Source organism: Schistocerca americana, chromosome 1 (assembly GCF_021461395.2).
Source record: "Schistocerca americana isolate TAMUIC-IGC-003095 chromosome 1, iqSchAmer2.1, whole genome shotgun sequence".
NCBI lineage: Eukaryota > Metazoa > Arthropoda > Insecta > Orthoptera > Acrididae > Schistocerca > Schistocerca americana.
This window is the reverse complement of record NC_060119.1, coordinates 87,986,793-88,109,334: the sequence shown is the minus strand read 5'-3', so window position 1 is coordinate 88,109,334 and position 122,542 is coordinate 87,986,793. Positions and strand designations below refer to the sequence as shown.

The 122,542-nt window shown below is 41.2% G+C and overlaps 1 protein-coding gene across 7 annotated transcripts; it reads left to right on the top strand.

Annotated features, from left to right (window-relative positions):
* The first annotated feature begins 48,073 nt into the window (after positions 1-48,073).
* Positions 48,074-100,965, top strand: LOC124548527 (dynein axonemal light chain 4-like). Of its 7 annotated transcripts, none has more exons than XR_006967702.1 (4): positions 48,074-48,210; positions 48,293-48,376; positions 75,510-75,571; positions 100,040-100,965. XR_006967702.1 is itself a non-coding variant. In XM_047125180.1 (3 exons), exons 1-3 carry the CDS (start codon positions 48,139-48,141, stop codon positions 93,031-93,033), a joined length of 321 nt encoding a protein of 106 aa, XP_046981136.1. In that variant the 5' UTR covers positions 48,074-48,138. The 7 variants fall into 7 exon arrangements, 1 of the variants encoding a protein (XP_046981136.1); XR_006967704.1 differs by lacking the exon at positions 100,040-100,965 and adding an exon at positions 94,704-95,192; XR_006967703.1 differs by lacking the exon at positions 100,040-100,965 and adding an exon at positions 92,869-92,894.
* Positions 100,966-122,542: the final 21,577 nt, after the last annotated feature.

Genomic DNA, 122,542 nt, shown 5'->3' with positions numbered 1-122,542 from the left:
TATAGGGTTTCAAATGAACGCCACCTTTATTTCTGTTACAGAAACCAATATTATTTCAAAAAGCACTGTGAACTTTCTGTTTCCAGCGATAGTATTGTATATGTTAGTGACAGTGCAGGTTTCTAGTGTATGTAAATGATTAACTTTGCTAGTATTTACTTTTGTTTCGCTGAAGCAGTTTGTTTACGTGTTACTGGATGTTTGTTGCCCAAGTGCTACATATATTTGTGGACGTACATATCCTTTAGTGTGCAATAATTACGAACTGTTCCACAAATCAAGAAATTCAATAAAAGGAAATTCTGTTATGACCAATTCACAAACAAAGCAAGCCACGCTGTTGAAAGTAACCTATGTATTAGTTCTTCAGGGAAGAAACTCCCACATGGCAGGCCTCGTTGTGTTTCAAATTTTTGTGTTAACAGTGACGCTGTTTGTAGCGGATTTGTTGTTGTTGATGTGGGACGTTGTTATCTTCTTTGAAAAAAGGAAGTAGCGAAATGTAAACAATATGATGGTGTAGACTGTCTGGAAATAACTGAACAAGAAAGTAGCAGGAAGGGTTTAGCGTCAAAATTAGTTGTTCTGTGTAGATCCTGCAATATATCTACCTCAAAAATGACTTCGAACATTGTGCATAATTCATATGATGTTAATTTGATGTTAGTGTATGCAGTGCTTGCAAAAGGAAAAGGAGAAAAGGCTGCTCAACCTCCCAAAAGGTTGAGCAAGTACATAAAAATACTTTTAGGTGCCTTGACGGTTGTGTTTAAAGTATCTATGAAACGTGCAGTAGAAGAAACTGTAAATATTAGTGGAACCAGGGACATTGCTGTTGCACTTGATGGGACATGGCAATGTCGAAGGACATCGTTCCTTGAATGGTATTTTACGTCTGCTTCCCTGGAGAATGGAAAAGTTGTTGATGTTGAGTGATTATCTAAGTACTGCTACATCTGTCATGGTAACAGTGAAGGACATGTCGAACATCAGTGGTCTAAGAATTAAGATGGTCACAGTGCAGGTTTTGAGTGTGATTAAGCTCTAAAAATATTTCAGAGACCAGTGCCCGTTTATAAAGTTAGATATACGAAGCACCTAATCGATGGGAACTCTAAAGCTTTCAGTAAAATTAATGAGTTCAATGTTTATGGTAAGACCTCGGTAACAAAACTGGGGCGTTGTGGACATGTGCAAAAGAGAATGGGTGCTAGATTGAGGAAGCTACGAAGAGAAATGAAAGGAAAGTTGCTATCTGATGGAAAACGTCTGTCTGGCCGAGGCAAATTGACAGAAACCGAAATAGACCTACTGCAGAGTTATAATGGACTGGCCATTAGACGAACTGCACCTCTGAATGATGTTACACCAATGCAAAAAGCTGTATGGGGCACCTACTTCCATAAGTTGTCCACAGAATACCAGACCTCTTCACGGACTTTGCCCTAAAGGAGTAGATTCTTGGTGTGGTTACCAAAAAGGAAAAGAAAGTGGTCAAATATACCATGATAAGCAATTTTTGGAGACCTGAGTGACCCTGTTTTGCTTAGTAGATGTCTTCATGTAGACATTCAGAATATGAATGAAAGTTTCAATCATTGCATATCGGAAAGATTACCCAAGAATGTTTTTGAAGGACTAAATACATTAAAAGTTCGTGTACTATATTCTGTGATATGTTTCAATGATTGAGTGATAGGAAGGTTGGAAGTTCTGAGAAATTTAGGCATAAAATGTGGCTCTAATATGGAAGATCAATTGCTTGCCTGTGATAGACAATAGGTGCATGAAGCTGGAAGATTTCGCTCTTCAAGTTACCAAAGAAGCAAGAAACGCTAAAAGGAATGCCTAGTGGAAGCTTGAAGATCAAGAAATGGTGCAGGATGAAGACTATGCTTCTGGACCATTCCGAGGCACAGTTTAATTGGCCTCATATCTTCATTTGCATTTTCACACAATTTTCAGAATTCAGGTACAAATATTTCCTGTTTATAAAGCATTGCTCTAATTTTTTTCTGTAACTTGCAGTAGTCCATACTTATGTAGTAGGCCTAAGCTTTATTGCAGAATCAACTAAATTATAGAAAAAATAACATTTTATTAGTAAACATTATAAAAATAAAAATGTAAGATGTGATATTTTTTATCCACGTAATATACATTATTGGTGGAATTACATAGGTCGAGTACCTCAGTCATCATGCCATGTGTATCTGGTAAAAATATGGTCTCCTTCAAATGTATAACATTGGATTAAATGGTACCTCAGTCTGAGGAAGCATTTTGGAAAAAAATGCATCAATTTCTTTGTAATTTTTTAATAACCCTAAGCAGGTTCAAAAATATTCAAAAATCTTCTAATTAGTTTAGAAAGTATTTTGCATTACCTGATATCAACAAAAAATCTGTAAATCGCATAGATTATGAACAGTGCCTGAAAGAAATAGGTGTTGATTTTTACATAATATTGAGCAAGAAAAGCACCCTGTATCCTTAAGGAGCCTGAACACGTTCAGTATTGACAATTCTAGTTTGTCAGGCCTGCAGTATATTTAAGGGACCTTAAACTATCAATGACATTTACTAAAACAGCCAACTGATAACGCCATTTTACAAGGTTAAGATGTCAAACACTCAAAATAAAGCGTGTGCAGCAGTTACATTAGCTATAATTTGCAAGGAACAGAACGGGTCTGAGAATGGTTAGAAAAACAGATCGGCAGGTCGCGTGTTAATTTTCTGACTGAAGTCAGATCCAAGGACCCAAAAGATTTCATAAATTATTTTACGATGAGTCCTGCATCATACGTCAAGTTATTATTTTTTATATGAGATAAAATGGAGGCAGTCGCAGCTGACAAGAGATTTCTGGCGACAGGTAGTTCAATAATATCAGCTAGCACATTAGCAAAAGTCTGTGGGAACCTGTGAAGTAGTTATATCTGCCTGGCAAATACCTGTTCAGCCAATCAACGTAAAACAATTTTTTATGCTTTGTGATAATTTGTTGAAACTGACATGCATTTCGCAAATGTCATGCTAGTCATTGCAGATATATGCCATAGTTTTCAAAATGGGACCGTTTTTCCGAACTGCTGTGTAATACTCCAATCTGTACTATATTTTCAAATTAAGCATGTAGACAGTGTTATAGAGAACCCTACGCTAACTATCCTAAAGCATTATATACAATGATTATCCTTGCATACGTCTATTAAAATTCCTTAGGGTGAAACGGAATCTGAGGGATGACATACACAACGACATATTCAAAAATTAACAGTGCACACAAAAGTCACTTGGCTGGTTCCTGAAACTCTGTCAGCATCTATACTCGACGTCACACATTCACACAATACTGAGAATATCTTGAGTTCCATCAATACTGATCGTCAGTATTTCTAGTATTGACAATATGTCAATATGCGCTCTCAAACGATGAGTATGTTGGTAGTCTGGCAATGTTATTGACTGTGTGAGGGGCCCTTTAATCTTTATTTTCTTCTGTTTATTTTGTTTCACCCTTTTTGGAATAATGAACCAATCGTTTCTTTGCATGTTATTCCTTCTTTGTGTCCAATATTTCTTCATTTTATCTGACCTTCTTCTTATCTCCTCTACCGAGATGAGAGCTTTCGTTTTTATTTTAGTATTGTCTTGAACATAATTTCTTCATCTTCAGTTCTAATCTGAGCAGTTCTATAGAGTAATGTTTTTTCTGTAATTTTTACTTCATGTAGGTCTTTTTCAGTTTCCATGAACCAGTTAGTTTTCGTTATGCTGTTACAGTAGGAAGGAAAAAATCTTTTAGTTAGTTTATCGGAGCTCATTCTGAGATGCCCATAATATTTTTTCTTTTTGCATAGGTATCTAGAGCCTTTTAGTTTTTTGAAGAAGGTATCATTCTTTATGTGTACTATTTCATTACCCTGAAATGTTGTTCCTATGATTTTTCTTATTTTTTCTTTCTTTTGGTTCTAATTGTTCTATCTGGACTATGATTATTTTTGTTATATTTATTTAACCATTCATGCATTGACAAATTTCTTTTTTATGGACATTGTCATTACTTGTAGACATACCAGTATGCGCTATTTATAATAGAGGTACACAAGACAATGGAAAAAAACAGGATATACATAAGAAATTATATATATCTTTCGATTACATAAGGCAGAAAGAATCTGCTTCAACCAAGACAAATGAATTGTAAGACTCCTCCCATAATACACCTTAGTTTTAAATTGTGAGGAGTAAATTACGAACTACAATTTATTGTGTCACTTACAAGCATAGTCCATTCTTTTTGTATGCTTCGTTACTGGTCAACCTGGTTATTTATTTGTAATAATTTTATGGTACATGAACGTTTAAACTGAGTAAAACCCATTTTTAGTAGTTACTCTTCAAGACATGTTTTAAATTTATAGAGTTCCTATATGTTTTTTATCTCTTTTTGGCAGTTAATTATATATCTTGACTCATTGGTAAAACATACTGACTTGGGTCTTCGATTTATTCATTCTATCTTTGTATAAGTAATTGCTGTATCGGGTTTGATGATCAAGTATGGAGCCATGTGCTGCATATTACTCAATGTTTTTCTGTGTAAAGTCTCCAGTTTGAAATATATATGCACTCGGAACTGTCAGAATACTAAACTTTTCGAATACTTCGATGTAGTGGGCCCTTTTGTAACTCTTTTTCATTATTCCAATGGCTCATTTTTACAGTTTGAACACACACCCCACAATCTAAGCATTTGGACCCTAGAATATTATGCCACATGTGATGATAGAACATGTGTGTGCAGAGTAAGTTGTTCCTAGACTTGAGCTATTACACACCATGCTTAATAATCATAAGGTATGCTGTGCTAATTCCTTTTCGAAGTAGCCTGATATGTTCATCCTATTTTAATTGTTGATCAACTTACATCATTGAAAATTTGGTGCTAGCTCTGGTCACCTTACAAATGTTAAGTTTCGTTATATTACGTTTCTTTATTTGTGTAGCACTCTATTTATTAGTCTTGTTTACATTAAGAGTTACTTTCTTGTTATTTGACCATTTGTGGACTGCCATAAGTGCCTTTTCAGCTTTTGCTTCTAATATTTTTAGCATCCTATCTGTAATTATTATATTACTGTCATCTGTAAATAACATTATTTCTTCTTGAGTGGCCCACAGTGGGAAGTCATTAATGTAAGTGAGAAATAGTATTGGGCCTAAAACACTCCCTTGAGGTACTATAGTGTTCAAATTTGTTTCACCATATAATTTAAACCACATGAAATTTGGGAAGCCTCTACTCACTGCACTCTGTCTACTAGGTAAGACATTTATTTACAACCCTCCTTATTCCTAGTGCTTCAAGTTTTCCTAGAAATATTTCATGGTCAGCTGTGTCGAATGCTTTACTGAGGTCTTGGAAAATGCCTGTTACTTGGTCTCCTTTATGTAGGACTTACAAAATAATTTTTGTAAATTTAGTAATAGCAGCTCCTATTCCCTTTCCAGACCAGAAACAAAACAGTTCTTACACAGAAGTTAGTACTTATTTAAATAATCCACAAGTCTGTTTTTTATAATAGTCTCTATTATTGTTGAAAAATAATACAGTAATGAAACTGGTCGGTAATTCTCTATAGATAAGCAATTTATGGGTAAGTTTTCTGCCACATACAATGCTTCTGGGTTGATCACTGTTGTGTAAAGTTTAGTTTTGGACCCCCATGAAAGAGAGATTTATTGTTCTGTGCCTCTTTTGTCGATTGGAAGGCCAGTTCCAATTTGTTTCTTCTGGAACCCATTGCTTCACATTCTGTTATTTTACTGTTTCTATTTTCTGTTCTGGGACTTTTATGTATTTATTAATGTGTTTGTTGATTATCATGATTTTAGTTTTTTCAAAAGAAATGCTAAGACTTATTTTAGCTTTTGTTTCTCTAGTTAAAGGGTTCTTGCTTTTCTTCCTCCACTGTTTCATCGAGGAGGGGCAGATCATGTGCAAAGACAAAGCAGTTGATCTTGAGATTTTTCTTATTGCAACCAAGTCTTATTCCACTCTTTATATTTTTGTCCCATTCTCTGATTACTTTCTCAAGTGCACAATTAAACAGTTTTTGGGAAAGCCCATCCACTTGTCTTACTACTGTTTTTATTTCAAATGGTTACAATACCTCACTCATGAATTTAACTTTTGAAAACTGTTCATAATAGTATCTTTTATTATTTAGGTTGTTTGCTTATCCAAAACTAGTTCTTTTGTTATCATATGCTTTCTTTAAATCAATGAAGGAAATTACTTACGACTTCGCCCGTGAATTGTCAGGGTTTTGAACAACACCTATGCATAATATTTCAGAATATACCAAAATTGCTGCTACTTTTTTTATGACTTCACTGGCAGGAGACTACATCATTTCTTGTATCGATGACTGCAGTATGATCATATACAATGGCAGATGTGAAACATTAAACAGAGGACCATGGATGAAGTCAGCTGCAACAGACATAACATTAGCTTCTTTCTGTAAAACCAAATAACACCATGGTCTGTTCTGTGAGACACCATGGGATCAAATCATCTCCTTATAACTAGTAATGTACATTGCAGGAAAAATAATCAAGCCCATATTTCTTGCAAATCGATCTTGAACATGGAGAAAGTGGATTTGTATAAATATCGCCAAATCTTTGAATTAGCGATAAAATCAATGGAAAAAACGACTCCCACGCAGAGCTTATACACAGCTGTGGAACAGCACATACCATGCAGCAAAGGAATCAGTCCCAAAAAGACCTTTAACAGCAAAAGCAAGAAAATTGGACAGTCAATGGTGGAATGAACACTGCACCAAAGCAATAATGAAGACTGCTCCAAAACAATGCGAGACAGAAAGAAAGAATTAGGTGAATGTGTTCAGATATTTAAGAAGAACGTCTTTTTGAACTAGAAACAAGCAACAGATTGACCCAAGAAGAGCAGTCAAGATGAGAAGCTGGATTAAAATATATCAACAGTCTAACCAAGAATACTAACCCATCAGAGATATAGCACAAGGTCAACAGCATTAAAAACATTGCCGCTACATACAGTCATGGATAGAAAAATTCTGTGACCTATTACTCCACCAAGTGCTCACAACAAGCAACCATGGAGGTAAAGGAAAACATTAACAGATCAACTTGTACTTACTGGATCGTTCAGTACTGACAAGCTAACACCAGTCATCACAGAGAGCCACAACACATCCCTTGGACTGGATCACATCACATATCCCATGATACTAAATATGCCTGGTGATGCCCTAGAACTACTCCAAATATGTAAATAGAATCTGAATGGATCAAGAATTAATCAAAGAATGGAAGACACAGACCGGACCATATACACAAAAAAATGGCAAGGTCCAAGGTTAGCCACTTCTTACAGACCAATTGCACTATCCTCATGTATTGTTAAACAATAGAAAAACTAATAAAATGCGATTGGAATGGTAGTCAGAATCTTCATCATTAGTAGCTGGCTCTCAATTTGGACTTCATAGAGGAAAAGCTTCTGTGGACAACATTTTTATATTAGTCTCTCCAGTGTTATCTGGCTTTGGTGAGCGCAACTATGCAGCAGCCCTGTTTTAGAATTATGTAAAAGCCTTCAATATAGTTCAGATAAACATCCTATTAGATAAGTTACTATAATTTCGAGCACAATCTCAGTTTGCAGCAGGAATGTCGACATTAATCAGTGAACGAACTGTATATATCAGAAAGAATAATGGGTTGAAGGGCCCACATACAGTGAGCAATGGCATACCACAAGGATCGGCACTCAGCCACTATTATTTGCAATGTATACTTATGACATAGAGAGAGTGTTAACCCAATCACTTAGTATTATTTGGTTTGCAAATGACATATGTGTGTTTACTTCGTGTGCAACACTTTAGGAGGCGATAAAAAAAATCTTATCTCATATATAAAGAACTGGAGCCAGTGGTTCTGTGGAAATATTCTGATGATGATGCTGCAGAAATCTCTAGTAGTCATGTTCAGTAGGAAGGGAGACATACCAAGACATTGTTTAACACATGTGAATGTACACAATACAGGTGAAGGCACATGAAATTAAATTTCATACAGTGGCTGTGCGTCCCCCATATTAGAAGCAAATTGGATAACCGTCAGCAACTTTATCTGTGATCAAGGGCGTCGTCCCCCACATCACCCCCTTCTCTTGACATTGACTTTGACAAACTGCAAATAGCTCATGCTAGCTTTATTTTTTCCCCAAAGACTGTAAACAGCGATGGATTCTGTGTTACCTGGCAACAAGAAAAGTTTTAGTCGAAGTATAGTAAACTTTTTTATGTAGATAATACTGCAAGACGACTCAAAATATGTTCGTCCAGCCTCAACAGCTTATTGTTGCCCACAAACTGAACGTAAATAAACGAAAAAGAGCAAGTACCTTCTAAGGATTATGGAGCAAACTCAAAAATGCATCGTACTTAGCTAGCAGAAATGATATTTTTGTTTGTATGAAAATCTGTGAAATCAGTATGATTATTAAATTACAGACTTCCTGTGCTACTCATTAGTCATTAAGAGTATTAATGACCGAATTGTCGAAGTTCGTTTTTCTGGTCCTGGTTGTACCATTTCATATTTTTCTTTTCTTTTTTTTTGTAAATGTTGCGGAAAATTAAAGACAGTTAGGATAGCCTTGGCCAAAGGCACCTCCTATCATGTATATCATATGTACATTTCTCTTCAGAGTGATCTGAGCTCATTGTAATTCGAAACATTTTGTCTCATTTGATATTTGCTGGCAGTAGTATAACAGAGCCATTTCTGGTGCAGTGTGTGTAATCAATAACGTCTTTGGTGACATGGATTTTCCCCATCCTCTTTCCTCTGGAAAAGACCAATTGTCCTATGTATAAAATGTTGAAAACACAAATTGTGGTGGGAAATTAAAAGAAGTGGCCCAATTTCACTAGTGTATTTCTTATGGAAGTAGACTGTTGTCCTATGTAAGATTCAGCAGGAACTTCAAAGTGGTGAACTATCATGCTCGCTGACTTGGGATATGAGCACCAGCATAATTATGACATCAGAACCCAAGATGGCCGACCTGAACCACAAGATGACAACTGGAACATTTTGGTGCAGCTTCAAGATGTTACAATCCAACTCAAACATCTCAGGCTACTTATAACAATGTGGTAACCTGGCATGCTGACCCAGACCTTAGATAATGGGATAGGAACTGTGATGTCAGAATTCACCTTCCACAACAGTGGCACTACCACATCTGAGACAAAGGATGTTTGTGCATGTCCAGCCCTATGAAACATTTTCCGAAGCTGCTTTTCACTCAGGGGTGAATGGTCACTGCTTCTTCGAAATCTATGTTTGGTTCTTTCTACTTCATATCTTTATACAACAGAGGGAGCGAAAGCCTCTCACTCAGAGGTATATGGCTACTTATAGTGTTCCTGCTTACTGCTTCTCCTAAGTGCAATTTCCCTACCTTGCACTGCTGACAGTTGTGTGCACACATGCCTGACGTGCATACTGTTGATTCAGCTACCTCACCTGAAAAAGGAGGATAGCGCTGCACCCACACCCTTTGTCCAGAAATTTTTGATTCTGCATATGGTATGCTGAAAACGACTCTAGGGTGTAGGATAGAAACAATTCATCTTCGTTTAAGCAAACGAATATCCGCTTGGGAAGAAGTCCCCTTTCTGCAATCACAAAGCTTATGATCAAAAGGTCTGCCCACGGCGACTAAAAGCCATATCACAGTGTACCACTGTGGACGTCAGAAGATAGGGCTGCAGGAATCGCTGCACCGAGTAGCACATGAGGGTCTCAAGATAAAATGATGGGAAAGATGAAAATATTTGCACTTTAACTCAGGTGACAGGAAAATGACAACAGCAGTGTAAATAAGGGGGATTTTGGTGTTAAGAAACACAAGAGATACTTGCCCCAACCAAGTCTACTCACTTGGGAATGTGCCAGGTTGGTCACTACTGAGAACATCGAGACAGTTGCTCCAGGAAAGTCTACACAACAGGGAACAGGAGAGAAATGCTGGGATTGAGAACCACAAGGGAGTTGTTCCAGCCAAGCATACTCAATAGGGAATGAGAGAGTAATGCTGGGACTCAGAAGCACCAGAGAGATCCTCCAGCCATGTCTGTTCAGTAGAGAATGGGATATGAATAACTGGACAGCGAATGAGTAACACCAATAATCTGTAACCCACACACACATACATACATAATGGATGGAAATTTAGAAGGCATGAAGTAGCAACATTTGAGAATGAAACACACTTATTCTTTTTGACAATGTGAATCATACCCATCAAAACATGACAAATACGTATGACAGAAAAGTATGATATTTTCTATGCACCATACTTGTACATCACATTTCAAGACGAAAAAATGAAATGCCGCCACCAACAGAGAGCTGCAGCAACTAATGGTAAATGACTGTAGAACACCCTAGCGACACACCACAGGTTGCTAGTTTCATCTGAAGGAGGGAATATGACTACAACAATTGGGAAGCGCTGTCAGAAACCTAACAGGGAATGCGCAGTGAAAGTGGCAGCATTCTGTAAATGTATTATGACTAATCCACTTTGGCGTGCTGGCCAGCAAGACCCACAAACAACAATGGTGAGTGGTTGGCGACACTCCGATACCGATGTCTATGACATACTGGTAACTGACAACAGCTAAACGAATTGTGCATATCGGTACACAGTACAACGTCGGTTCTGCGCTTCATAAGAAGAGAATGCTCCTGATGGTACACCCTCACATTTCGAATTTGTCCCGCCAAATGTAGAATACGTCCTCGAATGCGTGTTATTTTACAATAAGAACTGTAATTCATGAAATAAAAGAACTTTTCAACTGCAACTGCAAAAGATTTCCACGATCACAATCGTATGACAGCAAGTGGGACTAGATGTTTCCGTTGATTTCTAAGTCAGACGTCGAAATATCGCAAGCAAAGCGGTACCGTTTCTACAGAAGTTAGAAAACATATGAGATTTACTGTTATTTCTTGAAAAATGGGAATAGCTTTAGAATAGCATATAGGTATACATTACAGCGTCGATTCTGTGTTACACAATGATGAAGTCAACAACTCTTGATAGGTCGAAAGGGATGGAATACATGTTGATGTTATACTGTCTGCAGAAAAGGCACAGGACGTATTTCAATACTGGGCAGCCGACTAGCGGTATAGACCTTTGGTTGTGTACACCAACTCGATGATACCTCAGACAATACATTTTTCATTTACACTATAACTCCAAACCTGCAGAATGGGTGTATTTCTGACATATGGCAGTACCAACCAGTGATTTATCACGTTGAGATATTCACATTTCTACCATAGACCCAGGATTTTAAATGTTTCCGTGAATGTAGTCGTTTGACGGAAGGTTGAACTTCTGTTTGACGACAGGCTATATTTTTGAAAGGCTTATATGGCAGACGCATATGTAAAAAATTTCAGGGTCGTTCGAAAAGCAGAAAAGATCATAATTTCTTTGTTCGGAATGACTCTGGGAGAATGTAATATTTCGATTCCACTGATTACAAAGGAATTCACAGGTGTGTCTACGTTCATTTCGCGGAACAGCGAAACATTATTGTTGAACTTTCCAGAACCTGCGGTTGAGACACCTGAGCAATCAACATCTAATGTAAGTACCTCGCTTAAGTACCGTTAGTCTCTGTTGAGGGTGACGATGTGATTACAGAGCTCCAAAGACAATGGTCGCAAACTGTAAGAGAACGAAGCCACTACATTGTACATCAAACACAGCATCGTTTCAGTCTGACAGAAACCATTTATAAGTTTCCATAGGTGTATGAGGTCAAATATTTAAGAAATTCACATCCGATTACGTTCGGAAGCTATGGTATGTTCACATCATCACCTATAAAATGATCGTCAGTGATGTTAAACGTATGTGATGAAACAGCCCAATCTTATGAGAGTAATAGTCTGTTCCTTCTTTATCCATGACAATTCGACACGAAAAACAGCCACTCATGTCAGACACCAGATCACAGCGATCCCTGTATTTAACCCTGACCAGAAGCCAGGAACTTTACGTTCCAACACATAGTTGACAGCATAATCGAATAGCAGTAAATATATACCCGCCATAGATTGAACCTTTCCATGTTGTAGTTGTAGTCTTCAGTCCAGAGACTGGTTTGATGCAGCTCTTCATGCTACTCTATCCTGTACAAGCTTCTTCATCTCCCAGTACCTACCGCAACCTAAATCCTTTTGAATCTGCTTAGTGTATTCATCTCTTGGTCTCCCTCTACGATTTTGACCCTCCACGCTGCCCTCCAATAATAAATTGGTGATCCCTTGATGCCTCAAAACATGTCCAACCAACCGATCCCTTCTTCTAGTCAAGTTGTGCCACAAACTTCTCCTCTCCCCAATCCAATACTTCCTTATTATTTATGTGATCTACCCATCTAATCTTCAGCATTCTTCTGTAGCACATTTCCAAAGTTTCTGTTCTCTTCTTATCCAAAATTTTTATCGTCCATGTTTCACTTCCATACATGGCCATACTCCATACAAATACTTTCAGAAAAGAGTTCCTGACATTTAAATCTATACTTGATGTTAACAAATTTCTCTTCTTCAGAAACGCTTTCCTTGTCAGAGCTAGTCTACATTTTATATGCTCTCTACTTCAGCCATCATCATTTATTTTTCTCCCCAGATAACAAAACCCATCCACTACCTTAAGTGTCCCATTTTCTAATCTAATTCCCTCAGTATCACCTGATTTAATTCGACTCCATCCATTATCCTCATTTTGGTTTTGTTGATGTTCTTCTTATATCCTCCTTTCAACACACTTTCCATTTCATCTCATTTCTTTTCCAGGTCCTTTGCTGTCTCTGACAGAACTACAATGTCATCAGCAAACCTTAAAAGTTTTTATTTCTTCTCCATGGATTTTAATTCCTACTCCAATTTTTTCTTTTGTTTCCTTTACTGCTTGCTCCATAAACAGATTGAATATCATTGGGGATAAGCTACCACGCTGTCTCTCTCACTTTTCAATCACTGCTTCCCTTTCATGCCCCTTATTCCCATAACTGCCAACTGGTTTCTGCACAAATTGTAAATAGCCTTTCACTCCCTGTATTTTACCCCTGCCACTTTCAGAATTTGAAAGAGAGTATTACAGTCAACATTGTCAAAAGCTTTCTCTGCATCTACAAATACTAGAAATGTAGGTTTGCCTTTTCTTAACATATCTTCTAAGATAAGTCGTAGTGTCAGTATTGCCTCACATGTTCCAACATTTCTGTGGAATCCAAACTGATCTTCCCTGAGGTTATCTTCTACCAGTTTTTCAATTCATCTGTAAAATATTCGTGTTACTATTTTGCAACCATGACTTATTAATCTGACAGTTTGGCAAATTTCACACATGTCGGTACCTGCATTCTTTGGGATTGGAATTATTATATTCTTCTGAAATCTGAGGGTAGTTCACTTGTCTCATACATCTTGCTCAACAGATAATTGAGTTTTGTCATGGTTGGCTCTCCCAAGGCTATCAGTAGTTCTATTGCAATGTTATCTACTCCCATGGCCTTTTTTTGACATAGGTCTTTCAGTGCTCTGTCGAATCGTTCATGCAGTATCGTGTCTCCCATTTCATCTTCATCTACATCCTTATCTATTTCTATAATATTGTACTCAAGTACATCACCCTTGTATAGACCCTCTATATACTCCTTCCACCTTTCTGCTTTCCCTTCTTTGCTTAGAAGTGGGTTTCCATCTGAGCTCTTGGTATTCATACAAGTGGTTCTCTTTTCTCCAAAGGTCTCTTTAATTTTCCTGTAGGCAGTATCTATCTTACCCCTAGTGAGATAAGCCTCTACATCCTTACATTTGTCCTCTAGCCATCCCTGCTTAGCCATTTTGCACTTCCTGTCGATCTCATTCTTGAGACGTTTGTATTCCTTTTCACCTGTTTCATTTACTGCATTTTTATATTTTCTTCTTTCATCAAATATATTCAATATCTCTTATGTTACCCATGGATTCCCATTAGCTTTCCTCTTTCTGCCTACTTGATCATCTGCTGCCTTCACTATTTCATCTCTCAAAGCTACCCATTCTTCTTCTACTGCATCTCTTTCCCCTGTCCTTGTCAACCGTTCCCTAGTGCTCTCTCTGAAACTCTCTACAGCCTCTGGCTCTTTCAGTTTATCCAGGTCCCATCTCCTTAAATTCCCACCTTTTTGCCGTGTCTTCAGGTTTAGTCTACAATTTATAACCAATAAATTGTGGTCAGAGTCCACATTTGCCCCTGAAAATGTCTTACAATTAAAAACCTGGTTCCTAAATCCCTGTCTTGCCATTAAATAATCCACCTGAAATCTTCCAGTATCTCCAGGCCTCTTTCACATATACAGCCGTCTTTCATGATTCTTAAACAAAGTGTTAGTTACGATTAAGTTAGGCTCTGCACAAAATTCTACCAGGCGGCTTCCTCTTCCATTTCTTAGTCCCAATCCATATTCACCTACTACATTTCCTTCTCTCCCTTTTCCTACTACCGAATTCCAGTCACCCATGACTATTAAATTTTCGTCTCCCTTCACTATCTGAATAATTTCTTTTATTTCCCCATACATTTCTTCAATCTCTTCATCATCTGCAGAGCTAGTTGGCATATAAACTAGTACTACTGTGGTAGACGTGAGTTTCGTGTCTTTCTTGGCTACAATAATGCATTCACTGTGCTGCTCTCCATAGCGATCGATATTGCAGAGTACAGTTCACACAGGTTCACCACAATTGGATGCTTCAAGTTGCTTGACAGAGACACATATTCGCTCCCCTATTGCTTCATATACATATGGAATAGCAGAAGGAGCCAAACCTCTTCTCTCTCTCTCTCTCTCTCTCTCTCTCTCTCTCTCTCTCTCTCTCTCTCTCAATGTAAATGTCGAGAATATCAGGAAGTGCACATTCATCCTCCTGGTGGTGGGCCACGCCCTTCTTATAAATAAAAGTCAACACAAAAATAGTCAGCAGTACCAGATGCTAGACCACAGCACTCCCCGTATTTATGTATTTAACACCAATCTGAAGTAAGCAATGCTAACTTTGTGTTCCAACAAGTCCTTGACAACACAATTGAAGAGCAGTAAAGATATGTCTGCTGTAGGCAGTCCCTTCATAGCGGTTCATATTGTAGAGTGCACATCGCACAGGTTCACCACACACTTAAAGTTACATGACAGAGGACATGTTCATTCCCGCATTTCCCCACATACAGATGGAATAGCAAAGGGGTCAGCTAGCATTGATATAAGAAATTGTCCACAGTGTATTGTATGCAGGCTTCCACAGTATGCATAGTCGCCTTTCTAACGTTTAAAGTTTAGCAAAAGCAGCATCATGTCTGTAACACCTCAAAAACATACATCTCCCATTTCTCATGAACTCTAAGGGTGTTTGTCCAGGATAATGTGCTACAATAGCTCGTACAGATCTGTGGGTCACTGTGGCTCAGCTGGTAGAGTACCATACTATCATTTGTAGTAGTAGATGCAATTCAAACACAAGGCTCCGAGACGAATTCAGATTACAGTAGTACCCAACTAACTGCACGATTCTCATTCATCTGTAGCATAGCGACCCACACACTAATTTGAAGGGCGGCAATATAATTTTTTAAAATCTAAAACCAATTTTCGCTGTAGACATGTGTTGGTATGATGGGACTTTGATACCGATACAGACGAAATGTTAATATCCTACAATACTCCCTATAAATAGAATATGATCCACTGTCAAGGCTACTACTGCATTTTAGATGATTCCTTACGTAAATTACCAGTGTTTTATATTGTACATAGGTCATCTAAGATTTCCAGCAGATTTCTACCCACTTATCACCTGTAGCATCCTAGATCACTACCTACCTACCAAGAGTGAAGTCTCCGCTATGAACTGCTAATACGTTATTCTCATGCAATATTCCAACACAGTAAACAACTGAGCAGGGTAACAGTATTTCAGTGATGTCACCCTGCAGGTACCAAATTGCTTAGTTTTAAGTTTAGAATTGTTGACAAATCATCACATCATTCACAAGATGTGCACGATGGCGGGGCGAATTGTCGTCCATGAAGACGAATGCCTCACTGATATGGTTGCACTATCGGTCAGAGGATGGCATTCGCGTATCATACAGCAGATACGGCGCCTCCCATGACCACCAGTGGGGTACGTCGGCCCCACATAATGCCACCACAAAACAGCAGGAAACCTCCACCTTGCTTCACTCGCTGGACAGTGTGTCTAAGGCGTTCAGACCAACCAGGTTGTCTGGTTGAAGGCATATGCGCCATTCATTAGTGAAGGGAACGTGATGCCAATCCTGAGCGGTCCATTCGACACGTTGCTGGGCCCATCTGTACCGCGTTGGTGTCGTGGTTGCAAAGATGGACCTCGCCATGGATGTCGGGAGTGAAGTTGCACATTATGCAGCCTATTGTGCATAGTTTGAGTTGTAACACGACGCCCTGTGGCTGCACAAAAAGCATTATTCAACATGGTGGCGTTGCTGTCAGGGTTACTCTGAGTCATAATCCGTAGGTAGCGGTCATCCAGTGCAGTAGTAGCCCTTAGGCGGCCTGAGTGAGGCATGTCATCGACAGTTCTTGTCTCTCTGTATCTCATTCATATCCGAACAACATCGCTTTGGTTCACTCTGAGACACCTGGAAGCTTCCCTTCTTGAGAGCCCTTCCTGGCACAAGCCAACAATGCGGACGCTATCGAACCGTGGTAGTGACCGTCTAGGCATGGTTGAACTACAGGCAACACGAGCCGTGTACCTCTTCCCTGGTGGAATTACTGTAACTGATCGTCTGTCGGACCCCCTCCTCCTAATAGGCGCTGCTCATGCGCGATTGTTTACATATTTGGGCGGGTTTAGTGACACCTGTGAACAGTCAAAGGTACTGTGTCTGTGATACAATATCCACAGTCAACATCTATGTTCAGGTGTTCTGGGAACCGGGGTGATGTAAAACATTATTTGATGTGTTTAGTATAGTTTGTCAGTCTAGCAGAATGCCGACAGGCCTTATCGTGGAGTAGCATCACTTCACGCAGCCTTCTTGGTCGTTGTTCTTGGATTTTGTCTGTGAGATGTCTCAGTTGTTGACAATAAATGTCAGCAGAGATGGTTACCCCTTGGTGGAGCAATTTATAGTACATTACATCACCGCTGTTCCATCGGATGCTTAACATTATCTTTTGTGGATGCACACACATCTTTGTACAAGGAATTGGTGCTTTTTTTGGATTCCTTTCTTTTCGTTATATTAGCACAAAGACACCATTTCTCGTCACCAGTAGCGGTACAGGATATGAATGATTGGTGTAGTTCACGAATCAAGCGAGCAGATGTAGAAATCCTTGGTTGGTTTCGTTACATTGATGATGTTTCTCTTAGTATATAAAGGCCCCAATGAGTTTTACGGTTTTCTGATGGACCACCTTGACCTCTTAATCACATGAAGTAAGAGTACTTTTGTTTTTTGTATTTACCAGAAACAACCAGCCACTGACACTATGCTCCATCGTTCTTCCAGTAAACCCATGAAATATCAAAAGGCTGCCTTTCGTTCGCTTCTCTACCACCTCCATCAGGTTCCCCTAAACCCCCAGACTTTTGACCAGGAGTACCAGGTTAAACAAAGTATTGCACTTGCTAATGGTTACGATATGAATTTTGTTCACAATATTAGGAAGGAAGTATTGAACAAGACAAGATCTTCCGATAATCGCTCCACATTTTCTGTCACTTTATCACTTGTTAGGCAGGATAACAAGAACTACCACCACATTCCCTCTTATGGATTTAAGGGTTCAAGCTTTATTGGCCAATTTTGACTATTTGAATTTTTTTAGGTTTGGAGCCGCAACATCTAACTAGTTGATTACCTTATTACAGCTTTTTTAGTGTTAATATTCATGTTTACTCCCACTGCCAGTCCACTTGGAGGCAAACCAATTCGATTAAAGTATACACTGTTTTACTCGTTCAGAAATTAGTAGTTCATCTTAGTAACGTTATTATATTACTACTACCCAGGTTTAATTTTTGCAACAGAGAGGCGTGTCTAATAGTTGGCGTGGTGACCGCAGTTCCGCAGCAGAGCACTAGCGTTGCACTTTTCTTACCTTCTGTGTTCCTCGCCTTCTTTCAGTTTCCATCACTGTCTCAGTAAACGGACAGCAGCCACAGCATACACTTCGACAACACATGGGACGCTCGTAATTATGTTGTTCGCTGAAGTGCTGGTGACAAATACACATGAGCATGTTTGCTTTTGATGATGCTTCTTTTAATTAGTTGATGATGCTTCTTTTAATTAGTTGATGTTGGATTTTTTGTCAGTTGAGGAGGACTGAGAACTTTGTTCAGCCACTGTTTAGCACGCTAAATGTTACTCTGGTCATTTGTAACTACTTCCTGTACCATGTGACTTACCATTTATAAGCCCCAGAAGATGCGACTTAAAAGCTGCAAAACCGATTGTATGGGTCAATAATCGACTTAGATGCATACAGCTACAGCAGACTATTGAAGATCTCATTCAGTTCTATTTTTAATAGTTTTAACACCTGTATTTAAACACTGTTTACTGGTGAATTGCCAGATTTGGCTTATGGTATACCCCATTTTTGAACCTTCCCCATTTCTTGCAAATGTTGCTCTATTGTGGAATGATCGCAGTTCATCACATTTGCCAATTCTCGAGTTCATTGACGTGGATCACTGTGGATTATGCGTTTAAATGCACTTCACCAAACCTGGAATATCTTTCTGAACGTGCAGAGTCGCTAAAGTCAAAACGATCCTCCTTAATGCGAGAAAAACATTTTCTCGCCATGCTCTGTCCATTGACATTATCCCCATACAAGGCATTAGTGTTTCTGGACGCCTCCACTGCTGTCACCCCTCTACTGAACTCAAACATGAGAACATTTCGGTAATGCTCCCATTTCTCCACTTCGCATTCCATATTCTAGCGTTCAAAGCTCCCCTCACTATCTCCAAATGACAAAATGACAATATATAATCTCCTGTGGCAACAATGAACTACAAATAAAAACTGACATCGATAAACATAACCATAGAAACCAGAATACCAACATGCATAACAAAAACGCTATGAACTTACACACAAATCTAATAAATTAACAATATATGGAAGCTGCATCATAAATAAGTAAAATCATAAATAATATTGTTGATTTACAAGTTATAATATGTTTTATTCCATCATTCACATATATCATGAAACTCAACAGTTCAGATGTTGGGAAGAGAGCTTTAGTATTTAATACATTTGCAATGTCAGAGAGACCTTTTAGTTCAGCTGCTGCTATATCAGAGAGTTTTAGCACATCTATAGCCTTCAGAATCATATACTGTTCAGATGACAATACACATGATGCTTTAGGGACAGCAGCCATTACAGATTCCTAAAGTTTAATATTAACTTTATCCCTTACTGTAATAAATACATGTTTGTTCTGACATATAATATCTATGAAACATCTCTCTCATAAAATATAACATTCATCCAGTAAAGATGACAAAATTTTTTACAAGTCTTTGATACGTCTATGGATATGAGTACGATCATGAGCTATCTGTTCCAATGGAACAATATGTGCAGCACAATATGAAAAATCCCAAGAAATTAATATATATACTGTCTCATATTCTCTTTCTTCTTCAATCTGCACTTTTTGCTTCTTCTTATTAGACAAAGCAAAATGTGTATTCATGGTTTAAGGCTTCTTACATGTACTTCAAAATCCAAGATGACGGCATCTCATTTGGTAGACGACTGATCCTATGTATACCCATCTGATGTATGCCCTGTACCATGTGATAAGACAATTCACAAGCATGTATAGCTGGAACTATATGTATTGAAGAAGTGAACAACATACAAGATGTTTGTGACAGGGAGATGTCACCCCACCTTAAAGCGCACACACCCACAACTGCGTTCAGGTACTCAAGTGTGGTGAATCTGTGCAACTTGCAGTCTGTTATGGATCACTACCGGTGGCAGACATATCTTTACTGCTCTTAAACTGAGTTGTCAAGCATTTGTTAAAACACAAAGATAGCGTTCATGACCTCAGGTTGGTGTTAAATACAGGAAGCGTTGTGGTCTAGTGTCTGGCACTGCTGACTGTTTTTCGTGTTGAATCTTGTTTATAAGAAGGGACTGGCTCGCAATCAGGAGGATGAATGTGCATCTCTTGATATACTTGACATTTACAATGAGGAAGACAGAGAAGAGGTTTGACCCCTTCTGCTATTCCACCTGCATATGGAAAAATGGGGGAGCGAATATGTGTCTCTGTCAAACAACTTGACGCATTCAGTTGTGGTGAACCTGTGTGAGCTGTACTCTGCAATATGGATCGCTATGGAAAGGCTCTATCTATGGTGGATATATCTTAACCGCTCTTCGATTATGCTGTCACGTATGTGTTGGAACATAAAGTGACTGACTTCTGGGCAGGGGTAAATACAGGGAACTCTGTGGTCTGGTGTCTGACAGGAGTGACTGTTTTCCGTGTAGAAATGTCATGGATAAGAAGGAAACAAACTATTACTCTCGTAAGATGGTGCTGTTTCGTCACACACATGTAACATCACTGACGTTGTTTTATATAGGGGATCTTGTGAACATATCATAATTTTCGAACGTAATCGGATGTGAATTTCTTAAATAGTTGACCTTATACACCTATGGAAACTTATAAATGGTTTATGTCAGACTGAATCGAAGTTGTAGTTGATGTACAATGTAGTAGCTTCGTTGTCTTACAGATTGCGACCATTGTGTTTGGATCTCTGTAATCACATCGCCGCCCCCAACACAGACTAACGATACTTTAGCGAGGTGTTTATATTAGATGTTGATCGCTCAGGTGTCTCAACTGTAGGTTCTGGAAAGTTTAGCGTTAATGTTTCGCTGTTCCGCGAATTAAACGTACACACGCCTTTGAATTCCTTTGTAATCAGTGGAATCGAAACATTGCATTCTCCCAGAGTCATTCTGAACAGAGAGATGATATTAGGATCTTGTCAGCTCATCGAACGACACCGAAATTTTTTACAAATGCATCTGCCATATAAGCCTTTCAAAAATTTACCCTGTCGTCAAACAGAAGTTCCACCTTTCATCAAACGACTATATTCACGGGAACCTTTCTAAATCCTGGGTCTATGGTAGAAATGTGAATCCCTCAACGTGATAATTCACTGGGTGGTCTGCCGTATGTCGGAAATACACCCATTCTGCAGATTCGAAATTATAGTAGAAATGAAAAATGTATTGTGTGAGGTATCACCAAGTCAGTGCACACAACCAAAGGTCTATATCGCTACTTGGCTGGTCAGTTTTTTAATACGTCCTGTGCCTTTTCTGGAAAGAATAACAATAACATATATTCAATTCCTTTCGACCTATATAGAGTCGTTGATTTCATCACTGTGTAACACAGAATCGACGCTGTAATGTATACCGATATTCCCATTTCTCAAGAAATTACAGTAATTATCATGTTTTCTGACTTCTGTAGAAACGATACCGCTTTACTTGCGATATTTCGACGTCTGACCTAGAAATCAACGGAAACATCTAGTCCCACTTCCTGTGACACGATTGTGATCATCAAAACCTTTTGCAGCTACAGTTGCAAAGTTTTTTGTTTTCGTGAAGTGCAGCTCTGATTGTAAAATAATACGCATTCGAGGATGGATTCTACGTTTGGCATGATTAATTCGAAATGTGTGTGTGCCATCAGGAACATTCTCTTCTTATGTAGCGCAGAACCGACCCTGTAATGTTTACGGATATCTACAATTCGGTTGGCTGTGATCAGCTACCAGTATGTGGTAGACTTGTGTGTCGGAGTGACGCTACCACTCAATGTTGCTCTTTGTGGGTCTTGCTCGCCAGAGTGACAAAGCGCGTGAGTCATAACATATCTACAGAGAGCTGCCACTTTCACTGTGTAGTCCCTATTAGGTATCCGACAGCACTTCCGAGCTGTTGTAGTCACACTCCCTCCTTCAAATGAAACTAACAACCTGTGGTGTGTCGCTAAGCGATTCTACAGTCATCTACCACCAGACGGGGCTGGACGTTGTTGTTGGTGGCAGTTCATGTTTTCATCATGAAATGTGATATATGAGTATTGTGGTTCTTTCCTTTTCTTTTCTCTTCACTTCTTTTTTTTTTTTTTTTTTTTTTTTTTTTTTTACAAACTTGCGAAAGTTTGCACCACCAAGAGACCAATGTGCGTCTGTTCATTTTTAATTTACATCCAGTTTGTATGAATGTGTTACAGATTATTGATACTTCACGCTAGCTGTCCCATCATTTGTCTCTTAGTCACTGTTGAGTAGTCTTGACTAGAGCAACTTCCTGGTGCTTCTCAGTCCCAGCGTTCCTCTCTAATTCCTTACGAAGTAGACTTGGCGATGGCAACTCTCTGGTACTTCTAAATGCTAACCATCACAGCACATTCGCTATTGAGTAGACTTGGCTGGAACAACATTCTGGTGCTTCGCAATCCCAGCATTCTTGTTGTACCCATTGCTGTTACACCCTCACCTATCACTTTAGTGAAAGTATAAGTGTTTTCATCTTCCCCATGATTTTAACTCAGGATGCTTACGCTTTACACAGTGCAATTAATCCTGCAGCCCTGCCTTCCAATGTCAGCAGTGATGCACGGTGACAAGGCTCTTAGTGACCACAGGCAGACTTCTCGATCACAAACTTCACAATCACAGAATGGTCTCTTCTCCTGATCTGGTGTGTATTTGCTTAAACAAAGATTATTCATTACTATTCTGTTCCCTGCAGTTGTTTTAAAGGTGCACACGTTGAGTTAAACTTAGGAGAAGTGATGAGGTGCATCACTATCCTCCACTTTGCGTGAGGTACTTAAATCAACAATATGCATATTACATCTCTGAGCACGGAACTGTCATAGGTGCGACACCAGTATGAGCTAGAGGAATTGTAGTTAGGAGAAGCAGTATGCAGGAATTCTGTAAGTAACCATACACCTCTGAGCGAGAGCCTTTCGCTCCCAGTGTGGTGTTAAAGATATAAACTGGAAAGAACCAAACATAGAATTAGGAGAAGCAGTGACAATTCACCTCTGAGTGAATAGTAGCTGGGGAAAACATGTCACGGGACTGGACCTGCACAAACACCCTTTGTCTAAGACATCATAGTGCTGTGAATTCTGTCATCATAGAACCTATCCCAGTAACTCAAGTCTGGGCCAGTATGCCAGAAGTCCACAGTGTTATAAATAGGCCGACAGGTCGAGTTGGATTGTGACATCATAGAGCAGCATCAGAATGCCTCAGTCACCATCTTGCATTCCAGGACGACCATCTTGGAGCGAGAGATCATAGTTAGGCTGGTGTTCATAATCCAAGTCAGCCAGCATGACAATGCACCATTTTGAATTTTTAGCCCTAATCCCATAGGAAACATACTACTGCAACTAGACTATTTTTTTAATTTCCCACAAAAATTTTGAATAACCCAGCTAAATTTGAATTCCCACAACTGGGTACATAGGGAAATTGGCCTTTCTCAGAGGAGGAGGGATGAGGAAAACCCATGATGTCACTGATGTCACTGATGACGCATTCTGCATCAGAAGTGCTGTCCACTTCTATGTCAGATTTCGCTGAAGAAATTGCAACGCAAAATTAAACGATTTATGAAACAAAGCAGTTCACTTTCCACACAGACAAACAATACACTGGTTTCTCTCAATGTTTGGGCCACCTTTAATATAGTGGCCAAGTTAATGTTGGTCACCACAAATAGCACTTTAAGTCGTGTGCTAGGCACTCTATGAAATTTAAATTTGTTGATGAAGGTGTAGTTTCAGTTTTTAGAAATGACACTGGATAGTAAGCTTACCTAGGTGGTGCACATTAGTACCTCAATTGAAAATAGCAATTGAATGCTTAATATTATTAGATCCCATACTGCAATATGGTAGAGTGCAAATCCTTCAGTGCTATTATTAATGTACCTCTCTCTTATTCGAACGAGACTGGACTACGGTTGTATGTTTTATGAATACACAAACAGCAATCTTTTAGAGTACTTAGATAGATTTCAGTACCTGCTTAGGTATGATGAAATCGACACTAACATATGCGCTACTAGTGGAAACACTAGAAGTGCCCTTTCATATAATAAGGAAGATGCTCATGGTACAATTTGTAGTAGAGAAGCTATCACGTTCTGAACATCCAATACACCAAATTATACTATTGTTCCATGCATCCCAGGAAATCAGGGCAAAAAGCCATATGATTTCATTGTGACATATAATGGTTTGGCAGGTATGTGCGAGCTATAGCTTCAAACGTAACATGGGCTGTCTACCAATATGACCATTTCATCCTCAGAGATCACATTTTATTCCATATGACAGAGGGAGTCTGATTTTGTACAGACAACGACAGTACTGCAAAAACAAATGGCGGAAACAGGAAAATGCATAACATACATATACACAGACGGTTCAAAGACAGCAGAAGAAAACAGCATAAGATGCGCTATATTCAGTGCACAATTGCAGTTAACGCAAAAATGTAAGTTACAAAGAAATCTATATTGCTGAGACCACTGCAGAAATAAAGGTGATACATATCATATGTATCGGAAGTACTCATCTTTTGCAATACTTTATAAAAGTCTCAAAAATGATCAATGAATATCTACTCCAAGTTCGGTTTTTGTATTATGAGTGGCTATGAATGCAGAAACAAATCACATTAATGTGAGTGGAAGCCCACTGGGGAATTCCAGGCAATAAAAAAGCATATGAGTCGGCAAAGCTGGCTGCAAGCAACAGGACATCACTAGTCATAAAGCTTCTGTGCACAGAATATAGGTAACTCATTCACAAAAGAGCATTCAACTCCAAGCATGATATGTAGACACAGAGTTTATGACACAAAGGACATGCTATGTCCAAACACAACCACGAATTCTGAAAAGACCTTGGTTTGAGATCGTTGATGGATCTCAACTAGTGATGTCTGCATTAAGCAGAACAAGACTAAACCATGGGACATTCCCAGCACACATATACTGACTGCATATAAACCAAACCCCTGCTGTAACTGTGATGATATCACACAGGAAGATACAAAACACATCTTATTACAGTGCTCAAACTATCAGGAAGTATGGAAGAGATTTTTAATACCTCTCATCAACCATAGCACCAGAACCAATGTCAGTTAAGTCTCTGCTTTGTACAACCAACATAAAAACCTAAAATATCAAAGGCCAATTCGCATTGGCGTCACAGCACTGTCACATCATGGAACAGTCACATGAGGGTGTATTCACAATGTTCATCATGTCTCATCACATCAGGTCAAGTCAATTCAAGTCACATGATCTCAGCTCACATATCTGTTCTTAACAGTTTTTAATCTACGTCAAATAATAAAAAACGAATAACAGAGACAGAATAACAGCAGATATCAACCACGAAAACCATAATATAGTGAAAGTTCAATGGAATGAAGTGTGGAGGACGAGACCATAGCTGTTTATTGGGCGGGAATGAGCATGGGGTCATGTGATCAACAGTGGACGATGACATCAGCCATCAAAGCGCTGTTCCCAATAAACCATCATGATGCAGGCATGCAACATGACATGATGCGGTGGCCAATGTGAATGCCACTGTACGCCTCACTAAATTCTAAAATTTGGCTTGTCTCACATTCTGCACTAGTAGATGATTGTCCCCTCACAGTCGCATCTAGAAACGCTCCATAGCACCAGCGCCATGTGGACACCCACTGACTGGAAAGTTCCTCCCCCTCCCCCCACTACCACGATCGTAATCTGTATACCGATTCTTCTGCCCAGAGCTCCTATCTCCGTGCAAAGCAAGCGTCTTTTGGCATGGTCAGATGATGAATGGTCAATGACACATCCACACAAATGCTCCTCCTTTTGTTGCAAACCAGTGCTATTGTTTATGAACCAGTGCTTCCGTTTGTGAAACAGTGCTTTCTCTTGGACCAGTGCTTTCTACGAGGACCCGTGGACTGGCACACAATGACTACTCATGGAAAAATTGGGTGAATCGACCTTGTGCATTGCTATGGGCACATAGCTTGTGAGTGCCATAGCTTCCCTAACATGATCTATACATCGACTTAAGGCTTTCGCGCCGTTTTCCCTTTACTTTTCCCAAGACGCTTTGGAGAGCCGCTTTCTGATGTATGCCCATAGAGCTTCAGGTCGATTTTGTGCTCATCGATTTCTCTTGCCTCGAGGCAGGGGGCGTGCTCACCGCGGCGGTCACGTGATTTTGATATGTATGTAAGGGGAGAAATGGCGGCAGATGGAACGTGGTGGCTTGGACTAAGTCGGCGACCACATGAATGAGCTCAGTGCCGACGGTGTAGAGGCAGTCAGTAGTGACGAGGACAGGCAGTAAAGCAGAAGTGAGATGCGTTGCCTGCTGTTTGTTTTTGTACCAGGGTTTGTCGGCTTGATGGGGAACTTGAGAGAGGACTCACAGCTTTCCTTTACTTCCAAGTACCTTTAAACAGAAAAATACGTTCAGATGTTCTGGCTATTTATTCTTCACTGTATTAATGTTTAAATTTTGAGGTAACCTTGTTTATCTAAAATTGTCACTATTCAATATGTCACTTTGGAGAGAATAAGGCACTTTGTGGAGCAATTATTTCTAGGCCTGTATTTGTTATTGATCCTTGTGATGAGAAGTTTTGTAGTGTGTTTAACGGCAAAATGTACACGTTAAGAATTTTTTTTGGCAAGTCACCTAATCATATATTCTTGGTATGTTGTATACAAGGACTAAAGTGCTTCCTGGCGAAGTGGTGTGTGTTGTGGCGAGTGCCATTCCTAATTGTGGACTAGACAGACAAACATGTGTCTGCTAGTACTGTAAGAAAGATGGCACTCGGCTTCTGTATTGAACTTAATGGTTTGGTGTGCTTTAGAATTCTGCTTAATCTTACATGTTGAAGATCACGCACACTCTCTTACATTGTTATTAAGTAGCTAAGCTAGTGTTCTTGTAACCCCCTTATTTCAATAGTTTGTCTAAGGTGGGCTGCTTAACAGCTCGGAAAATAGCAAATGTTTGAGGTGGTTAGGTTGCTAATAAGAAGTGTCTGTTGAAAATTTTGGTATATTAAACTGTTCCTTAAATTATAGTCTTTTGCTAAGGCTGTGCAGGTTTCAAATGTAAATCCAGTAGTTATTGTTTAGCAACAAACTGGGTGAGCTTGGCCACAGTTGTCAGAGGTTGAAAATTAAGCTTTAATATTTATATTTTGGTGTGCTTGCTCTGTTCAGTATTAAATTTTAAATTTTATTAATCGTTGTTGAGAACCAAATTTAATACTGCAAGAGACTTAATTCTTACAATTGCATTTTGGTGCACCTCGATCCGTATGCTTGCTGTGTTCAGTATTAAGTTTGTCATACACTTCAGGCACAGATCCAATTGCTGCCTCATCAGTCAAACAGAGACCTGCTCAACTCCTCATATTTGACACCCATGTCACACGCCTATTGTTTTCCTGCACTGAGCTGATATTTGCCGGATCTGAAATTACGAGTGACACAACAAAGTTCGCTCTTACTATTGCTAATCTCAAAACCGCTGTCATGGCAGAAACTTGCAACACCAGCCCTACGCAGACAGCTACCATAAATGAAAAGAGTGTCTAATCACGCGACTGGCTCTTTCGAAATAAAGCGCTCTCAGGCACTATTTTCTTTGGAGGAGTGTTCTGACATGAAGGTCACCCAGTTCCTGTAGCACTTCCATGCCTTAGACAAACCCCATGCTGGAAAGGCTTTTATACCACATCTGGAATTCTCACCTGCCTGCTGCAATCCATGTGTCTCTTGTTTCCTAAGACCATACAAATATCGACGCCACCCCTGTCATTGCAGACATGATGTTCAAATCCCTCTACCCCTCGTTGACTGCAGCCGCCCCACCCTTGCTCCAGGCCCTCCCACCAGCTTCCCTGAAGTGCAAACAGCAGTGGTTTCTGGACATTCAATAGTTCATGAAGGACAATCAGATCTAGTGCGAATCAAGGCAAGTTTGAGCAGTGATATGGCAAACTTAATCAACACCCTCGCTGCCTTGCACCCTTCCACTTCCATGCCTGTGCCCCACCTCAGACCTATAGATGTCACTACGCACATGGCTCACGTGAATATGCCTCAACCCTTCACAACGGCTGCTAGTGTGCATGCTCATACAGGAGTATTACCCCCTACCAGTCCAATGAGCTGGAAGACTCGTATAGCACCAAGTTCATGTGTTGGGATCGTGAGCGATTTGACAGTGCACCACCAACTGCAGAGTGCCATGCAGATGGCACCCAAACACAGTGAGCAAATGCTAGTAGATGTGCCTGGTTGCCCAGCAACTTTCTAGGGCTCGTTCGCACCTGAGTGCCATAAACCCATCTTGCCAATCAGCTACCTCATTGACACTAGCCTGGAGCTGTCCATCTTCCCATGCAAACTCCTGCCTTGGTCCAGCTCCTCCTCACAGCTGTAAACAGCTCTGACCTCACTTCCCACAGCCCCCACTCCTGCTGTGTTAATCTTGGTCTTGGTGAAGAGATTCTTTGGACTTTCACCATGGCTAATGTTACCGAACCAATCCTTGACACAGATTTTATCTCCCATTTCAGTCTTCTCCCTCACCTCACACTGCATCAACTGGTTGATGGTTTGGGTCGCATGGCCTCTTGCACTTCCCATCTCGCCATTACCATTAAACAACTCTCTTACACAGGTCCTTCTGCTGATCTCCTGTCCCAATTGTCACTCCTCACCCACCCCCTGGGACCCCCTGTGAAGTGCACCTCGACATGGTGTACTAGATTGCCACCACTCTGGGCTCACCAATTCACTGCCTGCCCGTGCTCTCCCAGTGGACAAGTGCAGGGTCACATGGGCAGAATTCTACTCTTCCTTTGCTGCTAGAATCCTGCACCCATCCAAAAGCCCTTGGTCCTCCACATTTCATTTAGCACCTAAGAAGGATGGTATTTGGCACCCTTACAGTGATTGTCAGCAGCTCAATACAAGAACAATTCCTGACCATTGTCTTGTCCTGCTCTTATGCAGCTATAGTGAAGACATTTTCAGCTCCACCATCTTTAGTAACATAGGCTGCACAAAAGCTTTCACACAGACTCTGTTTGCACCATAGGACATCAGTAAGACAGCCCTCTTTGAAAGCACCTTCATGACCTTCAGCCTCCATAATGCTGCACATACCTGGCAATGTTTCCTGTGGTGCACTGGCCTTTTTAGCCTACTCTTATCTACTCCCAGGCATGGCCAAACAATGTGAGCACCTCAACAAGATTTTTGCCCGTTTTTATACAGCAGGGATCATTCTCAACCTACAAAAATGTGATTTGAAGTAGCTGAGATTGAATTCTTAAGGAAAATCACTTCCACTTTTGGCTCACGACCCCTCCCCGAGAAATTCTGCATGGTCATCCAATTTCCACATGCAAGAACGTATAAAGAGTTTAGCAGAATCCTAAGCATAGCAAATCTGTTTAGTTGCCTTGTCAATGCAACCCTCAGGCACATCCCCACCCATCCACCCTCCTTCCTATCGTCAATGACGTGAGTCAGTCTGCGATCGGCGTAGTCCTTCAACAGTGCATTGGGAACAATAGGCAACCACTGCCCTTCTTTTCAGATAGGCCATCCAAACGACAGCGTAAGTGGGCTTCATCCAATCAGAAACTGCTCATCGTCTATGAGGCAGTGAAGTATTTCGACCTTTCGGTTAAGGGACACCATTTCACCATCTTCACTGACCACTGCCTTCTTACAACAGTTTTATCCCAAAGATGCTGCCCAAATTTCAGTAGATGGCTCTACCAATTTGTGCCACAAAGCCAATAATGGTAACATCATCTCTAACTGCCTGAGCCATTTTGCGCCATCAACTCTCTATTAGATTACAAGGCCTTTGCAGAACTCAGTCCATCAACCACACAGTAGCTCAGTTACGTCATAACCCGAATTCTGACTTCATCCTCCAGCACCGCCAGGTCCCTTCCAAACACCAGCACATTTGATAAAATATCCTTTCTTATCCTGCACACACTGATGGCTCCAAGGCCTCTGTCTGCACTACCTACCCCCATCGTTCCACAAATTAGCTTTCAATTGCCTGCACAACCCAGCACCCCCAGCATCCACACATCCACTGCCCTACTCCAGGAACGTGTCTTCTAGCCCAGCATGCAATGAAGCTGTTGCAGTTGGATCTGTGCCTGCATCCTGTGCCAGAGCACTGAGCTGGACCATCATACTCACGTGCCTGTTGCTGCGTTTTCCACTGTCTAGAACTAGTTCTGCCACAGTCATGCAGACATCGTTGGCCTCCTACCATCCTTAGATGGCTGCTGCTAGCTTCTCACGATGATAAACTGATTCAAACACTGGGCAGGAGTCGTCCCCCTCCATGATATTTAGTCAAAACGGTTTCCACAACATTCAACTCCTGGATTTCGCGTATTGTCTGCCCCTGTCCCAAACATCAGACTGCAGGCACCAGTTCACTTTCTGTTTATTCAGAATCCTGTCTGAGACTTGTAGAACCCTCTTTCATTGTACCACCACCTACCAACCTGCAGCAAACAACATGGCTTCCATCATACTTTAAAATATGCCCTTACCTGGTAAGACACAAATAGTCTTTTGTGTTTGCAGGTGGCCCACAAAGCCGACTTGGAAGCGTCCACTGCCAACCTGGTGTATGGGCAGCACCTAACCCTACCAGGCGACTCTACTGAGCCACAGTCCCCCTCACTTCTACCTGTCCCATAGCTTACATTCAGCAGCTTTAAGACTGTATGGCCCAGCTCCGACTGACGCCACCACAACGCCATGATGAGTGCAAGACTTTTTTGCACTATAACCTCATGTTGTGTGCTCACTTAATGCTGCCCATCGACACCTGCCAGTCCTCTCCACCCACAATACTGGGGTGTTCATCTCATTTTACAAAACATTTACTGCGTGTTTCCATGGCCCCCTTTCAGTTGTGTTCATCAACAGGTTAAAGACTGCTTACATACTCTACCTCATCAATACCTGTATGCTGCTGACGGTTGAGGTCTCCCTGCCTACCACCAACGCCACTGATGCCATTGCTGACACTGCTGCTGGGGCCATCAGTAACGCCACTGAAGATTTCACTGCTAACCCCACCCCTGCCAGTGGTGTTGAACCACTGACCAGCACCTGGGACCCAGACACAACCACCACACTCCCTTTTGGTCCTCCTCCTGCTCCTGCTTTTCAACATGTGGAGTCTGACACTGAGCACATGCGCCTGATGTCAAACTTGCCCCCTTGCTGCCACCACCAGACAGAGTCACAGCCAGTGTTCCCCCAACACCCTGGAGTCTATGTCATATCCTGCCGCCATGCTAGCATTTCACTACGGTGTCTGGCAGACAGCATTTAGAGTGGCAGCAACACTCACCAGTGCATGCACAGTCTGTTGCACATTATGACACATGTGCCAGCCACACAGTGAGGAGGGTACATGCTCCACCTGACCAAGTTCACACCCCCACCGTGTGTTTAGTGAGATAGCGCCACATCACAGCTCCTTATGGTGCCCGATGCCTTCTCCATGCCCATCACTCTACCACGCAGTGCCTTGTTTCTGAGTTGCAGACACAGCCACATCGCACCTCACCAGGTATGTCTTCAGCCATGTGGTGCAGTGCACCTTCCTGCCAGTTGTCTGTCACACATTATGGACCATCACCCGCCACCATGTACAGCACACTGCTTCCGTACTCTACCATCGCTGCTGCACCATCTCAACTGCTGGCAGTTCATTATCCATGATGTGACGTGTGAATTGGTCTCCATAGTCTAATTCTTCTGTGACGCATACATCAACATTTAAGGACCAATAATAAACTCTAATGAGCATCAAAACGTTAATCTATACCAAAAGAAGTGATTTCTATGTGTACAAAGTGTTTATCATTACGCAGCAATGACTGAATGGTGCGTAACCAAAGTCATATGAACAAAATTAATAATTTTTGAAACAAAATAGTGATCTTTGGTTAGCAATGAAATAAACAACGCTGTTTTTCCGATCGCTCTCAAGAATATTGATAAAGGGTGATTAATTATTAACAGTTAGCCTCTAAACAGTGTTGTCTGCAGTGAAAAACTTTTCGACGGGCGGGTAACGACAAATTGTTGCTTGCAGTTACGGCAGCTGCGCTGAGCAGTCGTTTGTGCTATGTGCGGCGGCCGGCACCGATTCCATCAGGTGTTTTGTGGAACTGTTATCAAGGTTTTTTTAGTTTTATCTACTGGATATTTTAACTACAAGTAGTTAGTAACAAGTGTCAAAGCATCGTCGCTGGGAGATTTTCCTCAGTGGCTATTTTTCAAATGGAAACTAATGACGAAATCCCAGTCGATATCGGCGAAGTGTCGGCTATCGCTTTGCATACGAGTCACAACAACGAGACTGTCATGATGCACCCTCCTTCAACAGTGTTAATTAAAAATAAGCATCAACTGGGTACCATCGAAATGATGCTCTCAAGATCACTGTCCTGAGAATGACCAGATGGAGATCAGAATGACCAGATGGAGATGGATCAGCATTCATAAAGTTCATCTGTCTTGTCGCGGTGTCAGACAGACAACACCCAGTGACAAAAGGTAAGTCACCGATAGCCATCAGCCCAACAGGCAGCAGCTCCTGATGCAAATGTTCCGAAGAAGGCAAAGGTAAGTGAAAAGTAGTAATGTTGAAGGGGACGTAGATATGGTAGATATTGTTAATGTTGCACACACTGTGGAAGTTCCAGGAGTAGACAGTAATTTTAGTGTAAATATAGGAGACAAGAATTGCAGTGAGCAGCCTGCTTCCCAAAAGCCTGTTAGTCGTAAAAACTTGGACAATTCTGTGACCACAACGGTACTTCCTACAGGAAATAACACGTTTCCGAGTAACAACAAATATGCTAGTAAAGATAATACATATAAATCTAAAGACATGGGTCCCTACATTGTCTTTGTAGAGGGAGAAAGTGGTAATGTAGGAAAGTTACATCTGATGGCTCTTGGAAGAATGTTGTTTACAGAAAGTAATAATCTAAGACATGAAATAGTTAATATCTCAGCTATTTGTAGAAACAGGTATAAAATTGAAACCAAAACAGGGCAGTCTGCAAACAGGCTGCAGTTGATTGATGTTTTTCAGCTGAAGAATATGGAGGCTTATATTCAAAATTTCCTAACAAAGAGAAAGGGAGTTATCTGTGATGTTGAGATTGCATTATCCCACCAAGACGTCCTTGCAGAAATAAAGTCGGAAGTCCCTTGTGACCAGCACATATAGGGACGGCGAAAACCTGGGACACAGCGTGTATCGAAAACCGACACACACGGACCGATACCTGCACAAACTGTCAAACCACCACCCGAGCCAGAAAAGAGGCATGATCAGTACGCTCGTAACGAGAGCAGGATGAATATGTGAGCCGCAACACCTCAAACGAGAAATTCAACACCTGGAAACTGTCCTGAGGAGGAGTGGGTACTCCACAAATTATATTAGAAGTGTAACAGAGCCAAACACTCGGCGAAGTAAGGAACCAGAAAAAGAAATGTCGGGTACGGCATTTCTGCCATACATTCCCAGAGTGATGGACAGAATCGGCCGTATATTGCGCAAACATGGCGTAAAGACGATTTTCAAACCGACAAGGAAGATCAAAGAGTGTCTTAGATCGGCGAAGGAGAAAAGAGACCCACTTGCAATGTCGGGAATATACCGTATACCATGCACATGCGAAAAAGTTTATGTCGGAATGCCTAGACGATCCATTAACACCAGGATCAAAGAGCATAAGTGACATTGCAGGTTGGGGCAGGTGGAGAAATCGGCAGTGGCAGAGCACGCACTGAATGAGACCGACCACGTAATAAAATTCGCTGATATGGAAGTTCTGGCTGTAGAGAAGCACTATCACACGCGCATGTTCAGAGAAGCTGTAGAAATACAAAAACACGCGAACAGTTTGAACAAGAAAGAGGAAAGCCTTAAGGTAAACGGATCCTGGCTTCCCGTACTGCAGCGAACGACCGTCGCAGGTAGCAAGAGGAGAAGCGCACCGGAAATGACCGCGGAGAAGCCCTCGGACGTTGGCGCGTCAGGTACATATAGTCTGCGGCCGCGAGCTGGGCTCCAGTTCACCACCGGCAATGGAGGGTCAAGCTTTGACAATGCCAGACACTCGTGCTGGCGAAACGTCAGAAAAATCATTAGATGAACGTCGGCCGAAGAACCCGAGACAGAAGCCAATAGGCAGTTTGTCAACAAGTGGCCACGAAAGCCTTAACAATTTTGTATTTCCATTTAAGTTTGCAATGTCGCAGTAGTGCCCACTGTGCCAAATGCACAGAGCCCACGAGACCTCACAGTGGTCACATGCCGGGGAGCCCAGGTGTTTGCATTGCAACGGAAACTACCTCGCTACTGATTGCTGTTGCCCAATTTATCAGCAGCACATGGAAATAAAGCGCAGTGAAGCCTATGGCGCTCCTTACGCAACTGCCGTCTCGTCACCGCGACCATCATTTGCGCAGACCACTGCTGATGTTTCTACAACACGAGAGCTCTCTCCTAGTGACTGGCCTAAAATATGTGAGAAACCAAAAGGTTCGAACATGACGGACAAAAGGTTACAACAGGGACCTAAGCATGCAGTTATGTCGGTTGCAGCTCCCAGGTCTTACAAAAATAAACCATTTACTTGCAGTCCATACAAGCAGGGTTATTCTGATATGTTATACGAGTTTCAGGGTCCACAGAACTCAATACAAAACAATCCATATCCTCCCACTCCTCTGGCTACATCTTATACTGGTCGAGAAACTACTATTAACAGCCTTTGTGCTTTAATAATGCAGATCTTTCTTTCTCTTAAAAATGAAACTGACATGCTAATGACGCAGGCTCTTATACATAATGCTGCTGAAGACTTCTACAAATCTGACAATGGCTTTTAAAATACTCCAGTGGAATGCACGGTCAGCAATCTCGGACAGAGAAAGTCTTTATCGGGAGCTTAGCAGCAACCACATACCAGTAGCTTGTATTTGCAAAACTTGGTTTCAGCCAACCCAACGAATACAGTTCAAAGGACACGCTGTTCTCAGAAACGACAAAGACGATGGAAAAGGAGGAGGAGTAGCCATGTTGATTAGAGAGGCGATTAAGTTTGAAAAATTGGACATCACTACTAGGACAACAGAATGCCAGGTAGTTGCTGCTGTAATTTACACTCCTAACGGCGCATTCACCATCGTCACCATTTATAAACCACCTAAGTGTAAAATACAAGATCTTTCACTGGATCAGACTGTAGCCCAGCTTCAAAGGCCATTTCTCCTTTGTGCAGACTTCAACGCGCACCACTCACTATGGGGTTGTGTAATAGATGACGCAGATGGCAGAGAGTTAGTTACACTTTTTGAAAAGTTCAATTTGATTCTCCTAACGATGGTTCTCCTATTACGATACGTAACCCAAACAAATGACCGTCGGCCGTCGATTTGACGTTGTGCTCTGTTGACTTTAACCGTGTAACGAAGTGGATGGTCAAGTGAGACCCTCTTGCCTCAGATGATTTCCCTCTGGAAATCACAATAGAATTACCTACAAATACAGTAGAAATTATCTACCCAATCAGCAGGTGGAAAATAAAGGATACTGACTGGTCGAAGTATACTACAACAGTTCAGGCGAAGTTTCAATCTTTTAACAATTTGTTAGCTCCGAAAGAGGCCTACCAACAGCTAATTTCAATTACTGAAGACGCTTCAACAATTGCCATTCCAAGAAAAAAGGAAGTCATCGTTTTGAAGCCACCAGGGTGCTCTAGAGTCATAACACAGCGCAAACTTGCGTACATTAACTACTGTAAACAACAAAACGTAGAAAACTTCACTGCATATTGGAAAATAGCAGCGAAAGTTCGAAGGCGGTTAAAAGACTGTAGAAAGAATAGCTGGCAAAAATTCTGTGAATCTTTAAATAACAATGTTAATATTTGGAAGAAATTAAATTTTTTCAAAAACAAAAACTCCACTACGCGTCAGCCATTAAGTGATGCTTGGCTTGAAGACTTCGTGAATTTAATCTCTTTAATCTCACCAGCTCCCGCAGCTGAGCAGCCATATTGCTCCCCCCCCCCCCCCCCCCCCCCGAGCATTGGGATTACAATCATCCGCTCGTGGCACCGTTTTCGTATGAACAACTGATGAATGTCATTAAAAAGAGCTTAACTTCCACTCCCAGTAAGGACAATATACACTATCAGATGACAGAAAATCTCCCAGACATAGCACTCTGAAAACTGTTACAGATATTTAACCAACTATGGATGAATGACACGCTAATAAAAGATTGGACAACTCAAGTAGTGGTACCCATACTGAAACCACTTAGGGATGAAGAGCAGGCCAAATCATATAAACCTATTTCTCTTTCTACCTGTATCGGTAAAACTTTAGAACCCCTGGTAAAAAATCGCTTGGAATGGTGGTTGGAATCAAATCAGACCCTATCATCCAATCAGTATGGATTTAGAAAAGGCAAGGGAACAATAAATAATTTAAATATGTTAATCTCAGAGATCTATGACAAAACAACAAGAAAAGAGAATGTAACAGCAATATTCCTGGATATAGTTGGAGTGTATGATAATGTCCTGATACCTGTGTTGCTACGGAAGTTGGAAACTATTGGAATCCCGCCACAACTGATTTATGGAATCAGCACTTTCCTCACTGAAAGACACATATGGGTTTGGTTCCAAAATAAATTAATTGGACCACGTCGTCTTACAACAGGTCTTCCGCAAGGAGTTATCCGCAGCCCCCAACTCTTTGCACTATATACAAACGAGCTGTCGACTATTATCCCTTTTCCAGCTAAAATCCTCCAGTATGCAGATGATATTTGTTTGTATGTGTCGACCAAAGGAATGGATCAGGCTGTGTGTGGGCTATCAAAGTCGATGGGCACATTGGATCAAACATTATGTAGCTGTGGGTTACAGATTTCGGCATAAAAATCGGTACTTGTTCCTTTCACTAACCAAATTATGCCAGGCTACTTGCATAGTATAAGACTTTCTGATCTAAAATACCAATAAAATCCCAGGCAAGGTTTCTGCGTGTTCTGTTCGATTCCAGAATGAGTTGGATACCTCATGTTCAAACCGTCGACAGTACGTGTAAAAAAGCATTGAACCTTATCAGATCAGTGACAAGAGTATCGTGGGGGGCTCACCCCAACACTCTGCTCACCCTCTATCATAAGTTGATACGTTCCCATATAGATTACGGATGTACGGTCTATTACACTGCTGCTAACAAGTACCCAACACTACTGGATAAACTGCAGTACAGAAGCTTATGCATCTGCCTTGGAGCTATGCATTCTTCTCCCACCAACGCCCTTCTCCTGAAAGCATTAGAAATGCCTCTACATATTCGCAGAACAATGATGTGAGACCGTTATATCTTACAGCTGTTGGCAGATACTAAACATCCACTGACAAAAAAGTGCGAAACGCTCTCTCAAATCGGGAATAACAGTAATGTCAGGAAACAGCAGTTTTATATCTACAAGTGGTTTTATATCTACAAGTAGTACAAGACTGGAAATATCTTCAAAATAATGTATATCGAAGTGAGGTTCTTTCAATGTTCCTATATGATTATCACAGCTCTTATCGCGATATTTATGTAACACACGTCGACTATTCAAGGAAAGGAAAAGGACGTGCAGTTTTCACCTACATCGCACCTGGCATTAAAGTGGGCAGGATATCTTAAACTATGTACAGATGGCTCAAAAATGGGGACGGACAGGGTCTAGTGTAGCAGGGGATACAACCCGTCGGATTTGAACAATGACGTCACAAGTCGCCAGAGAGCATGTATTACAAAGATGAAAGAGCTGAGGAGAATGTTGAGAAAGAAAGGAATGCGAGAGAGATAAACATTGATCTTGTCAAAGGCCGAGAAGCGATTCTTCTTAGTGTTGTAGCTCCCTTCAGTAGCTGAAAGTGTTTTTTGGCTTTAAAAAAAAATCTCACGAGATAGAATAAACTGATCCTACTTCATTAAGCAATCAATAAAAAAACTAAACTAAAACATAACAGCCAAAAAACACTTATCAGCTACTGAAGCATCTGTATCTTAGGATCAGTTTACTCTATCTCGTGAGATTTTTATTTTTTAATAAGCCAAAAAACACGTATCAGCTACTGAAGCATATTGGTGGAATAAGAAAGTGAAATATGGTAAAATAGTGAAATATAGATAAACGATCGCTTTTAGATTCACATTCAATTATTTTAATGATAGCGCTTATTAGAACTCAGAACTGCTTTATTATCTATGCCTCACGTGCGTCTCGACGTGCGTCTCGCGGGCCCCGAGGAATCGCTTCATGACGTCATCAGTAAGGCTGAAAGCGTGACAGCGCTGCCTGGTGACTAGACCTGTAAACAACTCTGTTGACGTAAGTGACGTCACACGTTGGCCACAGCGTTTGTACAGACTTGCCATCAGCTATTGTTTTGGAACGTCAAATCAATCCAAATTGTTTGAATGAAGCTTCTATTAACAGAATTAAATCTAGGAAGAAGGTTTGAATGCGAATAATCTGGATTATGGTGACATAATAATCCGCAGCGTAGTCAAAGTTACACATTAGAGTCTTACGTGATTGATTGAAACCAATTGATAACAAATTATTGGTCGAAAGGCAGAATGATTTATAGCATAACACATATTACGCATTGAGGACAATGTGTATAAATGGTTTTAACGCATTAACTGCTGCTTACCAATGTAGGCTAACTACCACTGAGACGTTTGCAGCACGAATTTGTCTTTGAACCCATACCAGCAGTAGCAAATGCGGAAAAACAAATCAAATATGGTAAAGGATACGTAGTGGAACGCCCATTGCATTTTTTCCAGTTTGTGTACGATATCTGTAAATAATATGCATCAAAACACGTCGGATGATTGTTCATTTTCTAATATATGTTTTTTGGGGATGACCCAGTAGTTTTATTTTTTTATTATGAGAAATGCATTAAATGTGGGAAAGTGCATTTAAATACGCCGCAAACAAATATTAGGCAAAGCCACACGTCTGTCTGTTATGACAACCGTTATTTCTCATTCGCTGTGTTCCACAACTGTCGACGAAATTATCGCTTTTCAACCTAATGTAGACCTCAGACTATGCTACAAATAGTTATTACTCCAGCCAAGGTTTCTTGAGAAAGTGGGGGAAGGGGGCGAAATCCAGTATAGTGCTCTAGCCCAGATATGTGCTCTTGCCCAGTGTGTGTTACCGATATGCTTAAATTTTGATCGCTGTTTTTCTGTAAACAAACAGCTATATGCCAATCACATCTCCCTGTATGTAGTTTCTCAAAAATCCAGTTTATGTGATCTTAAGATAAAAAGAGCTCAATGAGGGAATATTAATAGATCCAAGCAGTAAGCCTACTGACATCTCCAAATTGTAAGACTGCTATAAATGCAAGTCACTGATTGTCAGAGTGTATCAGTGGGACAAAACATTTGAAGTAAATCACAAAGCTTAGGTTAGTTCAACTATTACTTCTTAATGTAGTAGGCAGTCACAATTTTCTTCCGTATTTTGATGTACATACATACTACACAAGCAACCAAATGGTACGTGGTGGAGGGTACCTTGTTCACTACAAATCATTTTCTTTCCTGTTCCACTCGCAAACAGAGAGAGGGAAGAAAGGCTATCTACCATCCGAACCCAGATTTCTCATGCCTTCTAAATTTTCTCAATAGTGTTGTACAAAAAGAACATTATTTTCCCTCCAGGGATTCTCATTATACTCACACATAGTTTGAAACTACTGGTAACCTATATAGCATCCAGACTCTGAGTTGCTTCAATGTGTTGCTTAAATCTGACCTGGATCTCAAACACTGGAGCAGTACTCATGAATGTGTCACATAATTGTTCTATACGGGTGGTGTAAGTGATCTTCCCCTCATATCCAGTCACAAACTATATTCATCTTCCCAGAGGAAAGAAGTAACAACCCTGAAAGCTAGAAAGGTTTTTTTTTTTAAGTGCTGTTTTTCTCTCATACTTTATACAAGTCATTTCATAATTTTACAATGAGTACTGTCAGCTGTTCATATAATGGCAACATTAAAATCCTGTTAATTTGAACCTTAGTGTTAACATTAACTAGCAATTGCATTCGTGAGTCGAAACCTTATGTTTAATTATAGTTATAGAAGGAGAAGCTAATAAAATATTTTTTTTACTTTGTATTTTTTCATTACCTTAGGATTTTCAGTTTTCTGCCTAATGTCTAGCAGCAACCTGTTAAAGACTTTCAATCAGAATGTGATATTCCATTCTGAATCGTAGGCAGGGATGTATAGCCTATATGGACATTGTTTTTACTTCCAGTATTTTGCAAGTTCATTTCACTGAACAGAGTAAAATTACCCCTATTATGAACAACAAATACTTTTAGGGAGTAAATATGTTACATGTAAGTGAAAGACTCCGAAGGGCTCTGAAAAGACTTCTGTAAGAAGCTGCGCTATCAATTTTACACAATAATTTTACTCACATGGATAAAAAGTTTTGTTAACTTGCCACATCAGATTTGAATAAAATCGCAAGCTTTTCATAGCAGCCTCCATCACCGTCACCAGTAATGGTACTGGTGTGGTGTACTGTAGCAGCACATTAAAAGTGAAACTTCCTGGCAGATTAAAACTGTGTGCCCGACCGAGGCTCGAACTCGGGACCTTTGCCTTTCGCGGGCAAGTGCTCTACCATCTGAGCTACCGAAGAACGACTCACGCTCGGTACTCACAGGTTTACTTCTGCCAGTATCTCGTCTCCTACCTTCCAAACTTTACAGAAGCTCTCCTGCGAACCTTGCAGAACTAGCACTCCTGAAAGAAAGGATATAGCGGAGACATGGCTTAGCCACAGCCTGGGGGATGTTTCTCATTCTGGAAACATTAAAAGTGTTTCAATTGAATTGATTCTGCATTATTTCTCTTGCTCATGTCCTTGAAATTAATGCTACCAAGTTGTGTTCTTGTACAGTAATTAGTTTCCATGTTATAACATGTTCAATATAGAAAGTTTAACTGTAACCAAGCAGTAGTTTTCTTTGATGACAATATCAGTTTCAGTGCACAACTGAATTTCAAAATCTGTCTTGTGGGGTGAAAATCCATTACTGCTGCTATCTTGTGCTGACAATGAGATGACTTTCATAGAAATACTGAATTATTTCATTTGTAATACAGTTTCATAGTTTTTGTAGTTGCTCATGACCTTTACACTTGCATGCAATAGATGTAGCATCAGCATACAGAACTATCCTTGAATTTGGGGAGCAGTATTTTGTCATTTACATAAATCGACAAAAGAAAGTATCCCAGTACAAAGTCCTGGGTACCCTGTATTACATGTCAGTAATTTTAGATCAGCGTATGCCACTCGCCATTCTTAAGAGTGAAAACTGATTTGTGATAGATAAGGTTTTATTAAACTGTGAACAATTATCAGCATTATTACCCAGCCGTTTTCCCAGAGTATTTACTATCTCTCTCTACAAGCAATTGATAGAGATTAGCTTTCCCATCTATAGCTTATCGCAGAAAGTTCAGTAACACCTTCAACATGTAAGGAATTGAGCACCAACTATTGGCACTTTTGCAACATCACCATAAGGTTTGATATCCCTACTGAAAGACGAGCAGAAATTTTTTGTTAATTGGTGCATAATAAGGTTCTTTTTTGGTATACCAGTGCTCAGTAATAACTGAAACATCTGGTTTATTAAAACATGCTATTATGTCCAAATCATTGTGCTTACTTCCTAGGCTCGTAAAGTTTTGGAAGATGATCTTTGTTCGCAGGAGGCTCGTAAAGTTTTGGAAGATGATCTTTGGTCGCAGGTTGCATTTTCACCACATGTTTTTTCTTTTTTTTTGTTTGTAACCATAAATATCCTCATTAAGTAAATCAGATGTACTTGTCAAACTGGGAAGAGGACACAAAAAGGTCACACGTGTACAAAATAACAATAAAAGTAAAGATTCAAAATGAGTTTCTTACAGCAAAATGTAAAACTTAATTGTTTTTGGATATATTACTTACTTATATCCTTCATTCAAAAACTTAAGAAGGCTGTTAGTTTAGTGTCTTCAAGGCATAATGCTGTTTCACTGAGCATCGCAACAATCAAGCCTGAGATAGTAGTGTACTATGATACTACCTATGAAGAAATTGATGCACTAGATGCGAAGTGCACTGTTTAGTCTACGCAGCAGGTGTTCCAGAAGATGGCCCTGCACTATTCTATAGCATCATGAATATTTGTGTGGTATATACATTAGTGATATATTCATCACTGACAGAAAATTTAATAATCACATTTTTCCTTAAAGTTTCTGAAATGGCAGTTGATGAGATCATATCTGAAGAGACAGCTATCAACCCACACTTTCAGCATGAAGTAGGACTACAATTACCAGAATTCTGAATTGTGGATCTAGTAAACCTAGAGTTGCTCTAGGAAAATAAGTAAGATGTGACATGTGTCCCAGATCAAAGAGGAGAAAATGAAAGGTTGCTGTATTAGTTATAGCACACAAATATGCAGTGACTAAGAAGTGTGAAATGACTGTGTTCAAAGCTATGTAGACTTGTTTAATTCCTGGTTTAAGTCATTCACATTATTTCATTGCTGTGTTTCCTGCTGCCATCCATTAATACCAGAATGTCAACAACTACTTTGTTACTTCAAAATCTTCAACATGTTCACTGTGGCTGACACAAAGGTCAATAAGAGCTTTTAAGTGTCAGCTGCAGTGAATGTGCAAAACAAGAAAATTTTTGCTATTTAATTTAAAGTCCTATTCAGCCTCCTTTTTCAGGCGTGTTTATTTTTAAATATTAAAACTGATGAGAGTTTCATTACAAGACCCCTAATTTTGAAATCTGGATGACATCATCCCAGCACTGCAACAAAATATGCACCATACACAACAGGTTCAATGTAATCTCTCCTCTCCACAAATTTGCACCTCAGATGTGTTATATGTCATATATATGTTATACATCATATAATACTACAGTTAATTTTCCATATATCTGAGCAAAACGAGTTATTGTGTGTCTATATTTATCTCATCTAGGCATTGCATCTTTCCCTTAACTTCGGTGTGCTTTACAATAAAATTTGTATGAAGAGTTTTCTGTGTAAATTACCTATTCTACAGCTAATGCTTGTGTAACCCAATGTGCCATTCAGGTGGGTTTACTGGTGTGTCAATATAATTGTCAGGTTTGGTTTGAAAGGGGTTCTTGAAATATATTCCCACATAAATTTTTAAGTATCTATTCTTGGTTGCAAAATATATTACACACTGTCAGTGCCATTTCAATGCAAAGATTTTAAATCATGCTGGGGAATATACCAATAACACAGTTCCAGCATACCTCATAAATTTAATTTTAGTTGCTTCAATCAATGACAATTACGGACCAAGTCTTGCACTGCCCTGTTTTGTGCATTAACCCGTTGGCTGGCATGAAGGTGCCGGTGGTCACAGCAGGTTGCTCTGCTGGGGCCAGCACTGATCTCATGGTAACAACCAGGTATCAGCAATTTTACACTTTAATCTTACCGAGGAAAAATATTTACTTATATTTGATATCCCTTACCATTTCAAGACGATTTTTTGGTTTGCGGTATTTTTATTTAAATGACTACAAAGTTATTCATGAATTCAGTTTTAGATACATATTTAACTGTGAAAAGGATAATTCCTGAAACAGTAATTAGCATTCTAGCTGTATCTTTTTAGCCAAGGCTGTACAGATGCATATACTTCACACTAGTTCCTAAACGACTGCTTAACACATTGACTACCATGCTGCTGACAGCAGAGCAGCACACTTAATGCTGTATTCCAGACCTAATCATGTCAGGGCCAAGAAATGCAGAAGATAATCTCTCAGGGAGTGCTATAATCTAATAATGTAAACTTATAACTAAAAAGGCCATTTCCAATTATGTCTACCAAGCAAATTATGCTTTGAGTCAGTTATTTCTTTTGCCATAACTGACTAGTGAACATGCATGCCAGAGTATGGTGAATATTTATACTTTGCCTGTGAGAAGCAGCTATGCACATAGTCCAATTTATGTTGAAATTATCACCTGGGTATTTTAATTAAATTTGGTCTACTATAAGCAACATGATAAAGGAATCAAAAGAAAGACACACACAGAATTAATTTCTTTATTAACAATGCTCGGATTTCCACATCACCACAGAGGTACCAAGCTGGATGCGTTACTCGTTTTTTTTACATGGCGAGTTTCCCCACTAGGCCTATAAACCATGAAACAGACAAAAAAGCTACTTCTCGTTGTCTTCTCTTCCTTGGACTTTCACTTCAGAAACTCTGAAACATCCATTACAAAAACACATTACACCACTCACAAACCTGAATTCAGTCACTGCAATTCATATCTATTTTACTACCAAAAATACTGACTATGATCAATGATTAATTGTGAACATTCAAAAGTTTTCAAATGTGCAGGTTACTGTTAGAATACATTTACTACACAATTTATGACCAGGAAAAAGTTACGATGATTGCAACTTAAATACCGAAGCCATTTGTTATGAGAATACGCCGTTACCACAAGTAATCCACATAGATACATTGAAAGAAACTTTACTGAGTAACATAATGCATCAGAATACTATAGGCACAAAGAATGAAATTTCTGTAGATTTACCATACATTTTACTTTTCTTGTGCATGATAAGATTACTAACGGAAGTTACTTACCGTCCATTGTCTAGAATGTAAACTATCCTTTCTCCTCTATAAACATGTGTTTTTGCAGCAAGTATTATCAATTTTTTTCCGTGATTGAAAAGCTTTAACGCACACAAATCACGCCATCATACACAAATCCACAAGGCATCAACATGCCATGTTCAAAGAATATCCGCGTTTCGAAAACTACCAGCGATATTGGCTTGCATGAGAGACGACGTCATGCCATGATATGACGTCATGATTCCTCGGGGCCCGCGAGACGCTTCTCTATAGCTGGGTTTACACTTGCAAGTCGCTTGCAGAAGTTATTACTGAAAGTTATTGCTAGCCTCTTGCAGCTGTGTTTACACAGCAGCGCAAGAATTAAGCAAGATTCTTCCACAAGTTCTTTGGCAAGAAACTTGCGTCAACAACTTGCTGATACTGTTCACATATGCTTTCAGTACCACTACAAGTGTGAGCCGAAGTGTAAAATGACGAGTAGGCGGGTGAGATATGCTGCATCTCTTGTAATTGTAATGCAAAACGTGAAAAAGAAAAAGAGAAGTATTTGGGTTAGAGAATAGATAATGAGAACATCGCAAATTGGTGCCTTTTGCAAGAACTTAGTAACGAGAGCATGGATACTTTTGAAAACTTTTGCAGAATGTCCTCAAATGATCTGGAATATTTGTTGATGTTAACAACGCCAGTCATATCAAAACGAGACACAAACTTCAGTACTGCTATTTCAGCAAAAGAACGTTTGCTAGTCACTCTGGTTTATAGCTACCGGTGAGCTAGGAATAAAATAGGCATTTCATTTATTTATGTGAAACATACAACCAAAAAAAGTTTGAATTTTGAAATCTTTTCTTTGTAGGAGACTCATACAAGTCCCTAATGTACTTGTTTCATATTCCCGTCAGCACGATTTCTCTGATCGTACCCGATGTATGTAGAGCCATTTTAACGTCTTGAAAAGGGAAAATTATTTGAAGGTATGTGAGAACACAACAATGAAATTAAATTTGCATTGAAATAAACTGCATTTTACAGAATGATATGCTTATAAAAATGTTTTTTCTTCTTCTAATGCTCATAAAATGGAAAGTGACAAGCCAAGTAAACAGACTTTCTATGTACTTCTTTTATAGATGTGTCGAAATCGACGAGATTTCATTTAATGCGCTCATCTTCTTCACTCTATCCTTAAAGTCTCGGTTATGCACGTTCCGTATTTGGGGGTAGCTCTCCACGGCTTCAATAAAATGTTCTGTATCCCGCTTCATCCATTCCCGTTTCTTCCCCATTTCTGAAATTTGTTTGCATATAATACATAAGATGGTTGCATAAAATTAAGTCACCACATTAAGTACAATGTTAAATATGAGTGTTATGCAGACGACATGCTAACTATAACTTGCGCTTCCTACTTGCAAGAAATAGAAATAAATCCTAAAAGCTGCAAGTTACTTGCAGATACTTCTTGCGTGGTGTTTACACTGGAAGCGGAAAACGTGTGCAAGTCACTTCCGCAATAAATTGCTACGGTCGCAAGTCGTCTTGGCGATATGTTTACACTCGCAAATCGCGCGGCAAGTTCCTCCGCGGATGTAAATTGCTGCAATAACTTGCTAGTGTAAACCGAGCATATGCCTCGGCGTGAAGACTTTACTATCTATGACTAAGGAATGACGTCATTGTTCAAAGCCGACGGGTTGTAACTCCTGCTTCACTAGAGCCGACGGACAATCATACCGGATGTGCTTTCTCCTGTCCAGAATCTGCAGAAGAAAGGAAGTTTCAACTATCACTCTATCAGGTGATGCTTCCATATTTCTTGCTGAAACTTTCGCTATTGTAGAGGCAATCAAATATGCAAGATCTCTCAATATCCCCAAGGCAGTAATAATCACTGGCTCTCAAAGCGTTCTGAAATCCATTAGTTACAGGAATTGGGACAAAAGAACTAGTAAATACGCCCTCTACATACTGGATCAACACCACAAAGCTAAGAAGACTGACCAAATTATAGAATTTGTATGGGTCAAATCACATTCCGGAATTATATACTATGACACAGCAGATCAACTAGCGAGAGATGCGATTAACAGTGGAAGACCTATGGATATTAAACTCCCATACACAGAATACCTCCTAAAAGTAAAACAACAAGCGATTCTCTCATGGCAGGAAGAATGGAATGAAAGCCAACAAACAAGAGGCAAAAGCTATGAACGTATACAGACATTCATACCAACACAGACATGGTTTGCGAACTTCAAACATTCGAGGAAAATTATGACGTCCACTGTGAGAATGCGTCTCAATCATGGATCTTTCCCTGCCCATTGACATAGAATCGGAGACTCCCTACTGTCAATGTGAAGAGGAAACAATTGGTGATGTAAATCACATCTTATTTCAGTGTAGACGCTATGAGAAAGGCTGAGTCGACTTTTTAAAGGAGCTCTTAAGACTTGGCCACTGCCAGCCGCTTTGCACGATCCCAATTCTCGGAGACACAACCAGGAGTACATTGCCATATCCCGGTTTCTAGCGAAAAATGAATTGAACTTACCTAAAGAACTTAACTAACAAATAAATTTTTAGCAGTCAACTATGTTTTGTAATCTGGTTACAATAATATTGATCTAAAAACATATGAATGTATGCCCTAAACAGTATGTATGACGAAGAAAAAAAATGTTACCTTGTTATATGTGTCAGTACATTTATTTGTGATGGCTAAAAAGTTTGTATGCTAGAAGCTAATAAAATAAAATAATAATAAAAAAGAAACAAAATAGTGATCACTGAGTGAAGCCTGGCAAAGATTTTATATAGCTTAACGACTTTACACATGTTTGGTGCAAGTGTCGGCTGTTTGTAAATATTGACATTGCGTGAGAAGTGAAAAGTCATAATGAGCGAGTCAGAAGGGAAGAAAGAAGAGGCAGAAACAAAGAAAATTATCCATACGTATCCATTAGTAAGGGTGAGTTCATCGTCAGCGAGTAATTCATAAACTATTGTAGGCGACATTCCAACTAATATTGTGCTTGAATGCTGTTCTGTAGCACTGCGATATGATTGACGAGATGAGAGGAGAAGCAATGGAACTTTGTGTAACAGCATGTGAGAAGCATGCTGCGAACAACGAAGTATGTAAGATATGTTTGTAAATTATCAACACTGAGTGAGATTTGCATGAACCCTTAGTTGTCTTAGCCTTTGTAACACATCATATCTGTACTTTGCATTAATTTATTTTTGTTCGCGAGACATGTTTCACTTTAGTCAGTGGCACGTTTTATATTAGCTGTGTGACGTTCAGACTTTTTCACCTAATGGATCAGCCTAGTCCAGAGGAAACATTTTGTAAGATGGTAGTTTCAGTAACTGTCACTGAATATTAAATTCGATCTGACACGTTTTATTTACATGGGAGCGTTCCTTTTTGTTTGCTGTGACCCGATGAATGGCAAAACGAACTGATGAATAGCAATATACATGTGCAATTTGTCTTGTTGGTTACCTGATTTGTCACTGTAGCACTTGTGCAGCCAGTTAACATTTACCTGCATCGGTCGAGCCATCCTGATTTAGGTTCTCCTACATCATTCCAGCCACAAATGAGGAAGATTCCTTCAACAAGGCCACATCTGATTGCCTGTCCTCATAAATACATACTTATATATCCTAAGTATATGCATATTTTGCCTTTTTACTTCCATTATGATGACAATTCCTATATCATTGTGAGATGATCCCTGTGTGAATGAATGAATGAATCAAATCAAATTGATGTCTCCTACGTGTCAGTGTCAGTTAAACTGTCAGCAAGAGCAGCACAGCTAGTTCCTGCTGCTAATAAGGCGAGTACACCATTTGCTTGTTACATATTTTTACAAGCTTGAAACAGGAGCGACTGCAGTAGTGGATAGGAACTGTGATTGTTGCGTACAGATGCGAGCTGAGTTGGCGACCCTTCACTCACAGCTCCAGGCTGCTTTGGCTTCCGTCACACAGCTTGAAGGGGCGTCACTGTGGGGGATCGAACGCAGGGATGCCAGGGACGTTGAGCACGCCCCACGTGTCCTCCAATTTGTCCACTGCTGTGGTCACCCCGTGTACTGCCTGCACTGAGGTTGACCTCTCACCTGTGGTCTAGTGGGAGATCATTCCAAAGTCTGGCAGGCATCGAAAGACTTTCCGAGAGGTCGATTGTAGGGCCTCCCCAGTTTGTTTGACGAATAGGTTTCGGGCGTTATCTGTAGCTGACGATGTCTCTGAGCTGGATGCAGTCATCGACCCTGTTCCAGAGGAAGCTTCTTGGCCCGCAAGGTCTGGGCATTCACAGAGGGTGGGTTTGCTGGTAGTTGAGAGCTCCAATGTTAGGCGCGTAATGGGGTTCCTTAGGAACATGGCTGGCAAGGAGGGGAGGGAAGCCAGTGTGCACTCCGTGTGCATTCCAGGGGGAGTCATTCCAGATGTGGAACGGGTGCTTCTGGATGCCATGAAGAGTACAAGGTGCAGTCAACTGCAGGTTGTGGCTCATATCGGTACCAATGATGTGTGTCGTTTTGGATCGGAGCAGATTCTGTCTGGTTTCGGGTGCCTAGCAGAAATGGTAAAAGACTGCCAGTCTTGCTTCTGAGATTAAGGTGGAGCTCACCATCTGCAGCATTGTCGATAGAACCGACTGTGGTCCTTTGGTGCAGAGCCGAGTGGAGGGTCTGAATCAGAAGCTCAGGTGGTTCTGTGACCATGTAGGCTGCAGATTCCTTGACTTGTGCCATCAGGTGGTGGGTTTCTGGGTTCCGCTTAGTAGGTCAGGAGTCCACTACACACAGGAGATGGCTACATGGGTAGTGGGGGCTGCGTGGAAGGGACTGGGTGGTTTTTTATGTTAGAGGGTCTGAGGGAACCACAGAAGGGACGTTCGTCTAAAAGTGGGCAGGTAAAACACTGTAAGGTAGTTGTAGAAACGATTGGTATTGTAGTTGTAAATTGTCGTAGCCGTGGTGGAAAAGAACCAGAGCTCCAAGCCCTAATAGAAAGCACTGAAGCTCAAATAGTTGTAGGTACAGAGAGCTGGCTAAAGCTGGAAATAAGTTCAGCCGAAATTTTTTCAAACGATCTAACAGTGTTCAGAAAGGATAGATTACAATTGGTGGTGGAGTATTTATTGCTGTCAGAGGTAGTTTGCCTTGTAGCAAAATTGAAGTAGATAGTTTGTGTGAAGTAGTATGGGCAGAGGCTATACCTGACAATCGGACTAAACTATTAATTGGATCGTTTCACCAACTCAGAAGATGTAGTTGCTGAACAGTTCAAATAAAACTTGAGTCTCATTTCAAATAAGTACCCCGCTCGTACAATTATAGTCGGTAGTGACTTCAATCTACCCTCGGTATGCTGGAAAAATTATACGTTTAAAGCTGGCGGCAGGCATAAAACGTCATCCAAAATTTTACTGAATGCTTTCTCAGAAAATTATTTTGAACAATTAGTTCATGAGCCCACTTGAAGCGTAAATGGTTATAAAAGCATACTTGACCTTTTAGCAACAAATAATGCTGGACAAATAGTGAGCATTGTGACGAATACAGGGATTAGCGACCACAAGGCAGTTGCTGCTAGGCTGAATACCGTAACACCTACAACCATCAAAAAGAAACGCAAAGTATATCTATTTAAAAAATCTGATAAAATGCTCTTAACGCCTATTTAAGAGACAGTCTTCACTCCTTCCAATCTGATCATGTAAGTGTAGAAAAGTTGTGGAATGTTTTCAAAGAGATAGTATTGGCAGCAGTTGAGAGACATATACCACAGAAATTAATAAGTGATGGTATTGATCCCCCATAGTACACAAAATGGGTCAGATCGTTGTTGCCAAATTTAAAAGAACACAAAATCCCCAAGATTGGCAAAATTTTACAGAAGTTTTAAATATATCACGTACTTCAATGCGAGATCCTTTTAATAATTTCCACAACGAAATTCTGTCTCAAAATCTGGCAGAAAACCCAAAGAGATTCTGCTCATACATAAAGCACACCAGTGGCAAGACACAATCAATACCTTCACAGCGCGATAACAACGGTGAAGTCACTGAGGACAGTGCCACTAAAGCAGAGTTATTAAACACAGTTTTCCGAAACTCCTTCACCAAAGACGAAGAAGTAAATATTCCTGAATTCCAATCAAGAACAACTGCCAAGATGAGAAACATAGAAGTAGATATCCTCGGAGTAACGAAGCAGCTTAAATCACTTACTAAAGGCAAGGCCTCCGGTCCAGATTGTATACTAGTCAGGCATCCTTTCAGAGTATGCTGATAAAATAGCTCCATATTTAGCAATTATATACAACCACTCACTCACAGAAAGCTCCATGACTAAAGACTGGAAATTGCTCAAGTCACACCAATACCCAAAAAGGAAAGTAGGAGCAATCTACTGAATTACAGGCCTACATCACTAACATCAATTTGCAGTAGGGTTTTCTAATGTATACTGTATTCGAACATTATGAAGTAGCTCGAAGAAAACGATTTATTGACACATAGTCAACACGGTTGCAGAAAATATCGTTCTTGTGAAACGCAACTAGCTCTTTATACTCATGAAGTAATAAGTGCTGTCGACAGGGAATGTCAAATTGAGTCCATAGTTTTAGATTTCCAGAAGGCTTTTGACACCATTCCTCACAAGCGTATTCTAACCAAGCTGTGTGCCTATGGAGTATCGCCTCAGTTGTGCTACTGGATTCGTGATTTCCTGTCAGAGAGGTCACAGTTCGTAGTAATAGATGGAAAGTCATTGAGTAAAACAGAAGAAATATCCGGCATTCCCCAAGGAAGTGTTACAGGCCCTCTATTGTTCCTGATCTATATTAACGACATAGGAGACAATCTGAGTAGCCGTCTTAGATTGTTTGCAGATGATGCTGTCATTTACCACCTTGTAAAGTCATCAGATCAAAACAACTTGCAAAATGATAAGATATCTGTATGGTGCGAAAATTGGCAATTGATCCTGAATAAGGAAACGTGTGAAGTTATTCACATGAGTACTAAAAGAAATCAGCTAAATTTCTATTATGCGATAAGTCACACAAATCTGAAGGCTATAAATTCAACTAAATACTTAGGGATTACAATTACAAATAACCTAAATTGGAATGACCACATAGATAATATTGTGGGTAGAGCAAACCAAAGAGTGCGATTCATTGGCAGAACACTTAGAAGGTGCAACAGGTCTATTAGACTGCTTAAACCTCACTTGTCTGCCCTATCAGGTGGGACATGACATCAAAAAAGTACAAAGAAGGGCAGCTGATTTTGTATTATTGCAAAATAGGGGAGATAGCGTCACAGACATGATACATGAATTGGAGTGGCAATCATAAAAACAAAGGCGTTTTTCGTTGCAACGGGATCTTCGCATGAAATTTCAGTCACCACTTTTCTCCTCTGATTGCGAATACATTTTGTTGGGACCCATCTAAATAGGGAGAAATGATCATCATGATAAAATAAGAGAAATCAGGGCTCGCACAGAAAAATTTAAGTGCTAGTTTTTCCTGCATGCCGTTTGAGGGTGGAACGGTAGAGAGACAGCTTAAAGGTGGTTCATTGAACCCTCTGCCAGGCACTAATTGTGAATAGCAGAGTAATCACGTAGATGTAGATGTATTAAACATTCAGGGAATGTGAACTGACAACAGTCACAATTGTAGTTGTGGATTACAGAAATGGTTGGAAATTGATTGGATTATTTTATTATAAGTCTATTTTTTAAGACCATGTTGGTCTAGCACGCAAGGTGGGAGTGTTAGCATGAATGAATTACAGCATGATTCTCTGATATGACGATCCTATAAAGATAAGCATGTACTGGGAATATGTTGAAAAATGTAGGGCAGATATTATGTTCAGTGTTTTTTAAATGCTGACTTTCGGCAAGACAGTGGCAAGCCATATCATCTAGAATGTTTGAACACCTTTCACAATGTGTAAAGCATAGCAGTGTTTTCCTGTGCCCTCCCAGTTCACCAGCAAGACATGTGATAGGTATGTTTACATAATATATAGTCTGTCAGTGATATCCACGATTTGATACATGTTACGGCAATATCAAAAATTCCGATTTCATCCATCTGCTTGGACCCCTGATGCCATCAAGAAGGTGATTACCCCTGTTTCCAGCAAATGCAATGTGGTCAACATGACATCACTAAATACACCCGTGAACAAAGATGTAAACAATGCAAAATATTTCACTCCCAAAATAAAATGAAATAAAAGGGACAACTACAGGAAATAGGGCGTTTACAGCTGAAAAAAGCCAAATATACAACAATATGAATAATTTAATCATTCCAAAACAAACGGAACTGAAAAATAACACATCTGAAATCCTTGAGAATAAACTGAACAGGGACACACACACACACACACACACACACACACAAAACTGTATCACAAATTTCACTTAACCTGTATTGCTCAAACAAAGGCAGTGACACAAGGACCACACAACTAGCAGAGCTGTCACCAAAACACACTCCATGATATCTATCAGTATAAAACAATACATATGAACTTCAGTTACCAATGCAAACCACAAAATCATAAAAAAGGAACAACTCTAACAGAAATTTCGATACCCATACATCAAAGAAAATTATGAACTTAAAGAAAAACACTACACTTCCTACAACAAGGAGTAGAAATACATAAAAACATGCTTACACCCTTAGTCAGCTGACAAATCTAGGCGCGCACACACACACACACACACACACACACACACACACACACACAAACCAAAAAACCAAGATAACCAGTACTGAAAACACCACAACATACACTCGTCCCTGGTTTAAGAAACACAGACTTTGCTCTATTTCATAAATTCTGTGCACTGCTGGCACTTAACACATTCTGCCAAGAGGCCATATTGCTGGAGAAATTTAGTTGTAGAATCTATATTGTCATGCATAGCAGCAATCAATGAATGACTAGTAAATTTTGTTGTAGGGTCCACACACAGTATCAAACGAAACATCAAAAAGTAACTTTGAAACCGTTAACAACACAATGAATTAACAATTTCGAAACAAAAAACAACTCAGTACGAATACCTAACAACATTAAAATAACTCACTGTCAAGGCTACATAAACAAGCTCCCAAAACCATCAAACACATATGACTAAGTTTAATGTCTTACATCATCACTCACAAACAATTTATAAACATAAACATTTCACATTAGAGTACACCACCATTTACCCCATCATATGCACTGCAAACAGAATCCATTTCAAAACATGCCGTGGCTCTAAGGCATCACACGACACAGCTCAGTTACACCATGGATCAAAACACAGTTACACCATGGATCAAAGCAGACAGGTGGAATCAGACCCTTTGGTTGATCCCAAAGTACTTTTAAACATAAGGAAAGTAACATTGCAGGTAACATGCTTGAGATGCAGCAAGTGACATGCATTTGCTGCTCAGAGATATGAGTTCACTTATTCCAGGCTCTGCTGGTTGCATAAAGTATACTGATCTGCATTAGGCATAGCCCGTATCAATGCATGCAGGCTAGGAAAAAATCCTACCTTCATAGTCTCGGATGTTATTGAATTTAGCATATGTTAAAATGAAGGACGAAGTAAGGAACACACATTTTTTTGTTTTCTCCAAAAAAATTTCTGCTCCAAGAAACAGCTCTCCAAAGATGACACTGTGCATACCATCTTGAAGTTGCGAATTTTGGAAGAAAATGTAAAATGCTGTATCTCTGGAACAGTTCTAGATTTTTGTTGGGGTTTTTTATTTGTAAGATAATTGCTTTATGAGTACAAAGAAATCCTCCATTTGGACTTATCTGTCAAAGTTCTTTTACTGTAGGGTTCTGAACTTTTTTATAATTTATGGATTATTTTTTCCAAAGATGCCAATCAATTAAATTTTGATTTTTGATTTCTTTTTTTTCTGTTGATTAGTACCATATAGTTCTACATTCCCTGAAAAGGAGAGCTTCCATTTTTAGGCTGAACAGGTTTTATGTACAATTGAAATTTTTGCCATACATAAAACCTGTTTTATTACCACATTATCACATAACAGGCTCATAAAAATCAAAACCAAGTTTTGGAAGATGGGTAAGAGACTTAGTTTTCAAGCATTGTAAATGGTTCTAAAATGTATGTGATAGGTCAAAAGGCTTAAAGGTTTCAATTTATACAACCTCTGTTTTGTACTGAAATTAGCCAGTCAATGAACTAAAAATGTGTTCCACTACTTAAGTATCTTCCTTTGATGTAGAATGATGCCTTTCTGTTGAACCAATAGGAACTGGAGCACTTACAATCTTCAAAACATTGTTGCTGTCCTTCGCCTGGAAACCTATATCCGGCAGCTGGTCCATGTGGTAGCATAGAGTTCACTACAATTTCGTTTAAATTATAACTGGTGTTTGTAATCTTTGCAATCCACTAGTCACATAGTCACATACACACCACAAACATCCCCCTTCTCAGGTTGTGAATCAGAATATTATCCTGCTGTTTCTGAGGTGTTGGCCGAGTGAATGAAATTTCTTCTTTCTTGCACTTTAAAGTGCGTGTAATATGAATTTACCCTTCCTTTGAGTCCAAAAATGTGTCTTCCGAATTTCTTTCATAGGACTAGTTTGTTTGGATCGTTCTTTTTTCTGCTCATGGTATTCTTTGATTTCCTCTTTGGACAAAAGAATAAGGGCTGTGGATGTGTAAGATTTCACGACTCTCGTAAAATCCTCAGCATTCTAAATCACAGGTGTATTTGGTCTGGAAAGATTATGTTTTGTAGCAAGATGCTTCAGCAGGCTGCTTACACCATCAAAAGGCTCCTTCCTGTGACCTGTGGCACTGTACACCCAGTCAGTTGGCACAAGCAACTTACTCGATTCAAAAATCTGGTAATGATTTTTAAAATGACTCGAAACACCATCAGAAATAATGATGATCTTCTCTGCCCCTGTTTGCAGTTTAAGAATTTTGCACATTGCTAGCAAAGCATGTGCTGAGTCATGTCCTGTGTCATCACTTATAACTGCAACACTTTTGGCCTTGTTTTGAAAATATGTCACTCCTGTAAAAATCGAAACCTGGTCATTACTCCAATGATGCCCTTGTACTTCTTGTGGGGAAATTGCAGACCATTACTCAGCAAAATCACAATGAAGCACTAAACATAGTTCTTCAGCCTGTACACACCCTTTCAATTCCGCAATGTGTTGTTACAATTTCTTCAGATGCTGGTGTGTTACTGCTTTCACTGACCATTTACCAAGTTCATCAATGAAACTATCAAAGGCAACAGTTTTCTTAATTAATTTATTTTTCTCCCATGCCACGTATGTAATTTCTGTAGAGTTACCTGATACGTCTTCGAGGCCAAGTGTCTGTAAAGAGAGTCCCTCCCTTTCCAGGGCAGTCACCACATTCTTGAAACAAACAAGTGTCTCACTTTGTGTCGCAGACTACTAGTGAGTTCACACGCCCAACCAAGGTGTCATATGTAACATGCTCCAGTGCGTTCTTCAAAATTACCACACAAAATTCAAAATTCACACATTATGCACATAAAAAGTCATCTCTAGGTGAGTGTGGAACTACCCACTAAGGTTGTAGTGCATAAAACTTTGATCTTCCAATATGTGAAGTTGTTTAGTTGCTCTTATAAATTGCAAAAGTTTCTTTAATACTGTGAGTCATGTACCTCTTCACTTTCACAACTTTTTGACCTTCAACTGTTATAGTTGTAGTGTCTGTTTTGTTGGCACTCTAGTGAGAACAGCCCCATTTATCTTCCAGATAAAAGGACTGCACTATTTGAACTTGAGCTGCTTCTACAGGGTGACCATAATAGGGATCTGGTCTTCCAAAGACTCCTTTTACATGCCTCACATTTCTTGATTTGTCTGCCATGTATTTTGATACTGATGGAGCATGGTTCAAAATTGTTTTCTTTGAAACCGTCTCAAGAATAATAGTTAAAACTTGCACCTTTTCACTGTAGGATGCACAATATCAAAAACTGAATTGATATTTGTGAAACATTCCTGGCAAGAGGTCCAAGAAGGGTTTGGTTCATTTTCTTCTGAAAATGGAATTTCTACTTTGAAGATTGTGGTCAGTTTTGCTGTAGTGTATTCATCCATAGTTTTAGTAATTTCTCTGTGCTTTCTTGACGCATAGAGCTTATGACTCGACTTCACTGAGCACGGTTTCTTAACAGGATTAACACCTACCTCTGTAGTTGACTGGTTCAGGGCATTTAATTCTTCCTCTATTGATGCAAAATCTGCATCATCTGCTCCAAGGGAGGCTTCACCTTGTTCAGATACTATCATCATTATTATTCTGTCAAAACATTTACAACACAAAAAGTCATCACTGGAAACATCTTCACTTTGAAACATAGTCTTCAGATGAGAACACTTATTCCCAGCCTGAACAAAGTCTATTTGTTTGTCTTATATATCACTCTTTTATGGATGTGCAAATAGATATGCACACTTCACTCACCTGTGGCCCCAGTCAGAAGACATTTCAAACAGTCCTTTTCACAAAACAGACAGCAACTGTGTCAATTGGCAAATTCCTCATGAAAAGCCAGAACTCATTGCGTGGTCTCAGATTTCTTAGAAGCCTTTTCAGTAAACAAATTGGCACTGAACAACTACAACACAGAAACCTGCAATGAACAACCACGGCAAAGAAACTGACAAGGAACTACACAAAGTGTAAGAAATATCTGCAACAATGAGAGTGAAAAGAAATATCTGCAACAAAGAAAGTGATAAGAAACAACTGCAACAAAGACAATGGAAATCAACATTGCAACAAAGAAATTAGTAAGAAACAACTTCAGTGAAGACATACATTACCCTTGAAAGTTAAATAAAGATTTCTTAAAATAAAACCTGCCCAACTTAAAAGTGGAAGCTCTCCTTTATAGAGAATATAGTACTACATGGTACTAATCAACAGAAAGAAATCTAACTTTTCTGGATTGGCATTTTTGAAATTTTTTTCTGTAAATTATAAAAAAAATTCAAAAGGTGACAGTAAAAGAACTTAGACAGATATGTCCAAACGGAGGATACCATTGCAGTCATAAAGCAATTATCTTTCAAATTAAAAAAATCTAACAAAAATATAATATTGTTACAGAGATACACCATAACATCATCGAGCTGGCTGTCTCTTTATGTATGAGGCGTATGAATTATGGCAACCATGATGTCTCTCAGTACACCTGTGAGCATACATAAATAACACATGGAGTATTTGATTATAGCAATAGAATGAATCTAACAAGACAACCACAGGAAGTAGTGTATTTTGAGTGGCCAAAAACTGAATACAAGTACACCCTTCCAAGACAAATATTAACCCAAATGTAATTTGATCTGTATAGCTCAAACAATGATGTGTATAGCTCAAATGAACCCCACAATACCAAGAACCCACACAGAATTCCAAAACACGGTGCCACAAATTTCACTTGACCCATATAGCTCATACAAAGCTTGCAATACCAGGAAACCACACACAACTCAAAGGAGTTGGTACTGCAAATAACATTAGAGCTACATAGCTAAAATGAAGCCGATGATGCTGAGAAACAACACACACAAATCATCAAATTCATTATTCACTTACCTTATCGAGTTAAAATGAAGTCCACAGTATGATAAACCAAAACTCGCTCATGTAACTAATATAAAAAAGTAACGTAACGAATGATTACAAACCAATATCCACCTCACCTAACATCAACTGAGGTGGGAGTGCCCTCAGAGAGGGCCCCCACTAGGAAGGAGCAAGCTGTCAGAGACGCCGATAATCATGGGGGATACTTTCGCAATGGTTTCTTCTACTTCTATAACTTCTGCCCACAAGAGAAAGCTAGATGAGTCTCTGCCACAGGAAATTCTTCCATCAGTGCCAAAGTTCCTAGTTGTTACTCAGTCCGACGACAGTCAAGACTTCTCAACAGTAAACCCTTTTATTATTCAGAAAGGTGTTGATGCAATGGCAGTTCCTGTAAAGTCTTGTTCCCAGTTACAAAACGGCACCATGTTGTTAGAAACAAAGAGTGCCCTTCAGGCACAAAAATTGCTTCAGACTACACTGCTACACACCCTCCCTGTCCGGGTGGATGTGCACCATAATTTAAACTCATAATGCGGGGTGGTTTATACAAGATCACTCAATGAGTTATCAAATGAGGACATTCAAAATTACCTGTCTGATCAGGGAGTAACAGCTGTACATGAAGTAATGAAGAGGGTTGAAAAGGAATTGGTACCGACCAACACTTTCTTCTTGACGGTTGACAGAGTTCAACTTCCATCGAACATTAAAGTGGGATATGAGATAATTTCAGTTCGGCTATACATCCCCAACCCTATGCATTGCTTTCAATGTCAGAGGTTTAATCCTACCAGCCAGTCGTGTTCCAATATGGCCAAATGTGTTACCTGTGTCACGGATGCCCACGAGCGTGATTGTCCACCTCCATCCCCTCGTTGCATCAACTGTATGGGCAACCACACTGCTTCCTCTAGAGATTGCCCTATTTTTAAAGGTGTACAAATTATTCAGGAAATCCAAGTGAAAGAAAAAGTGTCTACTTTTGCTGCTCGTAAGTCATTAGCCAGTAGAGAGCCCACTTTGCTCCCAGCGGGTAAATAAAGCACTGTCCTCGCCTCTCCTCGACCTACTATGGACGTAGCCATGCAGACTTGCAGTCTCACCTTCAGCATCATGGTTGTCAGATCCGCCAGCCCAGAGATTGCCTGTTCAGCCTCCCCACTATCGGCCTCTCACTCTAAGGCTCAACCTGCATTGTCTCCTGCTAAATCACTGGCCCCAAAATTGGACACCCGGACTTCCAAAAGAGAGCTTGCTCATGATGATTTTTCTGTACCCAGACCTCACAGCCATCAACTCTTCCTTCATCTCAATGTCCAGCTTTCAAAAAGGCTTATAAGAAAAACAATTCCTTTCCTTCTCCACCATGGCGTGTCTATTCTACAGTGCCACCAAGCGGTAGCTGCCTTCGACTGTCTTCTGTGTTGGCGAGACGCACTGCTGACGGCCGATCAACCAGCCAGTCACTGGCAGCAGGAGCTGCCCCAAAACAACCAATGGATCAGGATCATCTGTCTCTGGCTGACTGTCATTCCAAGCCGTTGGCCACTAGCGCTCAGCAGTCACTGAGTTGATGGCAACTGTGGTGAGATTTTTCCCTTTTTTGTACACTCTAGCTCAATTACCCATTGGAATATCCACGGAATTCGCTCCAATCGGTATGAACTGTCAATCCTCGTATGATCCTACTCCCCAGTCATCTTCTGTCTTCAGGAAGCAAAACTACACTCCTGGAAATTGAAATAAGAACACCGTGAATTCATTGTCCCAGGAAGGGGAAACTTTATTGACACATTCCTGGGGTCAGATACATCACATGATCACACTGACAGAACCACAGGCACATAGACACAGGCAACAGAGCATGCACAATGTCGGCACTAGTACAGTGTATATCCACCTTTCGCAGCAATCCAGGCTGCTATTCTCCCATGGAGACGATCGTAGAGATGCTGGATGTAGTCCTGTGGAACGGCTTGCCATGCCATTTCCACCTGGCGCCTCAGTTGGACCAGCGTTTGTGCTGGACGTGCAGACCGCGTGAGACGACGCTTCATCCAGTCCCAAACATGCTCAATGGGGGACAGATCCGGAGATCTTGCTGGCCAGGGTAGTTGACTTACACGTTCTAGAGCACGTTGGGTGGCACGGGATACATGCGGACGTGCATTGTCCTGTTGGAACAGCAAGTTTCCTTGCCGGTCTAGGAATGGTAGAACGATGGGTTCGATGACGGTTTGGATGTACCGTGCACTATTCAGTGTCCCCTCGACGATCACCAGTGGTGTACGGCCAGTGTAGGAGATCGCTCCCCACACCATGATGCCGGGTGTTGGCCCTGTGTGCCTCGGTCGTATGCAGTCCTGATTGTGGCGCTCACCTGCACGGCGCCAAACACGCATACGACCATCATTGGCACCAAGGCAGAAGCGACTCTCATCGCTGAAGACGACACGTCTCCATTCGTCCCTCCATTCACGCCTGTCGCGACACCACTGGAGGCGGGCTGCACGATGTTGGGGCGTGAGCGGAAGACGGCCTAACGGTGTGCGGGACCGTAGCCCAGCTTCATGGAGACGGTTGCGAATGGTCCTCGCCGATACCCCAGGAGCAACAGTGTCCCTAATTTGCTGGGAAGTGGCGGTGCGGTCCCCTACGGCACTGCGTAGGATCCTACGGTCTTGGCGTGCATCCGTGCATCGCAGCGGTCCGGTCCCAGGTCGACGGGCACGTGCACCTTCCGCCGACCACTGGCGACAACATCGATGTACTGTGGAGACCTCACGCCCCACGTGTTGAGCAATTCGGCGGTACGTCCACCCGGCCTCCCGCATGCCCACTATACGCCCTCGCTCAAAGTCCGTCAACTGCACATACGGTTCACGTCCACGCTGTCGCGGCATGCTACCAGTGTTAAAGACTGCGATGGAGCTCCGTATGCCACGGCAAACTGGCTGACACTGACGGCGGCGGTGCACAAATGCTGCGCAGCTAGCGCCATTCGACGGCCAACACCGCGATTCCTGGTGTGTCCGCTGTGCCGTGCGTGTGATCATTGCTTGTACAGCCCTCTCGCAGTGTCCGGAGCAAGTATGGTGGGTCTGACACACCGGTGTCAATGTGTTCTTTTTTCCATTTCCAGGAGTGTACATCCCCATGATCATTTGTCTTCCCTCATTTCCAATCAGTCTGGTTTGATGTCCCATCTGTTGCTGGCATTCTGGCACATGGGGGACTTCAGATTCTTGTCCATGATACTATCCATTATCACCCAATCCAATTACACAGTTCCTTCCAAGCTGTTGCTGTATGTCTTTCCCTTTCTGGATTCACCTTTGCGATTTCCGCGTCCTTGTCCTAGAAGCTTCCTATTGATTGGCCTCTTCCACCAAGTGGATCTTGTTTGCCTCAACACTGGAGAACCTACAGTTTTGTCTGTCTCCACATTAACCTACTCTCATTTGGACCTTCCGCTCAGTACTGTTCGGCTAGCTCGGTACTTTGAATGGTTCGCTCTTGCTGATCCACACTCTAGTGACCATTTTCCATGTGTCCGATTACAGCCACAACTGCCATCTATGCACCCAAGACGCTGGAAGTTTTCCCAAGCCGATTCGACACTTTTATCCTCTCTAGCAACATTTGATGACTGTTAGTTTCCTTGCATCATTGATCAGGTCACTCATGTTACGGAAGTTATTCTTACAGGGATTACAATTACAAATAACCTAAATTGGAACAATCACATAGATAGTGTTGTGGATAGAGCAAACCAAAGACTGCTATTCATTGACAGAACACTTAAAACGTGCAAAAGGTCTACTTAGAGAGACTGCTTACACCATGCATGTCTGCCCTATTCTGGAGTACTGCTATGTGGTGTGGGATCCGCAGCAGGTGGGACTGACAGATGACTTCAAAAAAGTTAGAAGGGCAGCTCGTTTTGTATTATCATGAAGTAGGGGAGGTAGTGCCACAGACATGATACTTGAATTGGAGTGGTAATCATTAAAACCAAGGCGATTTTTGTTGTGACGGCATCTTCTCACGAAATTTCAATCACCAGTTTTCTCCTCCAATTGCAAAAACATTCTGTTGGCACCCTACTACATAGGGATAAATGGTCATCATGATAAAATAGGAGATATCAGGGCTCGCACAGAAAAATTTAAGTGCTTGTTTTTCCCGCTTGCCGTTCTGGAACCCTCTGCCAGGCACTTTATTGTGAATAGCAGAGTAATCACGTAGATGTAGAGGCTGGTGGCTGGAGTCCTGAAACCCTTTAACAACTGCCCAATGCGGTTTTCGAAAGCATCGTTCCGCAGTTGACCATCCTGTTGGTCTCTTCAATTTTTTTCTCAGGAAACGCCAAATGGTAGCTATATTTTTTGAACTGGAGAGGGCATATGATACCTATTGGAGGACAGGCATCCTCCGCACGCTGTTCTCATGGGGCTTTCGATGTCACTACCTCTTTTCATCCATGAAAAGAGGTAGTCCAGAGCGCACATTTAAGATGCGGTTGAACACTACTCTACCCGTACTTTCTCCCAAGAAAACAGGGTGCCCCAGGGCTCTGTGCTGAGTGTTGTACTGTTTGCCATTGTCATAAATCCAATTGTGGATTGTCACCTTCCTGATGTCTCAGGCTCCTTGTTGGTTGATGATTTTGCCATCTACTACAGCTCTCAACGAACCAGTCTTCTTGAATGACGTCTTCAAGGATGTCTCGATCACCTCCACTCATGGAGCATTGAAACCGGCTTCCAATTTTCTCCCAGTAAGACCATCTGTAAATGTTTGGTGTTGTATGGCATTTTATCCGTCTTCCCTACATCTAGGTGACCTTCCGTTTGCGGATATTGCCAAATTCTTAGGACTTATGTTTGACAGGAAACTGTGCTGATCTTCCCGTGTTTCATATATTTCGGCTCGCTGTCTGCAGTCTCTCAGCACCCTCCGTATTCTGAGTGGTCCCTCCTCCACCTATATCGTGCCTTATTGTGCTCGAAATTGGACTATGGAAGCATAGTTTACTCGTCTGCATGGCCACCTATTCTTTGGTGTCTAGATTCTGTCCACCACCATGGATTACTTTTGGCGTCTCAAGCTTTTAACACTTGCTGCATGGAGAGCCTTTATGCTGAGACTGCTGAACCTCCACTGTCCATTTGGGGAGCTGTTCTTCTGAGTTTTTACGCTACTCATCTGTCTTCCATGCCTGCTCATCCGACCCATGCCCTTTTTTTCGATGCCTCCTTGGATGTAGGGTACGCAGGCAGCCCTTCCTCTCTACCACCACCAGGAGTCTGCTTCCGTCAACTGCTGCTTTCACTTTCCTTCCAATTTCCTAAAGCTTTCTTGGCAGATGGTGGTACAACACCACCTAGGCTTCGCCCCTGACCTGCCTTCTCTGTGATCATTGTAAGATTCCCAAGGATAGTACCTCCCTATAACTCATCATCAGGCATTTGCTTCTCTGTGCACACAAAGGGAGGATGCAAATTTATTTACACTGACAGCTCAAAGACCACATTTGGTGTCAGGAGTGCCTATATTATTGACGACGTCCCTATTAGTTTTTGGCTTCCTTACCAGTATTCTGTTTTTACTGCAGAGCTTTACGCTGTTCTCCAGGCTGTCCAATAGGGCCATCACCATCAGTGGATACAGCATATTATATGCTCGGATTCACTCAGCTCTCTTCTCACCGTCCACACTCTTTATCCCGTCCACCCTCTGATCCACCGGATTCAAGACTGCCATCACATGCTCCACTTTGGGGGCATCTCTGTGGCATTCCTCTGGATCCAAAGACATGTTGGTATATGCGGGAACGAGGCAGCCAATATAGCTGCAAAGGCTCCTGTCTCTCATCCTTGGCCTGCGGTTCGCATGGTTCCCTTTACCGATTTACAGAGCATTTTATGTTGTCATGTTACTCTTTTTTTATGGCACACACATTGGTGTGCACTTCAGGATAATAAATTACAGGACATAAAACCTCTTCCTCGTGCTTGGACCTCTTCCTCCCGGCCTCGTCGTTGGGATGAGGTACTTTTAATTTGGCTCCAGATTGGGCACTGTCTTTTTAGCCATCGACAACTTTTAAGTGGTGATCCTCCCCCACTTTGTCTTCACTGCTTTCAATCATGGATGGAGAGACACCTTTTACTTCAGTGCCCCCATTTTAATCTGCTATGTGCCTGTTTACAGCTGTCGCCTGATACATCTTCACTTTTAGCAGATTATACGCACTCATCCGATTGCTTCCTTGAGTTTATATGTGTTAGTGAGATGATATCAGTCATTTGAAGCTCTTTTCAGGGTAAACAACCCCCCTTCCCTCACACTTTTCTAAGGTTTACTTCTGTTTTTAGTTTCCCTCCTTGAGTTTTGTTCTCAGTGCTGCTGATTTACATTCCTGTTTTTACCCTTCGCTAAGCCACAGAATGGGCCCCTATGACCATAGCTGTTGTGCTCCCTAAAACCATAAGTACTTGCCAATCAGAGCCACCTTCACATAAATCTAGGCTGGCCAATCACACACACACACACACACACACACCAGCACACATACCCACTCGCACACCCAGCTTAAAAAACAAAATAAAATCCTTAATACCACCCATACCTCCCATACCCAAAACCTCCAAAATACAAATCTCCTCTCTAATACCCTTACTAAACACAATACCAAAACCAAACTATAACTAGCAAAAATAACATTTGTACCTTAAATAACAAAAAGAAAGAAAGAAAGAAAAAAGAAACTCCACACAGAAACCTAAATTACTCCTAACTGTTTCTCCCTCAAAACTACCCAACCTTCCATACCAAACTGACCACACCCTCTCCTCTCCACCAACATCCAAAAATCTGTTTAACTAACAACCTCAGGACTATACATTTGCCCTGCAGCCCACAATAAACAATGAAATGGACAAAAATTGTCCAGAAGATTCTTCCACCAAAGGTACTTATCTAAATAGGACTGCAAGGTGGAAGAGGGCCTCTTCCTCCTCGTTGTTGTTGTGGTCTTCAGTCCTGAGACTGGTTTGATGCAACTCTCCATGCTACTCTATCCTGTGCAAGCTTATTCATCTCCCGGTACTTACTGCAACCTACATCCTTCTGAATCTGCTTAGTGTATTCATCTCTTGGTCTCCCTCTACGATTTTTACCCTCCACACTGCCCTCCAATGCTAAATTTGTGATCCCCTGATGCCTCAGAACATGTCCTACCAACCGATACGTTCTTCTAGTCAAGTTGTGCCACAAACTCCTCTTCTCCCCAATTCTATTCAATACCTCCTCATTAGTTATGTGATCTACCCATCTAATCTTCAGCATCCTTCTGTAGCATCACATTTCGAAAGCTTCTATTCTATTCTTGTCCAAACTATTTATCGTCCATGTTTCACTTCCATACATGGCTACACTCGATACAAATACATTCAGAAATGACTTCCTAACTCTTAAATCAATACTCGATGTTAACAAATTTCTCTTCTTCAGAAACGCTTTCCTTGCCATTGCCAGTCTACATTTTATATCTTCTCTACTTTGAACATCATCAGTTATTTTGCTCCCCAAATAGCAAAACTCCTTTACTACTTTAAGTGTCCCATTTCCTAATCCAATTCCCTCAGCATCACCTGATTCAATTAGACTACATTCCATTATCCTCGTTTTGCTTTTGTTGATGTTCATCTTATATCCTCCTTTTAAGACACTGTCCATTCCGTTCAAATGCTCTTCCAAGTCCCTTGCTGTCTCTGACAGAATTACAATGTCACCGGCGAACCTCAAAGTTTTTATTTCTTCCTCATGGATTTTAATGCCTACTCCGAACTTTTCTTTTGTTTCCTTTACTGCTTGCTCAATATACAGATTGAATAACATCGGGGAGAGGCTACAACCCTGTCTCACTCCCTTCCAAACCACTGCTTCTCTTTCGTGCCCCTCCACTCTTATAACTGCCATCTGGTTTCTGTACAAATTGTAAATAGCCCTTTGCTCCCTGTATTTTACCCCTGCCACCTTTAGAATTTGAAAGAGAGTATTCCAGTCAACATTGTCAAAAGCTTTCTGCAAGTCTACAAATGCTACGTACGTTTGCCTTTCCTTAATCTTTCTTCTAAGATAAGTCGTAAGGTCAGTATTGCCTCAGGTGTTCCAACATTTCTACGGAATCCAAACTGATCTTCCCAGAGGTCGGCTTCTAGCAGTTTTTCCATTCTTCTGTAAAGAATTTTGCGTTAGTATTTTGCAGCTGTGACTTATTAAACTGATAGTTCGGTAATTTTCGCATCTGTCAACACCTGCTTTCTTTGGGATTGGAATTATTATATTCTTCTTGAAGTCTGAGGGTATTTCGCCTGTCTCGTACTTCTTGCTCACCAGATGGTAGGGTTTTGTCAGGACTGGCTCTCCCAAGGCCATCAGTAGTTCTAATGGAATGTTGTCTACCCCCGGGGCCTTGTTTTGACTCAGGTCTTTCAGTGCTCTGTCAAACTCTTCACGCAGTATCGTATCTCCCATTTCATCTTCATCTACATCCTCTTCCATTTCTATAATATTGTCCTCAAGTACATCGCCCTTGTATAGACCCTCTATATACTCCTTCCACCTTTCTGCTTTGCCTTCTTTGCTTAAAACTGGGTTTCCATCTGAGGTCTTGATATTCATACAAGTGATTCTCTTTTCTCCAAAGGTCTCTTTAATTTTCCTGTAGGCAGTATTTATCTTGCCCCTAGTGAGAGTAGCCTTTACATCCTTTAATTTGTCATCTAGCCATCCCTGCTTAGCCATTTTGCCCTTCCTGTCGATCTCATTTTTGAGACATTTGTATTCCTTTTTGCCTGTTTCATTTACTGCATTTTTATATTTTCTCCTTTCACCAATTAAATTCAATATTTCTTATGTTACCCTAAGATATCTTCCAGCCCTCGTCTTTTTACCTACTAGATCCTCTGCTGCCTTCACTACTTCATCCCTCAAAGCTACCCATTCTTCTTCTACTGTATTTCTTTCCCCCATCCCTGTCAATTGTTCCCTTATGCTCTCCCTGAAACTCTGTACAACCTCTGGTTCTTTCAGTTTATCCAGGTCCCATCTCCTTAAATTTCCACCTTTTTGCAGTTTCTTCAGTTTTAATCTACAGTTCATAACCAATAGTTTGTGGTCAGAGTCCACGTCTGCCCCTGGAAATGTCTTACAATTTAAAACCTGGTTCCTAAATCTCTCTCTTACCATTATATAATCTATCTGATACCTACTAGTTTCTCCAGGATTCTTCCATGTATACAACCTTCTTTTGTGATTCTTGAACTAAGTGTTAGCTATGATTAAGTTATGCTCTGTGCAAAATTCTACCAGATGGCTTCCTCTCTCATTTCTTAACCCCAATCCATATTCACCTACTACGTTTCCTTCTCTCCCTTTTCCTACTCTCGAATTCCAGTCACCTGTGACTATTAAATTTTCATCTCCCTTCACTACCTGAATAATTTCTATTATCTCATCATACATTTCATCAATTTCTTCATCCTCTGCAGAGCTAGTTGGCATATAAACTTGTACTATTGTAGTAGGCATTGGCTTCGTGTCTATCTTAGCCACAATAATGCGTTCACTATACTGTTTGTAGTAGCTTACCCGGACTCCAATTTTTTTATTCCTTATTAAACCTACTCCTGCATTACCTCTATTTGATTTTGTATTTATAACCCTGTATTCACCTGCCCAAAAGTCTTGTTCCTCCTGCCACCGAACTTCACTAATTCCCACTATATCTAACTCACTGTCATGGATTTAATGGCTCCCCAGTACCCTCTGTTTGTACAATCTTTAAACTCTGTATTATGATGATTAACCACTAATGTTGGTAACCCTCTTTTCCCTAAATCCTTACAGGACGAAAAGGCATCAGAACCCTCAACATAATCCTCAATTGAACCAACTAATACCCTATTTGGTTCCTCTCTCAACCATCTAAAATAAAAAAAAAAGTCTAAACACTCAGCTCCTGGCACAACAGCCCCCACTCCCACTAACCCACATGAGGACCACCTCTCCCCAACTTTATTGTTACAAACTGTGACTAAAACTTTGGCTAAAAAAGCCCTGGGCCCTGTCAACATCCTCCATTACTTCATAATTCCAAGCAAACTTTCCTGCAAAACAAAAACTGATCTAAAACAGTACACATGCTAATGCCCATCTCATGAGCTCACAACTCAGTTGATACCCAGTAGCAAAAATAATACATTGTTAAATAAATCTCACAAATGGCCAACATACAAGTCTTAAACTGGGAACCCTTCCAGATGGACTGCCACATATTATCCTGGTGACAATACCACATGTATTGGTCCCTGGTCAGAGATGCAGCAGCTTTGTTCAACGTCATCCACTCACGACACACGACACCTCATGTATTCCACAGTGAGTCCAAACAACTGTAGGAATGTGGTTGTAGGCACACATCTTCACCCATAGCCTTGTGCAAGGACACACTCATAAATTTTTTTGTCATGTTAATGACTGATAAAAAAAAGTGATTATTCATTCTCTCGCAGCATATTTCTTGCTTAAACAGTCCATGGATGTACTGCTGGTCCATAGTATCCAACGGGCACAATATTTTGGTGATCAGACATGTCGCCATCATCAGGTGTGCTAACGAACTGAGCTCATGAGGTCTGGGCGGCCATCTTAAATCCACTTCCCCTGCGAGGCGTTCTCTCCGTGGACCGCGCCTGTGGCCATTAGTCAGCAGTCGGTGAGACGCTGGTGTCGGCGTCTGTGGTGGTGTCGGTGTAATTGCCTCGTCCGCTCTGGTCTTCTGTTCATTTTCTTTGCTGAGTTTCTTTTTAATTAGACTCAATGCTGGTTCCCATGCCTTGCTGAGTTTATAGCCACAATCTTGGTTGATGAGTCCATCCCTGGTACAAATTTCGATAGCCTCTCTAACGACACTGTCCCAGTATTTAGATGTCTGTGCCAAGACCCTGCTATATTAGTACTCCATTTCATGATTTTTGGACAAACATTGTCTGCAACCACCAATTTGTTGGGGTACCTAATTCGAGTGTGCCTCTGATGTTCTCGACAATGATCTGTGATGGTGTGCACTGTCTGTCCAATGTAAGTCTTCCCACAATGACATGGAATCTGGTGTATGCTGGCATTCCGCAAACCGAGATTGTCTTTGGCACTTCCCAATAATGCTCGTGTTTTATTGGGTGGGCAAAAGACAGTTCCTACTCAATATTTGTCCTATTTTCCCTGATAGTGCACCCATACATGGTATATAGGCAGTGGCTCTCTCTTCCTCCGTGACTTCGTCTGTCTCCACATGCTGTACTGTATAGGTGGGGCGGATTGCGCATCTGATCTGCCATTCCAAGTACCCGTTTTTCCGGAATACAGTTTTGAGGTGTTCCAGCTCATGGGGCAGGCTCTGTGCGTCAGAGATGGAGCGCGGCCTGTGCACCACATTCCTCTGCGAATGGGTGGTGGCAGCTATTTGCAAGCAAATACTGGTTGGTGTGCGTTTTCTTCCTGTATACCCCGTGGTCCGGGGTGCCATCCGCTCTTCGTTTGACCATAATGTCAAGGAATGGTAATCTTCCTTCTGCTTCGGTCTCCATAGTGAATTTGATGTTCCGATGTATGGAGTTCAGGTGTGTAAGGAAGTCTAGGAGCTTGTCCCTTCCATGGGGCCAGATCACGAACTTGTCATCCACATAACAGAGAAAAGTAGTAGATTTCCATTTGGAAGACGCCAAAGCTTCCTCCTCGAAATACTCCATATAGAAATTCGTGACCACAGACGAGAGTGGGCTCTCCATTGTGACTCCTTCTGTTTGTTCATAGCATTCTCCATTAAAGAGAAAATACGTGGAGGTCAGAACGTGCCTGAAAAGGTCGGTCATCTTCTCGTCAAATTTCTGTGCAGTAAGCTCATCTGACTCTCAAAGAGGCACCCCTGGTGGATAATGAAACAGTGTCAAAACTCACCAGGATATCTGAGTCCTTCAGCTTGAAGTTGTTGAGACGTTTTACAAAATCAACAGAATTACAAATGTGATGAGATCATTTACCTACATAAGGGCTTAGTAATTCTGCTCGGTATTTGGCCAGCAAGTATGTAAGTGCCATAATGTTGCTGACAGTTGGGCATAAGGGCACCCTTTCTTTGTGGACTTTAGGGAGTCCATAAAGTCTTGGCGTTAACAGATCCTTGAGGTGTCAATTTCTTGGCGACACTCTCTGGTAAATCCGTGTTCTTGAGAAGAGCCCTAGTCTTGTTCTCCACCTTGTTTGTGGGGTCTGTGTAGATCTTCCTGTAAGATTCATCATTTAGGAGGCTCTGCATCTTCTCCATGTGGTCCATATGGGAAAGAACAATCATAGGATTGCCTTTGTCGGCCAGTAAGAAAACAATCTCAGGGCTCTGTCTCAGGTCTCGAATGGCAGCCCTCCCACTGCTGATAATATTTTACTTGATTGGTTTAGTTCTCATCAGAACACAGCAGGTTTCCCGGCGTACTTCTTCAGCTGCTTCAGGTGGTAGTTGCGCAGCAACCTGTTCAACTGCCTTGACAATGTCCGCTATGGCGTGAACCTTGGTGTGGGAGCAAAATTAAATCCCTTTCTCTTTAATGGAGAATACTATGAACAAACAGAAGGAGTCACAATGGGGAGCCCACTCTTGTCTGTGGTTGTGAATTTCTATATGGAGTACTTTGAGGAGGAAGCTTTGGCATCATCCAAATGGAAACCTACTTGTTTTCTCCATTATGTGGTTGACACGTTCATGATCTGGGCCCATGGAAGGAACAAGCTCCTAGACTTCCTCACACACCTGAACTCCATACATCCGAACATCAAATGCGCTATGGAGACCAAAGCAGAAGGAAGATTACCATTCCTTGATGTGATGGTCAAAGGAAGAGAGGATGGCACCCTGAGCCGCAGGGTATACAGGAAGAAAATGCACACTGACCTGTATCTGCATGCAGATAGCTGCCACCACCCATTTGCAGAGTAATGGGGTGCTAAAAACACTGGAGCAGAGGGTGAGCACAATCTTTGACGCAAAGAGTCTGCCCCATGGGCTGGAACACCTCAAAACTGTATTCCGTAAAAACGGGTACTTGGAATATTCCGCCCCACATCTACAGTACAGCATGTGGAGACAGATGAAGTCACGGAGGAAGAGAGAGCCACTGACTATATATCGTATACTGGTGCACTATCAGGGAAAATAGGACAAATATTGAGGAAATACCAAGTAGGAACCATCTTTCGCCCACCTAATAAAACACGAGCATTATTGGGAAGTGTCAAAGACGATCTCGGTTCGTGGAAGGCCGGCGTATACCAGATTCCGTGTCAGTGTGGGTAGACTTACATTGGACAGACAGTGTGCACCATCGATGCCGAGAACATCAGAGGCAAACTCGACTTAGGTTGCCCAACATGTCGGTGGTTGCAGAGCACTGTTTGTCTGAAAATCACGAAATGGACTACCAACACATCAGGATCTTGGCACAGATATCTAAATACCGGGACAGTATTGTTAGAGAGGCTATTGAAATTCATACTAGGGATGGACCCATCAACCAAGATTGCTGCTGTAACCTCAGCAAGGAATGGGAACCAGCATTGAGCCTAATTAAAAAGGCACTCAGCAAAGAAAATGAATGGGCGACCAGAGCGGACGAGGAAATAACACCGACACCACCACAGACGTCAATGCCAGCGACTGCTGAAACACGGCGCGGGCGCGGACCGCGGAGAGAACGCCTCACAGGGGAGGGGATTTAAGATGGTCGCCCGCCCTCAGAAGCTCAGTTTGTCAGCGCACCTGATGATGACAACATGTCTGATCACCAAAATATTGTGCCCGTTGGACAGTATGGACCGGCAGTACAACCATGGACTGTTTGAGAGATATAAAAAAGGTAAATAATTCCAGAATGAGATTTTCACTCTGCAGCGGAGTGTGCGCTGATATGAAACTTCCTGGCAGATTAAAACTGTGTGCCCGACCGAGACTCGAACTCGGGACTTTTGCCTTTCGCGGGCAAGTGCTCTACCAACTGAGCTACCGAAGCACGACTCACGGCCGGTACTCACAGCTTTGCTTCTGCCAGTACCTCGTCTCCTACCTTCCAAACTTTACAGAAGCTCTCCTGCGAACCTTGCAGAACTAACACTCCTGAAAGAAAGGATATTGCGGAGACGTGGCTTAGCCACAGCCTGGGGGATGTTTCCAGAATGAGATTTTCACTCTGCAGCGGAGTGTGCGCTGATATGAAACTTCCTGGCAGATTAAAACTGTGTGCCCGACCGAGACTCGAACTCAGGACCTTTGCCTTTCGCGGGCAAGTGCTCTACCAACTGAGCTACCGAAGCACGACTCACGGCCGGTACTCACAGCTTTACTTCTGCCAGTACCTCGTCTCCTACTTTCCAAACTTTACAGAAGCTCTCCTGCGAACCTTGCAGAACTAGCACTCCTGAAAGAAAGGATATTGCGGAGACATGGCTTAGCCACAGCCTGGGGGATGTTTCCAGAATGAGATTTTCACTCTGCAGCGGAGTGTGCGCTGATATGAAACTTCCTGGCAGATTAAAACTGTGTGCCCGACCGAGACTCGAACTCGGGACCTTTGCCTTTCGCGGGCAAGTGCTTCCGTAAAGTTTGGAAGGTAGGAGACGAGGTACTGGCAGAAGTAAAGCTGTGAGTACCGGCCGTGAGTCGTGCTTCGGTAGCTCAGTTGGTAGAGCACTTGCCCGCGAAAGGCAAAGGTCCCGAGTTCGAGTCTCGGTCGGGCACACAGTTTTAATCTGCCAGGAAGTTTCAAGGTAAATAATATTAATGCTCCAGCCACAAGAAACACACAGTGCTAATAGTTCCAAATGCAAGTACACATCCATTAGCCATAATTTGCAAAATAAAAGTAACTCACTAGCAAACCAGCACAAACTCTCCCAATAACAACCTGACACATGCAACTCACATTAAAAACTCACTAGCATATCTGACAAATAGTTTTGAAACATAAACATCTAACAGTAGAGTGTGCCACCAAATACTACAACCCACCACATACAGACATGACCTGATTCAAGTACGTTGCACCATCATGACGTAACACAACACAGTTATGTCACTGGTCAAAGCAAATGGGTGGTACGGCAACTTTTGGTTGATTCATTACTGCATTTGGGTGTCAAGATCACTTGTTTCAAAACACTTTACTATATTTTACTGCTCAAAAGAGAAATTAATGTTTTAAACTGGTAATATTAAACTCATTGTTATTGAACTAGTGTGTGTTGTATCTCTGTTTGTATGTCTGTAAAGTACAATATTCCGTGCGCCATCGACGACTCCCACAATGTACATAATTTTGTACACGTAGACAAGTTACTCTCGTGGTGGAGAAGCAGCTGCCACCTCAGACGTTTTGCCTGTAAAATTCTTGTAATGTAAGAGAAAAAAAACTTTTATAGGATCTTCTAAAATTGGAACACTGCCTTTCGCATTTGGTCATTCGATGATTGTCTGCGAGTGAAATGAGTTCCTTTTAGCCGAGGAAACTTTCTCTACTCTTTTGACCGTGTTCTTGAAGCAGGTTCTACAGCAAACATTGACCACCAATTGTTTGAAGTCCTATACATGCTTGTAGTATGTAATAGTTCATCGCAGAATCCTTTGATCAAAATTAAATATGCGCAGTTGCTTTTGAAAAGCAACAGACTGTATTATGGCCATTACTAAACTCCACATTAACATCACATATTGCTTGTGAATCGCAAAAAAACACAATAACAATGACCGTTTCATTGCACACACTTCCTTACATGTCCTCTTGTTATCCTGCCTTGTAACGAAGTCCCATCACATTATGATTTTCTTGCGCAGGTGAAACGCACCACCTTGCGATATATATTAACTTTAGACTAATAATAGTAGGAGGGTTGTTGAACCGTCAGCTGATCGATCCACAACCACTGGCTAGCATGGGCCAAGGGATATTACAAGACGTGGTTGATTTCCTGCTTTATCCTTGTTCAGCATGAACTTTTCCTTCATTGCTGGTGACATCACTGTGATTAAAAGAAAGAAACCTGCTTCAGGAGCTATTTTGCTTTAGTATTTTGTTGACTTTTTATTAAAATGCTCAGATGAAGAGAGATGTTACTTTTGCATACAAACAAAATTTGTGTGTGATACAGTGTGCAGTGGCATGGCAATCTTTATTTTGTTTGTTTTTATTGCTTCTTATAGATGCCTGCATGTTCTGAGCTGATGTTTCTCATATTTTGTTATTTTGCTCTCTTCCTTTTTTAAATATATTTGGGAATATTATGTAATACTGAAATTTATTTTGGGAGTTGTAGTAATTTGCATGGTTCTGAAAGAACAAATTGCTTTTTTGTTCACAAACTATAAAAACACGTCTGCATGAATATTTATTTTTGACTTTTCAGAGTTTTTTTTCAGAGTGTTCTTATGCAATTTCTTACAATCTGATTGCAGTGATGAATCTTTTCTTTCCACTCGAGCTTTGAGTCACAGCTTATTGTCTTCTCGACAACAATGTGAGTCTTTATATATTGTTTTTTTTATTAGTATATTATGAGTTATTATTTATTTCATCTTTTGCTTGCGATAATGTAGTTAACATTACTCTCATAGGTAGTTAACCTGAATATTTAAGATTTGTTGAGATAAGTATTCGTGTAGGTTATGCATGAGCACCGATAGTACGAGGGCAGTTCAATAAGTAATGCAACACATTTTTTTTCTCGGCCAATTTTGGTTGAAAAAACCGGAAATTTCTTGTGGAATATTTTCAAACATTCCCGCTTCGTCTCGTATAGTTTCATTGACTTGGCAGCGCTGTACGGAGCTGTTAAAATGGCGTCTGTAACGGATGTGCGTTGCAAACAACGGGCAGTGATCGAGTTTCTTTTGCCGGAAAACCAGGGCATCTCAGATATTCATAGGCGCTTGCAGAATGTCTACGGTGATCTGGCAGTGGACAAAAGCACAGTGAGTCGTTGGGCAAAGCATGTGTCATCTTGTATGCCGCAAGGTGAAGCAAGACTGTCTGATCTCCCGCGTGCAGGCCGGCCGTGCACAGCTGTGACTCCTGCAATGGCGGAGCGTGCGAACACACTCGTTCGAGATGATCGACGGATCACCATCAAACAGCTCAGTGCTCAACTTGACATCTCTGTTGGTAGTGCTGTCACAATTGTTCACCAGTTGGGATATTCAAAGGTTTGTTCCCGCTGGGTCCCCCGTTGTCTAACCGAACACCATAAAGAGCAAAGGAGAACCATCTGTGCGGAATTGCTTGCTCGTCATGTGGCTGAGGGTGACAATTTCTTGTCAAAGATTGTTACAGGCGATGAAACATGGGTTCATCACTTCGAACCTGAAACAAAACGGCAATCAATGGAGTGGCGCCACACCCACTCCCCTACCAAGAAAAAGTTTAAAGCCATACCCTCAGCCGGTAAAGTCATGGTTACAGTCTTCTGGGATGCTGAAGGGGTTATTCTGTTCGATGTCCTTCCCCATGGTCAAACGATCAACTCTGAAGTGTATTGTGCTACTCTTCAGAAATTGAAGAAACGACTTCAGCGTGTTCGTAGGCACAAAAATCTGAACGAACTTCTCCTTCTTCATGACAACGCAAGACCTCACACAAGTCTTCGCACCCGAGATAAGCTCACAAAACTTCAGTGGACTGTTCTTCCTCATGCACCCTACAGCCCCGATCTCGCACCGTCGGATTTCCATATGTTTGGCCCAATCAAGGACGCAATCCGTGGGAGGCACTACGCGGATGATGAAGAAGTTATTGATGCAGTACGACGTTGGCTCCGACATCGACCAGTGGAATGGTACCGTGCAGGCATACAAGCCCTCATTTGAAGGTGGCGTAAGGCCGTAGCATTGAATGGAGATTACGTTGAAAAATAGTGTTGTGTAGCTAAAAGATTGGGGAATAACCTGGTGTATTTCAATGCTGAATAAAACAACCTGTTTCAGAAAAAAAATGTGTTGCATTACTTATTGAACTGCCCTCTTAGTTTTGTTTGTAATGTATATTGGCTGTTCCAGAGTGGTGCTACCTCAGAGAAAGTCTTAGTTCTGTGAACAACCATAGCAAAAATCTGAACTGCTGATCTTGGCTATATATGACACTATACTGTTAAGGAGCAAGATTCATTTTATTAAAGACTCAGTTTGCTGCATTGAATAACTTGCATTTTTGAATGTGGTTACAGAACTTTTTGCCCAAATAATTTTTGATTGTCTCTGTTAGTTTTCTCTTATTTGTGATACTTCAGATACTTGCCTTTTAATGTCAAGAGAGTCCATAGCAAGCATTTTCTGCATTCTTGTTCTTAATTGATTTTCATGAAATAGGTATCGTCAGGGAGAGCATTTAGGGAGAAGAGAAACAGGCCCTGCCCTATTCTGGGAATGCCAAGGAACAAGTGGCATAGGCTCCACATTGTCCATATAATGATGCCAACAAAAGAAAAACAACCTGTTTTTTACAGTCTGTACAACACTTACCTCATTCCATAAAGCAGAGGAATATTGTTAAAATTGTTCCTAAAAATATTTATATCATTATCTACTACTTTCTTGCAAGGCATGTGTTTTGCCTGGCCATTTTAGTATCAGTTCATTGATACATCATGTTCCATATATCTGTTCACAAAAGAGAGTTTTCATGGATGAGGAACAAGTCAAGGTATATATTAACAAGCAGAAGTAACCACTTCTGAATACACTGTGAAATATGTTAATAACAACAAATTGTTGCTTGCACTTATCTACACAAACTCATGATTCAAATAATTACTTTGAGATTACTTTGTATGTGTATTTTGTTGTTGTCGTTCCTCCTCTCCCTTGCCTTTTCTCATTTCTCTGTAGGGAAGCATCATTATATGGTTTTTGGCAATGCCAGAGACCTGGAGACACTAAAAGATTTCAGATTGATAGTATAATGTCAGCACAGAGGTTTTGTATTCAGATTTAAAACTGTAAAACATTTCCAGGGGCAGATGGGGGCTCTGAACACAATTTATTGCTTATGAACTGTTGATTAGAGCTGAATAACCTGCAAAAAGGTAAAAAAATTAATGAGATGGGACCTGGATAAACTTAAAGAACAAGAGGTTGTTTAGAGTTTCAGAGGGAGCATTAGTCAATGACTGACATAAGCAGGGAAAAGGAATGCAGTAGAAGCCAAATGGGTAGCTTTGAGAGATGAAATAGTGAAGGCAGCAGAGGGTCAGTTAGGTAAAAAGACAAGGCCTAGTAGAAATCCTTCAATAGCAGGAGACGTTAAATTTAGCTGAAGAAAGGAGAAAATATAAAAATGCAGCAAATGAAGCAGAAAAAAGTGATAAAGATGTCTAAAAAAGTGAGACTGACAGAAAGTGAAAAATAGCCAATACAGATAGAAGACAAATGTGAGGATATGATTATAGATGTGTATATAACTAGGGGAAAAATCGATACTACCTATAGGAAAATTAAAGGGGCCTTTGGAGAGAAGAGAAGCAGCTGTATGAATATCAAGAGCTGAGATGAAAGAGTGGTACTAAGCAAAGAAGGGAATGCTGAAAGGTGGAAGGAATATATAGATAGGCTGTTTTTTTATTTTTATTTATTTATTGTTGTGTGGGACCAAATTAAGGAGAAGTCGCCATGGTCATGGAACGAGTCAATACATGAAATTATAACACGATAGTCGAAACAAATAAAATGAAATATGAAAAAACATATTCAGGTGACAAGTCGTAAGTTTAAATAAAGAAAATCAACAATTAACACTGGAATTTGCTTAATTTTTTAGCTCTTCCAGGAGCTCCTCGACAGAATAGAAGGACTGAGTCATGAGGAAACTCTTCAGTTCAGACTTAAAAGAGTTTGGGCTACTGCTAAGAGTTCTGAGTTCTTGTGGTAGCTTATTGAAAATGGATGCAGCAGAATACTGAACTCCTTTCTGCACAAGAGTCAAGGAAGTGCATTCCACATACCCATTTTTGAGCAAAAAATACCCTTTTTGAATCAGAAGAATTACCCCACAAAATAATACCATACAACATATAAGCGTATGAAAATATGTGAAGTAGACTACTTTTCGTGTTGAAGTGTCACTTATTTCAGATACTGTTCTAATGGTAAATAAAGCAGCATTTAGTTTCTGAACAAGATCCTGGAAATGGGCGTTCCACAACAGCTTACTATCTATCCGAAAGCCTAGGAACTTGAACTGTTCTGTCTCGCTTATAATATGCCCATTCTGTCTGATCAAAATATCAGTTCTTGTTGAATTGTGAGTTAGAAACTGTAAAAACTGAGTCTTACTGTGATTTATCATCAAATTATTTTCTACAAGCCACGAACTTATTTCATGTACTACATTATTTGATACTGTTTCAATATTACACGCAAGATCCTTCACTACGAAGCTGGTGTCATCAGCAAACAGAAATATTTTTGAATCACCGGTAATACTAGAAGGCATATCATTTATATAAATAAGAAACAGCAGTGGCCCCAGCACCGACCCTTGGGGAACGCCCCACTTAACAGTGCCCCATTGGGACTGAACATCACTACCACTCTCAATATTGCGGAGAATTACCTTCTGCTTTCTGTTCTTAAAGTAAGAGGTGAACCAATTGTAAGCTACTCCCCTTACTCCATAATGGTCCAACTTCTGCAGTAATATTTTGTGGTCAACACAGTCAAAAGCCTTCATTAAATCAAAGAAAACACCTAGCGTTCGCAACCTTTTATTTAATCCGTCCAAAACCTCACAGAGAAAAGAGAATATAGCATTTTCAGTTTTTAAACCATTTCTAAAACCAAACTGAACATTTGACAGCAAATTATGTGAATTTAAATGCTCCAGTAACCTTGTATATACAACCTTCTCAATAACTTTAGCAAACACCGATGGCCTAGAAATAGGTCTAAAATTGTCAACATTATCCCTGTCTCCCTTTTTATAAAGTGGCTTCACTACCAAGTAGTTTAATCGGTCAGGAAACCGACCACTCCTAAAGGAAAAGTTACAGATATGACTAAGTACTGGACTAACATACATAGAACAATATTTCAGTATTCTGCTAGGTACCCCGTCATATCTGTAAGAGTTCTTGGTCTTTAGTGATTTAATTATTAACTCAATCTCCCTCTTGTCAGTATCATGGAGGAGCATTTCAAGTAACAGTCTCGGAACACTTTTTTCTAAGAGCGCTATATGATTCCCTGTTGGGACTAGGTTTCTATTTAGTTCACCTGCTATATTCAGAAAGTGATTATTAAATACTGTACATATATGCAAATTATCAGTAACACGGACATTCCCACTACACACTGATTCTATATCCTCAACCTGTCTCTGCAGACCAGCCACTTCCTTTACAACTGACCATATGGTTTTAATTTTATCCTGAGACTTAGCTATTCTATCTGCATACCACATACTTTTTGCCTTCCTAATAACATTTTTAAGCACCTTACAATACTGTTTGTAATGGGCTGCTGCATTTAGATTTTGACTGTTTCTAACGTTTTGATATAATTGCCACTTTGTTCTACAAGATATTCTTATCCCTCTAGTCAGCCACCCAGGCTGCCTGTTTGTGCTAGTACCTTGTTTTGAACGTTCTAATGGAAAGCAGCTTTCAAAGAGCACGAGAAAAGTCTTGAGAAAGCAATATATTTATCATCTACTGTATCAGCGCTATAAACATCTTGCCACTCTTGTTCCTTGATAAGTTTTACAAAGGTCTCTACATCAACTGGATCAGCTTTCCTAAACAGCTGATGACTGTATTTTAACACGTGTTGCAGCACAAAAATCTTTTAGAGTTAAAATTTGTGCATCATGATCTGAAAGGCCATTCACCTTTTTGCTAACAGAATGCCCTTCCAGTAATGAGGAATGAACAAAAATGTTGTCTATGGTTGTTCTACTGTTCCCTTGCACTCTCGTTGGAAAGAATACGGTTTGCATAAGATTATATGAATTAAGGAGGTCTACCAGCATCCTTTTCCTTGCACAATCACTTATACAATTAATATTGAAGTCACCACATATTGTAACTAACTTTTTGTATTTTCTATAAAGTGAACCAAGAACCTCCTCTAGCTTTAGCAAAAATGTTGTGAAATCGGAGTCTGGGGATCTATAAATAACAACAGTTAGAAGTGTAGCTCCATTAAATTTAACCACACCTGCACAACATTCAAACACCTTTTCAGTGCAGTACTTTGATACATAAGTTGACTCAAATGGGATGGCGGGAAGTGTACAAAGGAAGTGAGCTTGAAGGTAGTATTATAGAAAGGGAAGAGAACCTTGATGAAGATGAGATGGGAGATATGATACTGAGAGAAGAATTTGACAGAATACTGAAAGACCTACGTCAAAACAAGGCCCTGGGAGTAGGCGACATTTCATCAGAACTACTGATGGCCTTGGGAGAGCCAACCATGACAGAAGTCTTCCATCTGGTGAGCAAGATGTATGAGACAGACAAAATACCCGCAGACTTCAAGAAGAATGTAATAATTCTGATTCCAAAGATAGCAGATGCTGAAAGGCATAAATATTACCAAACTACCAGTTTAATAAGTCACGCTGGCAAAATGAGAGCACAAATTATTTACAAGAATGAAAAAACTGGTAGAAGGCAACCTTGAGGAAAATAAGTTTGGATTACAGGGAAACGTAGAAACACATGAGGCAATGTAGATCCTATGACTTCTCATGGAAGATTGGTTTAGGAAAGGCAAACCTGTGTTTATTGCATTTGACAGTGTTGATTGGAATACTCTCTTTGAAATTCTGATGATAGGAGGGATGAAATACAAGGAGTGAGAGGCCATTTACAACTTCTGCAAGCCTGATGGATGTATAGTAGTTGAGAGGCATGAAAGGGAAAAGTGGTTGAGGATGGGTTGAGAGAGGGTTGTGGATTATCCCCAATGTTATTCAATCTGTGCAATGAGCAAACAGTACAGGAAACCAAAGACACATATGGAGAAGAGATTAAAGTTCAGGGAGAAGAGAGAAATACTTTCAGGTTTACCGATGATTTAATTCTGTCAGACAGCAAAGCACTAGGAAGAGCAGCTGACCATAATGGACAATGTATTGAGAGGATGTGAGATGAACATCAGCAGAAGCAAGGCAAAGGTAATGGAATGTAGTTAAATTTAATCAGATGATGTTGAGGAAATTAGATTAGGAAACAAGACTATTAAAGTGTTATATGAGTTTTGCTATTTGGGGAGTAAAGTAAGTGATGGTGGCCAAAGCAGAGAGGATGTAAAATGTAGACTGGTAATGGAAAGAGAAGCATTTTTGAAGTATAGAATTTTTTTAACATTGATTATAGGTTTAAATGTTAGGAAGTGTTTTTTGGAATATGTATGTAAATCTGGAAGTGAAGTGTGGACAGTAAACAGTCTAAACAAACAGACAATAGAAGCGTTTGAAATGTGGTGGTACAGAAGAATGCTGAACATTATATGGATAGGTAATGAACTGATGAGGAGGAACTGAATAGTGTTGGGGAGAAAAGAAATTTGTGTCACAACTAGACTAAAAGAAAGGTTTATTTGATGGGCCACATTCTGAGACATCAAGGGATCACCAATTTACTATTGGTGAGTAGTGTGGGGGGTAAAAGTCATAGAGGGAGACCAAGAGATGAATGCAGGTAAGCTGATTCAAAAGGATGTAGGTTGCAGTAGTAATTTGGAGATGAAGAAGTTTGTGCAGAATAGAGTAGCATGGAGAGCTGTATCAAACCAGTCTTTGGGCAGAAGATCAGAACAACAACAACAACAACAACAACAACAAAGTGACAGTTGGTTCCCGGATATCCTTCCTGACGCTACTACTCTATACCTGGGACAGAGTTTATGTACACCATCTGTATGCATCTAAAGGAAATCTCAGATTCAAGTGTAGGATGTTTCCTAAATATTTGCATAGCATGTATTTGACCTTGGTATTTATTTAATTTGATATGAGAAGCCACGTAAAAAGCACATACAAGCTGGCTGATTCACCATGTTGTTAATCTGCAGGGTGGATTCAAACCACAGCACGCACAAATCCCAGAAGCGGACACTAATACATGTGGCTATATGGGCACATTTTACTCTGTGCACGCGCGCACGTGTGTATTTGTTTTAGGAGAAAAAAAAAAAAAAACCTAACTTTGAGAAAAGCCACTGCTCCACCTCGTATACTACCCCGTTGCTGAATTAAACAAAGCATGTATGTAACCTCACACAGCTCACAATTAGCCATCTATACCCTGGCAAAATCAGGATAAATCTAAAACAGATATTAGGGTTATGCAGTGTCCAAGTATTCAGATAGCATGAAGAAGGAATGGGTAATGAGGTGACCACAGAAGGAATGGGTAATGAGGTATTCTTTTACTTCGTTGTTAAATATTTGGGGATTGTCGATTTCCTGCCTAATGTCCACTGAAAACCTGTTGCAGACTTTTTCCCCAGAATATAAAATCCATTCTGAATCCTTGAGAGGAATGCATAGTTCTATGTAAATTATTTCTACTTCTAATATTGTGGTTTTGAATAGCAGATTCACCCTAATTTCATACTTGTCATTAGCCACAAATACCAGTGTGGGGTGTGGGCTATGTGTTAGCATAGTTGCATGAAGTGGAGCATGCCAAATTTTTGATTATCACGTTTATCCAATATTTACATTGCATACTGCTGTACAATAAATACTTTCTCAAATTAGCTGGAATGCCACAGATAATTATGTCATAGGGCAGAACTGAGTGAAAGTATGCTAGCATTCCTTTGTGCAGGTCAATACAGTAGAGAGATTTCTAAGTACAAAGCAGTCAGAACTGAGCCTTATGGTTAACTTATCCACATGCTGGTATCACTGCAGTTTATTATCCATCTGGGTGCTGAGAAACTTTATAATGAAGCCTCATCCCATTGATGCCTACTTCTGGTACATGTAAGTCATTTTTATTTGTTTGGAATTCCATAATATGAGGGCTTTTTTAATTAAAGGAAAATTCAATCAAGAAAATTAATAAACTACATCATACAGGTGCTGGCCAGTACTTACTTCAGAAGGCACAATGTTTAGTACGATCAGTAGACACATATAAAAGTAAAATTGACATGCTGCCTACCTTGTGGAACTTTCAGTTCCTTCTTCTGAGAGGAGATAGGGCTAGGTTCAGGAAAGTTCAAAAGTAAGGTGAGGTCAGTCAGACACCAAGTTGAGAGACAAATGGTTCAAATGGCTCTGAGCACTATGGGACTCAACTTCTGAGGCCATTAGTCCCCTGGAACTTAGAACTAGTTAAACCTAACTAACCTAAGGACATTACACACATCCATGCCTGAGGCAGGATTCGCACCTGCAACCGTAGTGTTCTCGTGGTTCCAGACTGCAGCACCTAGAACCGCACGGCCACTTCGGCCGGCGATGAGAGACACTCTTGCACAATGAAGATGAGGTTATGGACATATATGAAGGTAGAAGTTGTAGCAAAATCATAACTTTTGCAACAGTTAGCTCCTTTCTTGGTGAAAATAAGGAGACCTCTAGACTAATTTCACTGCCTTCAACTTAATTTTTGCCTACACGTCCTTTCTATGGATGAGTCTCTTCTGATACTGGCCTTTCTTTATACCTTTCCAACCTATCCTTCTCTCCTCTTTGAGGAAGACTTCTTATGTCCCTCCAGCCAATCACCATCTGAGCTTCTCTCTGCCAACTGGAAAGGTCCAAGAAGTCAAACAAAGGCAAACAGTCTTCTCCATCTCCGACTCGAAGATACTCTTTGATGGTGTCACTGTGTGATACCCTCACCTTGGCGACATCTGTGTAGGTGGTGTGCACCACCATCCGTTTTTCTGCCCTGGACTCCACAGGCCGACAGCATGAAAATGCTGACGCTTCTGTAGACCTCGTGAAGCAGGAACCTCCTGCCTCTGTGCCCTGTTACAGCAAGTCTTTGAAGGCTGGCACTTTGCATCTGCGAGTCTTTGAAGGCTGGCACTTTGCATCTGCGAGTCTTTGAAGGCTGGCACTTTGCATCTGCGAGTCTTTGAAGGCTGGCACTCTTCAACTGCCGAGGTGACACCCCTTCATTTGTTCCTCATTATGACTCTCCTCGAATGGAACATTCACAGTCTTCGATCCAACAAAGAGGATTTACAGCTGCTCTTATAATTGCAGCATCCACTTGTTCTCTGCCTTCAGGAAACAAAATGGGATCCTCATGACCACTCTGAGCTCTCGCAGTTCTTTCTGGTCTGTTTTGATCTTTCTCCCCTCGAGGATGCCATTCCATCTCATGGGGAAGTCATGCTGCTCATATGGCATGATGATCATAATCAACCCATCTCCCTGACTATCCCCCTTCAAGCTGTTAAAGTTCGCCTTTTCCTTCCTCACTTGACCTTTTCCCTTTCTACCGTTTACATCCCTCCATCATTCGATGTTACCAGGGAAGACTTCCTCCAACTTATTTTGCAGCTACCTCACCCCTTTCTGCTGCTCAGTGACTTTAATCTGCACCATTCCCTTTGGGTTCTCCTAGACCCTGTCTGAAGGTGCCCTTTTGGCTGATCTTCTCAATCAACTTAACCTCTTCTGTCTTAACAGAGGAACACCCACATTCCTTTCAGACTCCACAAGCCCCCCCCAGGGGGTCCACAACTCTTTTTTGGACACGTGCGTAGCGAGCACGGGACCCCGAGCTAATGTGGCCCTCCTTCCTTTCCGGGCTGCATACCTTCCCTTTCCGTATCCTTCCCCATCCCCCATCTTCGCCACCCCCCTCACCGCTGGCTCTTTCCTTCCCTTTCTCCCCCTCTGGGAGTATGGTTTGTGCCTACGTCCGGAGACGGACGCTTAAAAATGTACCGCACTCTTCGCCTTCCTTGCTTGTATGTCTTCATCTTTCTTCGTCCTTCTCTTTTCCTTACCTCTTCTCTTTACCTCTTCTCTTTACCCTTTTCTCCGCTGCGGCGTTTGAGACCTCTCTTCTTTCCTTTCCCTGTCTCTTTCTTCCTCCCTGTGCGTGTCTGAAGGCCGACCCACGCACTTCCATGCGTAGCCGGTGACGGGGTAACGCGTAATTCCCCGCCCCGGGTAGACAGGTAGGACACGTACGTACCCCCTGGTAACGGCCAGGCCCAGGGAGGGGTGATTACCCGAGCTGATATCTTCCGAAAGTGCCGATTGGTCCCTCCGTCCGTTTGTCGGGAGGTGTGACCTGAGGTGTGAACAATCACCTAAGGCGGGTGTGCCCTCGGTGAGGGCCCCCACAAGGGAGGAGCGCGCCATCGGAGACGCCGGTAATCATGGGGGATTCTTCCGCAATGGTTTCCTCACCTTCCACTATGTCTGCTCACAAACGTAAGTTCACTGAGTCTCAGCCACAGACAGTTCTTCCATCGTTGCCACAGTTCCTTGTTGTTTCTCGGTCTGACGAAGGTCACGACTTTTCCACAGTCAACCCTTTCATTATTCAGAAAGGTGTCGACGCAATTGCGGGTCCTGTAAAGTCTTGTTCCAGATTACGGAATGGCACCCTGTTGTTGGAAACACACAGTGCCCTCCAGGCTCAAAAATAGCTGCGTACTTCTCTGCTCCACACCTTCCCTGTCCGGGTGGAACCGCACCGTACCTTAAATTCCTCGCGTGGAGTCGTTTATACACGCTCCCTCGATGGATTGTCTGACGAAGAAATTCAGCACTACCTGTCTGACCAGGGCGTCACGGCTGTTCATCGGGTTATGAAAAGGGTTGACTCGAACATCATTCCAACCCGCACTGTCTTCTTGACATTTGACAAAGTTCAAGCAGGCTATGAGATAATTTCCGTTCGCCCTTATGTCCCAAACCCTACGCGTTGCTATCGATGTCAGCGGTTCAATCACACCAGCCAGTCCTGTTCCAATCCGGCCAAATGTGTTGTGTGGCAAGGATGCCCATGAGGGTGCTTGTCCACCTCCATCCCCTCGCTGCATCAACTGTATGGGTGACCACGCTGCTTCCTCTCGAGATTGCCCCGTTTTTAAGGACGAAAAACTCATCCAGGAAATAAGAGTGAAGGAAAAGGTGTCAACCTTTGCTGCTCGAAAGTTACTCGCCAGTCGACAGCCCACCGTGCCTCAGAAAGGAAAATACAGCACTGTCCTTGCTTCTCCTCAGCCAACAAAGGAGGCGGCCACGCAGACTTGCGACCTCACCTTTAGTACCACGGTCGTCAGATCGGCCAGCGCAAAGATCGCTCGTTCAACCTCACCCCTTTTGCCTGCCCACTCTATGGCTCACCCTTCGTCGGGTTCTGCTAAATCTCGAGCCCAAAAGTCAGATGCCAAGTCTTCGAAAAAAGAGCATTCTCGTGAAGAGTTTTTACAGAACTTCACAACCATCGGTTCCTCCTTCATCTAAACATCATACTTCCAAGAAGGCTACGAAGAAACACAGTTCCTCTCCTTCTCCGCCAAGGCGTGTCCCATCTACAGCACCACCTGGCGGAAATCGCCCTCGGCCGTCTTCTGTGTCGCCGAGGCGCACTGCTGGTGGCCGGTCAACTGGCCGATCGTTGGTGGCAGGAGCTGCTCCTGACCAACCTATGGATCAGGATCTTCTGCCTTCGACTGAATGCCATTCCATGCTGTCGGTCGCAAGCTCTGAGCAGTCGTTGAGTTGACAGCACCCTTGGTCACGTTCCTCCATTTTCTGTTCACCCTATGTCCATTATCCACTGGAATATCCGCGGCATTCGAGCCAATCGGGATGAATTGTCGATCCTCTTACGGTCCTACTCGCCGGTCATTTTCTGTCTTCAGGAAACAAAGCTGCGTCCCCATGACTGCTTTGTTCTCCCCCATTTTCAGTCCGTCCGATTTGATCTCCCTTCTGTTGAAGGCACTCCAGCCCATGGAGGACTCATGATTCTTCTCCATGATACTCTCCATTATCACCCAATCCACTTAAACACTTCATTCCAAGCTGTCGCCGTCAGTCTTTCCCTTTCCGGATACACGTTCTCTCTTTGTACTGTATACATTCCATCGTCCACACCAATGGCACGAGCTGATCTCCTTCACCTTCTTGGTCAGCTTCCACCCCCCTATTTGCTGGTTGGGGACTTCAATGCCCACCACCCGCTTTGGGGATCTCCACATCCTTGTCCACGTGGCTCACTATTGCGAGACGTCTTCCACCAAGCGGATCTAGTCTGCCTCAACACTGGGGTCCCCACATTTTTGTCTGCCTCCACGACAAATTTATCTCATTTGGACCTTGCGGTCGGTACTGTTCCGCTAGCTCAGCGCTTCGAATGGTTCGCCCTTGATGATACACACTCGAGTGACCACTTTCCATGTGTTCTTAGACTGCAGCCTCAACTGCCATATATGCGCTCGCGACGCTGGAAGTTTGCCCAAGCCGATTGGACACTTTTTTCGTCTCTAGCGACATTCGATGACCGTCGCTTTCCAAGCGTCGACGATGAGGTCACACATGTTACCGACGTTATTCTCACAGCTGCGGAACGTTCAATACCACGCACCTCCGAATTGCCCCGGCGCCCCCCAGTTCCTTGGTGGAACGAGGCATGCCGTGACGCAATACGTAAGCGGCGACGTGCTCTTCGCATTTTCCGTCACCATCCAACTTTGGCCAACTGTATCCGATATAAGCAGCTCCGTGCGCGATGCCGTCGCGTCATCCGCGATAGCAAGAAGGCAAGCTGGAAATTCTTTATTAGCTCATTTAACACCTTCACTCCCTCCTCGGAAGTTTGGAGTCGGCTTCGACGGTTCTCAGGCGCGCCTAGTTTCTCCCCGGTCTCTGGGCTCACTGTCGCGCATGATACCATAGTGGACCCCGTCGCAATTTCTAACTCATTGGGTCAGCACTTTGCTGAGATTTCGAGCTCTTCCAATTACCCGCCAGCGTTTCTCCCGAAGAAACGTGCAGCGGAAGTGCGACATCTTGCTTTCTCCTCTCAAAATCACGAAAGCTACAATACTGTTTTCTCCATGCGGGAACTCCAACATGCCCTCTCTTCTTCTCGCTCCTCCGCCCCAGGACCGGATGGTATCCATGTCCAAATGTTGCTGCATTTATCAACCCATAGCCTGCGTTACCTCCTTCGCCTTTACAATCGAATTTGGACCGACAGTACCTTTCCCAGGCGATGGCGGGAAGCTATTGTCGTTCCTGTTCCGAAACCTGGAAAGGACAAACATCTCCCCTCTAGCTATCGCCCCATTTCTCTCACGAGTAGTGTCTGTAAGGTTTTGGAGCGTATGGTGAATTACCGTTTAGCTTGGTGGCTGGAATCCCGCAGTCTTTTAACACCAGCCCAATGCGGATTCCGAAAGCATCGTTCTGCCGTTGACCATCTGGTTGCTCTCTCCACTTATATCATGAACAATTTTCTCCGGAAACGCCAAACGGTAGCAATATTTTTTGATCTGGAGAGAGCATACGATACCTGTTGGAGGACAGGCATCCTCCGCACACTGTTCTCTTGGGGCTTTCGAGGCCGGCTGCCCCTTTTTCTTCGCGAATTTATGGCAGAGCGCACATTTAGGGTGCGGGTGAACACTACTCTCTCCCGTACTTTCTCCCAAGAAAACGGGGTACCTCAGGGCTCCGTGCTGAGTGTTGTACTGTTTGCCATCGCCATTAATCCAATTATGGATTGTCTCCTTCCTGATGTCTCGGGCTCCCTCTTTGTGGACGATTTTGCGATCTTCTACAGCTCTCAACGGACCAGCCTGCTTGAAAGACGTCTTCAAGGATGTCTCGATCGCCTCCACTCGTGGAGCATCGAAACCGGCTTCCGTTTCTCACCCAGTAAGACCGTTTGTGTTAATTTTTGGCGACGTAAGGAGTTTCTTCCGCCCTCCTTACATCTAGGTCCTGTCAACCTTCCGTTTTCCGACGTCGCTAAATTCTTGGGTCTTATGTTTGACAGAAAACTGTGCTGGTCCTCCCACGTTTCCTATCTTTCGGCTCGCTGTCTGCGTTCCCTTAACACCCTCCGTGTCCTGAATGGTACCTCCTGGGGAGCGGACCGAGTGGTCCTTCTCCGCCTCTATCGCGCCTTACTGTGCTTGAAATTGGATTATGGAAGCATAGTCTACTCCTCTGCTCGGCCGTCTATTCTTCGGCGTCTCGACTCTATCCACCACCGTGGATTACGTTTAGTGTCTGGAGCTTTTTACACCAGCCCTGTGGAAAGCCTTTATGCTGAGACTGCTGAACCTCAGCTGTTCAATCGGCAGGCAGTCCTTCTGAGTCGTTATGCTAGCCATCTGTCTTCCATGCCTGCTAATCCAGCCCATGACCTTTTTTTCGACGCCTCCTTTGATGTCGGGTATGCAGGCCACTCCTCCTCCCTACTACCCCCGGGAGTCCGCTTCCGTCAACTGCTCCATTCTCTCTCCTTCCGCTTTCGTAAAACCTTCTTGACAACTGGGGTACAGCACCGCCTTGGCTCCGTCCCCGGATCGACTTGCTCAGAGACCTATGTCAATTTCCCAAGGATGGTACCCCTACACTTGTCTACCGTCGGGCATTTGCTGCTCTATGTGCACAAATGACGGAAGCCACATTTATTTACACCGACGGCTCGAAAACATCATTAGGTGTAGGGAGTGCCTATATTGTTGGCGACACCCCAAATCACTTTCGGCTTCCCGACCAGTGTTCGGTTTATACTGCGGAGCTTTACGCTGTCCTCCAGGCTGTCCACTACATCCGCCGCCATCAGCGGATACAGTACGTAATCTGCTCAGATTCTCTCAGCTCTCTCCTAAGTCTCCAAGCTCTTTACCCTGTGCACCCTCTGGTCCACCGGATTCAGGACTGTCTGCGCTTGCTCCACCTGGGGGGCGTCTCAGTGGCGTTCCTCTGGCTCCCGGGACACGCTGGTATCTGTGGGAATGAGGCGGCCGATATAGCGGCCAAGGCTGCAGTCTCTCTTCCTCGGCCAGCTATTCAGTCTCTTCCGTTTACCGATCTATGGAGCGGTTTATGTTGCCAAGTTGCTCATTTATGACATGCGCATTGGTCAACACTTCCCCATAATAAATTGCGGGAAGTGAAAGCCCTTCCTTGCGCTTGTACCTCTTCCTCCCGAACGCGTCGTCGGGAGGAGGTAATTTTAGCTAGACTCCGGATAGGGCACTGTCTTTTTAGCCATCGACATCTTTCAAGCGGTGATCCTCCCCCACTCTGTCCCCACTGCTCTCAGCTGTGGACGGTCAGACACCTTTTAATTGAATGCCCCTATTTTAATCCGTTACGCTCCTGTCTACAGCTATCGCCTGATCTATCGTTGATTTTAGCAGATGACACGCGCTCAGCTGACCGCGTTCTACAGTTTATTAGTGACAGTGAAATGACGTCAGTCATTTGATTTTTTTTTTGGGACAACCAACTCCTTTCTATAGTGGATTTTTAAGCATTCCTTCTGCCTTTAGTTTCTCAAATTTTATGACTTTGTTCCCCTTGCTGCTGATTTTAAATTTCGTTTTTTTCCTGTTTCCTACGTCACGGGCTGGGCGCTAATGACCATAGAAGTTTTGCGCCCTAAAACCACAAACAAAAAAAAAAAAAAAAAAAGACTCCACAAGCACCTGTTCCCATTTGGACCTATCCTTCTGCACTGCCCAGTTTGACCATTGTCTTGAGTGACCTGTTCTCTGACACATACTTGAGCGACTATTTCCCATGTGCTATCCGTTTGCTGACTCCTACCCCACCTATGTGCACACCCAAATGGCAGCTTACTAAGGCTGACTAGACACTTTACCCCACCCTGGCGACCTTCGACGCACAACATTTCCCCAATTGTATTGACAAGACAGAATATCTTACAAACACTATTCTTATACTAATAAAGAGATAGAGGGGCTGGCCAGTACTTACCTCAGCTCAGTACAGCCGATAGATACACAAAACAGAACAGAAAATTTACGTTCCTAGCGTTCGGAACTTTGTTCCTTCATCAGGGAGGAGAGAGGGGAAAGAAAGGGAAGAAGGGAAAGTGGATTCAGTTACTCACAACCCAGGTTATGAAGCAACAAGGAAAGGAAAACAGGGAGGGTAGCAAGGATGGAGGCCTCCATCCCCTATCCATATCCATAAATATCTTCAGGAAAATGATTGGATGGCTCATGTAAAAAGACCATGGGTTATATCTTAACCCTTCCTTTTTCAGCTGAGCTAGTGCCCCACCTCCTCAATGATCTTTATGCTGGTGAGATATTAAACTTCAACTATGTTTTGCCCTTCAAGTGTAATATAAGTGTTATTCTTTCTTACCAGCAGAGTAAATCTTACTGAACTCTTTCAGCATAGCTGTGATAGTGTTTAAAGGTGTAGTAAGGCTAGCTGAGATACCTTTCAGTTAGGCCAATAGTCATTCTGCTTCTGAAGAGACAGTCATACCATTCATCAATCTTTTTGATCCCATTTTGTAAATGTTTTAAGAGTATTGCCAACATATTTTTCTTGTAATTGTTTAGATTTGAGCTGCAGAACATTTTTGTAACCAAGCAATTGCATAACTCAGTTTTATTCTAGTGTGTGTTCATCGGAGCAGTGTGAAATAAATTTTTAGAAAATAACTTATGCTTTGATGCATTTCCAGTATAATGTGTGTTCACTTTTGTGCTATCTTTTGATAAAACTAATTAACTCATAATTAGTGGAGTTGTCTCTGTTTTCCATTTTGCATATCATGTATTGTTTTTGTTTAACACATTCTGAGAACTCTTTTATCATTGACTATAGATGGCTGCTCGCATGATTAAGGAGGCAATGGATAAAAAGTTTGGACCATCCTGGCATGCTGTTGTTGGTGAAGGCTATGGCTTTGAAATATCTTATGAGTGCAAGAATCTTTTGTACATGTTTTTTGGTGGTAATGTTGGTGTCTGTGTTTGGAAATGCTCTTGAATCTCCATAATATACATGTACTTGACTGACTGGTGGTGGTGGTGGTGGTGGTGGTGGTGCAGCCCTTGATTTATCAATTGTGCATGAATAAAAGTTTCCGGCTTTCAGCTTGTGGAGAGATGAAGCGCTTACCATTAAGCAAAACAGAGTAATTACAAAGTGGATTTTGCTAATAACAGGAGATGAGTGCCAAAAGAATAGTCCCAAAACAGAAATATTTGTCAGTAGCACAAATGGAAAAATATACTAAACCCCCACTTTTGGTCATGGCAGCAAGAATTTTAGAATGAAATGTAAGAAGGGGAAAAGTAAAGCAAAAATTAAAATGTGGCATTTTGTTGGAAACAGTTACACTGAACGACTTGTTATTTCTACACAGATTAATTTATTCTCATGCCACATTTTTACTTTGTCTTTCTCCATTACTTTTCCTTTATAAGCACGTACTGATCTCCTGTCTGGATTGTTGCTGATATTTGTACCAGACTGCTTTGAGAGAAGAAATAGTTTGGTGTGTGCATGGTATTAAAGAATATCTTTGTGATATCCTCTTTTTTAAGACAATACAAAGACATCTATCTTACAACAGACTTTTCCCTCCATTACTGTTGCAACTTGTCTATTAACTATAGTTTCTATCTTGTTGAAAACTATTGCAGGTTTAATGCATTTAGCACACACTGTACAGAATGAATATATCTGCACTCTATTATTATATATTATTATTATTATTATTATTATTATTATTATTATACTAACAATGGAAATGAGTTACTTGTGCATTATTAACAGCATTTGTTAACAGTACAGATATTACTCTTTTGGTACAGCCATTTCATTTTGTTCGCTATGTTACTTATAGGAGGCTGGTATCAGTACATAATCTATGAATATATTTTGGTAAACAGCATATTTTATTTTACATTTATTTGTAATTATACTTAATATTCACCTATCAGTTATGTTATTGTTGAGGTAATTGTATGGTAAGGATATGTAAGTATATTTTACATTATGTAACTACCTGATACATTTTGTATAAATAATTAGTTTCCTGTTGTGGTGAAATTTTCTAATGAAGCACCTCCTGAAAAAGGTGGGGAGGGGAGAAAGCACAGGAATGCAACATTGCCTAAAGACATAAGTTTATATGTAAGTGGTAGACATCACAAGGAAAATACAACCACAAAGTATAATGTACTGCAAAGGTAACGAAAGCATTGAATCTGCAAGGTAGTGATTTTATGTTCAATGAAGAAGGAGGAAGCGTTAATAAATTGGTTTTTAAAAAGCGGATTTGTTGCTGCAGTGCACAAATTAGTAGCTCATTATGTCTTTAATGTTGTTATTAATGATAATGGAACTTACTGGTTGGAACAGTTAGAAAAAGAGCCAGAGCTTAAATGCTTATGTTACATAATATCATTATTAATACTTTCTGAAGCCATAAAATCTTTTCTTGAGATAACAAGGCTGGTATTGAGAAAGTAAGTTAATATGAAGTAAACCTTAATCATGCAGAGATAGCATTGATTCAATGAAAAGAATATAATTTCCTCAAGGGTCTGAGTTAGCCTGTTACTTAAATGTTCCATGTACTTTGGAGATGCATGAGCATGAGCAATAAAATTATATCAAGGGATTTAATGTTATCAACAAACAAAGAACAGTTTCAGCGACTGACATGTACTGACTGTTCTGGACATTGTCAACTTCAGCTGATGGTGCTGTTCTGAAGATGGCCTAAGACTAGGCCAAAACTGCTCATTTTAAATAAAATAACCATCACGGTTTAAACTGTTTTTTTTTTCAACTATTTTATAAACAAAATTTGTATCTGTTTGAGATTCAGAGTGCAAAAGCCCTAGAAGGTGGTTCTTGTGACATGTAAGATGTTTTCTTATCTCACTGATATATTGCCATATTTCGTAAGTGCATTTTCAAGTTTGCAATTAGAAAGATAAATCTTGATACAAAGAGCAGCAGTCAAACATCTTTGTGTGGTGTAGCTATGAAATAATGTTTGAAGAAGTTGGTTTGGCAATAATTTAATTGACTTTGTTATTGTATGTAATGATAGTTAGTTAATATGCTCATTATCAATGCTGATTTTCATTACAATTTCCTGTTAACATTATGACCTTCGTTCCTTCTCTTGTATGTCTACTACTACACCTGTGTTCTGTGTAAAGCTGCACATTTTGTACATGTTTATGTGCATATTTTTATAAGATTTTAAAAGAACTGAATCAATTAGACATTGATTTGTTAACATCAAGAAAGAGTGTAAAATGACTGTCAACCATATAAGTGAAAGACTCTTTAGTTTTTCTATGCGTATATGAACACAGGAATATGTGTGTACTCTCCTCTCCTCTACCCCACATCTCTTGCATACAGACTTGTATACTCCAGTGTTGAAGTCCATGCAAGAGTAATGTACGTCACTAAATATTGACTTCTAGGTGGAAAAATGGAACAGAGTATATTAATATAAAGCAGCTTTTGGGATGCAAATGGTTAGGAGAAAAAATTGATGATCTTACAAGAAAGTGTCAGTGGAAGTCTCAGTGTTTTGGATAGGTAATGCTTCCCTTCGATTGCTGTTCATTCCAGAAATCCAACAGGATCTCCAGTCCCTTCTTAGATTCTTAGGCCCACCCCAGAACCTCTCCCCTGAGTCTATTTGTCTCTGCACCCCTGCCACTCCCTGCACTCCTATCATCTACATGCTTCCTGAAGTCCATAAACCAACCACCCAGGATGCCCTGTTGTGGCTAGTTACTGTGTCCCACTGAGAGAATCTCTGTTCACTTGGACCAGCACCTTCACCCTTTGCCCATAACGTAGCCTCATGATATGGACAGAGGGAGAGGACATGCTCTTTACATTCCTCCCAGAACCTCAACACCTTCTTCCCCATTTGCTTCATCTGGTCCTCAGTCGAACAGAGTCCACCTGCCTTAGTGTTGACTTCCACCTCAAGGATGGCTACATTGTCAGTGCCTCTGTCCATAGCAAACCTACCAACCACCAACAGTACCTCCTCTTCGGTAGCTGCACCAATTCCATACAAGAAGTCCCTTCACAGGCTAGACACCCATGGCCATTGCATCTGTAGTGATGGGCAGTCCTTCTCGAAATATAACAAATAAACATAACAAAATTACCCTCCCACTGTTGTAATGAAACAGATGTCCCATGTCTTATCTCTCCAAGTCACCTCTCGCATTCCCACTGTCCTGCCACAAAGGAGCACTCGTCCCGTGACTCAGTGCCACCAAGGACTGGAGCAACTGATCATATTCTCCACCAGGGTTTCAGCTCTGAATTGAGGAACATCCTACCCACTATTTTCCCATCCCTACTACACTGGTATTCTGCAGCCCACCAAATTTAGTAGGCAATATCGTTGCCCATCCCTACTCCACCCCAGCTTCCAACCCCTTGCCTTATGGCCTGTATCCCTGTAATAGATCTACCTGCACGGCCTGTCCCATACATCCTCCCACCAGTAGCTACTCCAGTCTGCATCTCTTATTCCATCAGAGGTAGGGCCACCTGTGAAAGCAGTCATGTGATCGTCAAACTAAGCTGCAACCAGTATGCTGCTTTCTACATGGGCATGACAAACAACAAGGTATCTGCGTGTATGAGTGTCAACTGACAAACTGTGGCCAAGAGACAGCTGTAACTCAAGCACCACATACTACACAGCCTTCTGTTGTACCAACGCACCCACCAATCTTTTTTCCCCTCCTCTACTTGTCCACTTCTCTCCTTTTTTCCGCATGCAGCAGCATGACACTCTCTCCACTACATCCCTGCACGCTTCCACAAGTAACATTAAACTTCTCTCACCCATAACCTCCTATCCCTCCACCTCCTCACCCTTGCCTCCTCCATACCCCACCACCCTCATGAGATTGTTCTTCCCATGAGGCACTGCTGCAGTCCGCACACCGGCCTCGGTGGCCAGAAACAGTGACTGGGTGTCTGATTTGTGCTTGTGTGAATGCTTGTTTTCTAATGCAGAAGAAGGCATTTTGGCTGAAAGCCGGAATGTATGGCAGTCTTTTCATTGTACCTGTCTGTGACTCAGTGTCTCTTCTGTAAGGTGAGTAGCAATGTATTCTTTTCATAATATTTTCAGCATTTCACTTGTCTCGTACATCTTGTGTGCTATGTAGTGTACCATGGCTGTTCTCCCAGGAATATCAATAATTTGGGGGGAATGTTGTGTACTTCTGATCCTTTTCCCTTAGGTTTACTTGGGTCTCATAATGATCTGTCACATTCTTCTTGCAGTATTGTTGTTGTTGTTGTTGTTGTTGTGGTCTTCAGTCCTGAGACTGGTTTGATGCAGCTCTCCATGCTACTCTATCTTGTGCAAGCTTCTTCATCTCCCAGTACCTACTGCAACCTACATCCTTCTGAATCTGCTTAGTGTATTCATCTCTTGGTCTCCCTCTACGATTTTTACCCTCCACGCTGCCCTCCAATACTAAATTGGTGATCCCTTGATGCCTCAGAACATGTCCTACCAACCGATCCCTTCTTCTGGTCAAGTTGTGCCACAAACTCCTCTTCTCCCCAATCCTATTCAATACTTCCACTTGCAGTATTACATCTGTCAATTTATCTTTATCTACTTGCTCTTGCCTTTCCGTAATACAATCTTCAATTTTCTGTCCTTTGTATAGCCCTCCTTTATTTGTTCGCCGGGAGAACTCTTGACATTCACACAGCTGCTTTTCTCTAAATGTTTCTTCATTTTTTTTTTTTTTTTTTTTTTTAAAAATAGGCCGAACCTATCTTTCCCAGAATCATGCATGCCTCAACATATCTGCAATTCTTATCTACCTTTCCTCCTGCTTTGTCATGTTGCACTTTGTCAATCTCCTTTTGTGTACATTGGTATTCAGTATCCTCTGCTTCACATGTGATGTTGTTATAGAGTCTACTTCCACTAATTAAATTCAGTTTCTTATGTAATAACCAGTGATTATTGTGTGGTCTTGCTTCATTCTGTTGTTCCTCCTCTGCTGCCTTCACTACACCGTGACTCAAAACTACCAGTTTGTCTTCTGCTGTGTTAACAGTTGCATAATGCTGTCTTTGAAACATCAACAGCATCTGCTTGTTAAACTTATCTAGGTCCCATCTCCTTAATTTCGCATATTTCTGCAGTTTTTTTCAATTTATTCTGCTTTTCATGATAAATAAATTATAGTCAGAGTACACATCTGCCCCTGGAAGTATTTTTCAATTTAATATCTGGTTTCACAAACTCCGCCTTGCCATTCCCTGTATATCTAACTTCAACCAGTCCATTTCTCTTTTACTCTCTCTAACCTTACCCAATTAAGATATCTTAAAATTCAGCACTCCAAACTGTAGAGCACAAGATTTGTTTGTTTTTCCTGATAAGAATTTCCTCCTAAGTAGTCTTACCTGTATATCCAAATGGAGAACTACACTCCTGGAAATTGAAATAAGAACACCGTGAATTCATTGTCCCAGGAAGGGGAAACTTTATTGACACATTCCTGGGGTCAGATACATCACATGATCACACTGACAGAACCACAGGCACATAGACACAGGCAACAGAGCATGCACAATGTCGGCACTAGTACAGTGTATATCCGCCTTTCGCAGCAATGCAGGCTGCTATTCTCCCATGGAGACGATCGTAGAGATGCTGGATGTAGTCCTGTGGAACGGCTTGCCATGCCATTTCCACCTGGCGCCTCAGTTGGACCAGCATTCGTGCTGGACGTGCAGACCGCGTGAGACGACGCTTCATCCAGTCCCAAACATGCTCAATGGGGGACAGATCCGGAGATCTTGCTGGCCAGGGTAGTTGACTTACACCTTCTAGAGCACGTTGGGTGGCACGGGATACATGCGGACGTGCATTGTCCTGTTGGAACAGCAAGTTCCCTTGCCGGTCTAGGAATGGTAGAACGATGGGTTCGATGACGGTTTGGATGTACCGTGCACTATTCAGTGTCCCCTCGACGATCACCAGTGGTGTACGGCCAGTGTAGGAGATCGCTCCCCACACCATGATGCCGGGTGTTGGCCCTGTGTGCCTCGGTCGTATGCAGTCCTGATTGTGGCGCTCACCTGCACGGCGCCAAACACGCATACGACCATCATTGGCACCAAGGCAGAAGCGACTCTCATCGCTGAAGACGACACGTCTCCATTCGTCCCTCCATTCACGCCTGTCGCGACACCACTGGAGGCGGGCTGCACGATGTTGGGGCGTGAGCGGAAGACGGCCTAACGGTGTGCGGGACCGTAGCCCAGCTTCATGGAGACGGTTGCGAATGGTCCTCGCCGATACCCCAGGAGCAACAGTGTCCCTAATTTGCTGGGAAGTGGCGGTGCGGTCCCCTACGGCACTGCGTAGGATCCTACGGTCTTGGCGTGCATCCGTGCATCGCTGCGGTCCGGTCCCAGGTCGACGGGCACGTGCACCTTCCGCCGACCACTGGCGACAACATCGATGTACTGTGGAGACCTCACGCCCCACGTGTTGAGCAATTCGGCGGTACGTCCACCCGGCCTCCCGCATGCCCACTATACGCCCTCGCTCAAAGTCCGTCAACTGCACATACGGTTCACGTCCACGCTGTCGCGGCATGCTACCAGTGTTAAAGACTGCGAAGGAGCTCCATATGCCATGGCAAACTGGCTGACACTGACGGCGGCGGTGCACAAATGCTGCGCAGCTAGCGCCATTAGACGGCCAACACCGCGGTTCCTGGTGTGTCCGCTGTGCCGTGCGTGTGATCATTGCTTGTACAGCCCTCTAGCAGTGTCCGGAGCAAGTATGGTGGGTCTGACACACCGGTGTCAATGTGTTCTTTTTTCCATTTCCAGGAGTGTATTTTACTTCTATAATATTTTACTCAAGAGGATTCCATCATTAAGCCATACACTAGATCAGCATGTCTCAGGAAATGCAACAGCTGTGGTTTCCTCTTGCTTTCAGCCATCTACAATACCAGCATAGCAAGACTATGTTGGCTAACGTTACGACGCCAGACCCATCACTCATCCAGAATGTTGTACCTGCAATTACTGGAAAGGCTTATGCCATTCTTCAGGAACACCATGTTTACCTGGCCTCTCCACAGATATTCCTCTGAAGGGTTAGCACCTATGGTACAGTATTGCTGAGTAATGGAGTACGTACATAACAAGGCAATAGAGTCATGCAAATACAGACTTCAACAGGTTAATATCTATCTTTCGTATTATTGTGTGGAAACAACTGAGACATCACATTGCAGAGCTAATAAAATTTGTAATATTTCACATTTCATGAGATTAAATATCTTGTTTCTTTTGTCTATAACTAAGTTCTGAAGATCTTTCTCTAATTGCCAATAATATTGATAGCTTTATTTTTGTTTGACCTCTTTTACTTTATTTTTGTGTTACATTTTAATCATTATGCTGGACCTCTGCCCTGGTGGCATAGCCTTTGTATGATAAAGCAAACTTCATATTGTGATTTGTTTTGGACCTAGGGGAGAGAGAGAGAGAGAGAGAGAGAGAGAGAGAGAGAGAGAGAGAGAGTGAGAGAGAGATAGAGAGGGGGGGGGGGGGGGTAATTGGGATCAAGATATTTGATATTTAATTTCTGGTGAAAAGATAGTGATATTGTAAAATAAAATGCATAAAACTTTCAAAATACCTTATGTTTATTCTTCGTATATAATATGGATAATTGTGTTTAAATTGTAAATCTGTCCTTAAAGTCATTGATGTGTACAGATTCGTATAAAATGTTATTTTCAGAGACTTTAAAGTTTACAGCTATTTTCATGTTTGCTAGTCAGAAGAATATTAGAAATTATGTATGAAGAAGACAGCAAAAGACAATAATATTATTTTTGAGATTGCTATGCAGTGTACAGGTAATTGTATTTATTGTACTAAAGACAATGGAAATAAAGCATTACCTAATTTTGCTTTTATTATATTTCTTAATTTTCACTTATCTGTCCCGAAATTACATGGAAACATTGTTGTTGTTTATGTGTTGGAACGCAAAAAAAGCCTAATGAAGCAAGATTTAGTCTTGCTGAGAGATGCCATACAAAAAGCCTCTTACACACTATTTTTTGTGAAATAGTAAACCATCAGGAGCAAATAAACTCTACTCCAGGTACTAAATATCAATAAAAATAAATTTCTGAACCATTCTGTCCACCAAAAATTGTTTTCTTGAACAAATTGAACATTTACGTAAAAATCAATGCACATCTAAGTAGTTACAACAGAATTTGAATTATAATGTATTATAATGACACAGCTTTTATGGATTTTATTGTTCGTTAACACTGGAGATTGCTGCTAAATATGAAAATGGCCATTAGCTGAAACTGGATAGTAACGAAAGTAAATGTTGAAGTAAATGTTCAGTTTGAACCAATAGGTTAACAGCCTATGATGAAAAAATTAGTAGTATTTGCTAATGTCATCTCCATGTAATTATTTGTCACATGCCATGGTATTAAATGTGAACCTCCTGGCAGAGAATGTGTAGTTGCAGTTGGGCCTTAGTGCCCAGAAATGAATGTGGCAGTGGGTTGTCTTCCCTTGCCCCTCCTTCTGACAAAGCACCAAAGCCTATAGCTTGACCAATAATTTACTTTTAAACATGCCTGCCTGCTGGTGAAGACCTTCTTTATGTGGTGAATAGCAATCTGTCCTAATTCAGTTTTTTAGTCTTTCGCATATTTTCCATTGTTTGATAACATGTAGAACTTTCATACCCATCAAAATAGGGGTCCACATAAACCTGCTGTTTCAGTTAAGAATGAATCAGTACTAAGTATTCTTCCTGCAAAAGAGCACTAAAATTAAACACACTGGAAAAACTAACGTGTTTTGCAGTGAAAAGCAGTATTAACAACATTTCAAGAATAATTTAAATAATCCAATAAAATTTCTCAGTAACACCCGATGGATCGAGAAGAGAGACAGTATTCCTATTCCACTTGACTACTGGGCATGACTGTTTGGCTACCCAGTTGTATAAGATCTCCACTCTTGTCCCCAAAATGTGTTTTGTGTCACAAGAGTTGATTGACCGTGAATAAAGAGCGATTATAAAATTGCACAAAAGAATGATTGCAATTCAAACTAACAAGAAGGCAAATGATAAGTCAAGTGCTAGAACATTAAAATAATAATAATAATAATAATAATAATAATAATATCTGTATCTGTCACACTCAGTGTTGTTACGGGTAAAAAGGACTAATAAATAAAGTAAATTATGTGGTTATAATCAGTATGCAGTTCAACCTGGTCCAGTGTGCATCCAAAGTAACGGTCTCGTAACTTACGTAAACTTGCACTGAATGAGCGTGAACAAAGTCCTCAAGTAGGAAGATTTTCACAGGTTAACGCAGGTTCCTTGTGCATACATGTCCTTGCTGCAGCTGCTTATGGCATTGTCCACTGTGTATACAGGGTGTTCGGAAATTCCCATTACAAACTTGTAGGACTTGTATAGGGGAGTGAGTAGAAAATGTTTTAACAATTATTAACAATTTGAAAGGAACATCCAATTACCACATAAACACATTTGTTAATGCTTACATATTACTTGTTTACATTATTCCAAAACAAAAAAGAACCCAGCATACTGAACATACGGAACTCTACTGATGCATCTCAACAGTCACTCAAAGTGCTGACCGCCAACATTGTTATAGACATTGTACCTATGAATCATGTCCTTGTACACACTCTCCATCCTACCTGTTGTTTCTTCAGTTTCTAGTGCAGCAGCAAGAAGTCGTGCCAGCAGATCTTCCTCTGTCTGTCTCTACAGTAGTGTCATAAATTAAACTTTGCACATGACCCCACAAGTAGTATTCCATAGCAGGTAAATTCAGCGATCGCCGTGGCCACACAGTTGGACCACCAAAGCCTATCCACCTTTTACCATTTGTCAGCTGACATTTCTCTGAACTGAACATGAAAAGTGAGATGGTGCACCATCATACTGAAACCACAGTTCCTGATAGACATTCAGTGGCACAACTTACAAGAATGGGTCTAAAATGTTTTGTAGGAAGGTCAAGTATGCAGGACGGTTACTTAGAGAAGAAATGTCCGGAACACCTGTCTACACATTAATACCAAACCAGTGCTGAAATCCTTCAACATGTGTGGCACAATGGTTTTCTTCCCTTCAACATGATGCAGTACATCATCTTCAAATTAAGGCAGGTAGAGTTGCATAGAGCATTGCAGCCCTGTCTCCTCATGGTGAAGGTACCTGTTTCTCGGAGCTACTGCATATCTTGAGCAAAAAGTGTGTGAGGTGCTGTGCTGTGCTGTGGAAAATGTTTGTGATACAGCTGACTGTCAGCTCTTTCGTTACCTCGAGCTTTGCCGTACACAAGGAACATGCCTGTGTATTTCGAAAATGTGTACCGAACCATGTGTAATGTATCGGAGATGCACAGGCATTGAATGGGTCTCACAGCAAGGCAGACATTAAGTGACATCAAGTGACCATATGATGTAGTACTCATCATCCTGTCTACCTTGTTGCATACCAGGACAAGGCACTCTTGAGACTTTCCTCTTTTCATCAGCAGATGTGCATGCATTACACATACGAGTTGAAACTGTCATAGAATGGAATCAGTATGTTTCTGGATGGGTTTCTATTCAAAATATTATGTCCTTACTCCCCTCTACAGGTCTTAGACGTTTGACTGACTGGGAGCACGAGAGTCACCATAGGATATTTAATGTCCTGTGTTGGTACTTTCTGAACACGCTGTATTTGTAGAGGTGGTAGGCATATGTGAAGGAAATTATTTGCAAGTGTAACAATTAATAAACTGTAGCTTGGTTATATTTTAAATAATAATATAGGAAACAGGAAATGTAGTTAATATTTTTGTGTTTTTATAAGAAATGTCTTTTTTGTTTGACTGTTGCTTAGGTCTTCTTCTAACAATTTTTATACTGGATCCTATCTTTATGAGTGCAGTTTTAGGTAAAATTATTCCAGAAATACAATGCTCATATACACCATGGTTCAGAATCCACACAAAACTGTAGGTCCCCCAAGGACCATGTTTAGTAAAGCACTGTGGTGTTTCTTTACAATATACACTTGAAATACTATATATCAATGACCTTGTAGACCAAATTATTAGTAACCTTAGAATTTTCACAGATGTTGAAGTTATGCATAATGAAGTATTGTCTGAAACATACAGCACAAAAATTTACTCAAATCTTGAAAATATTTCAAAGTAGTACAAAGTTAAATGTTTAAAAAAGTAAAATTTTGCACTTCACAAATCAAAAAAATATAGTATTCTATAACTGCAGTATGAGTGACAGTAATGGAAATTCCTGGATGGAGCAATAAGTAAAATAAAATAAAGGCAGCAACTCACATATAGAGGACAGATGTGTGGAAACAGAAAACAGCATTCACACTAGCTCTTTTTCTAGCAAAAGTACACACATGTGATCACACAGACATCCAAACATATACTCCTGCGCCCATGGCAAGACTGATTTTTTAAAACAGTTGCCTGAGCTGATGGAAGTTGGGAGGGGCTAAGGAAGGACACGTGAAGGGGTAGCATGTCTTCGAATGTATGACTCCGTGACTGCACAACAAGACAAAAAGAGTACAGAGGTTAGAGCAAAAAAGTTGAAGGAAGTAGGAGAGGTGGGGTTAAGGGAGGGGAGAAAGGGGAGGTTTAAGCTAGGAGTATTGCAAGAGTGCAGGACATGCTGGAGAGACAATTCCTATCTATGTTATTCTGAGAAAGTTGTACTGGAAGGTAGTATCCAAATGGCCCATATAGTGAAGCAGCTGTTTGTATTCATTTGTGTTGTGGTGTGTAGCATGTTTGGCAACTGGGTGGTTAAGTTTGCAGTGTTCCATAGTTTGGATGTGGCCATTCATGTGAGTAGACATTTGGTTACTTTTCATGCCTGCATAGAATGATGAACATTAAAGGCTGCTTTCACATGTGGCCCTGTCTTTTTTTGGGGAGGAAATCCTGTGAGCGGACTGTTAGGAGTTTGTGGGTGGATGTATGGAACAGATCTGACACCTGGGCCAACTACAAAGGAGTAACCCTTGGGGTGCAGGATTGCAAGTAGGATTGAAATAAGAATGGACAAGGATATTCTGTAGGTTTGGTGATCAGTTGAACACTACTTTGGGGGATGTGGGTAGGCTATGCCTCATCTCAGGGTATGAGAAGAGGTAGCTGAAACCCTGGTGGAGTAAGTGGTTGAGCTTTTCAAGGCAATGGGGGTACTTGGGTGGTCAGGGGAATGCTGATCGGTGGCTGCTTAAAGGGTTTATTGGTGTTAGAGGAGCAGATGGCATGTGAGTTTTGTTTATGGATGAGCTGAATGGGATATTGCGTGTCTGTAAAGACAGTAAAGAAAAAGTTGTCAGTATATCTCGACAATACCTGCTTTCCACTGCAGATGTGGCATCAGTAGTTGGTGAGGCTGTAATGAAGAGACTTTTTGATACTGAACGGTATACAGCTGTCAGAGTGGAGATATTATTGGGTGGTTCACTTGATATTGACAGACATATTTATGGAGCCTTCTGAGAGGTGGAGAACAACGTCTGGGAAGGTGGCTTGATGAGCTGAGGAGGACCAGCTGAAGTGGATTCATGAATAGATGTTGAGGTTGCAGAGAAAAGAGCAGAAGTTGACCTTGCCATGAGTTCAGATCATAAAAATGTCATCATTGAATCTGAACCAGACATGTTTTGGGTGTTGACTGGATAGGAAGGATTCCTCTGGATGACACTTAAAAAAAGTTGGCATAGGATGGTGCCATACAAGTAGCCATGGCAGTACCACAGATTTGTTTGTAGATTTGGCCTTTGAAAGTGAAGTAACTGTGTGTCAACATGTGGTTAGCTAGGAGGATTAGGAAAAAGATAGTAGGTTTGGTGTCAGGAGGACATGAGGAAAGGTAGTGTCCCATGGTCAATTTGTATGGGCATGGGGGATGTTGGTGTGTCAGCACACCACATTCATGGTGACTAACAAGGGTTCGGGTGGTAATGAGACAGGAACCGTTGTGAAGTGATGAAGAATGTTAGCAGTGTCGTGAATATAGGATGGCAGGTAACTGACAAAAGTTTGGAGGTGTTGGTCAACAAAGGAGAATGTTCTTTCTGTTGAGCCATTGGACTTAGTGATAATAGTAGAGAGACAGGTAGAGGTGGATTTGTGGAGTTTGAAGAGAAGGTACAAGGCAGGAGTGTGAGGGTTGCTGGTGTGAGGAGAGAGATGGATACAAGTGTCTTTTGGGATGGACATAAGGACTCAAAGAGTGGTTGTAAGGTTTGTATTCAGAGGTGTCAGAAAGTTGGTGGAAACCCTTAGCCACATACTCACAATTAATGACTACTATAGTGGAGTCTTTGTCTGCTGGAAGGATGATAAGATCTGGATTCTTTTTCAGTTTACGGATAACATTGTGGTTGATAGGAGTGATGTTAGACTCACGAGGGAAGAATGTAGGAAAGGAGAGTAATGCAAGGTTAGAAGTGAGGAATTTCTGAAAAATTATGAAGAGATCTCTTGGTGGAAGAGAAGGAGCCTCACAGAAGGTGGGAGGTTGGAACCGTTTTAAACAAGGTTCTATATGGGAGTTTGGTCAGCTGTTGTCAGTGGCATGTGCCGCAAATGAATGTCTCTGCATCAAAGAATGATTAAAGGAAGGAAGGCTGTTTACAATTTCAGCATTGTTGAAATTAGATTCGGTTGTAAAGATGAGGCCTTTAGAAGTACTGAGTCTTCTGTAGATGTCCGAATTTTGGCAGAAGGATTGGCAACAGTGTTAAAGGATGAGAGTTCAGAGGTTGTTTGCCTCATGGAGGGTGGAGGAAGTTTTTGGGGATGTGGAAGGCAGAGTACATCAGCAAGGCAAGGTTGAGGAACTATGAGGATCTGATGAGGAGGGGGAGTCGGATCAGAGTGGTGGACCTTTTCTTGGCTATAACTATGTAGTTACATGTTGGTATAACAGGGGAGTAGCTGGGATAGCTCCCTCAGATGATACTGAGAGCAACTGAGAATTTGTTAAAAACAGTCAAAAAAAGAAGGTGAAAACTTGTGGTTGAAGTGTTTTAATGTATCAAAAGCTAATAGGAAGTTCAGTTAGTGTTTAAAAGAAGCAGGACGTTATGGGCGAGTTCATAGATAAATAAGTTTGTTTCGATCTACTGCAGAGATCATCGTCAGATCTACACTCCTTGGTGGTAGTAGAAACTGCTAGTGTGGAGCGGGTCTGTCTGTGCTGGCATTGAGAACACTGCTTACTAAATAAATTATAGTTCCTTTAGGTCACTGTTTCCTGGAATAATGTTCCAAAAAGTTCACTAGCTTTTTTTCTAGCAAAAATACACACAATCACACATGCAATGATGCAGACACCCAAATGTACACCCCAGTGGCCATAGATTGTTGATACTAGAGTGTGGAAAGCAGTTGCCTGAGCTGATGGAGGTGGGGAGTGAGTGGTGAAGTATGTAAGGGAGCAGGGGTGTGGTGGTGGTGGTGGTGGTGGTGGTGGTGGTGGTGGTGGTGGTGGGGGGGGGGGGGGGGGGGAGTAGCAGGAAAGAGGCAGGTCCTTGGACAGATGACTTCACCTGTGCACAAGATGAAAGGAATTCAGAGGGTAGAGAAAAACCAGTTGTAAGATGAAGGAGAGGAGGAAGGGGAGAAAGGGAGGCTGGAAAAAATAAATGTCAAGATGGAGAGAGAGGGATTGGGAGGGAAGGGGGAGGGGGGAGAGAGAGAGAGAGAGAGAGAGAGAGAGAGAGAGAGACTGACCATGGGGGGGGGGGGGGGAAGGAGAGGCAGGCATGATCTGGACAGAGATGGGGTGTGGGGGTGTGTGGACAGAAGAGAGAAGTTATCTTGTGTATTTATTATTGGATCACTACCAGTTTTGTGGCACTAAAAGTTACATCTTCAGTGCCATGAAATGGGTAGGACTAATTACACCCAAAGCACTCAAAATGACTACTCATAGCTGTGGTTGCCCTACCTACAAGGTTGTCTGCAGAAGAGAGAAAGGAAAAGGTAAGGTGAGACAGCACAAAGAGATTAGTGGAGGTTTAGGTCAGGATGATGCGAGTGGACAAGATATGCTGGAGGACAATTCCCACTTGTGTAGTTCAGAAAAACTTCTGCCGGAAGGGAGTATCCAAATAACCTGGCCTGCATAGTGAAGCAGCTGTTGAAGTCATTTGTGTTGTGGAAGTGGATAATGAAGTTCGCAGTTTGCCAAAGTTTAGTAGTGGGCACTCATGTGTGTATATAGTTGGTTACTTGTCATGCCTACAAAGGCTGCAGTACAGTAGCTGCAGTATTGCCGATATATGATATGGCTGCTTTCACAGGTGAACTTCCAACAGCTGCTTCACTATGTGCACCATTTGGATCCTCACTTCAAGCAGAAGTTTCTCTGAACCGTGCAGATGGGAATTGTCTCTTCAACATATCCTGTGGTCTTGCTGTCTCCCTGGACTAAACCTCAACTAACCTGTTCCCACAGCCTCACCTTACCTTTTTCCTCCTCTCTTCTGTCCGCATCACTCCTTCTCCATCCATGCACTGCCTTCTCCTCTCAATCACCCTTTCCTCCCATGCTGCCATTCTCTCTCTCTCTCTCTCTCTCCCTTCTCTCTTTCTCTGTCTTCATCTTCAACTTTCTTTTCCTTCATCATCTTTTCACCATTCCATTTTGACCCCCCCCCCCCTCCTCCTCCCTCTTCACATCTCTTTTTGCTCTAGCCTATGTACTCTTTTTGTCTTGTTGTACAACCATGGATTCATGACTCCACCTGCCTCTTCCCTGCTGCCCCTCCTTGTATCCTTCCTTACCACCTCCCCACTTCCATCAGCTCAGGCAACTGCTTTTGATTTGGATCTCAGTGTGGTTGTGTGCATGAATGTTTGTATTTCTGCAATGCTCGAAAGCTAAACACTTGGAAATGGTCAACTCGTACAAAAATTTGGTTGTAACAATTTTTAAGGATACAAAATGAAATCATCACATAGGTTCAGTCGTAGGTAAAGCAGGTGGCGGACTTCAGGTCACTGGTAAAATACTAGAAAAATGCAATCAGTCTGCAAAGAAGGTTGCGTAAAAAACACTTTTGCCATCCATCCTAGAATATTGCTCAATTGTATGGGGATCATATCAACTAGGACTGACATGGGATATTGAATGCACATAAAGAGCAGCACTAATGGCCACAAGTTTGCTTGACCCATGGGGTAGATTCATGGAGGTGCTGAGAAATTGAATTGGCAAATACTTGAAGATAGACACAAGCTATCCCATGAAAGTTCCTAGAACCAATGAAGTTATGAATCTAGGGGTGTACTATAACTTCATATGAAGCACCTAGGGGTTCGTGACAAGGTTAGACTATTTACAGCATTCAGAGACACATGAAAGCAATCACTTCCTGTGTTCCATACATTTATGGAATGAGAAAAAGGTGTAACAAGAGATACATTGGAAAGTACCCTCTGTCGATTTAGTTGAATAATTTTCCACCAGAGTACATAACTCCATTCTGAACTCTAGACAAGGAGACAAAACCTACAAGAAAATTACACTGAGGTGACAAAAGTCATGGGATATCTCCTAATACTGTGTTGGACCTCTTCTCACCCATGTAGTGTAGCAATTCAGCTTAGCGTAGGCTCAACAAGTTGTTGGAAGTCCTGGGCAGAACTATTGAGCCATGCTGCCTTTACAGCTGTCCATGGTTGTGAAAGTGTTGTTGGTGCAGAATTTTGAGCATGAACTTACCTCTCAATGAAGTCCCATAAATGTTGAATGGGATTCATGTTGGGTGATCTGGGTGGCCATATTCTTTGCTCAAAAGTCCAGAATATTCTTCAAACAAATTGTGAATAGTTGTGGCCCAGTGAAAGGACATCACTGTTTGGAAACATGAAGTCCATGAATGGCTGCAAATGGTCTCCAAGTAGCTGAACATAACTATTTCCAGTCAATGATCAATTTAGTTGGACCAGAGAACCCAGTCCATTACATTTCAACACAGCCCATCACCATTATGGAGCCACTACAACCTCACGCAGTGCCTTGTTGACAACTTGGGTCCATGGCTTCCTGGGGCCTGCACCACACTCGAATGCTACCAACAGTCCTTACCAACTGGAATCAGGATTCATCTGACCATGCCACACTTCTCCAGTCATCTAGGATCCAATCAATGTGGTCAAAAGCCCAGGAGAGGCGCTGCAAGTGATATCATGCAGCTATAAAAGGCAGTTACATCAGCCATTTGCAGCCACAGTCCAATAATGCCAAATCTCCCTGCAGTGTCCTACCAGATATGTTTGTCAGGCATCACACATCGATTTCTGTGGCTGTTTCACTCAGTGTTGCTTGTCTGTTGGCAATGGCAACTATGTAAATGCCACTGCTCTCGGTCGTTTAATGAAGACCATCGGCCACTACGTCGTCCATGGTGAGAAGTAATGCCAGAAATTTGGTATTCTCAGCACACCCTTGATACTGTAGGTCTCAGAATACTGAATTCCCTAACAATTTCTGAAATGGAATATCCCTTGTGTCTAGCTCCAACTGCTATTCTGCATTCATAGTCTGTTAATTCCCATTGTGGGGCCATAATCAAATCAGAAACCTTTTCACACGAATCACCTGAGTACAAATGACAGTTCTGCCAATGCACTGACCTTTTGTACCCTCTGTACACGATACTACTGCCATCTATCTATGTGCATTGTAGTGCCCCCAGAATTTTACAAAAGTCTGAAGACACTTGTGTTCCAGCCATTTCGAAAACCCATTATTTTAAAGCAGGGCGTAAGGATGAGCATGGGATACTGCACCCATTTATTGTTTGTGCAGGCAAAACTGGAAGGGAGATAATTCGTCGGCGCTGGCAAGTGTTGAGCGCGACCTGCCAAGAATAAGCAAATATGGCCCGGAAGCACTGTGGCCAGCTGCAAAGAGTAATATAGCATTGTACTGTTAAAAAACAAATGGAGAGACTCGAAATAGTGACTGATTATTAAACGTTGAAGTGCTGTTGAGAGTACATGGACTGGACATGGATAGTCAGCCACGATAAAAGCTTATGTATTAATTGTGTTAAAAAATGTGTAATTAACTGATTCTGGATGCCCGGTAATGTGAGGGCTTATGTCATAAAGTTTAGTTGTTTTTTTGTACAAAGTGGAAATAAATATGTTCTGGTGCATTGAATGATATTCCAAGAGTAGCATATTTTTTAAATAAGAAGAGAGAGAGCGAGAGAGTGAAAATTTCCCCTTCCTAGCAGTGAAATCTTCGGAGAAGCATCTGGTGCTAGCCGAAGATATCGGCGCTGCAAGTAAGCAGAACCAGAATTCTTCAACAAGTAAGTCCACGAAAACGCTTAAGCTATACAGAGAGAGCTTAACATTACATGGAGCCACCGCAAGAACGTGGCAACCGTAAAGAAAGGACCTGAGAAAGAAGGGGAAATATTAAAGAAGAAGATATATTTAAAAAAAAGAGGAGAGAGTTGGGAGTTGCCATAGCAACCGATAACAGCGTGGCTGAAGAGTGATTCCACGATACTTATCCAGAAATATCGTGTTGACAAACAGTGAAATGATTAAAATGATTAAAGGAATCAAGAAAATCGCACAACGCTGCAGTTAGTCTCAAATTCCCGCCGCCGCCGTACACAACGCCGGTGCCACCGTACACCAATGCCGACATTGCATCAGACCAACATCGACACAGCTGTCCACAAAAGCCAATGCCGTCGTCCACCTACGCCGATGCCACCATCCATCGACGCTGGTGCCGCTGTACACTGGTGCTGACGCCACCTTCCACCAATGCCGGGTGAGCTACTACTGACCTTTGATTGTTTGTGAAGTGTGGGGGGGTTCTGGAAATAAGTGAGTGTACTTTGAATGATAACTAGATTAAAGGCAAAACAAAACACAATGGAAAAAGAACATCAATCCGTAGAGTCTGTCGGGGCTCTAGGCATTGAAGAACAGGGTCCAGATTTAGGCAAATTAATGAGGTTTATCAAAGTGCAGTTTGAATCACAGAACACAAAACAGGACGAACTGAAGGCAGAAGTAAACTCTAAGTTAGATTTGCAAAACACAAAAATAGAGGCTCAAGCTAATATCCTAAGTAATCAGATGCACGAATGGAAAAAAGAATTGAAAAAAGAATTTTCCGATTCTCTGAGTGAACATACAAATATTTTATTTAAGGATTTAGAACAAAGAAATGAAGCTCATCAAAAAGGGTTAGTTCAAAAATTAGAATATGATGCGGACTGAATGTCGTAATTTGGAAACACAATTTAACAAAAAATACTACTCTTTGAAAAATGTATGTAATGTTACATTTGATGTGGTCGAATGAGAATTAACTACGCTAAAAACCAATGTCCAGAAACAAGATAAGTTGCTCCCCCCAGTACAGGCGCAAATTTCAGGGGTCACCCCTCACGGGTGGAAACCGTACAACAGAACTTCAAGGAAAAGTTAATGACTGTAGAACTTATAAATTTGAATGGCTTAGAAGAACAAGTAGAAGAATTAATAGGACAAAAGGTTGAAGAGAAACTATGTGTTGATATCTCTTCGCCTATAGTAACTTCTGATTTAGATAACACCAAGAAAGACTTAGAATCTTTGAGGAAAGAATTCAAGCTTATGCAGGAGAAACTAGAGAAAGGCACAGTTTCCCAAAATATTATATTAAATAAGGACATGATAACTGATTTGCGATGGGGATCAAATTCAGACTTGTCGAGACAGTTTCCTAAATTCAAACCAGATGGTGAGGCACACCCCACCCATTTCTTAAAATGGTTTAACCAAGCCATACCTAAAAGTTGGGAGAATGCTAAGAAAATAGAGTTTGCAGTAGGTTATTTGGAGGGTGAAGCTTCAGAATGTGGCACAGTAAATATTGAAAACTTCACATCCTGGGAAGATTTTCAGAGAAAGTTTAAGTAAAAATATTGGTCTTCAAGTGCACAAGAGAAGTTGATCTCAGATTTGTGGGATCCTAAATACTATAGTAATGCTTGGGGTACAATGCACAAGTATTTTGACTGGCATTTGACAATGGCAAAATATTTAGATCAACCAATAGAGGAAACGGGAATGTACAATGTTAAGGATATAAAACGATAGGTACAAAACCCCCAGGGACGTTGACGTTCTGTGTCAACGGGCGGAGTGACATCCGCCGGTTCCCAAGTTGGGTTCAGTGTTACTTCCACATTAGTTTTCCTACACCGAACTCCCTTCAAATCTTCGACTATCCTGTAATCTATTTATAGCACTTAAGCTATCTTATCATATTAGTATTAAAAGAGACCAATTATGACTACACAATTATGACTCATTTAAGGAGTCATAATAAACAGTAACCTCTAAGCATGAGATAAAACTAACAGGGTAACATTCTAACAGGAGATATAATATGGTGGTACTGTTTAGGAAAAATGATACCTAGATGACATAAACTGAACATGTGTATGAAATATAGAGTGAAGTGACTAACTTAATAACTATTTGATTATAGTGTATATAATTTCTATTTTTATAGAATGTTTTATATTTTTTGTAAAGTGCGATATGATTGGGGAGGGTTTATATCTAATTTTGAAAGGGGTGGGTAGCATAGGCACAGACACGGCCTACACACCACACCCGTCATACAACCCTCGCAAACAAGTGAGACTGGTTCTTCATCATTTGCCGTTCCACAGGAGTTGCTAAGATCTTTTCTTCGGGGACTTCAAAGGTGACGGCGAGAATGTCCATTCTGCAGGAGACGCCGAACATCATACCTCCTCCGGCTTCTCACTTAAGTACCGGCGAAGTGGGGATCCTGGGGAAGGGGGGTGGGAAGGGTTTCCTGTCTTTGGGGCTGTCTTCTTTCCTTCTTCGATCTTAGCAACCAATTCTTTTATTTCCTTTCTTACTTGTCTTAAGAGTACCAATCTGTCTTTCCCTCTGTCCACATTCATATACTTCTATCGCTGAAGTCCTTCTCTTTGCCGTGATTTCTATAAATCTTCAACTAAGAATCTTAGTGGGCCGAAGAATCAGGACGCGCGATCACACTTCCACACTCAAACAATTAAATGCAAAGATGCAGACAAGTAATACACAGAGAGATGTAACAACCGTCACAGATAAGAGGGGAAGTAGTGCTCAGGAAGAGCTCGAGCACATGTGTTAAGTAATGATGGTTGTGCATCTCAAGTGAAATGGTATAGTAAGCTTAAGCTAAAGGAACAAGGGGGGACGAAGTGTATATCCACCTGTGTTCATAGCTATAGTAGTACAAAGTAATATGAATGGAGATAAAAAGAAATAGATATTAAGCCAGAGGTATCAAGTCAAATAAGTATCTGATGAATAATAGGATAGTGCAGACCGAATAGCGCGAAGAAAAGAAATAAAGTTACAACCATGGACGAAACATATTTAGTTATTAAGGCTATATAAGTGAACTGTAAGCAATAAACAAGCGAAGAATTTAAGCAGGTAGGCTGAAGGACTCAGGAGGAGGAAAGGAGAGGTAGATAGAAATTTTACCAGTAAATTTTAAATAAAATAGTGTGCAGAGGAGTACGAAAGAGGCAAGATTATGAATAATTGTTAGAGAAGATAGGGAGGGCGCATCCTATATACATGTAATGAGAGAGAGAGAGAGAGAGAGGCAGGTAGGCAGACCCAGAGGATGCTGACCTATACTGTGCAGGCAGGGGCACCAAAAAAGGGATTGACCTGTACCATAGTTTAGTATAAATGGAAGGGGTGTACCTACCCAAGGATGAGGAAGAAGATGTTTTCATAGTATCAACCCCTACGTAGATTGGAACCCAAAGTGAAAGGGTGGTATAGTGACCTGAGATTGTAGTGGAAAGTTTCTCCTGGTAAATTTGAATTCTAAAATTTTTTAAATAAAAAAGACGAGTCCTGTGCGAGGAGATAGAAAAAAGAGAGAACCCCCAGTACAACTAATTTTTTTCAGACACAGAAAACCGGTGGTTATCATTGCAACAGCTTCTTAAAAAAAAAGTAAAGACTCTACTCAGAATAACACCTGAACTTTGAAACTGGCTAAGGGGAGGGATTTATTTTGGCTCAATCCTGGAAACAAGAGTAGATAAATCTATTGGAAATAGCTAATACTTGTTGTACTATTAGTTTATCCTACTACTATGTCTATGAAAGATATTACCAACAGCTTAATGAAATACCGGAGATGGAAGTGAGTTTTTGTACCTAATGTTTTTATGTAGTACAAAGTAACAAGATAAATGTTAAGAAAAAAAAAATTACAATATATGTTGTGTGCAAAATAACGAGTGTTCGAGCTAAGGGGAGGGATATGTAGTGCCCCCAGAATTTTACAAAAGTCTGGAGACACTTGTGTTCCAGCCGTGTCGAACATGCGTTATTTTAAAGCAGGGCATAAGGATGAGCATGGGATGCTGCACCCATTTATTTTTTGTGCAGGCGAAACTGGAAGGGAGATAATTCGTTGGCGCTGGCAACTGTTGAGCGCGACCTGCCAAGAATAAGCAAATATGGCCCGGAAGCTCCGTGGCTGGCTGCAAAGTGTATTGTAGCATTGTATTGTTAAAAAACAAATGGAAAGACTCAAAATAGTGACTGATTATTAGATGTTGAACTGCTGTTGAGAGTACGTGGACTGGGCATGGATAGTCAGCCATGATAAAAGCTTATGTATTAATTGTGTTAAAAAATGTGTAATTAACTGATTGTGGGTGCCCTGTAATGTGTGAGCTTACGTCATAAAGTTTAGTTGGTTTTTTTGTACAAAGTGGAATTAATTATGTTCTGGTGCATTGAATGATATTCCAAGAGTAGCGTATTTTTTAAGTAAGAAGAGAGAGAGCGAGAGAGTGAAAATTTCCCCTTCCTAGCAGTGAATTCTTCAGAGAAGCGTCCGGTGCTAGCAGAAGACATCAGTGCTGCAAGCAAGCAGAACCAGCATTCTTCAACAAGTAAGTCCACAAAAACGCTTAAGCTATATAGAGAGAGCTTAGCACTACACTGGGCCACCACAGCATATTGATATCCCATGACCTTTGTCACCTCAGTGTATTTATTATTGTGTCTATCCTTGTACTTGTCTAAATCAAAGATCAGCTGAAACTGATTCTCTTTATTAGCAACAAAGACTATTAAGAAGTACATGGATTGGGAAGTGTGTATAATAATTCATAGGTACTTAAAAAGAGTTCTGCAATAGGTACAATTACCTACCTTGCACAGAATTCTTATTGCTCATGTGTGCTGAGGAAACACTGTATTTACTTTAGGTGCATTGCCCCAGAAGATGAGTCTATAAGACAACAGGAAGCGAAAATTTGTGTAATAGCCAACATTCTTGTCTTTAGGTCAACACACTGAGAGGTGCTTCTAAGGGCCTAACTAGCTGAACTGAGTTTCTTCATTACTTTATCCATGTCTTGACTCCACTTTAACTTGTTGTCCAACTGGACCCTCAAGGAAATTTGCACAGTGTATTTCATTTGGTGTATGGCCATTAATGTCAACTTCTGGTGCTAGAGGTCTTATTTCTGGTTTTAAATTGCATGGTATGAAACTTGTTGAGATTAACACAAACTATTAGATGTGAAGCACTTATAGATGTCTTCAGCTATCATCTGAGCTGTGTCTGCTGAGTGTGCCAAACATTATAGTACTTGAACCATCCTTTAAAGTAACTGGAAAGTCATTTATGTGGGTTAGAAGCAAGAATGGTCTCAGTAATTGTCCTTATGGCATTCAACATTTTATGTTCCCCATTTCTGAAATTTGTTTCATGTCAGTGACACAGTGTGTTAATGAGGCCATCTGCTTTTTGTTAGGAAGGTAAGATTCTACCCATGCATGAGGCATACCTTTTGTACCACAACACAATTTTGTGATCCATGCAATCAAAGAGTTTGGAATGATCACTAAATCTACCAACTGGGTAATTTCTCTTATTTTGCTCGGACAGGACTGCATTTATAAGAACTTGTATTGCTTTCTCTGTGAAGAACACTTCTTGAAAGCTAGTCTGTATGGCACTTACCAAATTCTGCTCAGTTGAATGTGTCAATAGTACATCACAGATGAATTTCTCAAACCCTCAAAAAAGACAGGAATGAATAAGTGCCCAATTGGAGGCTGGGTGCTTGTCTTTAGTTTTGAAGATAAGCATTGTGACAACATATTTAAGTCTGTGAAGAAATATGCCCCAATACATTGATCGATTACAGGGATAACTTGAGGGCAAGTCACCCAAGATTTAAATATTCTGTGTGTAACACCATCAAGGACAACAGAATTATTACTTTTTAGTTACCTGATAAAATCTCCTGAGGGTTTGTTTTTTGGAAACTTGTGTGTGTTGATGGTACATGCAGTGTCTGCACTAGTAAATCTTACCATATATATTTGCTTGTTTATTGTTGGGTGCAGTGTTTGTGGCCACCAAGAGGAGGTACTCTTTGGATTTGGTGGCTGATGTTCTGAAAGTATCACTATTCCTGCCAGAGCTCTTCTGTGTGGTCTCTATTTCATTTGTAGCACTGTGTGCTTGTTTCTTATGTGATAATGTTCCAAATAGTTTTTTCTTTATTCTTGGAGTGTTTTATTTTTTGAGCATAGAACGTGAGTGTTGTTTTCTTAATGAAAGGGTGGAGAATTTAACGAGACTGGCGATAATAGAGTTCCAAATCATGACTGTTGCTTTTTCTCTGAATTGAGTACAGCTCTCACTTTCTAGCACAAGGTTTTAATCCCAGGAGTTATACATCCCTTATCCTTGTTTCTGTTCAATTTTGCGCTCATTTGTTTTAAGAGAAAATGAGACTCAAAGTTCTGCAGGAGTATGTTTAAGAAAGAATAACATTTACCATTATGCTGTCTGCTTTATACATTTTCTGTGGTTTCTTCGCATCATTTCTGTCTAAACACTGTGACTGAATCATCTATTATTATTCAGCAATACAATAAGATTTCTCTATGGCATTCTCTAAATATCTGAGCAGAATTAACAGTGTTTTGCACATATAATTTTGAGATCATTGGAGCAGATGATGTCTGCACTCACTATTCAAGTTTTGTTCAACAACAATGTTGCTAACATCCGTCTACAAATTTAGGGTAAGCAGTGTCAGTCTGCTGCGTACCAGGAGCCATGAGAATTCAGAGAAATGAGGCATTAGGCGGAACAGCTGAGGATGCTTGTATGGGAGGCACTTTCTCATGATACACATTTATTTACATGCTACACTCTCATGGTGAGGTATGAGATCATTCATTGATGAGAGGAAAAGAGGTAAAAATGAGGGACAATGATTTGCAGTATGTGGAGCAAACTCTGGTCTAGATACACCTGTTGTCTGGGCCCTGAGGTTATACTTGGATTGTTTCAACAAAGCTCACAATCTGCAGCATTGTCCCTCAAACTGATAAGGACCCTCTGGGTGTGAGTTGAGTAGAAAGCTTGAACCAGAAACTTTAAAGGTTCTGTGAAAAACGAGGCTGTAACTTCCTGGACTTGGACCATAGGGTTGAGAATGGTAGGGTCCTCTCCTATATGTGTCAGGTGTGTATTACTCGTCAGAGCTACTGCCCATGTGGCCTACAGATGACGCAGTTCAAACTCAAACGATCAAATCAAGATGTGACCTCAGTACAGAAAGTGAACACAAACACTTTGAAATATCAGTTATTGAATTAACAGGACTTGATATCACCAAGAAATTAATCATTTTGTGTGTGTAGATCTCCCAGTGGTAGTGTGGACACTTTTTTCAATAAATTAACAGAAATTCTAGATAAAGTCTCAAATACAAAGGTCAACATGATTCTGTGTGGGGACAATAACATCAACACTAATATCATAAATGAATCCAGCAGCACGCTCATAAATATCCTTCAAAGTTTTGACATGCCTCTATTGGTCAGTAGTGCAACAAGGGTTACTACAATGACTGCATCAGTAATTGACCATGTGGCGACAAATATGGACAGGGAAAAATGTGATGTAGATGTTAAAGATCTTGGACTATCAGACCATCTCTGTCAAATAACAACAGTAAAATCAGGCGTCGAATCGTTCCCTAAACTTCAAGCCTATAAACGACATCTATCAGAAATCAAAATAAAAGATTTTTCAAAAGAACTAGCATAACAAAGCTGGGATGAAGTGTATAAGGAAACCAATGTGAATATGAAGTTCTCTAAATTCTCCACATTATTTAAATTGAACTTTGAAAAGGAATTTCCAAAAGTATGCATATCCGTATCGACATCTCACAAAAATGGATGGATAACAGCAGGTTTTAAGAAGTCCTCTCAAACACTTAAATGCCTCAGTTCCATGAAAAAGAGTCACAATGATACAGAATTCTTACATTTCTATCATAGATAGAAAAAGATCTATAGGAAGGTGCTGATTGCTGCAAAAAGGCCATTTAATGACAAAATAATATATAATGCAGAGAATAAAAGCAAAGTAGTCTGGAATGTTATAAAAAAGGAAACAGGGAGAGGCAAACAAACACAGAATAACATATGCTATGGGAGGGGAATAAAATAATAAATGATCCACAGCACTTAGCAAAAATGTAAATGAGTATTTTTCAAGTATTGCAGAGAAGTTACAAAAAAAATTCCCCAAAACAAATATGAGGGTTGAATGAAAAGTAATGCCTCCACCTTCGTAACTCTTCAACAGTTGGCAGCATTGGTATGCGGCAGGTACTGGCTTGTTCCGTAGCCTCTTCTCTACAGCTCCAGTTGGCGGGAAGCCTTAGCATTGAACGGGTGTGTTGTTACAGTGTAAAGTATGGAACCCTGCACAGACGGTCGGTCAATGTGATTTAAACAACGTGCAGTCATTGAATTCTTGATAGCAGAAGGTGTCACCCCAAAGGAGATTCATCAGAGAATGAAAGCAGAATGGAGAAAGGTGTCACCTTCATTCTCATAATGCAAGAGGAGTTCCTGGCAAATTTCGAGTCTGTGCACTTTCATTTCAGGAGTCAGCATCCGGGGTACCCATCGTGCACAGATCTTCTGATAGCCAAGCAAAGCAATAATGTGACCCACATGTTCTTGTGAAAAGCCAATTGTGCTTGCAATTTCTCTCTGAGTGATACGACGATCATCCTGAATCAATCCGAGCGACATTTTGCTTGTGAAACTCAGTGGTTGCTGTCACAGGATATCCAACTCTATGTTTGTCATGCAGGTCAGATGTTCCCGCCTCAACATCTTTAAACTTACTCGCCCAATGACGCACAGTACTCACATCACCACAATCATCACAAACTGCTTTCATTCTCTGATGAATCTCCTTTGGGGTAACGCCTTCTGCTGTCAAGAATTCAATTACTGGAAGTTTCTTAAACTGCATTGAGCGACCCTCTGCACAGGGTTTCATACTTTACACTGTAACAACACAACTTTTCAATGCTAAGGCTTCCTGCCAAATGGAGCTGTAGAGAAAAGGCTATGAAACAAGCCAGTACCTGCTGCATACCAATGCTGCCAACTGTTGAAGAGTTATGAAGGTGGAGGCATTACTTTTCAGTCGACCCTAGCATAACACCTGTAAATAATGTTGCACTAAATACAATGATGTTACTTCCAACCACAGAGAATGAAGACAATAAAACTATTCAAAAAATAAAAAATAAAGTCAGCAGGCTTAGATGAAGTACCAATGTGTGTACTGAAACAATGCATAGAGGTTATACACATGCGGAACATTTCCAGAGCAGTTAAAACAGGCAAGAGTTGTACCTTTGCTTAAGAAAGATAATGCAGAAGACAAGGAAAATTAGCGACCCATTTTCCCGCTGTCACCATTGTTAAAAATAATAGAAGCAATTATGAAAGACAGATTAATGAATTACCTGAATAAATACAACCTTTTAAGCAAGTCACAGTTTGGTTTGTGAAATGGCAAAAGTTGTACTTGATGCCCTTGACAAAGATGAGTGTGTCACAGGCATATTTCTGGATCTTTCTAAGGCCTTTGATACAGGCGACCACAAGATTCTATTAAATAAATTAGAACTATTAGGAATAAGAGGGATAGCTGATGATTGGTTTCGATCATATCTAGCAGATGGGGTACAAAGGGTACATACTTCAAACAGATCTAAACATTTAGTAAAACACTTATCAGAACCAATATACATTAATATAGTGGTTCCGCAAGGTAGCATATTAGTGTTACCCACGGTGAAAAAATTCTCTTCGCTGATGACAGCAATATTATAGTCACTGAGAAAACAAGAGATTGCAGAGTAAGCAAATGAAACTCTCAAGGATGTTTACACTTGGTCAATAAGCAATAAAGTGACATTGAACATAAAGAAAACTGATGCCATGAATTTCAGTTTGAAGAGGGAAAATGACAATGTTAAATTAACTGTAGATGGCACCTCTATAGACTGTGTAAAAAAATGCAAAATTTCTAGGAATGAATATTGATTCTCAGTTGAAATGGTGTGAACACACGAAGGTTCTTGCAAACAGAATGTCATCAGCATGTTGTGCCCTTAGAATTCTACCATCAGCGTGTAACATGCAGTGTCTTTTAGTATCTTAACGAGTCAGTTCTCTGATTAACTCCTCAATGTGATTTTCAGATAAGGCACTTGGAACAATTTCACATGATTCACTGTCCCTACTTCTCATCCTAATCACTTGAGTCTCCCAGTCTATGGTTGGTATGTTATAATTCCTATCTAAAACTGTAACATCACCAGGAAATTTATGCAAAATATTCTCCATGTTTCCCTTCAACTGTTGCACCACTACTGCTGCTGAGGCAGAATGGCCTATTAAAGTGGATGTTTGATCCACCTTGAACACTTATATTAACCCAAATGATTTTGCTTTCTGAATTTTTCTAATCTCACTAGATATTATTGTATTTTTTATTGCTGTAAACATACCTCCACCACTCGCATTCGACCTATCTTTGTGATAAACATTCCAGTTGGAGTTTAGAATTTCATTGCTATTAACTTCTGGTTCCAGCTAGCTTTCTGTCCCAAATACTGTGTGCTCATTGTTACCATTTACAAGCTCCTGGACCTTTCCATATATGCTCATGCACTTAACTGATACTATATCAACATTTTATTTCTCTGATAGGCTTTGACAAATGCTACTTGTCTAGACTCAGAAAATGTTGTATCAGGCTGTGGATGGATTCTTCTATCGTACAAAACCTAAATATACACACAGCACATACTTCACTACCATTGTAGCCACTTCCCGAGTGTAGTGCATGCCTGATATATTAAAGGGGGGGTCCTTCATTTCTCCACCTGAAAGTGGAGATCAAGAAATCTGCATCCAAG

Excerpts from the sequence above, each read along its gene's own strand:
- LOC124548527 (XM_047125180.1), top strand. The coding sequence starts at position 48,139 with ATGAGCGAGTCAGAAGGGAAGAAAGAAGAGGCAGAAACAAAGAAAATT. Across the intron at positions 48,211-48,292 it reads ATACGTATCCATTAGTAAGG|CACTGCGATATGATTGACGA; the intron begins GTGAGTTCATCG and ends GCTGTTCTGTAG. Across the intron at positions 48,377-92,868 it reads AGCATGCTGCGAACAACGAA|ATGGCTGCTCGCATGATTAA; the intron begins GTATGTAAGATA and ends CATTGACTATAG.